General features: G+C 41.5%; 3 protein-coding genes across 7 annotated transcripts in view; all 3 read left to right on the plus strand.

The window, feature by feature from the left end:
• The first annotated feature begins 22,799 nt into the window (after positions 1 to 22,799).
• On the plus strand, positions 22,800 to 91,837 carry LOC137881197 (rho family-interacting cell polarization regulator 1-like). Of its 4 annotated transcripts, none has more exons than XM_068723002.1 (24): positions 22,800 to 22,967; positions 56,417 to 56,540; positions 58,129 to 58,281; positions 59,640 to 59,718; positions 59,976 to 59,999; positions 61,571 to 61,624; positions 62,693 to 62,842; positions 63,101 to 63,164; positions 63,737 to 63,780; positions 64,510 to 64,635; positions 65,034 to 65,182; positions 65,862 to 65,994; positions 69,755 to 69,880; positions 71,264 to 71,436; positions 71,636 to 72,338; positions 75,014 to 75,150; positions 79,987 to 80,098; positions 81,185 to 81,320; positions 82,785 to 82,946; positions 83,124 to 83,282; positions 83,944 to 84,140; positions 86,133 to 86,216; positions 86,308 to 86,398; positions 86,744 to 91,837. In XM_068723002.1, exons 2-24 carry the CDS (start codon positions 56,443 to 56,445, stop codon positions 86,839 to 86,841), a joined length of 3,252 nt encoding a protein of 1,083 aa, XP_068579103.1. In that variant the 5' UTR covers positions 22,800 to 22,967; positions 56,417 to 56,442; the 3' UTR covers positions 86,842 to 91,837. The 4 variants fall into 4 exon arrangements, with proteins under 4 accessions (XP_068579103.1, XP_068579104.1, XP_068579102.1 ...); XM_068723003.1 differs by lacking the exon at positions 22,800 to 22,967 and adding an exon at positions 39,089 to 39,136; XM_068723001.1 differs by lacking the exon at positions 22,800 to 22,967 and adding an exon at positions 42,798 to 43,107.
• A 638-nt stretch (positions 91,838 to 92,475) lies between these two features.
• LOC137881198 (transcriptional repressor CTCF-like) lies at positions 92,476 to 107,695 on the plus strand. Of its 2 annotated transcripts, XM_068723005.1 has the most exons (17): positions 92,476 to 92,784; positions 94,943 to 95,093; positions 96,669 to 96,846; positions 96,990 to 97,129; positions 97,296 to 97,412; positions 97,515 to 97,694; positions 98,211 to 98,423; positions 98,576 to 98,738; positions 99,467 to 99,637; positions 99,760 to 99,893; positions 100,175 to 100,295; positions 100,707 to 100,856; positions 100,984 to 101,144; positions 103,383 to 103,565; positions 103,661 to 103,793; positions 103,896 to 104,147; positions 104,893 to 107,695. In XM_068723005.1, the coding sequence occupies exons 2-17, from the start codon at positions 95,061 to 95,063 to the stop codon at positions 105,141 to 105,143; spliced, it is 2,580 nt and encodes an 859-aa protein (XP_068579106.1). In that variant the 5' UTR covers positions 92,476 to 92,784; positions 94,943 to 95,060; the 3' UTR covers positions 105,144 to 107,695. The 2 variants fall into 2 exon arrangements, with proteins under 2 accessions (XP_068579106.1, XP_068579107.1); XM_068723006.1 differs by lacking the exon at positions 94,943 to 95,093.
• A 1,974-nt stretch (positions 107,696 to 109,669) lies between these two features.
• Positions 109,670 to 144,179, plus strand: part of LOC137881125 (capping protein, Arp2/3 and myosin-I linker protein 3-like) — a 54,713-nt gene continuing 20,203 nt past the window's right edge. Inside the window, exons 1-31 of the mRNA XM_068722896.1 lie at positions 109,670 to 109,747; positions 112,978 to 113,081; positions 113,550 to 113,600; positions 116,011 to 116,070; positions 116,786 to 116,907; positions 117,730 to 117,827; positions 119,394 to 119,464; positions 119,622 to 119,695; positions 120,623 to 120,698; positions 121,357 to 121,445; positions 121,754 to 121,848; positions 122,295 to 122,381; positions 122,635 to 122,744; positions 123,330 to 123,407; positions 124,699 to 124,775; positions 126,313 to 126,417; positions 127,664 to 127,733; positions 127,889 to 127,970; positions 129,213 to 129,309; positions 130,743 to 130,797; positions 130,939 to 131,111; positions 132,114 to 132,182; positions 132,524 to 132,614; positions 132,853 to 132,933; positions 133,713 to 133,838; positions 133,996 to 134,112; positions 135,254 to 135,429; positions 136,988 to 137,075; positions 137,653 to 137,742; positions 137,842 to 137,908; positions 140,286 to 140,797. Of these exons, the coding sequence (XP_068578997.1) occupies positions 109,720 to 109,747; positions 112,978 to 113,081; positions 113,550 to 113,600; positions 116,011 to 116,070; positions 116,786 to 116,907; positions 117,730 to 117,827; positions 119,394 to 119,464; positions 119,622 to 119,695; positions 120,623 to 120,698; positions 121,357 to 121,445; positions 121,754 to 121,848; positions 122,295 to 122,381; positions 122,635 to 122,744; positions 123,330 to 123,407; positions 124,699 to 124,775; positions 126,313 to 126,417; positions 127,664 to 127,733; positions 127,889 to 127,970; positions 129,213 to 129,309; positions 130,743 to 130,797; positions 130,939 to 131,111; positions 132,114 to 132,182; positions 132,524 to 132,614; positions 132,853 to 132,933; positions 133,713 to 133,838; positions 133,996 to 134,112; positions 135,254 to 135,429; positions 136,988 to 137,075; positions 137,653 to 137,742; positions 137,842 to 137,908; positions 140,286 to 140,797 (3,219 nt within the window). The 5' untranslated portion in view covers positions 109,670 to 109,719. The remainder of the gene's footprint in view (positions 109,748 to 112,977; positions 113,082 to 113,549; positions 113,601 to 116,010; positions 116,071 to 116,785; positions 116,908 to 117,729; positions 117,828 to 119,393; positions 119,465 to 119,621; positions 119,696 to 120,622; positions 120,699 to 121,356; positions 121,446 to 121,753; positions 121,849 to 122,294; positions 122,382 to 122,634; positions 122,745 to 123,329; positions 123,408 to 124,698; positions 124,776 to 126,312; positions 126,418 to 127,663; positions 127,734 to 127,888; positions 127,971 to 129,212; positions 129,310 to 130,742; positions 130,798 to 130,938; positions 131,112 to 132,113; positions 132,183 to 132,523; positions 132,615 to 132,852; positions 132,934 to 133,712; positions 133,839 to 133,995; positions 134,113 to 135,253; positions 135,430 to 136,987; positions 137,076 to 137,652; positions 137,743 to 137,841; positions 137,909 to 140,285; positions 140,798 to 144,179) is intronic.

The raw sequence follows: 144,179 nt of genomic DNA on the forward strand, positions 1-144,179 counted from the left end.
TGTCTGGCCAATAGGGTAATCTGGTATTTATCCCGGGGTTTTTTAAACAAAATGAGATAGTTTATGTTCAAACTAATAGTACGACTAGCCTTACCTTGAATAAATACATTTTGTACTAGATATATGGGCCGCTCACCACCAAACTAAAAGGATGTTGTAACCTTACATCACATCCAGGATCAGTATCCATAAGGGAGTGTGGTATAATCAGACAGCACCCTGTGCTTATTGTACACCACCTGGACTTTCTTAAAAACTGTCTCATTTTTAAGATGGAACTTCTTTTTATCCTGTTTGATGGTGTCAGACACAGTTACCATGTGTGCATTGGTGTTCTGATTGGCCACAAAGGAATGGACAACTGATGCATTTTTTGCGTTTAATGTCGCCCCCTTGCATTTGACTTGTGTTATGCCGTGTCTTGTGTTATAGGCATAACACTTTGGGCCCCCCGATACAAATTCTGTGATGTAATCTTCCTCAGGGAGGCCACACACGTCACCATTGTTTAGCTCATCTCTCAAGTCCCCTAGATACGAGCCGAGAGCAGGTACCTTATCTACCAGCCCTCGATGTGAAGACAATGCTGTCTGTGCCACAATACTAGACCCTCTCCTGCAGCGTATCTAACAGGTCATATAGCATCAAACAAGCATGGGCAGTGGTCATGGCCCCTATAAAGACATTTGCATCTTTTAAGCGGGAACCACGGGCATCGCCGTGACGCCACTGCACCATAGCCACATCATCAGAAATAAAGCAGAACTGCCACACATCGAAATGATTGCTAAACATTAGCTGCATAAATCTTTCTGGGTCAGTGAGCAGTTCACAGGAAGGCATATTGTTCTGCATGCTAAATCAGCCCCACAAAGAGTTTAGGAGAAGTTTATTTCAACTTCTCATCGCTTTGTTGACCTTTATTTTGCTGGGATCAAGTTTAATGCCCTCCTTTTCGAAATAGTCATTGACATATTTCTCCTGATCTGCAGGTGTTTTGACATGGGTAGCCCGATGCCTCCTGTTTACATTTCAGAAATGTCTTGACATAACCCCTAAACAAGGTATCTGTTGTGTTGGTGAAATGCCACACTTCATCAATTGACACAATCTGATAACCCTTTTCAACCGCTTTCTGAAGCTTGAAAGAGAGCCACACACCCGACAGCTGTCTGTCTCTGTCACGGTGTGCACATGCACTCGTCTGGTTCAAATCTTCAGCACACTTGCGGCACAGGGGGAACATGAGTTTATTGTGACATCTGTCGGGAAGGACAGGGTGGTACAAGCCTTTTGGGGGGGAGCACAGTGCACTTTACAAACCCAAAATAATTATCGATAGAATCAAAATCCTTAAAGATAATCTACGGATGTCCAACGGGGTACTGTTTTGTGGCCTGAACAGTCGGATACAGACTTGTAAAGTCATAGTATCTGACTTTTTCATCATCATCATCATCAACCTTTTGATGTAACTTCATGGCATTTGTACGACCGCCAAAGAGAGCCTTTCTACGGTCAAGGCCTTTTAATGATTCCCACATCACAACCACAGACCACGTTGTTTTTGCAAGGCGTATAATTTGTCCATGAACACTCTGTACTGCCTGCCATAGGTGACTTTGGTGACAGGATTTAAATCAGACTGCACGTGACATTTGACACACCCATGGAAAAAACACCCTGCAAATTCATAGCAGGTGTTTGCAGCTGTATTAATACTGTCCACATAGAACGGTGGAAACTGCTGTTCACCGTGATTGAGCGCACGTTTGATCTCGATTTTCTCTGTGTGCAACATATTCAAGCCACTGTATTGAGACATCCGAGTATGCCTTGTTCTGCGCTGTGTATGCCCCTTTATACGTACGTGCCACCGTGTCTACAGGGAGAAACAGTGTTTTGAGCACACCCATACAGCTAGAGGCCAGTGTGGTGAATGCAAATGGTTCAAGTTGTGTGCACTCCAGAAAAGACTTGCGATAAACAATGTACGCTCTGCGTAACACTTCTACATCATTGATGCAGTAGCACCTAATGATTAGGTCCTAATCTCTGCCTGAAAATCAAAGCTGTCACCACAAACTGTGCCATACCAGCTCATGAAGGCTGTTTTGTCACTGTCACTTATTGTAAGTCGCTTTGGATAAAAGCATCTGCTAAATGATTGTAATGTAATATGACTTATATCTGAAGCACATGTTTCTGAAGATGTGTTGTAAATTCACTCTTCAATATAGCATAAATGCGAACTCTCTATCAAGATTGGAGCTGAAGAAAAAAACAGTGTGCTTTTATCAATTCATAAAATGTACATCAACAACGGCACTGTGTGTCAAATTGTTTTAATCAGTAATAAAAATGAACAAATTAAAATAAATTGTGAACACAGATTTTGTACAACATTTAACACATTAAGGTGGGTAGGTAGGTGCCACTTTGTCATCTTCGGACAAGCATTTTCCTGTAAGAAAGCAGGAAGCACAAATTTTTGTGTGTCATTTACCCTTCCTCATCCACTGACATGCATGCAAACAAACTCAGCTTCACACACACACAAACACACATTACTCTGCTGACTGACCCCTGACCTCCTAATTGTCTCTAAAATGACTCTTACTGCTTAATATTCAACATATTATATTTATCTAATTTATAGTAATTTACCTCAGTTGCTGAACTCCAGCGATTGAAGGCAGGACAGGGGCTCCCATGTATTCTTCCATTTAGTTCCACTGGTTTAAAAGAGATGGGGATAAGACACAAATGATAAAAACAGTAATGTCATGTTCTTACTTTAAATTCAATGGCTCGGTTACATAATGCCCTGCCACAATAAATGGGCTGTGAAAATCTGTCTTTATATAAAGAACAGAGAATCATACAGTATATATTTATCAGAAGGAATAACTATATATTAATCTATTTGAATTGCTGTCAAATACCACATTTTACTAGTGAAAATAAAGACTCAACACTAGTAAGAGTTTTAACAAATACACTTCAACAATTGTAAAGTATTATGGTCCTGCAGTCAGAAGTCCCAAACACATAGTTACATGATCCCACCTGAAGCAGGGTGGAAATACAGAGTACTCCTGCCAAGCTGCAATCAGTTTGTCATCAAGCATTTATGTCTTCCTATTTTAAGTTTGTCTCTGATCTTGTCTATTACTTTTTGTTTTTTTACAGAGCCCACACACTACAAAAGAAAGCTACAAAATAACCTGTGAAAGTAAAGTGCTTTGCCTTGTGAAATTGGCCTTGTGCTTCATGTATAAATTGTTGAGGTGACAAGCCTATACAAGAAAGCCAAATCGTTAATGGTAGCCTGTCCAACCCCATTCATTATGGGTTACCAATGTGGATTATTTACCAAATCCTCTCCCCTCACCACAAATGTAGGTAGAACATTATTGGATATTTACCATGTTCTGCAGGGACGCCACTGAAGAAGTACCTGTAATACAAGACACTGTGCAGGTGATTGTTGGCCTTTTGCATGAGATTTAGTCTCAACACTGCCACAGGTTGCCCTATATTTACATACAATGTATGCATGATAATGATGCATGAAACTTACTTTGTCTTCTGACTTCCGAATAATCTTCGAAAAAGGAAAGGACGCTGTAGTGGATCTGTCGGTGCATTCTTCACATTTTCCACCTGTTTAGATTCAAAATTGGGACATTTTGTTATTATTGTAAGTGAAATGGCTAATCCCATTACTTGTTCAAGATAACCTTTGTTTTTGTTTTGATGTCATTGTATACAGGGAATTGCAGTATCACTGTTACACATCTTAGATATGAATGAATGAATTGTTATATTTTTGGGTCTGGCCATTTACATGCCCCATCCCTTGTGGAATTATTCGGAAACAGTAACAACTAGAAAGATGCACTCAGTAGGGTGAAGTTCAAATATCAATAGATTTTCAAAACATACCTGTATTTTGAAGTTTCCTTTTACCCTTTTTGCTTTCAGTGACAAACACACCTGAAGGAAAAAAAGTTGTGTAGAGTCAGAGCCAGTGCAAAGACCTCAGAACTGGAGTGATGTGATCCACTTTCTTGGTCTTAGTGAGGACTCGAGCTGCGTTCTGAATCAGCTGCAGCTTTCTGATTGACTTTTTACAGAGACCTGTAAACACCCCGTTACAGTAGTCTACTGGTTGGTTTGCTGCTTTGAGTTACATTTTGTAGGTGAAGAAAGAGGGGGCCCCTGACACCTTGGGCCCCTCGCCTGTGCCCGGAAGGCCCGTTCAGTAATCGATCGATGCCTGTGCCAGAGGGGCAAAGTTTTTGCCATAACTCTATACAAATTGACAGTTTGCTATGTGGTAAAGATTTATAATATAATTTGGGTTCAAGTTGTAGTTTCTAACACTGGAATGCTGACTTGCAAACTTTGCAGTAACATTACAGCAGTGAGTAGAGTTTTTGATGACATTGGCTCTTTACCCGTTTGGACCCTGTGTTTCAGTGTTAGGGATACAGGTACAAGGCCTAAGTGATCTTTTTACTGGCCTTCTTTAAAAAAAATTGCACAGATTTGAGTGTGTGGATGCTTTTTTTCCATTCTAAAAGTGATTTTTTTTGTCCTTTTAAATTGAACCATAAGTCAAACTTGGGCAAAGGGCCAGTTAATGGGGTGGAGTTCATAATTATTGTATTTAGGAGGGATTTTCAATGTTATGCATTGTACGTTGTATAACTGCATATCGCAATAGGCTTCCTGAAAACATGTTTTTCGAAAACATATTCAGGTAAACAATAGCAGCAGATACAGAACACACACCCACACCCGCACACACATACATAAATCAGAAGTTATCAGGGTTGTCAGAAGTGTATGTATGACAGAATGCGTCACTACGTGTCACGTCACGAATTTCGTCATTGTCGTCGTTCCCGCTGGCACCGGATCGACCTCTTGGTTTGCTGCAAAGGGAATCCACCGGTTATTTGTTCAAAATATTCTGAACTAATTCCATCCGAAGTGAGTATGTTACTTCACCTTAAATACAAATATAGCCTTACATTTGTTGTCAAAGCCCTTTTACATTTAAGCTAACCTACACGTTAGCTGTTATAATGTCCAAGGTACTGGGAGGAGATAAGAAAAATAATGTTGTTAGCTAGATTTTTTTTTTTTAATTGCTATTTACAATCTGTATAAGATCGTGTCTTCAGCCAGTCTAATAGTACAACTTTTTCAAATAGGCTACAGTTTCTGTTTGTGGTACCAACAGATACCAGAGAACCATGGCTGGGAGACAGTCCCCTCGAAGGATGTGTCAACTTAAATGATGATGACTCGGATGAAGACAAGTTGGAAATCTCTGAAGTTAAAGCTAAACTCAGTGCCAAAGTAAAAATGAAAGAGGTAATTACTAGTTACCAAAAGCTATATTTACATTTAAGTTAGCAGTCATACTGTGATTTAACTGGTGTTAACAATTGTAATTGGGTGGTGAAATGACGTGACAACGTTTTCATCAACATGCTGAATAGGGCCGTCAGCCTGCCGTAAAATGGAGGAAACGAGACCAATAATTTGGGCGGCTGATTGTACGGAGTCACTGTTCCTCAAAAAGTATGTAATGCCAAATCATACTGTATCACTGTTATTCCCTTGCTTTTTTATAAATACAGACAGACAAATGCAGACAGTACAGAAGGTAAGCATTTCTATCAGTGTCAACTTCTTGCAACAGTTCGTTCTATATATAGTTGGTGTGTATGTGGCCATATGTACCTGACACATGTGTCTCACTTTCAAAGTAATTATAAGTTAAATTAAGTACAACTTGTATTACAAATAAAAAAAAGATGTAATGGTAATGTGCTAAATGAACCTTTTAAACATGGATGCAATATTGAGTCAAAGGTCACAGTTTGGGTCAAATGTAGTATTGACATGAATTCCCTGTATGTGTTGCTCTGCAGGCACATTCACCTCTGATGTACAAGAGACTCACAATATGATTGGTAAGATTCCATCAAAATACTATTGCTGCTGTTTTTATTTTGATTATTGTATCCATTCAAGTCATACTCATTTAGGTGTTTTGCTTCTACTCAAAGTTCATAAGTATTCATAACTGATCTACAACTGAACATCACAATATGTTTAGCTTAATCATAATTTTATATATTGAATACTATAATATTTTTGTTGGACCTTTTGCAAAGATTTGTATTTTTAATAAAAAAATGTTTTTTGATTTAATTTCATTTTGAAGAATAATTTAGTTTCCTTAAAACAATATAGTTGAACATGACACTGAATGTTATTAGCCACCTCAAAATTCTTTTATGAATCTGTCTGATTTATTTTCTATCTATTTGATCTTACTTACATCTGTTAATTTCATTTCCCAAGAACTTCATATAGAAGAACTGCAAAAACTGCTAGGAGCAGTTGAAGAGGATGATGGTAGAAGTTCAAATTCCACTGAAGCCTCATATGGTCGAACATAGACAGTACGTCAGGCTTTATGCCTTGAAAGATGGCAGAAAGCAAGACCTCAGCTTCTTGAGGCCATGCTGGAGGCAGGGAAGATCTCAAACAAATGCTCTGCTCCAAATGTGATATTACTGTACATCGGAAATACAGTTTGCACAACAGGCGCTTAGTTGTAGGGGGCAGTTACAAAGCTCATCGTCCAACCAGTATAATTGCTGAAGAAGCTAGTGGTGAACCATCACTGTATAAATAAGCTATATATACATTTTGTATGGAATATTTTGACTAAATAGCTTTTCAATCCTGTCCTACTGTATGATGTACCTGTACTTGCCCGGTAGAACTAACTATTATCCCTTTATCTTTTACATAGTTCGTCTCCTGCCATTTGCTCAGCCCAAAAAGATTTGCAGCTGTGATGCAGAAAATGTGTCGGTCAGTGGTGGGCAAAAAGTAATCTTCATCAACATAAATGGTAACATATCTTTCAACATTTATAATAGTGCACAAACATTTTCTTGCCTTAAATGTAAATTTCATTTACTTGTCCCAACAGGTCGTTATGACCTCTGTCTTCCTCTTCTGACCTGTGAAAACTGCCACTGCCAGTGGACACCACAGTTAAAAGACTTGGTATCAAATGGATACTGGCCCGGGACAATTGATTTTCACACAGTGTTTGCTAACAATGTATTTATCACCTATGAAGATCTGAAAATCAGTGCACCTGGTCTGAGTAGACACGCTTTCATTCGAATGCTGGAAAGTCGCTCAGTTCGTGCTGGCAGGGTAATGCACGTTCTAGATAAATTATAACAAATGTGTATTGTATTATACTGTATATTTGGCAGATGGAGTGCATTTGTGCCATAACTTGCAAAAGGACTTTTAATATTTCAGCTCTTTATTGAAATATTTATTTTTATTTTACTATATTTATCCCATTGAGGGGGAAATTTTTCTCTGCATTTGACCCATCCCTGTACCAGGAGCCACTAGGAGGACAGTGTCTTGCTCAAGGACACTTTGACTCAGAACACGTCGCAGCCAAGGATCGAACTGCCAACCCTCCGGTTTCCAGACAACCCTCTTAGCCTAGTGAGCTAGTCACCCCAAAATATCTTTCTATCTGTGATCCCAAAGGATGAAGCGTAATAACCTTCATCTCCTGACTTCTCATTTTGAGCAACCATCAAGTCAAAATGTCATTTTGTCCAATACTTTGGTTTATGACCAAATATGTGGAAAAGTAATGACATCACAGCCTCTGTTTGATCCTCCTCGGGAAAGATGTCCATGAGAGAGAGGCTGAGGCTCTGACTCGACGGGAAGAGGTTTCATCATCCCTCCTATCAGGGATTCCAGTTCTTTGGCCAAATCCAAGTCGGCCGACTCTGCTGGTGCAGCGGGGGACTCCATCGCTGTGGACGCTGTCGTTGCGGAGTCCAAGCAGGAGGACTCAGTCATTGAGCAGGTGAGTGAAGCTGCTGACGTCCACGGTGGGGAAAGTTTCCTTATAAGGACGCTGCAACTGGATCGTCTCCATCTCACTTGCCTTTTGGTTGGATGGCTCTGTCACGCCAGTGTACACGGAGGTCACACACCGCTTCTTTGTCTGCTGGGTGACCTCTCCAGATGTAGATGCTGCAGTACAAACAAACAAAACACTGATCAATCCTCTAAGACTTGATAAAGGATGGTAAAAGCTTCTTCTTCTATGTATTTTGACTCTCGATGATCTATCATAGTCCAACATGAGCCTGGCATGAAGTTTTCATCCCATTTGACATGAAAACCAGCTGTGATCCTCAGAAATATTGTCTTACCTTCAGCCATCTTGGCAGCCTTGCTCCTGTTCCTCTTGCTCTTTACTCCCTACACAAAAACAAACACGTTAGACTTTCCATCTGACATGAGCTGATAAAAACAAGACTCTTTCACTGACTTTGTTTCATAAGCTTTAGTATTCTGGCGTTAACATGAGTTGTACATACGTAATTGTTACTGTTTGACCAGTTAGGGTGGCGCTCAGCATGTAGACGTTTCTCTACATCTGCCTGCTGGTAGTATTTGGCCTGTCCTGCATTGGAAAGAGACTTCCACTGTGGAAAGAGGACAACATTAATGAGAGCGGGCTTCCACAAACTCCCACAATGCATTTGTGTTCAGAACAGCAGAACAATTTGCATTAAGACGTGAAAATCATCAAAGGTTCCTGTCCAGATGTGAAGATTTAGATTTAGAGGAAAGAGTTTTCTTGGACACTGATCAATAAAGAATAAGCACATCAGCAGAATCTTTTACCAAACTGTCATGAAGGTTGTGTAACATCGAGTGTCTCTCAGAGCAAACACACTTACCTTCTGTCCCAGGATAGTGTTGATAACCGCCATCCCGCCGGTGTTCATGTCGGCCTCGTAGTTTGGCCTCTGCTCCTTCATGAATGACATGAAGGCGTTTGGCGGCTTCTTGACATACGGCCCATCGAGGTGCTTGCCTTCACGCTTTCTCTTTCTGTGGGAATACAGAACAAAACAGAAGCATTTTAGGAAGAAACTCTGAAGTGAGCAGAATAATACATGACATGGGCGAAATGCATCATCGTCTGTGCTGTGTTGTTCATTAAAAAAGACAGATTATTATAATATTCATGCAGGAATCTTGGTCGTCAAATAACAGACACTTCAATCAAACAACAGCTGAAAAAATAAAATGGGTGAATGTAGTTTGTTTAAGAGTTGGTGACCACGGCCAAAGATCATGAGCCAGTCATAAAAAAGTGCACGTTGACCAAAACTGCAGAGCTTACTTTGTGTTAACGGTGTTCGGTGGAGGAGCAGCCGAGTTCAACAAAGAGAAGCTCTCTGGAAGCTGGTACAGGACTTGTCCATTCCTACACAGATAAAGAGAGACAGAGATACTTTAGTCCATAGAAAGATTGTGTTTGAAAATAAACAGAAGCTCAATATCTGTGTACACTTGTGTGTGTGTGTGTGTGTGTGTGTGTGTGTGTGTGTGTGTGTGTGTGTGTGTGTGTGTGTGTGTGTTACTTACAGGACTCCAACAATAGGCAGGTTCTGGAACAGGTCTTGCACCACAGCAACATTGTTATACTGGAGACACAAACACACACAGAGCGCGTTAGAGAAGCTGCAATGGTGTCACCTGTCTATCAGGCTACATCACTGCAAGAACATCTGGACAATGTTACTGGTTTACTGATGGAACTAAGCTGCAATTCAGTTGAATTATTAAAATAAAATGAATAATTAAACAACCTTTCCATTCTGTCATGTTGTAAGTTAAGGTAGGGTTTGTAAGTTGTTGAAAATATTAAAATATCATCTAATGCTCATTACATTCAACAATGCATTCCGAATGCATCCACCATTGATACCAGGGCTGCTACTAATGATCACTTCCATTATTGATTGATTGATTAACCGTTTGGGCTTTAAATTGCAATAAATAGTCCAAAAAATGTCCATCACAATGTCTTCAAATTCCCTTTTTGGTCAAAATATTCACACTTCAAAAGCTGCAACCTGTGAATTATGGTCATTGTTGTTAAAAAATTTAATTAATTGATTATTTAAAATATTTACAGATCTACTTTGAATTAATGGACTGATCCTTTCAGCTCTGACTGATGCTGATCTTTTCTGATGCAGGTATTGATAAAACTCTTATGATATCTCTCCCTGACCTCTTCTTATCTTACCTGTCCCTGGCAATGAGAACCTGCCTGATTGTACAGGGGACCTAGCTGCATGAGGTTTAGTGGTTCTTGGTAGACCATGGGAGCAGCCGGTCCAACATCCAGTCTCTGAGGAGCCATTGATGTATTTGGCTGCACAAATCTGTGTGGGGCTGCTCCCAGGGGGGGTGCACCCATCCATCCCAGCAGGGACGATAGGATGAGGTGGAGCTGGAGGTGAGGTTGGATCACAAATACCATCCCAGAGGGTGGATAGCAGATCGTTCAACTCCTGATCTGATAGCAGGTTGTCGACGTCCTGATCTGATAGCAGGTTGTCGACGTCCTGATCTGATAGCAGGTTGTCGACGTCCTGATCTGATAGCAGGTTGTCGACGTCCTGATCTGATAGCAGGTTGTCGACGTCCTGATCTGACAGCAGGTTGTCAACGTCCTGATCTGGTAGCAGATTGTTCAACTCGTGATCTGATAGCAGGTTGTTGACGTCCTGATCTGACAGCAGGTTGTTGACGTCCTGATCTGATAGCAGGTTGTTGACATCCTGATCTGACAGCAGGTTGTTGAACTCCAGATCCAGATCAAAAAAAGATTCTGCACTCTGATCCATGTTGTAAGACATGTTTGCTGTCTTCCTAGTTAATCAGATAATCATAATGATAATAAAATAATAATAATAATAGCTGAATTAGAAATATCATCTAAAGTAAACACACAGCACAATAACAATCTATTACTAACAGAATAATAAAATCACGATGTGTCTTAGGGGTGTAACAGTTCACAAAATTCTCGGTTCGGTTCAATATGATACAGTGGTGCCACGGTTCGGTACGTTTTCAGTACAGCAAAAAAGCAGAAATGCCAAATCCTCGCTGGTGAGACTCTCAAGTAGTCTTTAATAATGAAAGGTCGTGTTTGATACTTAAGATCTTCTCTAAAATCTTCCTCTATAAACTCAAACAGACACGTTTCCTGGAAAGTGAACATCCGGTCACGTGATAGGAGCGTGGCGAATCAGGGAAGGACATCGCGTTACGTCGGGTGGGTTGCCATGTTTGGGCGCAGCAAATGTATTGTTCGGTTTGTAATGCTTACCGAACCGTGAGCCCCGTGTTCAATACGAATATGTGTATCGTTACACCCCTAGTCTGGAGGGAAAGTTATCACTGAAAAATATAATGATGTTTTCTTTCTGCTACTTTATACTTCTAATGTACTACAGTTCAAAGGAAAACACTTTACATTTTACTCCACTACACTTATTTGACAGCTACAGTTCCTACTTATGATGTAAAAAAATTAGACCAAAATAAATCCTGTCAGAACTTTTTCCACCTTTTAATGTGACCTATAACGTGAACAATTCAATTGAAAAACAAACTGAAATCTTTTAGGGGGAAAAATAAAAAACGTACATAACCTGGTTGCATAAATATGCACACCCTCTTATAACTGGGGATGTGGCTGTGTTCAGAATGAACCAATCAAATTCAAACTCATGTTAAATAGTAGTCAGTACACACCTGCCATCATTTAAAGTGACTCTAATTAATCCCAAATAAAGTTTAGCTGTTCGAGAAGGATTTTCCTGACATTTTCTTAGTTGCATCTTACAGCAAAAGCCATGGTCCACAGAGAGCTTCCAAAGCATCAGAGGGTTCTCATTGTTGAAAGGTATCAGTCAGGAGAAGGGTACAAAAGAATTTCCAAGGCATTAGATGTGCCATGGAACACAGTGAAGACAGTCATCATCAAGTGGAGAAAATATGGCACAACTTTGACATTACCAAGAACTGGACGTCCCTCCAAAATTGATGAAAAGACGAGAAGAAAACTGGTCAGGGAGGCTTCCAAGAGGCCTACAGCAACATTAAAGGAGCTGCAGGAATTTCTGGCAAGTACTGGCTGTGTACTACATGTGACAACAATCTCCCGTATTCTTCATACGTTTGGGCTATGGGGTAGGGTGGCAAGACGGAAGCCTTTTCTTACAAAGAAAAACATCCAAGCCCAGAACATTTTTGCAGAAACATACATGAAGTCTCCAAAAGCATGTGGGGAAATGTGTTATGGTCTGATGAAACCAAGGTTGAAGTTTTTGGCCATAATTCCAAAAGGTATGTTTGGCGCAAAAACAACACTGCACATCACTCAAAGAACACCATACCCACAGAGAAGCATGGTGGTGGCAGCATCATGCTTTGGGGCTGTTTTTCTTCAGCTGGAACCGGGGCCTTAGTCAAGGTGGAGGGAATTATGAACAGCTCCAAATACCAGTCAATTTTGGCACCAAACCTTCAGGCTTCCGCTAGAAAGCTGAAGATGAAGAGGAATTTCACCTTTCAGCACGACAACGAGCCAAAGCTTACCACTCGATCAACAAAAGCATGGCTTCACCAGAAGAAGATTAAAGTTTTGGAATGACCCAGCCAGAGCCCAGACCTGAATCCAATACAACATCTGTGGGGTGATCTGAAGAGGGCTGTGCACAGGAGATGCCCTCGCAATCTGACAGATTTGGAGCTCTTTTGCAAAGAAGAGTGGGCAAATATTGCCAAGTCAAGATGTGCCATGCTAATCGACTCCTACCCAAAAAGACTGAGTGCTGTAATAAAATCAAAAGGTGCTTCAACAAAGTATTAGTTTCAGGGTGTGCATATTTATGCAACCAGGTTATTGTAAGTTTTTTATTTTTCCCCCTAAAAGATTTCAGTTTGTTTTTCAATTGAATTGTTCACGTTATAGGTCATATTAAAGGTGGAAAAAGTTATGACAGGATTTATCTTGGTCTCATTTTTTTACATCACAAAAACCTGGCCTTTTAACAGGGGTGTGTAGACTTTTTATATCCACTGTATAATAGAACGTGATCGAAAAAAATAATGCTATATTATTAACAAAGTAAAACATTTTGTTCAGTGGAATAATTCTGCCAACTAAGAACAGACTAACCGTCAACAGACTAAGAAGAGGACTGTTGAGGCAGAAAAGGACCTGCCTCAACAAAAACCTATCAACAACACTGCAAACAGAAAGGGAAATGAAGCAGTGGGTGAAGGAGGTTGAAGAGTGGGCTGCTTCAAGTAATATTTATCCTGTAGCTATCTAAATATTAACTTTCAACTGATAATCATTTTATATTTATGGAAATTGTGTTAATTGACAATTGAGTTTTTACAGGTCCAAAGTCCATCAACTGCCAGGACCAACAGGGACTGCAGCGTGTCATGGAAGGCCTCGTCCTTAAAGTCAAACAGCATAAAATAGAGCCGTACAGAGACATTGGTGGGTAATTATTATTCGTATTATTGTATTGTTTAGAAATACAGCTTTTACATGCAGCAGTAATTTGTGGCATGTTCACAGGAAGAGAAAAATTGTGATTTTGTATATTTGTAACAAATTTATAGATAATAACAAAGACCGCAAGCCCAAAGGCGACATTCTTGCAAAGGATAAGCGGAAACTGGAGGAAGCAATTGCAGCCTACAACGTCCTTGTACCAGACACAGAATCTGTTGATACAGCAGATGCCGTTCTTTCTCAAGACTTCCCCATTTGGCCATGGGATTCTGGTAAATTCATGTTTATGCACTTTTATATTGCATTTTATATCTATTGTGTGTATTTTTATATCTTTGCTGTTCCAATACTGTTCTTGGTCTGACACTATCAGTCATATACTGTGAATTTAAGTCCCTTTTGCACCCTTTGTAATTTTGTCTATTGTTCTTCAGGAGTAATAGTAGTGTTCAGTTATTAACATTTATTGAAGTTTGTTTTCATTACTGTTTGAGAAATTCAAGATTATCACTTCATTACAGCTTCCAAAGTACCCCTCGAGACGAAGAAACTTGTCTTTGACAAACAAATGCTGCTGTCTCGACTTCGAGAAGAAGATGGGATCCTCATCAAAGAGATGAGGAACCATTGCCGTTACCTGACAGGATCTTTGAAAAATATCAAAAGAGAGATCCAGCAGATAGAGGAGGACTTGGATACACAGAGTATGTATTTAACTGAAATATAAAGACCCCAGTGATCATTATTTGACACGAGTTTATGCATTTGATTGTGATTCATTTTAATGTTATTTAAAGTTATTTAATGATCACAAATGTATAGAACAATGTGTCACCGTTCTTGTCAATGTAATATTGCCCATTTCCCCATTTTAGGCTGTCCTTTTAACGTGTCCTTGGAGGCATATGAGGGGCTGAAGGATTTATGGGAAAATAAACTCCAGGAGATGGAGACACAGATGAAGGAGGCGTTCAGCATATACAGGTTAGTATACTACAGACAGACTTTTGTATGTTTACCCCAGCATTCCTTATTATTACCTTGCAGGTAGTATACAATTACAATGCTGTCAGCCCATAAAGACTAAGAGCCTGAATGCAAACGATGACAATAAGTAATGCTTTTATGTGCAGGAACGTTTTGATGGACCCCACTGCCCTACAGGGGGAGGAGGAGGAGGATGAGGGAGAGGACGAGGTGTGGGATGGGGACCCTCTGACCCTTGATGCTGACTCCTCCTCTGATGAGCTAGATTAACCTCTTCCAGACATGCCCCTTTCTTTTTTTTCACAATTTATTTTTTGCCGTTTCACCACAGACATATACGTACAAGAAGAAAGCAAAAAGAACTAAATAAAAAAAAATAAAAAGGGATCTGGATTGCTCTGTCTTCTCAAAGACATGATAAATCCTGAGAAATATTCAGGTGTTCTTATGTAAACATCGTCCATTTGTCCCACTTCTCACGACATTGTTCCTCTTGAGCTCTTATTCTGTGAGTTAGCAGTTCCATATCATACATTTCAATCACAATTTTCAACCATCCATCTTGTGATGGTGGTTCTATTTTGTGCCATCTCTTCGTAATAACTTTTTTACTAGCTGCCAGCAGAATTTTCACTAGATACCCGCCTTCTCTTAACACAATATCTTCTGTCATATTACCAAAGTAAAGAAACATACATGACTTAAGTATATCATAGCCCAGAATTTTGGTGATAATCATATGAACATTTCCCCAAAACTGTACTATTTCTGGACATAGCCAAAATACATGGGAGTGGTTTACATTTACTGCCCCACATTTCCTCCAGCAAGGTTGAACAATAGACAGACATTTGTTTGTAAATCGAGGAGTAATAAAGAATCTGATTATATTCTTCCAACAATGTTCTCTCCAAGTACGCGAGGATATTGAAGACTGTTGTGTCCTCCAGATATTTAACCATTCATCCTCTGTAATATTCACACCAAGTTCTTGTTCCCATTTCAGTTTTACATACAATGTTGTATTTCCTAATTTTTCCATCAGATGTTGATATAAAGTTGATCCAACATTCAGACGAAACATCTTATTTTTAAAACCGGACATTCATCTGAAGAAAACCGGATATTGTCTCACATTAATCTTTCCGCTAACTTTACAAAGTCCTTCATTCGCTCCCGATCTGTGCCGTTTGAATGAATTGAATTTACCGTAAATTTCAGCATATAGGCGCACTAAAAGTTAAGTGTCTGCTGAGTTGACCACGGATATCGGAGTGTCTGCTGACTTGACCGCAGTTCTGCTCCTTCGGGAACATTATATATATATATATCCTTAAATTCTCCCGATGTGATCTCCATTCTTGGTCGAGTAATTTCTTTCCCTGTTGATCCATCACTTTTATCATCTTGCTGAGCACCTACTCCAAGTTTTGAACTCGATCTTCCACACTTTCGATTTGTGTCTCCGTCTCTGATATTTTTTGGTTAACGTTGGCCAGCTCGGAGGAAATATCGTTTAGCTGATGTTTTGTGTCTTTGCGAAAGTCCCTCATCTGGTTGAGAGTTAGCATTAGCTCCGCCATCTTGTGCATGTGTCGGACAGCTGTTCTTTGTGTTTTCTCCATTTACGAGTTCTCCAATCATGCTTTTTTTGTTTGTGTCCTTTTTTCCCCATTGTTGCCCCACTTACCAGCCAGAATATTCTCGAAAAATTTAATATTTGATTGTTTATCAGGGCGAAGTAGTTATTGCTTTAGGCTGCCATTAAGGGCGATGACGTCACCGGAACCCTCTCTTAGCACTCTTTACTGCTCTGTTACGTACTCGCAAGTTCTCAACAAGATCCTTCATACTAACTCTCAAAGGCACTCCGGATATCACCCCCCTGCCACCATTGTGCCTCTGTTTTCCCACTTTTACAACTTTAAACGCCTTGTCCTTTCCAACAATGGCAAGCGTCTTTAGTTTATCTATTTGTACATCACTGTTACATCCGATTAACAGATTTCCATCTCCCAAGATCCTTGCATATTCCGACTTGTGCTCTAATTATTTTTTGTTAGTTTTAATGGGTCCATTTTATTTATTTCGCCCTCTCCTTCAAATTGTATCACTACATTTAGTATTTTCGCCTTCGGCTCTCCAACTTTCTCTTCTTCACTCTCAGTTTCAACCAAACTTGTTTCATTATTGTTCTTTCTCTTACGATACGCCGACCTCTTCCCTTCTTCTTTCCACTCACTCACCACTTCTTGTTTCTTCCTCACTTAACTCCATGCTATCACTATATCCTTCTCTCCCTGTCATCCTGACCGGCAAGGTCAGGATCTGGGCTGTGTGAGTACTCACACAAAGTACTCACACAGCCCAGTCCAGATGTCTGCAAATCCAAAGTCAAATTCCTTTAACCTAAATATTTGTCCAAAGCAATTACGGATGTCACATACAACCAAGTGCCACCCAGAAACAACCTCTCCGCTCAGTAACCAAACTCGAGCCACGTCTACCGTCCCCCAGGGCAGAGCAACACTGGAGCAGGGCTTTTATGGAGCTCCAGGACCAGGTGCTCTGTATCAAGTAATCTGCCATGACTGCTTTCCTGTGACTCCTTCAGGGACAAAGGGACAAAAGCATACTTTTACAGTGGTTAAAGTCAGGGGCCGTCACAGTATCAAAAGCTCAAAAGGTTTATGTTTGTCTCATATGTTCAGATACCGTGGCCATTATTAAAAGCGCCAATGTGAAACGCCACAGAGTCCGTCCATTCTTTGTTCAAAGCTCTGTTTTCCCAGTCCACTTTCCTCTTTTTAGAGCACGCCATGTGAAATTGCTTCTCCGACTCACTTACTTCTCTCACTTCTCTCTCTCTCTCGGCATCTTTCCCGTCTGTGGGTACATCCCAAGTCTCTAAATTGCATCCCTGTTTCCCTCACTTTTCCAAACCATGCGAGGAGAGAGGAAACAAGGAAATATGTCACGTGAAGCAACGTCCGTTTCTGATGACGGAGGATCAGCTGATCACAGCTGGATCAGCTGTCAGTCGGCCTTATCAGCTGGAGAGACTTTTGAGAAGTTTGTGTCTGCACACATGATCACTGTACTTAATAATAGTAACTAATAATACTAATAACTAGAGATGGGTATCGTTTGGGTTTTTTCCGATACCGGTGCTAAAACGATACTTTTAAAACGATACCGGTGCCTAAACGGTGCCTGAACCGATACTTAAAAAAAAAAAGTATCCTTATACTTAAATAACTATAAATAATCTTCAGCAATTCTTTTGCAGAAATATGAGCATATTTGCCTTCTTTGGCAAAATATGACACCTCTCCTGACTAATTGCATGTCCTGCACAGGAGAACACCCTCTCAGATGGTGTCGATGAGGCCTGTACACACAGGGATGAACTAGTGTGTTGGACAGACCATCCCTGGATGGGGGTCGGTAGCGAGGCTTGAGGGCAATGGTCATCTCTCTGTATAAAATAAATTTGAGGATATTTATTAGTCTTTTTGACGAATTGTCTTAATGGTACAGATTTTATACAAATATTGTTTTCACATCATTTTTTTTACCTGAACCGTGGAGGTTCCACAGTGGAAAAAGAATGCAGTCCCTTGACGACACATCTGGTTACAGACCTGTGGAGTTCCTCCACCTTCTCTTTTGTTAAATGAGCCTTCTTTGCCAAGGTGAGCTAGCTGTTGAAGCTGGAGAGCCAAAAATATAAACATAAATAATGTTAAATATTTTACAGGCAACAGAAGCATCACTGCACATGCCATCGCTAGTTTCATTAACATTACACTGACTTGCTATGATGGCGGCAGGTAGCCTACCGTTTGCTAGTAGCTAGCTAGCTAACTTAAACATGGTTATAACGCCTAATTTATCATTTGTTAATAACCTACTTTTATAAATACAAGATTTGCAATCAACGTTACATTACTAATCTGAGTAAAGCTGCTGCTGTTGTCATCATTGGTCTCCACTTTTTCAGGGTTGGGACCAGTCTCCCCATCGCCGGGGCCAGGGAGGCCCACATTGCCGCTGATGTGCTTAGCATGGGCTCACGCTCACGCAGGCAGTCGAACACGGTGCATGCCTTTTAGAGCAAAAAAACAGCCACACTTTTGACCGTTTACCTTTCGGCATTTTATCTGTTAAAAGGTTGATGGCTAGCTAGCTACTGTAGCTATACAACGGTAGGCTATCGTTACCTGCTGCCAGGACAGGAGTCATCAGAATAGTGTAACGTTAACTAGCGCAAGTGAGGTGATGCTTATGTTGGCTGTAACGTCCGTTTTAGGCCACCGGTGGCAGTATTTCAATCGGCTCAGGCACTGAAATGAAGCACCGAAAGCATTTCAATCGGCTCAGGCATCGAAGGGAAGCACCAAAATCTGCGTTGCGTTTCGGTCCGGTAGGCACCGGTCGTATTGGCACTGGTTTTCGGTACCCAACCCTACTAATAACTAATAAAGACAGTAATCATCACTGTCTTTTGAGAGGTGTTTTCTCTCTGTAGCCTGTTACCAGAGATGGGCAGTATTTCTATAACTTGACAGGTGACAGACGTCAACTAGTTTGATGTATAATTTATGTCTGGGTCTGGCTACATAGCCCATTGTATATACATGGTGATGGTCAGAGATAGGCAGTATTTCTATTATTTGTATTTGAAATACGTATTTCAATTACTTTTGAGTATTTTGTAATTTGTATTTGATAGGGCCAATAAAATAATTCTAACGTAATTTGTAACAAAATACTTTAGAGTGGAGTCATTTTGTAATTGAAATACTCAAAATACTTTCTCCACGAATCAAAAAACAGTTCACGAGTTCAGTCTTCAGATCTTCAAGTTCAACGGATTGTCTGTCAAGGTAAATATTTTATCTGAGTGTGACAGATGTCAACTAGCTTGATGTATAATGTATGTCTGGGTCTGGCTACATAGCCTAATGTATATACATGGTGATGGTTATAATATCAAGCTAGCGATCGAGTCTAACATGCTAATGACGCTAGCATGCTGTCTAGGCTAGTGCATAGCCAGTGTTTAGCAAGTTAGCTTATCAGTCGAGTAGCTAGCTATAGGAAGAGGGAGATTGGGAGCTTGTATGTTCATGATAACCTTATCAAGAGACGTACAACTGGTTTTAATTCTATATTTTGCTTTTATAGTATACATAGGCCTAATGTGTGATGCTATTCATATGTGATGAATATTTTCTTGTTGATACAAAGCCAAAGTTTATGGGCTGTTAAGTCCCATTAACAAATATAAATATATATATATATATATATATATATATATATATATATATATATATATATATATATATATATGTATATAAAATCAATCAAGTTGTTGTATTTTAATAGCTTTGCTTAGTTACACTGACATTCTGTGACTGTTCTTCTATGAAGGTAGATTTGTGTCTTTATTACGCAAACAAAAAAATATGTTTTGAAAGCAAATTTCTTGCACTGCAATCAAAAATCAAGTTTGTAAGTGAAAATATATAAACTGAGAATAAATTATTTGTTAGTTTTTCTTATGAAACTATAATTTTTGGTTGCAAAACAAAAACCTTTGCTTTCAAAACGAAAAGCTACGGTTTCAAAACCAAAACCAAAACGTAAAGCTACGAGTTGAGTTTGGACGTAGTGGGCGGGGCATACGCTGCTGAATGAGCCAGGAGTTTCTATTGGTGGGTTCGACTTACGTTACATGCACGCAGAAAGTGAAGCTTCATGTCAACAACACCTCATGTCGTTCTTTAAAAAAAGAGACTCTACCACACTAACAACATGAAAACAAAGTGAAGTGCTAACAGAGCAATATAATGTCAAGTGCGAGAAATTTGCTTTCAAAACATATTTTTTTGTTTGCGTAATAAAGACACAAATCTACCTTCATATTCTTCCTTTTTGTGGGGTTCACCAGAGCTTTGTGTACATTATATAGCCCAAACCTGAATGCTCTGCTATACCAAATTGTGAGAAAACAGAAAATCCAGAAAAAAGTATTTCCTATATTTTAAATACAAAATACATGTATTTTGTTACATTTTCTGGCACCAGTATTTTGTATTCTATTTTAATACATTTATTTGAGGCGTATTTTGTATCAAAACACATTTTGATGTATTTTTGCCCAGCTCTGCCTGTTACCTCTTTAAAAAACTGCATTGAGTATTTATACACAGTCTGAGGTATTTATACTGTGTTCTGTGTCCTGTTTATAAGCGCAGGACCAATTTCTACCAATAGGATGCGTTTGTCATGTTTATGTTTTATGCTATACAAATGTGAAAAATGAATATCATACGGAAAATTAAAACTGGTATGAACCGGTATACCACCCAGCACTAAGACACAGCAATAAACAATGTCGTCAATGGACTTGTTACAAAGTACTGTACATTAATAAACATTAAAATGTCCTTAAATCTGCGTACAACTAAATTATAGTGTTATTTCATGGCTGCAGCTCTACCTCATTTCAAATGTCCAGCAGATGGCAGTCTAGTACAACCTGAAGTTTTCTTCTTTTTTCATATTCCTGTAATGGGATGGTCAAGTAAAGGAAACACCAAAAAATCAAGTTTACAAATAAATACAGATTTTAATTCACACAAAATAGGATGTTTTCATATGGTTGCTGAATATAGGAAATGGGAGATTTACATTTTTCTTAAATTTTTGTATTTCACTATTTATTAAGGGATGCACAGAAAGCACTTTGTGTCCTGATTGCTCTGAGGCCCCGGGGTGAAATGAAATGCTGGGCTCCTGTTCAGGCCCCTATTAAACCCCCAGTGGCTCCCTGTTGCCTTATAGTACATATCCCCACAGCGTAGACTGCAGACAACACACATGATAGGCTTCAGTCTCAGAAACTAACCGGTACATCCATTCTGGAATACTACAGTCACTTTGTATAACTTTCTTTAAACACGAGTGTAGGCTTTAGTGGGATCTATTAGCATACTGTGATACAATATTCATAACTACGTTTTCATGAGTGTATAATGACCTCTAACTAATAATAGTTTTTGTTAGCTCAGAATGAGCCCTTCATATCTATATAGGGAGCTGGTCCTCTTCAGAGTCTGCCGTGTTGCACCACCATATTTCTACAGTAGCCCAGAACGGACAAACCAAACACTGTCTCTAATGAGAGCCTTTAACATTGTCATGTTACCTGAAGGCCACCTACACGCTTGCTAAACTGTGGTAACGTGAGTCACTGAGTGCATAACCACAGTGACTATTACCAGTGTCTGAGTTTTGTTTATCCTAAAGTAGGCGAAGCGATGGGCTCTGAAAGAAACCACTGCATTACTGCGGTTTTGCACTCTGCAGGTCACATTACCAGAGTCTTGGAAAGGGAGGAGTGAGCGGAGGGGTATTCAGTTGGTTGCAATCTGCAACCTCACCGCTAGAGGGCACTAAATGACTTTGGACCTTTTTCATTTTGGGTGATGTTATGCTTACATGGTTGATGCTGCAAAATTAAAAAGTCATTGAAACTAGTTTTGACAAAGGGTACCACAGAGCCTCAAGAATAAGGTAAATATGCAGGAAATGCATCAACACCGCTAACCATGGTCGAGGAAGTGGGCGTAGTTGTTCTTGACGTCCCATTGGTTTGTGGACTGCCGTTTTAAAGCCTTGAGTTCGGGGATTTCGTTGTCACCAAGTTGTTGTTTTTTTGCCGCCAATGAATGGCAGTTGCCATATTTGGAATGCTGAGGAGTGACATAGAGACACCGTATACATCTCTGGTAGCGTCAGTAACCTGTCAATCACAGTATCCCCGCCCTAAAGCATACCGTGCTTTATGGTCTATTATTTGACTCTAAATGGACCATAATTTACTAAATGAACATCATGCTGTATTTAAGAAGACTTGAAACCAGATATTGAGACCATAAACTCATGTTTACAATGTTTATACAATCAGACTTTTTTTTGCAACCAGAGGAGTCGCCCCCTGCTGGTCAGTGGAGAGAATGCAAGTTCTGCAGGGCTTCACTCAGGAGAACCGAGAAAATCACATTTTAAATTAAAAATGTGATTTTGGTGCATATTTCCAAACCAATAATTATTATTGTTATTATTCCATCAATCAATCTATCAAATCTGACCTTAAACTAATTGCCGCCCAATTACCAGTAATCCATATGAGCAGCCAGCTTTGACCGGATGTAAGGCGACTATATTTTAATTTGAAAGGGCCGACCGGAAGCTTTTGACATGAGTTGCGTTGTGCTTGACGCCGCTTAAGTGAACGCTGATGGAAGAAAGCCGCCGCTGAAGGAACGGAGTGGATCTTTTCTAGCAGACAGGACCCTGCTAACTACCACACCGGTGCACTGAGAGGAGCTTTAGTCCACTCTGCTGTTCTTACCGGATAAAGAACACATTTGTGTCCACTGGCTGAGGAGAAGAGCCACAGCACCGCGGCAAACATGTACGTTGGTTCAAATGTTTCTTTTTTCCCTTTCATATCTAACTAGCTGTTACGACACATTGTTTCTCCCGCTAACTTCTCGGGGTTAGAAAGAGTCACCCTCCTCCTTCTGGCTGGGGGCTTCGCATGAACGTTAGTCCGGGACATCTTCTCTAACTGCCTCCGTCTTGCTGCAGTCCCGACCCGGTCCCTGCCGACCGGATGAACCGGCGAGCCAAACCGTGTTTATAAATCTTTGAATTCTGCTGTAACGGTACCAGCTCGAGCTTCAGTCTGTCGGTGTGAATGAAATGTCCGCTAAAGAATCAGTGAGCGGTATCAGCATGGAGCGTCTATTAACACAGTCATGTCAGCCGAAGACACCGCAGTGAGTTGTGAACTCCTTTAATATTTGTCAAAAACAAAAATGTGTCTGTGCACTTTCTGTTCATGTGCGCGTGCATGAGACAGTACCTGCGGTAAAGGACAGTGTCCGTGTTCTCACGACTAAAGCTTATGACCGACTGTGTGCCTGCGTGTGTGTGTGTGTGTGTGTGTGTGTGTGGAGCTGGGGTGTTAAAAAAAGAATTGTTGCATCTTTGAATATTGTAATGAGAGAGAGAGACATGATGAAATAAAAGGTGTGTGTGTGTGTGTGTGTGTGTGTGTGGACCATTTGAGTAGAGTTGGGGTAAACTATAGTATTACTGAATAAAGTCATTGGTAGTTGTTATGTAAAATATGTTAGTTAACATGTGACATTTTATTCCGTTGAAATGTTCGATTGTAACTTTTCAAACTAATTAGGGCAAAACATTTTTTATTTTAGAACAAATACTTCGATATCTATATTGAGACGCTATTTTTGGACTATTCATGGACTATTAGTGCTCTCACTAAATATTTATATTTAGTGTGGTAAGAAAATGACATCACTTTAACTTAAATAACGAACAACAGTTATGCCATGTTACTGCATCCAAAATCTAAGACAATATCTAGTCTCATGTCAATATATCCATCTGATATTGATATATTGACAAGCCCTTGGAACAATACAAAATCGAATAAATTAAAAATAAATTCTATTGGGTCAAATTTATGTAAAAAGAACCATATTTAAAATATTTAACACGTGTCCCTGTCTGTAAAAAACTACTCATTCATTAATATGAATTGATAGCCTATATGTACTCCTCCATCAAAGGAATGGAATACAAAAACATGTGACTCAAACTTTGAAATGAAATAATAAAAAAAAAAAAACTACAGGAAATATAATAACCTTCTGAATAAACATCAAAGAACAAAGCTTGGCTTTTCATTTTCAATCTCCTGTGTCTTTAATCAAATCTGGAATGTGACTTGAAGTCTGACCTCATAAGACCAGTGAGAGCTGGTTTACATACATCAGATGATGTTCTGTGTTTGTAGGGTTATGAAAAACAGGAATCACCATAAAACATCCCCAGTTGATTACTGACATTAAGACAATTGTTTTTGAAAATGTTTTGTTTAAATATGCATGTGAAGCATTATCTTATTACACACAGAATATAGAGAGGAGTGAAAGTGTAAAGTTTGGTGTATGTAAGAGCTACTGAAGTGGAGATTTATCATCAGTCTGAGAACAAACTCACTGAGAGAAAACAGCCCAACATCATTTCATTAAAAGGACTGTCTCAACAAAGTCACCACCTTTTTTAAACCATGGCTTTTTAAAATAAATCTGTTTCCAGCTTCTCAAACATGAGAATTTGATGCTTTTTATGTTTCAAATCATTGTAAATGGCATATTTTTGATTGTTGGTTCGTTAGAATAAACAATTAAACAATTCATCACTTTATACATACATAAACCATCATTTTTTTAAAATTAATCATTAGTGATTAAATGATAATGAAAATAACTCAGCAGCTCCCCCATCTTGTTATGACATCTGACAGGCTGTCTGTCTCCAGATGTGAGTGACAGCATTCTTGGCATATCTTTGAAATGCATCACATACTGTAGTAGTTCTCTGACACACACTCACACACACACACACACACACACACACACACACAGTCCTGTTTGATTGTGTTTGTGATAGGTGAGAAAAACAAAGTGTGGGAACGCTGCCTCTGCGTGGTTCTCCAGAGCCCGGTGAACAGTAGGACCTTTGTGCCGGAGCAGGGCTCTCGCTGTCAGAGGACCTAATTCAGCTAATGATCAGGACAGAGCTAACAAGCTGCATGAAACCGATACAGAGCAGAGGGCAGACACTGTACGCACTCATCGGATCCCCAATCATTCAACGTCCATGATGCCAGATGGATTGTCGTCTTCTACCTTATCTGTGTACTTGTGCTTTAACGTTTTCGTGGCTTTTTTGGCTGTAATGCAGTGAAATGGATGGATGGACAAATCTGGAAAATGTTCGGCAAGATGATAATAATTCAAGGTTCAAGGATTCAAGGATCTTTTATTGTCATTATGCAACAAGGGGGTGCACAACCATATGCAGTTGTAGCCCATTTTCAACAAACAAAATCAAACCAGCTTTACATTCCTGTAGAGCATCTTTTTAATTTTCATCAAAAGGAATGTAAACAGCAGCAACAGAATCAATGGTGGCAGCAGGCTGACCCAGACTTCCCTCTCCCCCGCAACATTTTCCAGCTCATACTGGGGGATCTCGAGGCGTTCCTAGGCCAGCTGGGAGATATAATCACTCCAGCGTGTTCTGGGTCTTGCCCGGGGTCTCCTCCCAGTTGGGCATGCCCTGAAAACCTCCAGTTGGAGGTACCTGGGAGGCATCCTGATTAGATGCCCGAACCACCTCAGCTGACTCCTTTAGACGCGAAGGAGTAGCGGCTCAACTCCAAGTTCCCTCCTGATGTCCAAGCTCCTTACCCTATCTCTAAGGCTGAGCCCGGCCACCCTACGGAGGAAACCCATTTTGGCCGCTTGTAGCTGTGATCTTGTCCTTTCGGTCTTGACCCAGAGTTCGTGACCATAGGTGAGGGTAGGAACGTAGACTGACCAGTAAATTGAGAGCTTCGCCTTCCGGCTCAGCTCCCTCTTCACCAAGACGGTCCGGTGCAGCGCCTGCTTTACTGCTGCAGCTGCACCGATCCTCCTGTCGATCTCCCGCTCCATCTTACCCTCACTCGTGAACAAGACCCTGAGATACTTGAACTCCTTCGCTTGAGGTAGGCACTCGGTCCCCACATGGAGGGAGCAATCCACCGGTTTCCGGCAGAGAACCATGCCCTCAGATTTGGAGGTGCTAACTCTCATCACATCTCTTACTTCACACTCGGCTGCAAACCTCCCCAGTGAATGCTGGCGTTCACGATCTGAGGAGGCCAACAGGACCACATCATCTGCAGCCTAGATACCCACCGGGAACGTGCCCGACTTATTGCCGAGAATGCGGACATAGTTCCTACTGCAGTCGTACAGAGACTGGATGGCCCGTTGTAACGGGTCCGGCACCCCATACTCCCGCAGCACCCCCCACAAGAACCCCTGAGGGACCCGGTCGAAAGCCTTCTCCAAGTCCACAAAGCACATATAAACTGGTGTGGTAAACTCCCAGAATCCCTCCAGTAGTCTTGCGAAAGGAAAGAGCTGGTCCACTGTTCCACGGCCGGGACGGAATCCGCACTGTTCCTCTTGAATCCGCGGTTAGACAAACGATCAGAGCCTCCTTTCCAGCACCCTGGCATAGGCCTTCCCCGGGAGGCTGAGTAGTGTGATACCCCGGTAATTTGAGCACACTCTCCGGTCGTCGAGGCGTGTCAACCTAGCCAGCGCCTTCAGCATCTCAGGGCGGATCTCATCCACCCCCGGCGCCTTGCCACCAAGGAGCTTTTTGACTACCTTAGCGGCCGATTTAGGAGTTCCTCAAAGTGCTCTTTCCACCGCCTGACGATATCCCTCGTCCGGGTCAGCAGTCCCCCCCGCCCCCTTCCCGCTGAGAACAGCTTGGGGTAGGCCCTGCTTTCCCTTCCTGAGCCGTCGGATGGTTTGCCAGAACCTCCTTGAGGACAACCGAAAGTCCTTCTTTATGGTCTCCCCGAACTCCTCCCATGCCCGAGTTTTAGCATCCGCGACCACCGCAGCTGCAGCCCTTCTGGCTTGGCGGTACCTCTCAGCTGCTTCAGGAGACCCCTGAGCCAACAAGGCCCTAAAGGCCTCCATCTTCAGCTAAATGTTAATGTGGGGAGTGTAAACACTGTTAACATACAGAGTGTAGACAATGTTAATGTACAGTGTAGACATTAGGGCTGTGAAGGAGGGTCCCCTGCAGTGATGATGGTTGGCTCAATACGGTTACAATGCCATGAATCATCAAAAATAAATTGCAAGAGATTATAAACAGACGAACAAGCAGACATTTTAAACTATTTACATTTGTACACCCTCTACATACACCCTTTCCTCTTTTCTCTGTGTTCAGAAGCCTGCTGTTCAGTCCAAGTTCCACTAAGTTTTTGTCACATGACCGTGAAACACAGAATCTGAATAGTGGAAAATGTGTGTTTTTTTTAGGGGTGTAATGGTTCACAAAATTCTCACAAAGTTCGGTTCAATACGATATAGTGGTGCCACGGTTCGCTACGTTTTCAATACAGCAAAAAAACAGAAATGCCAAACCCTCGCTGGTGAGACTGAAGAAAGTGGCTCTTCATCTCCATTCAGTAGTGAAGTAATGTGTTGTTACAGTGAGGTAGCTTTGTGTCTGAAGAACGTGGCTCATCATCTCCATTCAGTAGTGAGGTAACGTGTCCTTACAGTCAGGTAGCTTTGTGTCTGAAGAGCATGGCTCTTCATCTCCATTCAGTAGTGAGGTAATGTGTCCTTACAGTCAGGTAGCTTTGTGTCTGAAGAACGTGGCTCATCATCTCCATTCAGTAGTGAGGTAACGTGTCCTTACAGTCAGGTAGCTTTGTGTCTGAAGAACGTGGCTCATCATCTCCATTCAGTAGTGAGGTAATGTGTCCTTACAGTCAGGTAGCTTTGTGTAGTCCGTGACGTCCGGCCGTCTGTTGTCAGAGGAACAGTGGGAGCTTCGGACATTGGATTCTCTGTTTGGGCTTTTGTTTTCTTTTACAAAGCAGGAATTATGGTCTGGAGAAATGGGCTCATGAAGGAGTAGTGTCACGGGGCTCAATAGCATTAATTAAGCATGTTAGTACAGCCTGGTTTATCATTCCAGAGTAGGTCTCATATCCACGGCTATAAATATACCTTTAGCCCTGTTTGAATCAGCAGGGAACAGCTACCTAAACGCTGCGGGGAGAGTTTGTAGCATGTGTGCTGCTGTTGGTTTTCCTGTTAAGCTAGTTTAGTCTAGCGTTTATGAAGGAAAATCACTGTCAAAATCCGCGCAAATGAGATCCACTCGTGCGTGGGTAGAGGTCCAATCAAACAGCCGCACATGTATTTTACTTTGGCGAGCGCTTTCAGATCCCTCCGCGCAGAAAATCTCTGCAGCCTGCGAGGAGAAAACCATGCTTTGAGCGCGAGCACGTCCCCTAGCACGTGACTACTATCACTGCTCTTCTGCTCGCAAAACTTTCCCCTGCTCGCTCGCAAGTAGATTTTGTTTTTGACACTAAGTTGGCGGACCCAGTCACCATTGTATCTCTAGATTTAATTGGTTATCCTCGTCTTTAGATTGGCTGGATATCACTCTGACACAGATGGTACAAAGGTGTCTTTTAATCCACCACTAACACAACTCCACTACATCTCAGCGGTAAATGTTCTACATTTGTCTGACAGGTTTTGTAAACTTTTCAGACTGTGGAGGCTGATGAAATACAAAGTATGTTAATGGCGTTTTGAAATACAATAATTCAAAATTATTTTATCGCGCATTAACGCAGTTTTTTTATTATTATTAAGCAGACATTTTTAACACAAGAACCGGGCAGCAAGTGTGTGTGTGTGGCGTCCTAAGTCCCTCCTGTACAGCTTCTCATCACCCTCTATGTACCAACGTACATTTATAACAAATACCACACATATTACACTGTAATCAACGTTGCATATGTGTCTGACCAAAATACCAAAAAAGCAAAAAAGAAATGATTCATTTAAATATTTTTTTTAGAGTTTTTAAATTTGTTTTGTTTGGAATATGTATAATAAGCATATCATTTAGTTATCGCTACTGAGAATTTAACAAACATAAAAACATGACGTAGATAGGTTTGCAGTTTTCAAGGTGTATATTTCAAATTGCATCTATTACACACATGAAAATAAAGTTGTGAACACCAGCTGAATATCTATTATCAGAATCATAACTGTATTTTAACTGCTACTGTGTAAAGGAATACTGCTGTTAAAAAGCACCTTATTTGTTTAAAGTGTTTGCAAACCAAATGTTATTGCACTTTACTTCATATAGCAGTACTTTTAAAATAAAAGTGCGCAATACACTACTTTTGAATTAATTATTGAATTTTGCACATAACAATGCGATTAATTGCGATTCAAAATTGTAACTAGCATTATTCAAATGTATTGTTCGGTTCGTAATGTGTCCCGAAACGTGAGCCTCTTACTGAACGGTTGAATACGAATACGTGTATTGTTACACCCCTAGTGGTTTTGGTTACATTTTAAATGACACATGTAGAATAAATTGATTTTGTTGAAATATCACAACTTTATGCTTTGATTTGGTTGCCTTTCCTGACGGGAGCGTTCAAGGACATGTGTTCAAGGACCAACAATATTGTCTGTTTTTTTAGAATCTGGCTATGATAAACGGTGTAATTATGGTATTTAAAAAACAAAGAGAACCAAGAGGATGTGATACATTGAGATGCATCGAGAATTGTCGTTTCTTCCGATGTGTTGGAATGTGAATCGTACGGAATCATGAGACCAGTGAAGATTCACACCTGGTATCCAAGTTGGAGTGTTGCAACACTCTGACACATTGGCACTGTGCTGGTACTCTGATGTGTCTCGTTTGGTAAATTGGTGACGTCACCGTCATTAACATTGCATTGGTGCATCTCAAACGTAGCAGGCTAGCAGCAGCTTCTATAGCTGCTCCTTCATTTATGAAATTGGTGGTTGATGTTGGGAACTGTCAAGAAAGACGATGCAATATTTGGGATTATATTACAGTATATAATGATGCAAGAGCATTTGGTAACCATGGTAACGCATACTTGTATCAGCACCAGAGTGCAGAGAGTTTTCTTCCATTATAAATAGTCATTCTTCGTTGTATGTTTTTCTTTCACTATTTGTGGTCCTCTTCCATCTAAAATATGGAAGAAAAGCGTATTGTTGCCGTTCGTCAGTTCCAGGGTGCTGTTCAACGACACAACTACACCAACGAGCGATGGAGCTACACGATGTATTTGGACACGCTGGACCGCTTTGTAGCTTTGTCGACCGCAGTGTGAACACAGAATACCTTGCTGCGTTTAAAGCGCCGTTACCACGTGTGTGTGTGTGTGTGTGTGTGTGTGTGTGTGTGTGTGTGTGTGTGTGTGTGTGTGTGTGAGTTCATGTTCATGATGGTTAAGAAAAGAGTGAAGCACCACAGACAGAGCAGCAGACTGAAGCCTGTGTTCATGTACATGTGTTGGCCCACGATAAACCAGCTCTGAGGCCCCAAAAGTAACCTGACAAGGTTTACCCAGCGTGCATTCTGTTTTCTGGACAGCCTTAGAATTCTGTCCCTCTCGCTGTCTTCTCTCTCTCTCTCTCTCTCTCTCTCTCACACACATACACACACACACACACACACACACACACACACACACACATGCTCCTTTGAAGTTAATGGCTTCCTCTGGTGGAGTAGACTTCCTTGAAGAACTGGACAAACAGCCAATTAACACACACAAACATGGACATAGAAACACTTATATAGACACACACACACACACACACACACACACACACACATGCACACACACACGTGCCAGTCTGGACTATTAAAGTTATAATGACTTTGACTCTTCAGACAGACCATGCTGTGAAGCTGAACATTCTCTACACTTATGTTACGATTGACCAAGCAGCCATCAGGTCTAAAGCTGCTCCATAACTCTGTAGAGTATGACAAGAATGTCCTGGAAGATCTACATTTTGAAATATGCAGTGAAATATAGTATTTCTAATGTTTAGCACATCAGGGAATATTAAAATAATCTCCTCATTAACCTGAGCGTGCAGCAGCCTCTATGGGATGCAGGAGGGTAAAAAGTGTGACCTGTGTGTTTGAAGGATGTCGTCGGCTGTAAATCATCCAAACTGTGCTGCTCTCCGAGCCACAGAACTCTTCTCCTCATTCAGACTGTTGGCTTTCCAGATGATATGCAGATTTTTGTAAATGAAAGCGATCATGCTTTGGATTTTGTTTTGGGAGGTGTTGTTGTTGAAGCCTCTAGGCATTATTATTACTGTTTAAACTGGAGATAGTTCATAATCATACAGTAATAAAGAGGGCCCAAATCTTTGCTCATGGGGGAATGTTGGGTCCCTGTAAATTAAAGCGTATTGTCTAGAGCTGATCTATATGAAATCACTTCTGTTGTGATTTCACGACTTATGAAAATGGACTTGACCTGTCGGGTAACATAAAGAAAGAATGTTTCAACTGCACTGGTCAATTTACAGATTTTGTTCTATTTTTGCTTCCATAACGCGTCTTCTTTCAGACTAGTGGAAAGAAAACATTTATTTTACTACTTGGTCTATTTACAGAAAACTTGTAATACAAAAACTAATGTAAGTAAAAGTCTTAATGTAAGTAAATAACTGGTGATATCTATTAGTTTTTGACTCTATTCTCCTGTAGCGTCTTCAAAATGTCTGTAATTAACTAAACATGTCTTTAGAGGACGTTTTCTCTCAATGAGTTTGTTCTCAGACTGATGATAAATCTCCACTTCAGTAGCTCTTACATACACCAAACTCTCACTCCTCTCTATATTCTACAGAGGTTTGTTCATATAGAAGTCATAGTCTGATTTATACACATTTTATTACTAAAATCGTGGGAAAAAAATTGTTTTTTTTTTAATGCCTGTTGGCAATATTTTCAGATTTATGGAGTGATACAAAGATATCTCTGGAAACACTTTTGACTCTAATATGTCGACAAAAGGAAAGAACCTGACTTTATCTAATGCTCACATTTCAGTTCTGCTAGATAATACCTCATTTATATATTTAAACATAATTATTCAGAAAACTTTGAACAGAAACAATAACTAGTGTAATAATGGACTGGGGACATTTCATGGTTATATCTATTAGTCACATGTTTCAACGTTCAGAAGGCTGACTAATATTACGTTGGAACTTTAAGATATTCTCTACAGCATTCAGACTTCTGATCACATTGATCGTGTAATTAGCAGCAGCTTTGATAGCAGTGGGGTGAAATATGAACTATTGTTGTGTGTGGTCAACAAAACCATTAGAGTAGTCATCAGCCGTTAAGCACACATGGGTGGGACCTTAAGAACACACTGTTGTTATCCAACCTCAGCCTAACACAGGTTGTGCTGCTAATCACAGAGCCGTCGCAGTAATCATATACTGCAGGGACTGAAAGAGCTGCCACTCTGCTGACCTCCACAACTAAGTGTTATGTTCAGCACTGCTCACTCCTTGTGCTGCTGGTTATCAGTGTCGCCCAGAGCAGACTGCCTGAAGTGTAGAGCAGGAAAAGCCCGCTCATCTTCTTCCTCACTCCCTTTGCCCTGCACTGATCCAGGAACGTTTCTTGAACCTGATGAGTTTGTCACAGTGGTTGTCTCTCCTCTCTGCCTCTGGTGGTGTCTGCACATGCAGATGGTTCAGGTGAAAGAGATTATTTAAGGATTACTGGCCTTCTGCCTGTTGGACCAGAGTCATGGCAACAGACAGGTTGGGAAAGACACTCGCCGTTGACATGAATCCTTATGCAACGAAGACGCAACCCTGTCCAACCCTTGTGGTGCGTGTGTCCTATGGTTTGTAAAGTGATGGATTGTCAGGATGTATCCCAAGAAATCAAATGTTTGTTTGAACTCCACAGCACACTACAGTGTATTCTACCTGCTCTGTGCTCTTACATGTGAGGGATTGGTCGGATGACGTCATGCTGAAGCGGAGCTGCCACCAACTGTGGTCTGTTTGCTTCAGCGTCTTTCAGGGTTGTAAATACTATAAGCAGTGGAGGTGAGCTGGTCCTGGACGGGTGAGTCTGTTGCTCCCTCTGGAAGAAGGTGGTGGTGACAAAGAGCGTACATTGCAAAGCAAACAGGGCAGCACTGAGTCACAGAGCTGCAGAGGTGGACTGAAGAGGTATCACTCTGACTCAAGTTCTAAAGATCTTAAAGACACTTATTTCTGTGCCCACAGAGGCCTTTTCCTGGTCCTACTTTTAAAAACTTAACTAGAGACAACAGAGATGTTCCCTAACCTGAAACCATTCAGATACCTGAACTTGTGTATCAACCGATGCCGTTCCAAAACCAGAGTGGGTGTATATATTTATATGTGTATATATATATATATATATATATGTATGCATGTATGTATATATGTATATATGTGTGTGTGTGTGTGTGTGTGTGTGTGTGTGTGTGTGTGTGTGTGTGTGTGCGTGTGTATATATATATATACACATGTACAGTATACATATATGTGTATACAGTATATACACATGAACACATTGTGATGGCATTGTAATTTACCTTTACCTATGAATCATATTTACTAAAACCTGCATACCAGAACTCATCCACAGTCCTGTTGGGGCATTGACATGCAGAAGTTGTGTGTTTGTCGTAGCAGAAACACACAACTGTTGTTGCTCCAGCTGCTGTGTTAACAGTGTGTTTACTCACTGCTGCTGCTGCTCACAGTTTAAATCATGAATATATTTTAACTTCAGTCTAATCAACGGCTAGAATCACACTCACACTAACGGTACGTCCCCAAGCATGTAGATGAACCGCTGTGATACTACATGGTGGTCCAAACTGTGTTGATAATAATAACATTCAGGCTTCTAGCATGTTAGACTGTGGTCTTACATTTTGGAACCCAGTGTCAACGGTTATCTCAGTCCTGGTCTGAGACCATCAATGCAGCCTCTGGTCTGGGTGTCTGTGTACCTGCCCGTGCAGCAGCTTAACCTCTCCTGAAGGGTTAACCCAATGACACAGTTTCCCTGCGTGCACATCCTGCTCAGCGGCCCAAGTCACAGACCCAGGACCAGTCAGCAGCTCTCTCCAATGCACAAACAACCTCGTGACCTCAGAGACATCCATGTTCAGATTGTTGAGATTCTGATTCAGGTGATAAAATTAAATTGTAAATTTAGGGACATAAAACAACGTTCAACACAATCTAGAAACATGTCGGTCTTTTTTTTTAACATTATTCTAACACAAGTATTTCACTGTGGCTGTGTGAGAACCATATTAGACTGGCTACAAACTAGTAATTAGCCCGCTGCACTCAAGTGACAGTTAAGCTGCTTATTGGCCAGCTGGAGATTAACCAGAAAGTCCCCACTTCACAGGGGTCCACACACACACACACACACACACACACACACACACACACACACACACACACAGAACCAGTCATGGGATGCTTAGTGAAGAACAGTCTGTCAGCTCAGTACCAGGCTCATTGTACTTCAGCAGAACGTAACACGTTTCATCATCCAGAGCAGCACATTACGGGACAGGGTTTGCGTCTTTAAATCTAAGGGGGGCCAATGTGACGGTGTTACCGATCAACACTTCCTGCTGCTGCTTCACAATAAAGGCCTTCCAGCAAAGAAATTGTCATTCAGTTACTTGGAGTAACTTAGCCAAATAATCAGATATTGGTTCACGCACAGAGGCCATGGGACATTTGGCACCGCGGCTGGTGTGATCATCGCGAGATGGTCTCTAGTTACTACTGATCTGAAAAGGGTCGCAGATTAACTTTTCTTAGTAAACGAGACAGAGGTATGCAGAAGAAGAGTTCTTGTTGGGATTCTTTGTCTCCAGCTGACGTGTTCAAAAAGCAGAACCCTGTCAAAGTGTTGCACGATATGCACTCGATGGTTACATACGAGATATTGTGCTAAATCGATGTTTCCCCACAGGCTTTTGTGAGACTACGGTGGGTGGCAACATATTGTATTTGGTTTTAAAGTTTAAATGCATCAACCTGGTGCACTTTGAGATCATAGATCTATGAAGAACGTTGTGCTCTTGTAATCAACATTGTGCTCTAGCTAGTGGTGTATCGGATCCCCTCACGGTTCAGCACACAGTTTAACGTTAACCATCACAGTGTGAAATACATCGTTATCCATTTACCTTCACATATTTAAAGTACTGCAGCTATGAATCTTATCAGTTACCTGTAATGACTACACAGGATATGAATAGGGTCTGTTATTGTTATTATTTTATTTTACCTCACTTGTATAAATTGTGATGGGGGGAGATTGTGCGCGCCGGCAGGGGAAGCAGTCAGTGTTTAGTGGACTCAGAGATCGCGTCTCGCCACGCTTCACCAGTTGACTCTGTTTTGTGGATTTGTTTGGTTGTCATCGGTCTGTTTTGCTTTACTTTAAGGAACTTTGGAACTGATGGGACTCGGGGTTTGAGTGATAGTTTGTAAATGTTTAGTTTATTGTGCCGGAGTACAGCGGGAGCCTCGCGGTTTTTGTTTTGTGTATGCTGAATGAATTTGCTTTATATTAATGTTATATTTAACTCACTGTGTGCTTTCTTTTGTGTCTGATGTATCATTATAGTGCAAAATAGAGAGAGCCTTTCAGCGTGTTCTCTACCTTCAACTGTGATATGCTGTCAGATGTAGTGTCTGTATACCAATTCAGTGCCTTTTAAGTTTAGCGTATGTACTTTTGCCTTTTTAGGTTTATATAATAAGGTCAATTGTTACAAGGCTCTGTTCAGTGAAATGAGGATTGGCTGAAGGTAAATTATAACGTTATCGTGACGTGTTCACATGTAATCTTGTTGTTTGTTTCCACAGCAACATTAATAGATATTAGAGATGAATTATGAGCTGTTTACACTAGCTCTAAGCAGATTATAATACATCATCAAAACTACTAATGACAAGATTTGTTTTTATTTCCTAATCATTTCAATTGTGTGTTTTTATAAAAAAGGATAACATGTAGAATATTTGATGGTTTACTGGCTTCAGAGCGGTTTAAATTATTTTTGGGATGGAGACAATAGTGTGGATCCTTGTAGAGCAGCTGCTATAATCAAACAACAATATGGATCATCAATGATCAGCAGCAAAACCCACAGGATCAGGATCTCTAAAAGTTCTATTTGCTCCCTTTTTTCTTTTGTGCTGATCTGATCCGTGTTACGATCCGAACCGTGAGTTTTAGACAGATAGATAGATAGATAGATAGATAGTAACTTTATTGATCCCGCGAGGGGAAATTATTTTGTTCCAAGCAGCAATAGGTTACAGGTAAGAACAGGTAAAAATAACAGGGTAAAAATCTTAATATAATATAAAAAATGCACATGTCAATACACAATATAATAACAATTATATTATATAATATAATAACAATTATAATAACAGAGTAAGGATATTCGATAAAGAATGCACACTATATACAATTATATATATATATATATATATATATATATATATATATATATATATATATATATATATGTACAATAATAGAATAATATTAAATCAACTAAGTAAACAGTAGCGCAAGGATTTAACCGACAGTGAATGATTTGGCCCAAGGTGATTTATTATGAAGTCTTATAGCAGTAGGCAGGAATGATCTCCTGTACCTGTCCTTGTGACAGCGGAGCTGGATGAGTCTGTTGGAGAAAGTGCTCCACTGTCCCTGCAGTAGGTGGTGGAGAGGGTGATCCGGGTTATCCAATATGGATAATAATTTCTTCAGTGTCCTCCTCTCCACCACCTGTTCCAGATAGTCTTGTTTACAGCCAATGATGGAGCCGGCCTTTTTAACCAGTTTATTAAGTCTGTTGGTGTCTCCGGCTCCGATGCTGCTCCCCCAGCAGACTACGGCGAGGTACAGTGCACTGGCCACAACAGACTGGTAGAACATCTCCAACATCTTGCTGCACACGTTGAAGGATCAAAGTTTCCTCAAGAAAAAGAGTCGACTCATCCCCTTCTTGTATACACAGCGTTGATGTTGGCCTTCCAGTTCAGTCTGTTGTCGATGGAGACACCCAGGAACTTGTAGTACCATTGGTTTTTTTTGGCAACCAATGGATGGAAGATACTTTATTTGGAATGCGGAGAACGCCGTAAATGTCTCTTGGAAGTACTCCTCTTATAGAACTCCATGCATTGCAACAGTATGTGGAGAAATCCATAGACAAACCTGTAGCTGTGATACGTTGCGGTTGCTAAGCTGTGATTGGACAACTGCTGTTCAGAGGAGGGGTTTAGCAAATGATCAGTGGGCAGTGAATGAATATGCATCGGGTGTATATGATGACAAGGTGTGATGTTAATGTGCAGGTTTAACATGACCTCTGGTCTAATCTGGGTAGCAGGTCTTCTGCAGCTAAGTGTGAAATTCTAAAAATAACCTCACCCAAGGAATAGGAAACGGGTCACCCACCGACTGGTCCATGTCAACAAATAGTTTCTCACAGACGCAGCAGTGAAACTCAGGCGACCTCGTGTCGTCTACTGAAACAACGAGTAGCAAGTTAAAGCTGCCTTTAAAACACTTGTATTGTGTTCTGGACCAATCAGTCAAATTCACTGAATAGCCAAGCTGTCCATGTCATTACTTTTATATTCATGAAATAAGTATGCAAATGTCACATGTCTATTGTACTGTTTCTAAATCAGGAGGACTACAGTGTGTGTGTGTGTGTGTGTGTGTGTGTGTGTGTGTGTGTGTGTGTGTGTGTGTGTGTGTGTGTGTGTGTGTGTGTGTGTTTACTTCAGTCTCATGCCGTGCCAGCCTCCATGAATCTTCGCTGTGAAGTCTTCTGGAATCTTCTGTTTATGAAATCCTCCCCATAACGCCGCCCTGTGGTCTCTCTGTCTTCTTCACTGACTGTTCCTAGCATGAACTGTAGTGTGTGTGTGTGTGTGTGTGTGTGTGTGTGTGTGTGTGTGTGTGTGTGTGTGTGTGTGTGTGTGTGTGTGTGTGTGTGTGTGTGTGTGTGTGTGTGCGCCATGAACATGTAATAACTGTCAAAGCCGAGGTAAACACAAGGTTTAAAGCCCATTCTGTGAACTTGTGGTGTTTGTAGAGAAGCAGGCAGGATGTGCAGCATCATGATATCGATCACTAACCCACAGAGATCTCTGGCACTTCTTCTACACAATTGATCCAAGCCATCCTGAGAAATTAAAACCAGGGTGGAGCTGAAGGTTTTTCTGTTTCATGAAGTCTGTTGTTGAGCATGTTTTTTCATTTTGAAAGACAGAGATGATGAGAGAAATAGACTTCAACAACCTCACAAAGGACTCACCAGTAGTATTACAGCCGGTCCATTATACTAAAATTGTCTATACTTGACATTCAACTTTTTTTAAACTGGTAATCCAATTTTGTGTCAGTCACTACACTATGCAACTTCAAAAATAATCCATCATTGAATATTTATTTATCTTTGATTAGGAAACTTCCCCGGCGGTATCACGATTTTAAAAGCGGCAGAAAAGCATCAAACAGCTGCTCTACAGTAACGTCAATGAGAGAAACACTGCTGGTGTTTTAGATGTTGGAGCGACCAGCAGAGGGAGGCCTCTCAACAGTCCGTGCTCCCCACATGATGACACGAAGAACCTACTGTTACTGCAAAGGAAATTTTGCTGTGATAGACGTTCTGAGTTCATTCTTCTGTTCGGGAATGAAGTGAAACTAGTGGCTGCCTGGTGGGTCGGACGCTTTGAAAGGAATGTTATGCTTCGGAAAATGGCCAGCTGTCAAGGAAAGTGTACAAACGTTGTAGTTAAATGGGTAAAACTGCTGTAGACCTTTAAACCTGCTAGTTAAATAAGCTATATGCGCTGGCTGAGTGCAAGTTGCTACAGCTAACGGCTAACAGAAATTGAAATTGTATAAACCCAGTCGTAGAGCAGAAATGACCACTATTAGATTTTGAATATGTTAACAGTTCCTGCACCTTTAACGGAAGAGGAGGAATATTGGGTGAGTAATAGCAAACCTCCTCCACAGTCCTGCCCGTACTATTCCACTCATCAACAGATTACCGAAATGCACCAAGAAACAAGCAATGCACCAAGAAACGCAGTGAAGAAGAAGAAGCTGGTGAACATAGATATAAACAATGCTGGATTTTAAATGCTGTAAAAAAATGGTTCACGAGGAAGGACAATGCCTTTAACACAACTGTTTTAGTGAGTAACACTGAATGTAAAAACTAAGGAAACATTTCTAGGGCCCCTTTTAAATTCTGCTACAGCAGAGCTCCAAGATCCACAAAGAACAACAACCATTGGTGGAGGAGGTTATCGACAAAGCTGAGGGGAAACAAACATACCTGATCTCGAAATAAGAATGTAAAGAATGTGGCTTCATTTCAGCAAGGTGTGTGTGTGTGTGTGTGTGTGTGTGTGTGTGTGTGTGTGTGTGTGTGTGTGTGTGTGTGTGTGTGGGGGGGGGGGGGGGGGGGGGGGGATGACGAAGCAGAAGAATGGTTCAAACTGATTGAGTGAGTAGAGACAAGTGTAGTTTAAAGCAGCAGGTGTGTGTGTGTGTGTGTGTGTGTGTGTGTGTGTGTGTATTACGTGTTGGGCCAGAATTGCTCTGAACCCAAAGAACAACATTTTAGCTCACTGTTGCAACTAAAACCAGTCCTTACAGCCATGCTCACCTCCCACTAACATTCTTGAGTAATTAAAGGTCCCATGTGATATTTTTGCTGCAGGAGTTGCAGTTTGCAAACCCAACATTCAAAATTGGCTTCTCCTCCCCCGGCTCCTTGAGGGTGAGGGTGCTCCCCAACCCCCAGATTCACTCTGGTTTTGGAATGAGTTTCGTCCTTTTTGGTTTCTCGTTGTTTTTTCGAAGCGCTTTCTTCAACCATTTTCTTAGCCTCGTCTTGGATTTGTGCTCACGATCCAGTACCTACGTTTGTATAGAGGTTGATGCCCAGAAAAGTCCGAAAGACAGCAAAATAAGAAGAAAAGAGAAAATACAGGCAGAGGGCAGGCGCTCCCCACACAGATTATATATGTTATACTATATGTATTATATTCTATTGTATAAGTGGGTGTAGTTTCTTGGACCACCAGTTAGTTTGTGGACTACGGTTTTGAAGCCTCGAGTCGACTTCGGCCGTCGCCATCTTGGTTGTTTGGAACCAAAGGTGACACAATGTGGCCGACTGTGGTAGAGCGGGGTCGTCCTTCAACCAGAGGATCGGCGGTTCGATCCCCGGCTCCGCTAGTCCGTGTCCTTGGGCAAGACACTTCACCCCAAGTTGCTACGATGTTCCTGCAGTGTATGAATGTGTCTGAATGTTAGTTAGTCCTGATGGGCAGGTGGCACCTTGCATGGTAGCCCCTGCCATCAGTGAATGAATGGGTGTGAATCGGACAATTCTGTGGTAGCAACCTGTCAATCACTGTGTAGCCCCACCCAAAAGCATACCCTGCTTTATGGTCTGTTTGACTCTAAATGGACCATAATGTACTAAATGAACGTCATGCTGTATTGAAGAAGACTTGAAACTAGAGATTGAGACCATAAACTCATGTTTACAATGTTTACTGAGGAAATAAATCAAGAGAGAAGTAGAGTCATTTTAGACTAGACTTCTATACAACTGGAGGAGTCATCACCATGACGCTGCCACTAGTGGGAAATGTGTGTCATCCAAAATGTTGTCTTCATGCCCGAAAAGCTTGATTTTGTTCTCAACACTATCCCACATATTACTGAAGGTTTTTTTTTACATCAGCCTTAAAGCTGTGAAATATAAATCATCCAGGCAGCAGCTGCTTTACACACTCTGGTCTCAATGTGGAAATCTGTTAAACTGTGTATTCTGTTGATCGCTGTCAAAAGAAAAAAACTAGTGACACCCTTGTTGTGTGTCTCAGTGTGAGATCCAGAAATCACCCTTGTTATTTGTGTGAGTGTAGGTGAAAAAGCAGCTGCTCTTCACAGATAAACACTGGGCTGTCACTCCCGTCTCACACACCATGAATGTCTTTTTGTCCATAGAAAGCGGGTAATGATTCAAGCACTCCACTTGAAGCTGTTAGCAGGTGTCAAGACTGAACGCAGCACTGTGGAGAAACATGGGACTGTGTGGGAGTATCGTCCTGCTGTTTATGTTTGAGTGAAAGCTCCATGAGGCCATCAGATGCTAAATCAATGATTTATAATACTGTGAGACGGGATTTGTCAACTCAGAAGACGAGTCACAAACAGACCTGTATCCTCAGGCTTCCACCGACGGTGAGTTCTGAAAAGTGAAGTCAAAGCTTCATGTGTTAAAGCTGCATTCTCTCTACTGTCCATCAGAGGGTGACTCCTCTGATTGTATAGAAGTCTATGAGAAAATGGCTCTACTTCTCTCTTGATTTATTACCTCAGTAAACATTGTAAACATGAGTTTATGGTCTCAATCTCTAGTTTCAAGTCTTCTTCAATACAGCATGATGTTCATTTAGTAAATTATGGTCCATTTAGAGTCAAATAGACCATATAATGTGATTGACAGGTCGTTACCGCGGCGTTGTCCATTCTGGGAGTTGTCTGTGTTTTCAACTTTAACCATTTCACAGTGTGTTGTCACTCCATCAAAGTTAATTTATTTTATTAATTTATTATTAATTTATTTAAGTATCATTTTGGTCGCCTAAAAACATCTTATTCAGCGTTCGGTAGTACTAAGCTCCACCCTCTCGTGTCCCAATAAAACAAGAGGGCGACGGCCAAAAACCAAGATGGCGACGGCCAAAATGCCAAACTGGAAGGCTTCAAAACATCAGTCTACAAACCAATGTGTGACGTTGCTGTGACCACGTCCACTTCTTATATACAGTCAATGGGTTCAATGGAAAGAAATGATATATTGTTGTACTTCAGTTCTGGATCCGGATCACTCTGACTTTTTACAAATGAATGAAGAGGAGTAAACATGATGTTAAACAGACTGACAGGTTTGATTGGACAGTTTTGGCGATTGTCATCCTGCAGCAACACGTGGGGAAATTAAATTGTGGTGACTGACAGAAGGTTCTGCAGTACTTTAATACTTATGATGTGTACATTTAAGTTATTTAGTGTCAAAGAAATAACTGACAATGAGCATTTCTAGTTTTATTGTAAGAAGATTACTATTGAACCTGCTTGTTCTGATGTGATATGACATCATTGTTGGGTGAGCGAACTGAACTGAATCCTGAAACCATCCTTATTTCTCCGTTGAGTTGAGCTCGCTCTCTCTCTTTGGGGCAAAACCATGTTCATATAATATGACAGTTTTGATAAAAATGTAAATAATTCAGTTTTTCCTGTGTAAGAGAGATTTCATCCCAAGGCCTTGGGCTACAAATGTTAACATAATATTCAAACATACTGTCAGGATATGGCAATAGTTTGAGAAAATGTGATAAAAAGTTATTGAATAAAATGACCAACTGAACCTTTAAATCCTCAAAGCAAAATGATGCTAAAAAATTTCAGTAAATGAATTGTGTTTGTAGAAATAGATATTGATACTGTGGTGGGTAAAGAATGACGTGTGTGGTCTGAAACAATACGCTCAACGGGGAGGAGGAGGGGCAGGAAGACCGGGTGATGTCAGTGGGGAAGAAGAAGAGGGAGGACCGCCTTGCTTTTCCTTTTTCCTCCCTCCCCCTCCTCTTCTTATCAGTGTGTGTGAAACAGAGAGAGGATCAGTAGGTGAGTGGACCAAGGATTAACAGCCGTGACAGTTGCTATGGGGGAAGAGAAAAAGGGAACCAGACCGGGATAGACAGAAACACTGTGAGTGGGTAAAACAGAAAGTGAGAGATCGGAGAGTACACCAACTAGGACTCCACTTGGAAAAAGGACTGAGCACTTGTTTTCTGGAATTGGGAGGACCCCTCGCTAGGAAGACTTGACATCAACCAGCACAGCTACCATGTACAGTGGATATGGAGGTATGACCCACCGTGGTGCAGCTCATCTCTAATCATTAACTCTCTGTTAGTCAGGATGAACTTACAGTTGCTGGTTAACAGGTAACTTATCAGAGTGGATGGCTGGAGAGAACCAAAAAAACATGACCTGTAACTTGTTTAGAGCAGTGCTGTTTGTTATAGTCATGTGATTTAATGGAAAGCCCTCTCTGAACACAGCAATATGCTATCAGTCTCACCTTTCATCATGTTTCTCCTACTGATGAACAGATACCGTGGGTCACTCCGTCTAAAAATGACACTACATTCTGTATCAAATATATGTGTGTGTGTGTGTGTGTGTGTGTGTGTGTGTGTGTGTGTGTGGTCAGGGCTGGGTTTACATACCTAGTTCCATTTTGGATAGGATTTGTAGAATATCCAGATTTTTTAAATTCACCTTTAAGGATGTCCATATGTATCGTACATTCATACAGTTTTTGGCTGTAACCCATTTTCACTCCTAACTAGTACAGCCAGTCTGATGCCAACACACTGTGGCAGCCTTTAGGGCCTTCAACTAACTCCAATGAAAACCCATCAACATCAGTATTAGATGGTCAGAGCAACTGTGAGAAAGGCCAAGTGGAGCAGGAGTGAGGTGAGGTCGGCTGGGTCAAACCAACAGACTTTCACACACTGAGAGCACTGATTGTGTTCCATGACATTGATTTACTTTAACGTAGTTTTGTCTTGTAACTTATGTACTTAACTAGCAGCAGTTACGTAAAAAACATACAAACAAACGTACTTATTTTACGCAACGTGCTGATTTTACGTGATGTACTTATATTATGTAACAAACTTACTTATTTTACGTAACGTGCTGATTTTACGTGACGTACTTATTTTATGTAACAAACGTACATATTTTACGTAATGTGCTGAGTTTACGTGACGTACTTATTTTATGTAACAAACGTACATATTTTACGTAATGTGCTGATTTTACGTGACGTACTTATTTTATGTAACAAACGTACTTATTTTACGTAACGTGCTGATTTTACGTGACATACTTATTTTATGTAACAAACTTACTTATTTTACGTAACGTGCTGATTTTACATGACGTACTTATTTTATGTAACAAACGTACTTATCTTACGTAATGTGCTGATTTTACGTGACGTACTTATTTTATGTAACAAACGTACTTATCTTACGTAACGTGCTGATTTTACGTGATGTACTTATTTTATGTAACAAACGTACTTAATTTACGTAACGTGCTGATTTTACGTGACGTACTTATTTTATGGAACAAACTTACTTAATTTACGTAACGTGCTGATTTTACGTGACGTACTTATTTTATGGAACAAACGTACTTATGTTACCCAAAGCACGATGTTTTCCTAAACCTAACTACATAGTTTTGTTTTGCGTAAGTAAACCTTCTGAAAAGAGACTGTGTGAAAGTAACGAGCAGAAACTATATGTTTCATGTACGTTTATTTTGAAAAGACACGATGCATGTCACGAACACAAACGGACACTCAAGGGTTTCACAGTTTGAAGCGTAGAAACACTGACCAAGTGTTTGACGAGTTGTTCATACAGACTGGGAAGAGGTCCCGTCCCAAAGTGATTTCAATGTTTATGATTGGGACAACATCTACAGTGTAGTTAAGCTGAAGCTACTATTTGGGGCTGATCACACCAAGATGCGTAGCTACATAAGGTTAGCTTCAAAAACACCGTGGCTTCTACCTGGCTTGTTGGCTCACCGTAGCCTACAGCCTACCCGTCCTTACAGACTCTGTAGCTCTCCGACAGTCCAGCAGCTAACTAGCTAGCTAGCCCTACCACTTCTACCGGCATCAAAACAAGAAGGAAGTGATAAAGTAGTAAAGCCCGCCTCTTGTTTGATTCCATTGGCTGCCTGGGTCAACTTTGACATTGACGAGCGAGTTTTTGTTCAAATATTCTCACTATTCTGAACCCAAACCCCACATACTGTAAGATTTGCATCACTGCCAGTGGTGAAGACAGACAAAGAATGGCACTAGTGAAAGATCTGTGTGTGGCATGAATGTTATCTTGATGGACTTAATGCTGCACAATTGTAAATGTTCCCAAAGGTTTCTTATTAAAGTATGATCAAATGTACTTGAAAAAGAGTAAATGAGTAGTAAAGGCCCATTCCTGCCTATAGCATGGCTCTAAAAATCTGGATTTGTAAATGCATCACGTGTGAACTCCTTCCTCTCCTTCTGCTTACCAGCAGATATTTGAAAGCAGTTATTTACTAAATCAGGTTGCAGCATTAATATTTCAAGAAGACCTTAGTAATGTGTAAAGGCTTTTAGGGGAAACATCTGTCTGTCAATGTAAACAGGAAGTCACTGCTACACCTCACTCCCTTTTAAGGGGGCGAGAGATGTATTAAACTTAACTGGCAAACTTTAGCTTGATGTATATGTGCATCCATGCAGACATGTTTAAGTGTCAGAGTTTATGTGTTATTGAGTGTGGTTCTATCTGATTATGCAGCTTAATGAAGTCTAATGCTATTAAACTAAGCATTTGTAATTTTAAGAATTAATTGTATTCAATACAGTCTCTGCATACAGATTCTGGATAAAATGAAGGTTATAGTTGACATGTATCACCGTAGAAGTGGACTAGTGACGCTTGCATTCTCTAACTTATTATATAAAAGCCATCACATCATAATTAAAAAGTATTTCAACCATATTATCTCTTAGGCACTCTGTAAATATTCAATATCAACTCATGTGAGGAACAACTAGTTTTCATTTTTTGCTTTCATACTGGGAATTGTTATTTCCTATTAATTTCACTATGGCATGAAAATGAAATGACAAAGACTTTCTTGAGTTATGTAATCAATCATAATTACTTATTTTTGTTGATTTTTATTTTGTACTGTACTAAAATCAATAGAAACAGTATTGGTTTCCTGACAGGTGGGGAATATATTTATAAATCTATCATATTATCATTTTATCAGTGGCATAAAATGGTCTTTAAATGACATTAATACTGCGTATCACAATTATTTCTGAGACAATATACCGTCCAACAAAATCAGTTATCATGACAGGCCTAGCCTAGCACCTGTTAACCCCAGTGTAACTAGATCGCCAACATCTGGGTCAGAGATTCCATCAGCGGGCCACAGAGGTCTGGAAAGCTCTCTTCTTTTTAGCTCCACACCACATTTTACTCTTCATTTTTAAACTTGTAGTCCAACCGCAGGTCCCTTGAAGCAGTTGATCAGAGTTTGTGCTGCTCCCTGGAGCCACCAAAGGCTTTATGTGACTTTTTGTCACATATGCAGTCGAACTTCCCGACATCTGTAATCACACTTTGATGTGTAAACTCGGCATACTTATTGGTGCATGTGAAGGCACCATGCTCATTGCTATGGCCCTTTCAGCTTTATTCATATATTGATTAACAAGTTTTCAAACACTAGTCTCCTTTTCCTGGAAGTGAGCGAGCGTACAGTAAAGCTGTTGGGGTTATTTCTGTGACTCACTACAGCCATGAAGTGACCCTGCCCTCCTCGCAGGATGTTACTCCCTCCTGGATTTCCTTTTCCTAAAGACAGTGATGTGAGGGAAGGAGGGGCCTGGAGTTAACAAACTAAACTGTACTCAATGTGGGGGGGGATGGGGATGGGGATGTTGTGAGGGGAGGAATATGTAGGACTGACCCTTTGTTCAGCTTGCTTAATTATGCAGTGTAGTCAGAGGCCACACTTCACCAGGACAACCTTTAGGCTACATCCACATTACTCCGTTTTCGTTTGGAAACGGAGTTTTCAAACAAAAACGATCTCCATCCACTCGGCGTTTCAGCCATTGTTTCCGAAGTGATCTCCGTCCATATTACACGCCTGGAAACGAATATCACGTGACTCTTCACGTTCACTGGGCATGCGCTGATGTAAACAGGAAGTAGATTGTCGTATTTTGTAACTAAGCAACCAGAGTAATAAAGTAGTCTTTAATGATCGTAAGTATGTGTTTGATACTTAAGATCTTCTCTCAAATCTTCCTCTATAAACTCAAACAGATACAGTTCGTGGAAAGTTTAATACGTTTTATTTTTCAGACTTAACGTTAGTTACAGCGCTGCGGGTCTCTCTCTCTCTCTCTCTCTCTCTCTCTCTCTCTCTCTCTCTCTCTCTCTCTCTCTCTCTCTCTCCACTCACTGATCTCTCTCTCTCTCTCTCTCTCGCCGCTCACCGATCGCTACAATAACAGTTGTTTCCTCCGCAGACATGCAGACTTTAACTGGACAACAGCTGCTAGTAAAGACAACAAGGTCAGCAATGCCTGTAATCAGTTGTCAGTTAACCTGGTAGTCGATCGCGGGTGTTACGTCATCGTTTCCAAACGTATGCGTTTCCGTCCGTCCACACGAATACGCTACCCGGAGTTTCCAAAGTTATCCGGCTTCGGGATCGTTTCTAAACTTCTCCGTTTACGGTGCTCCAAAACGCCGGCGTAGTGCGGACGCTCAGTGTAACCGTTGCAAAACATATGCGTTTCCAAACGAAAACGGAGTAATGTGGATGTACTCTTAGTCTGCTCACATCCCTTTGTAGTTACAGGTAGAGATGAATGTCCCTCTCCGTACCTGGACTCATTTTATACCGTGACCATCTCTAGACTTAAGGCATTTCCACACAAAGAATATCTGCACAGAACCAAGCACATAGTATCACACACCAAACACGCAGTTTCATGCAGTGGAAAACCATTTGGAGTGGATGGGCTGCCCCCTATTGATCTGTATCATCAGTTGAGAATCCCTCGAGTGGACTCTGTTAATAGAAACACTGCCTTTAAAAAGGAAACGTGTGATTCAACAAGCCAATCAGATGTGTTCTCCCCTTCCATGTAGTCTCATTAGAATATACCGTATGTCTGTGTTTTATTGGTCAACGTTTGTAGTTTTTAAATGTGCTCTGTAAGTAAAGGGTACTTCTCATAGACCAGGGTTAGAACAATCATTATAGCCTGTCACACTATGCTACCAACATTAAACAATTCCTGTGTGTGTTAGCCTAGCTGGACAGGCCTTCATTCACCATGGAGTTTAAAAAATGTCAACGCTGACCAATGACAACCAGCCAGTGTCATGGGCTAAGCTATGACTCAAGATGGCAGATGTGAAAAGAAATTACAGTACATACATATTTTACAGGCTGCAGTTGTTTGAAATGAATTGGGTTGATGAGACTTGGTATTAGCTCTGTAAAAGCCAGGCGACAACTTCTGGTTCTCAAAAGTGTAAAAGAGCTGTATTTAACATTCAGAACATCAGTATAGCAGCTAAAAGTGTTCATAATGTAAAGATCGAGTGGAGTAATGTCTAGCTGAGCAGAGAAGGAAGTCTCTCTGCCTCTCTGTGTTGTTATCAGAGCTTCTCTGTGCTTCGTTGACATGCTTTTAATTTGTGTTGGTTAGCTCCGCTCTGCTCTCATACGGCGGTTACAGCTGATAACGCCGTCCTGACCGACAGCTTCGTGGCAGAAGTGTAGCACCCTCAACACTGCTAGCTCTATCAGCACTTTCACCCTAGTTTGCATTGATAGTGCTGTTTGCACCGTTAGTTATGAGCTGCCGGCTTGTCATTGACATTTTGAGAGTCGTTGGAAATTGAAATATCCCCAATCTTAGATCTTGCACCTTTAAACATGCATTCTCTCTAATGTCCATCAGGGGGCGACTCCTCTGGTTGTATAGAAGTCTAGTCTAAAATGACTCTACTTCTCTCTTGATTTATTCCCTCAGTAAACATTGTAAACATGAGTTTATGGTCTCAATCTCTAGTTTACAGTCTTCTTCAATACAGCATGATGTTCATTTAGTAAATTATGGTCCATTTAGAGTCAAATAGACCATAAAGCAGGGTATGCTTTAGGGCGGGGCTACATTGTGATTGACAGGTCTCTACCTTGTGCGTTGTCCTGGACCCGGAGGAGACGCTGCTGCCTGCCGTGGAGCTCTCCTCCCACCAGAGCTCCGACTGCAGGTCGAAGGCTGCAGGGAAGCCAGATCTGGGTCTGGGTCTGTGGTTCTTATAATTCTCACTGCTCGTCTTGTTTACTTATGTAGGTCATATAGAGGCTTCAGTATTACACTGAGACTGTTTAGTCACCAGATAAAAGTTCCTCACAGTAACTTTAAGGAGACAACATATTGCCTTCAGACAACCAAAACACGTCAGGGTCTAGATGAGGTTTTCTGTAGCAATCCTCTCTGATTTGAACATCTGAGCTTTGGCTAATTCCTAATCCCACTTTCCATTGTTCTTTATGGCTATTTAGTCATTTTGGTTTGACTATATTTATATTACACTTCCAATTATTCCATCAGAAGGAGAAATGATTGAAGAAACCTCTCTTGACCAAGGCTTACTGTGTGTGCTCTAGTCCCAGTTAAACATCTTCACTCCACAGCTGAGGTGATGTCATGTCACCTTCAACTGCCCACTCAGCAGTATATTTATGCTCCCGAAGAAACCCCTTCATGGCCCTACTCTGGATAGCATTCTTAAGATGAAAATGAGCCAATCATTGAATCATAAAGTTTTGACACTAAAACCAAAGTCAGGACACAGTTTCATTTTATTCATCACAGACCCCAACGCTCTTCCTGTTGACTTTGAAAATACTCTCAAAAGCTTGTGTTGTCATTAAAGACAAAACCGAGATATATATATATATATATATATATATATATATATATATATATATATATATATATATATATATATATATATATATATACATACATACATACATTTATAAGAACTGGTGTGCTTTAAAGGCATTCATCCAAACTGAAATACACGGTTTCTTTCTAATCTGTGTTTTTTCACTGTCTTCGTTCATGCACCATAAACTCTATATATTCAGCATTATTTGTAAACTAACCTCTTTCTCTGCAACCAATACAGTGTCATCAGCATATAACAGAATACTAAGGTTCATATTATCAATTAATATGTCTAGATTGGCCTGCATGATTTCTCGTCAAGTAATTTACATAAAGAGCAAATATAGTCTCCCTACCACAGACCTCTATTGATCCAGTCAAAACATGTTTTACCCTCTTTTGATCTGGCTCTCACCACAGAGGATACACACAGCTTTATTTAATGTCAAAGAACAAGCGGCTTCACGTCGCCTGTTCCACATGGCCACGTCGTTGTGAGAATACTTGTGTATTGGAATGTTCAGATGAGATGAAGATAAAGTCCTCTAGACTTTACTCGTTTGCTGACTTTCCTCACTTCCCTGTCTCTTATCTTGCACTGATTTGCTCAAGCTTAACTGCCAATCAGATCCCTTTTCCTCACTGATGGGCTCCACCGCAGATGTAAGCCGCTCAATCGGCCAAACAGCCGCCGACAAGTGCCGACAAGTCCCAACGGTGGGGTACACACCACTGAAACTAGGGCGAAAGACGCACACCAACGTCAGGGCCTTTAGCTTTATGGACTCCCCTCTTCACCCCCTCTAGTGAGATCTTGCTATTCAACATATAATGTGGGCCAGTGGCTAAAGGTAGGGCATGCTGTTATGTATGACCGGGACCTGGTGCATGCTGGTTACTAGAAGAAACAAGAAACGGAGATGGGTTCGCCTTTTCCAGGGCACATGGCGCCATCAATGTGATGATGTTTGTATTTGTATTATTGATGGAACAGTCTCCCTATGGGCCAGTGATTTAACTGTAGAGTGTGCTCTCTCTAAAAACCTCAGCCTTTCTTCCAAATGAAATTGAAAGTATTTTTAATTTATTTAATCTGTTAGTCCTACGTGTTCTTTTTGTTCTTTACAACATCCTTTTTTACAACATGGAATTTATTAATTTCCATATACAGAAGCTCACAAAGAAGATCATGTATCTAACCCTAACCCATCATATCTATGATCCACATTATCCTGTGTTTTCTCGTCATTTTCCAGTTGATCTATGACCTCAACAAGAGCTTTACGGCTCATCTCAGAAGATAGAAAATTAAAAGAAAAGTTTCTATTTCCTCTTTTAACTTGCTGCCGAGAGTCTAGACTGTTATGGTTGTTAAATAAGTCTCCAGTTTGGAATCATAGACACCATGAGTGGTCAGTAAGGTATTAATACCTTCATATCCAACCCTGACAGCCAGATCAACTGTGTTTTTCCTGTTTCCTACTGTATGCGTGTGTGTGTGTGTGTGTGTGTGTGTGTGTGTGTGTGTGTGTGTGTGTGTGTGTGTGTGTGTGTGTGTGTGTGTGTGTGTGTGTGTGTTCTGCTAGCCTCTCTGGATTTGACATTCCTAGATGTACACGCCCAATTTTCCCAGGGGTGCATACACACCCATGAGAAGAGACCACTTGTAGTGGGCATAACAAACAGCATAGTGACTAGTTAGCTATTCTGAGAGCCTGAGGCTGCCAGCAGGTACTGGTGCTAGAACAATGGTCACAACATGGATTGCGCATTACTCACACTGAGTTGTTAATGCGTTTGTTTTAGTCCGGGCAAGGTATAATGTCTCAGGGGTATGTAGCTACATACACATACACCATTCATTCAACATTCATTCATTTAAGTTTCAGTTTCATTTTTCGTCATATAAGATAGATAATAACGCTGATTACATGGCAATCTGCCATTTCGATGATTAGATCTTTTTTTGCCCAGAGGACGCTATCAGAAGAAAGCTGTTTTGAGTTTTGAGTACAATAGAATTTTATAATGTGATACCATCAGCTGCTAGAGCTGCCAACAGAAAATCTATTTAAAAATGTGTTTCTGCATTGTGTTTCTGCATTGATAAATGGTTATAGCACTTTTTTCTCGTAGGTTACAGTGCTAAAAAAAAAAAGCAGATGGTGATGTTGCGGTTTGTGCCTCAGATGTCACCGACTGGTCTCTTGGCTTATAGTGAGGTGATGTTTGATACCGTGCAATATTTTTTGGATGTAGCTCTGACATATGATTGGTTAGCTATACCTTCCTTCCCCTGATGTGTTTGACTATTAGTTAATTAACAAGCAATATAGTCTGTCAACAGTATATCAAATGATCTGATTCTTAAATGGAGGAAATGTTTCTATCTCGATTAGTGTTTTTATCGATTCTATCATCCAGCCAAAAGTTTGAAAGTGTCAAAGTTTAGCTTTCAAAGATTATGATTCATCCTCTGGGGACAGTGAGCATGCACAGCAATTTCCATTACAACATGGGTAGTAATTGTTAAGATCTCTAACACCCTGATCCTAAAAACAGTGGAATGAGGACTAAGTGATGTGCTGTTGTTTCCAGAATGGTCTGGGAGAGAGAGGCCAGAGAGCATCAAACAATAGGCGTGGTGTCACACACTGAGTGTGGCTCAGAGCCACGGTCCCAGTGTTCATATGAGAGCATCAATAACACAGGAGATGGTGTGACCGGAATCTGTTGTTATCATTGGGCAGGACTGGACTGCTGTTTGGATCAGGTAGGGAACGCAAAATGCAGCTCGGTTTGATGGACGTTTTTAGTCTGATGGCTTTAGCTGTGCGACTTCTGGTATCTGAAGTTTGAACGGAGCCGATGGATCATTAAACTAAATGGGACGCTGACTGATTAGCTCATGAAAGTCTGATAACAAGGCTAGAGAGTTCATAGAAGACAGGACAGTGGGGTGTGACGCAGGGAGAAATGTGCTGTCTACCACTGCTCTGTCTGAACAGGGTCTCTGACACGGAGCTCCGTCAAGGTTGGTGTTTCATATCAGTGTTCAGGGGCGTAACGCTACTAACAAATACATTGCTCAATTTTGGGGTTATGGTGAAGCAGGGACAAGTAGAAATTCAGAAGATGACACTTGTTTTGAAAAATGCACACGTTTGTCCAGAGTGAGAACCATGCAACACGCCTTCTATCCCTATTAAAGCGAGATAGTTACACTGGTACAAAACCACATTTATTTTATTGCTGATTTTATGGAGGTTTATCCACTAAGGGTATGGGATGACTGGAAAGAGTACCTTTCTCTGAATCCAGCAGTGATGTCTAGGGCTGGGTATCAGTACTTGATACCTTTAAGGTATCAACCGCAGTAAACCAGTACCAAGAAAGTTCTCCACTCAAAGGATCAAATCAATTATTTTTCGTGCACAGATCTATACAAACTATATGTATGGTTTTGCTTACAGTCAATCACTGCAAGCGTTCTTTGATTTATTGTGATGTGTGATGGACCCACTACTGCAGCAGCTACAACTCATACAGCTTGAGGTGCCTGCTGGCACACAACTCTCAACACGGAGATGTCTGAGCCGGCGGCTAGCAGCTAACGGTGCTAGCAGCTAACGGTGCTAGCAGCGCGAACAACGCTAACAAAAGCAACAGTGCTGACAGAACTAACAGTGTAACCTGAGGGCTACCTGTAGATTTAATACATCAGTTCATCCATCTCTCTGACCGTCTAAATTCATAGCAGTTTGCCATGTTGTTGTATAGAATTCCATCATACTGTAACAGGCACCTTGTACTTTGACCACCCCAGCTTCCAGTACAGTACAGTGCCTCAAATCCACGAAACTAAACTAAACACGCCATGAGCCAGATTAGCAAGTAGATCAGCCTCACAGACCTGCTGTGGTTTGAGAATTGAATTCCTTTTTTTTTTCACTCAGATGCCTCGGAGAAGCTGACACCATCATTATCAAAGTGTCGTAGGACGTCGCTCCTTTGTTGTCCACCATGTGCTGGCATCAATAACAGACCGACAACTGTAAAACTCATTGATATAAGACCCACATGTTTCAGAGAGACTCCTTACTGTAAGCAAACTGTGTTGTCACTTATTCTGTAGACTCTCAGAGAGAGAACTGCTGTGACAACAGAACATGATGATTTAGCAGGAACTCAAAGAGGGAAGTGTCCTGAATGTGACGGTCCCGGGCTGACCCGACTTTTCCACTTGCTCTGTTTGTCCACTCTGCTTCTCTCTCTCTGAACTGTGTCTGTCTCTATCTCTCCCTACTCCCCTCCAGCTCCTCTGTGTGAGGACTTTAACTAGGTTAAGTCAACAAATGGTTGAGTCCCACAGCACACACACACACACACATTCTTTACGATTTTAAGGGTGGAAGTAAGTAATTACTTTGACTCCTGTTTAACTTATTTTGAGTATTTTAATAATTTTACTGCCAGTTTGAATTGTTCTTTGTTATTCAGAGTAAAAAACAATCTTTTTTTCATCACTTAACACTTAAAGTTGGACAACAATCAATATGGAAGTACTCTTCACATCCCTTGTGATTCCGTTAAACTCTAGCAGAGCTGACCTTTTCTCCTCATCCAGATGACTGCAGCCCTCAGGACTATCTCCCTTTGTTAAATTTCCTGTCAGGAGAGTCCATTGCGTCTGACTTCCTGTAGGATTGTGACATTTCCTGTACTGTAGGACGGGGGGGGGGGGGGCAGTCGTCTTGCAAAGGCTTTTCAGCAGTTTGGAGCAACAGGATGCAGGACGCTGGATCGGCCACAGTAGGAAAACACTGCTTCAGCTGACACAAGCTAACCGCTGACTCAAGCCACAATAACAAATCACTGCTGCTGGCAACAGACGGTTGTCACAATGTATCCAGATGTTAGCCACTGTGGTTTTGAATAGTAGCCATTATAACAAACATGATATTGATGCAAAATGCTTCTGGATGATGGATTGTGACATCAGAGGCTCTTCCAGCTCGTCATACCAACAACACTTGCTGTATCAGCTATTCATTCATGGGATTACACAACTAGCATCACACTAGTCCCAGCACAGATTTCCAGGCTGGACTTAAGCGCCTATGTTCTGTACTAACTTGTAGACCCAGTTAGAGTTAACAGATACTTACTTTGTACCGCTTGTGTTTCACATCTGCATGCTCCAAATGCTGGAGTTCCTGACTGAGAATGATACATTTCTTGATTTTAGATTCATAATATGATGATGAAAGTTTAACATGGACATTGTGACCCCTGAAACTCGTCAGACCTAATCAGCCGAGAGAAGACTCACTGCACTGTTGGTCTTGTTGTACTGTGTTGCAGATATTACACAGTGGTCCCTCTTTGTGGAACAGCTCAAGGGGTAAATGCATAGACTGTATATAAGAAGTGGACGTTGTCATTGTGGTAGACAGGCAGGTAGTCCATCCAATCATTACATTCGGGCCAGAAGAAATGATTAGACCGGCTTATTTCAGTCCTGCGACAGCCACAGATACCAGATTTTCTTCTTTTTTTTGTCAGAGCATTTGATTGCTGTCAGTATGTTATGAGAATTTCAACAAATATAGTAAAAAAGTGTTTTTGAAGAAGATTACCAACCCTGCCTTTAAGTAGACGGTGATTACAAGAACATACTGCTGTTTGTTGGATCTACTCTGACACTTCTAATCAGAGCATTGGACATACTGGTCCCACAGTGACTCACTGATAATACACTTTAGTACAAGTTAAGGACCGACTATAAACAGTACTGTACAGCACTGAATAGGTGGCAGTGTACTGAAATGGCTGTGGTGTTTAATGCGTCATCATAGCAGATTATTCACATGACACGTGTGATACGCGTCAGTGCTTCCAGAGAGCTACACGGTTTGTGTTTTCAACGGTCCTTTCTGGTTTGATATACAATGATGCAGCTTTTTCGTTTTGAGAAGTCAAAGTCACATCATTATATTTGCTAGATACGGAGACACTAAAAGGTAACAATGGAGTTTTGGGCTATAAATTCAAATTTGGACTTAAGTGAAAGGTAAAAGTAAAAAGCCTTCACTTTTACTTCCCACAAACCTAAGAGTAAAAGCTATTTATCACATTTCCTATGACTTAAAAATGCTCTTAACTTTAAGAGAGCTGTATTAACTCCAAATCAGGCAGGGGAAAAAAACGCAGCGACAAAAGTTGAAACAGAATCAACTATTGGAGAAACGAGACCTGACGTCACACCAATCACAGAACCACCGATCAGATCAGAAGATGCACACTAGTGACGTCATGTCTGACCAAAACACGCGTAAGTTGTGTTTCATTTGAATTCACACACAGTTTAAATCCCCCAGTCTGAGAGGCCTCGCATCCTGGTTAGTTAGTGAAAGTTAACAGGTTTTTAATCTGTCGATGCTGACAGATGCTGACAGGACCCGGCATACTAGCAGCATGGCATCACACAAACCACCACACAACTATCATTGTGCGCTGTGGTTGAGAGAAAAACATGGCCGATCAGTTGGTCACGGTATATGATGGTTCTTCTCCTCCTCTCTGTACAGGGAGTCCATCCCGAACCCTGTCCACCATGTCGCTGTCTGTTCGCCCAGCCAGGCGCCTCACCTCCAGATCCATCACTAGGAGCCAGAGCTACACTGGAGTCAACACCTACGACAAGGCCTACAGGTAACACACACACACACACACACACACACACACACACACACACACACATGCTCTGGGGAACTACACACTCGACAGGACATCCTGTCTGGTGGAGCTCAAAAGACAGACAGTCTGACTGTGTGTGTGTGTGTGTGTGTGTGTGTGTGTGTGTGTGTTCATAACTACTTCTAAGGACATGCTTCAGGCTAAAAACCAGTTAAATGGGAGTGGCTTGTCCAATTGAGAATAATGTTCATGTCTCCATTTGAGAAAAAGTGATTTTTGGGTTATCGTTGGGTTAAGTCTCTAGAATATGTATGTAAGTCAATGTGATGTCCCCAAAAGTGACCTAAGTAAACGTGTGTGTTCATACATGCGTGAAATAGTCCAATATGGATTATTATAACTTAACTTTGAAAGAATTAAGTTGTTTCTCAAAGTGTTTCTGGCCATAAACTACAGCAGTGCATTGCTGCCACCAGTTAACAAAAATCACTTAAACACAATATTTTTCATCTTACTGTATATGTTTGTCCTCGTTGCAAATCAGATTATTCAGCAATAAAAATAAATGTTTCTCTTTATCTTGTTATAGTATTCAACTTTCTCTATATTACAATTTACCAACATATCTTATGAAAACAAGGAACGAACAACACCCAACTTATCTTGTTACAAGATTAACTGAAGATTACCTGAACCAGTCTCAGTTTAGTCCTGATCCTCTATAGGACCTCCATCAGTAAACGAGACTATCAGAGAGAAGATGGTCTATTTCTATAGTTATTCTTAATGCTCGTCATCGGTGCCACCGGGTCGGATTCTGGTGAAGTCAGATGAAATCATGCAGGTTCACCAGAAACTCCTTCAGCTGGGCCTTCAGCGGGGCCTCCAGCAGAGAACCAGCTCGGAGGTCCAGTCTGGGCCCGTTTGAGGGAAGGGAGGCACAGGAGAACCAGAACCTGGACTGAGCGGCGCAGACTGTGAGACCCCTGCTGCAGTAAAATTAGAGGTTTTCCAAAGGGACTCTGGTGCTCAGAAACACTACCTCTTTTGTCCACAGGGACGGCGAAAAGTTCCTCATAGTAGCTTTAAATAAGTGAATGGACTCAATCAACTGGGACAACTGGTACTTGCCCCATCAGTATAACCATGGCCCAAAATACTGTTCTTACATTTCATTATGGATTACTTCGATAATACAAAATGCGTAGCGATAAAATACTTATTTTTTCACTGTTGACATAAATCTGTTTACTGAATAACTAATTTAAACAGAAGCTTCTTGTTCTACCAGCATACCAATTTATTATGTTATAATGACATTTTTTAGATTTGATTGGTTGATTGTGTGTGATAACAGGAACATTTGTTGATGTAACAAGATAAAATGACATGTTTTTATAACAAAAATAGGTGCTGTTTAAAATAGAATAATTATAACGAGACAAATATCATTATAACATTTACAATCTGCATTGGAGACAGATGGACAGACAGATATGTGATGTGAGCTGTGACTCATGTGATACGACAATACTGTCAGATAAAGCAGAGTATGATCCTGCTGATCCAGGATATTTAAAAGATGATGCTGCTGTTGTTGCAGGAACCTCTCGGTGTTCGGCGCTCCGGGTCTCAGCCGGAAGCCCAGCAGAGCCAGCAGGATGTTCACCATGTCCGCCAAGTCCAACCCACCACCTAAGGTTCCTCAACCGGAGCGACTGGACCAGGTCTATGAGGCCCTGAAGAAAGGCCTTCAGTGAGTACACTCAAACACACATTCATATGGGATCATATCCCAGTCACTAGGAGCACTAGTGACTCCTACTCACTGACGGATATTTCTGCAATATAATATAATATTATTATTATTATTATTATATATAATGTAATATAAGTCTTTCTACATTATATTACTGTTTAGGTTCAGGACAAAGGAACTTTCATGGGTTGACAATAAATCTGCCGGACTTGATTTAGTGAAAATAATAGAATGATAGCCGTAATGTCCATTTCTATGTATTAAAAAAGTTTTCACAGATGAACTTTAAATAATTGGCTCCAATAGAAAAATAAATTAAATAAGTACGCCCACACTGAAAAAGCTAATACAAAAAGTATTTTGTTAATGCTAACATGAGGCTTAAAGATACCATCAAATGTGCAATTGAAATTCTGGAATAGTTCAACCAGTGAAGTCACAACATGTTCAACCTCTCAAACCAAACTGTCCTTCTCTCCTTAACACCATTGGTTTACACTTAAAGGACAGTTTTGGGAGATTTGGTGAGAAGATTGATAGCACTCACATGTCTGTCCGTTAAGTATGAAGCTACAGCCAGCAGACCGTTAGCTTAGCTTAACATAAAGACTGGAAACAGATAGTTTGGCTTCGTCCTAAGGTAAGAACTTCCACTGACCAACACCTCTAAAGCTCACCGATTAACACACTGTGTCTTGTTTGTTTAATTTATTTTCCAAAATGTTCCAACTGTTGTTTGAAACACAGACCACTCAGCCCCAATTCATTTTCTTTAAAGGAGACATATCATGCTCATTTTCAGGTTCATACCTGTATTTGGGGTTTCTACTAGAACATGTTTACCAGCTTTATTGTTCAAAAAGCACATCATTTTTCTCATACTGTCTGTCTGACTCTCTGTCAGAAATGCTCCGTTTTAGCACCTGTCTCTTTAAAACCCCCTCCAAAAAAAGCCCAGTCTGCTCTGATTGGTCGCCGTCTTCACAGTGTCACTGCAGCCGGGGACTCACTGTGTGAGTCAACTATACAAAGTTGAGCTGCACTTCTACCGGTGACCGTATAGTTGTGACATCACAACGTTACCTTGACCTGTTTTATTATAATAAAAAGAGACATCTTACTTTCTACAATATGGGACCTTTAAGAAGTGATGAATGCTGGAGAACAGCCCAATGGGATCGCTGGCAGGGAGAGATGGTCAGTTAGTGCAGAGGTATCTGCTTGGTTAGATACATTCATCCACTTAATACTTCTGTCAACTGTGTGTGTGTGTGTGTGTGTGTGTGTGTGTGTGTGTGTGTGTGTGTGTGTGTGTGTGTGTGTGTGTGTGTGTGTGTGTGTGTGTTCTCTCTCAGATCCTACCTGCAGGTTCATCAGATGGACTTGGACAGCCTCAGCAGACAGATGAAAGAATCAAAGAGGAACTCCAGACTGGTATGTTCTGGCTGTACTGTACCTGTTCAGGCCCAACCATATGAGAATATTCTTATGTCTAATGTGGACACAGGCACTATTATTTCTTAACCAGCTGTTTTATCACACTGTTTCAACCTGTGGCATTGAGCATACTGCACATCTTGAAGTCAATGTTGAAAAATGAAAATGTTCTGACAAAGAAAAATATCACTGAACATAAAGAGTGATAAAACATCTGAGATATACTGATGACCTGATGTTCTCTGCCTCTACAGGGTTTCCTGTATGAACTGGACAAGGTGAGCTACTGTGAATTCTTACGTACCTCAACTGTAGAGAGAATGTTGACAGATTTATCAGAGACAGGCCTTTATTTCTAATTCCACCTGTTTTATAAAAAAAAAAAGTGCTCTATACGAAATTCAGAGCATATCTATTCAACGGCTCTCAACAATGCGACGGTCGGCTGAGCCGGCGGCTAGTAGCTAACGGTGCTAACAGCGCTTACAGTGCAAACAACGTCAACAGTGATGACAGAGCTAACAGTGTTTCAATGAGGGGGAACCGGAGGGTGGGCGTTACGCTTCCATGACGACACCATTGTAACCGCCGTATGAGAGCAGTGCAGAGTGAGCTAACCAGTAGTATTTAAACAAAACAATGCATACAGAGGGATAAATACTTCATTCTCTCATCAGGTATTATGTCTTTACAGAGACAGTAGTTGTCCAATGGATCATAAAACTCACGGTTCAGATTGGATCACACATCAGCACAAAAGAAAAAAGGGATCAAATATAACTTTTAGAGATCCCTGATCATGTGTTTTTGCTGCTGATACTAAGTGATGATCATTGATGATCCATAATGGATACAGATCCCCTTGTTGTTTGAGCAGCTGGTCTTTCTTCATAAAACGACACAATTCAAATGATTAGGAAATAAAAAAAGTGATTTTCATTGATAAAAACAAATCTTGTCATTAGTAGTTTAATGATGTATTATAATCTGTTTAGAGCTAGTGTAAACGGCTGATAATTCATCTTTAATATCTATTTATGTTGCTGTGAAAACATCTTCAAACAACAAGATTACATGTGAACACATCATGATAACATCATTTACCTTTGCCCAATCCTCATTTTCACTGAACAGAGCCTGAAGGCATCATAGTGTAACTGAAGTGAACCTCCGTTGGTTAGCCGTTAGCGGTGCTGCTAACGTTACTAGCTCTCCTCCTGTCAGTTTAAACACGGATTGGTTGTTTACAATACAACATTATCAGTGATCGGTGAACAGAAAACATAAATGATGTCCGGATCACATATTTTACTGAATATTGGTGGATAACGATGTCAGTTTTCACACTGTGATGGTTAACGTTAAACTGTGTAATTAATCCACGGTTAATGTGTGCTGAACCGTGAGGGGATCCGTACGGATCACGGATCAAAAAGGATCCGTTACACCACTAATAGACCTTTAAGTATATGGCCATATTTTAGTAATACTAAATGTCACAGTTACTGCTCTGCTGCTGATTTAAAGTCACTTTTACTTCTCTGGGATTTTTTACGGCTGTTAAGATAACCTCAATGAATCTTAACACGTCCTGCACATGTGCTGCACATTAAAAGCCTTCCAACTGTTTAAAGAGCATCATTTCCTGCTAGGCTTTTCATTTGAAACATATGTAGGAAGTGCTCCTGCTCTATAAAAAACAAATAAGAAACTCACTACATTGCAAGTGACTGGAGCCACCACAGTGTTTAGTGTAGAAGGCATGAGCCTTATTTACAACGCTGACCTCAGCTGGACTCTGTTTATGTTGACCAACGGGAATACATGTGACTCCTCTTCCCTCTGACAGCAAGTGAAGGTGACTGAGAGGTACATCAGACGACTGGAGTTTCACCTCAGCAAGGTAAGACCACTGTGATCCCCCTCAAACAACAATGCCTTTCAGCATCAGAAAAGTTCTAGAGAATCAAATCTGTCCTAATCGTTTTGGTAAATGTCACTTAAATACACAGAAAATACACACAGAACCTCCACCAAATATGCATTCATTTCATTAAAGTTGCATTTCTTCCATATCTATGTGTAGGAATGTATATGATGTAAATAATATGTATGACAACCATGGAACAACAAGGCCTCATGTTATTGCTTGATATTAACTATTATCTAAATATTCAACTATTGTATTTCATGCTGGTCTCGAGCAAGCAAGATAACTTTAAAGGGATAGTTTATATGTTTTGAGGTGGGGTTGCATGAGGTATTTATCCGTAGTCAGTGTATTACCTGCAGTAGTAGGCAAACCCCCAGTATAAAGAAGCAGGCAGGAGTAGCGCTACGGTAGCTAAGCAGTGTACTGCTGTGGATGGGGGCAGCAGCAGCAAAAGTCTTTTAACCAACCAAAAATATCAACACCAGTTGGAAGTGTATGTTATATTAAGAATATTTTCAGCCCTTTCCGACGGAGAACTGAAGCCCTTATATCCATCTGTGCTCTCCTCAATGACTCTGGCAAACCCTTTAAACACCAAAGTCACACAATAACACACACTAACTAACCGATAGACCAGCAAACCCCGTGTCCTGAGACGTCAATTACTGTTGTTGTCAATGGCTTCGGTTCCTCGTTGGAAAGGACTGTCTGAGGTCAAGATGAAGCGGTGAAAATATTGTAAATGTAGTGTTTTTAGTGGGCCATTCTTTTAGGTGGCTAAAATACATTTTGCTGTTGACCCCATCCGCAGCAGTGCATTGCTGTTTCTCCAAACTTGGGGAGTGCCAACTGCCATCTGTGTGTTGGTGGACAACTTCAAAACACCCAAACCATCCCTTTAAAGTGTCTGAGTGGAATGATTTTAGATAAATATATTGCATAGTGTTGGGTGCAATGATTGAAAATGGTAAGTACATGTTGACCTTTCTTCTTCGGGTAGGAGGATGAAACGTGTCCCCTCTCCCCCTCTTTCCCCAGATCGAGGAGCTCTATGACGCCTACTGCCTGCAGAGGAGACTCCGGGACGGAGCCAACAAGATGGTGAAGGCTTACACTGCCTCTCAAGTCAGCAAGGAGGCCAGGGAGAGTTTAGCAGAAGCCAATAAAGGATACAAAGAGTACACAGAGGTAAGATGGAGAGGACAGAGGAGAGGAGAGATAGAGGGAGGAAGCGGACTAAGATGGAAGGGAGAAAAATTGTAAAAGTACTGTGGGAGAAAAGGGCCATTGTGTGAGCAAGGAGAAGGGCACTAAATAAAGAGTAGGATATAACATAGGATGTAACATATCACAACTAAAGGGCTAGTTTAGCTCTGTAGTTCATATCTGTTTGGTAGAAATGGATTAAAGTCTCCTTCTCTCATGTTCTTTACATGTTCTTTACAGAACATGTGTTTGTTGGAGAGCGAGTTGGAGAACCAGCTGGGGGAGTTCCACATCAGGATGAAAGGTAAGAAGGAAACATCTGGCTTGTTCACTTGTGTGTCTTCACTCTTCCTCCTTCCTCTCATCCTCTATTTTTTCTTTCTCTTCTTGAATTAGTCTGTTCCTCCACATATGAAGCAAACATGTCATTTTAATATATATTGTGGGGGACACATCCTAAAATGTCCCTCTTTATATATTGATACAAAATGTTAATTAAAAAACAGTGCTACTGCACCCGTGTCAGAAATATTCATGATCAAATGTGATCATAATCATAAACTAAGCAACTGTCTTCATTTTTTACTACCAGTTCCAGTATGTTGCACATGCACAAAGGACAGAAGAGTAAATCTTGTCTCAATAACATTAAATGAGGAAAGTTGATCTACAGGAGAATAAATGTTAGAAAGCGATACAGAATGACTGAGACTTCATTATATTTTTTCATATTCCTTTATGTATGTATTCAACTGGTGCCTGAATTTCTAGGTTTTCTTTCACATAAATACATGTATTTCCACCATAAATTGGTGCATAAGAAATCCCTAAAATACACAAAATATAGTGTTTGATCTGTTTCTATTTGTCTTTCAGGTCTGGCTGGATTTGCTCGATTGTGTGCTGGTGACCAGTATGAGGTTGGTTACTCTCTCTCTCTCGAATTAAAATATAATTTATTGGAATGGCCATAATCACGTTGAGTATTGCCACACCAATCTGAATACTAAGAATATTATACAATACACAGAAAAGGACCAAGATGTTAAATGAACACAAATGATAATACAAATAATACGAATACAACATAATTTTGAAAAAAGACATAAGGCATCTGTCTATGTTTATTTTTGTTATTATAGTTATAATTGTTGTTAAAGTTACTACAAGAAACTTTTAACTGGTTATGAATCAGTATCAATTTAATAGTGATACCTCTATATGACCAATAAAAGCAGATGCGACTGCATGGGGCCGAACAATCTGAGGTTTTCCAAAGGGAATCTGGTGCTTGGAAACACTTCCACCTTTGTCCACAGGGACCGCCAAATTGACACACAATTGAATGTCCTCATAGTAGCTTTAATATGTTGTTTAACATTTATTTTGGGCTGTACAAATTTAATTTAATTAGAAACTGTGGTGAGGTAGGTTGCTATAGTACACCATCATATCAGGGCCACATAGCATTATATTTTACTTTGTGTTATTTCTGTCAGTTTGTGAGTGTATGAAAGACTTAAAAACAACGAAGCTGACTGTTGGACACAAAATATCAATAGCACAACTGAGACTGATGTGCTGTGTGTGTGTGTGTGTGTGTGTGTGTGTGTGTGTGTGTGTGTGTGTGTGTGTGTGTGTGTGTTCAGATCTTTATGAAGTACGGCAGGCAGCGGTGGAAGCTCCGAGGCAGAATAGAGATCAATGGCAAACAGGTGTGGGACAGTGAAGAGATGGTGTTCGTGCCGCTTGTCAGTGAGTTCCTCTGTGTCAAGGTCAGTCCCTCCATATGTCTTTTTTTAATGACTTTGGATTTATTTTTATGTATACTTAGTATACGGTAGCCTATGCATACTTCATGTTGTCCCTTGGTGTTTAGCATTATTGAATATGCCCATGATCCAGGATTCTGTACTAACAAGTTGGTCCTATATATATATATATATATATATATATATATATATATATATATATATATATATATATATATATATATATATATTGAGCACCGTTTGTTACGTCTCTGATGCAGATAAGGACAATCATGTTGTTACTGCTACTGTTGGAGCTTGACAGTGTAACGGTCTCAACCTGAATGATTGACACAAAAGGACCTGTTGAAGGCAGCCAGACTTTGGTAGCGTGATCAAACTATGTTTCTGTGATCTCCTAGGTGACGGAGCTGAAGAGCTTAGCCAATCACGTGGTTGTAGGGAGTGTTTCCTGCGAGACCAAGGACCTGTTTGCTGCACTCCCCCAGACGGTTGCCGTGGATATTAATGACCTTGGGACTATTAAACTAAGTCTCGAAGTCACCTGGAAGTAAGTTTGATCCTGAGCTTCATGAGTCCTGTACTGTTGGTTAATATTAAGGGTTGTTCATTAACAGAGCTTAAAGTTACTGAGAGGAACTTTCATCTGGTCCTGAATCAGTCTCAGTTTAGTCCTGATCCTCTATCAGACCTCCATCAGTAAAGAGACCATCAGAGAGAAGATGGTCTATTTCTATAGAGTTATTCTTAATGCTCGTCATCGGTGCCACCGGGTCGGATTCTGGTGAAGTCAGATGAAATCATGCAGGTTCACCAGAAACTCCTTCAGCTCAGACTCCAGCGGGGCCTCCAGCAGAGACCGGTACACCGTGGACAGACCCAGATCCGGCTTCGCTGCAGCCTTCCATCTGCAGTCGGAGCTCCGGCGGGAGGTGGAAAGCTCCGCACCCGGCAGCAGGGTCTCCTCTTCCAGCCAGGGGCAGAGCTTCAAGAACCAGATCAAGGACTGCATTAGGCAGACTTTGAGACCCTGCTACAATAAAATGAGAGGTTGTCTAAAGGGACTCTGGTGCTCGCAAATACTACCTTTTCTGTCCACAGGGACGGTCAAAATCAACACAAAAGTAAAGTTCCTCATTGTTGCTTTAAATATTATATTGAATATTTATTTATTTAGTCTTTTATCTCTGTCTTCCCCTGCCTCCATTCCTGTTTCCCCTCTCTGTCAGTCCATTTGATAAAGATGACCAGGGGTCAGTGGCAAGCACTGTCAACAAAGCTCCAACCGTCAGTAAGAGACTCTCAACCATCTTCAACCAGAGTCCTCCTGACACGCCATCTTTACGTGAACAGGCCTTCTATGTGAGTTCTTCTGTAATCTATTTGCTTCTCTTTTACACGTCACGTTCCACTGATGCTTTTCGAGTCTGGAATATTTTGGTATTTTGTGCGATATTCACTACCCTTATGGTGCAGACTGAGGAGCTGAGGAAAAAACACATCTCTTCTTTACATAGACTGTAATACAATGTAGTTTGTTTGAGTTTTGGTAGATTATTCATAAAAGGTAATTGATGTGAAAACAAGAAGCAAAAACTTTTTCCATCATAGAATTGATCAGCTTCTTCACATGTCTGAAATTGGCCGTGTACTTGCGAGAGAACAGGAGTTCAGATCTCGTGGTTTAGATCCGCTGCTGTGGAGGGAGAATTTGACTTTTAGCCAGCAAGCCAGCGGCCCCTAACTTTCCCTTTTGTTCCACCTGCTGCTACTTTGACGTGCAGTCTCTGCCTCGGAGTCTGACCAGGCGGCAGCACTGGCCGCTGCTGGACATCTTCAGAGACACGCTTAGCCAGAGCTGTTCTTGTAGCGACAGCTCACCAACAAGACCGCCCACTGCAGTAAGTCAATACGCAGTAGAACCCCCGACAGAATGTAGGAACACACAGCCCACTGGAATATTGACTAGTGACAGTAATAGTGGTGTAGAACCTAGAACAGTAGTCTCCGTTTGTTTGTGTATGGCTTAATGGAAATATCTATGCAAGGTTTCCAAACATCTCTTCAGTTGATTTCACTGGTTGAGAGCAGGAAGGGGAAATCTGCTGCTTTCGTGTTTGGTCAAACTGAAGATCTGCATACATATGACTCCCCACTGGCCTATAGGGCAACTACAACCTCCCGATAGAACCTTGACAGTACTTTCTGAGGACGAACCTTGGAGAATCGTGGACCTATAACTCTGTATGATGTAAGTTCTGACAGTGTAAAGCCTGTGAGACAGCCAGACAAACACACCTCCAGGTGAACTTGTTTGGAAGAGAGATGAATGATGAAGTATCTTAACCCTACATTCTCTCTACTGACCATCAGGGGGCGACTCCTCTGGTTGTATAGAAGTCTAGTCTAAAATGACTCCACTTCTCTCTTGATTTATTACCTCAGTAAACATTGTAAACATGAGTTTATGGTCTCAATCTCTAGTTTCAAGTCTTCTTCAATACAGCTGATGTTCATTTAGTAAATTATGGTTCATTTAGAGTGAAATAGACCATAAAGCAGGGTATGCTTTAGGGCGGAGCTACCTTGTGATCGACAGGTCTATAAGTCTCTACGTCACTCCTCCTCAGTCCAAATATGCTAACTTCTGTTCATTGGTTTCCAAAAACCCAAATAACTATGTACCAACTATGGTTGTGCGAGCACAGTTTTGTCTGCAAAGGATTATTACTGACCTTTCAGCTGCGCTCACTTTCAGCTTGACCTCCAAACAAAGTGCTTTAGATAATCCGGATAAACTCTTGGTGTGTTTACAACCCGTCTGATTGTCTGACTTCATCGAACTTCAGTGTAGTGGTATCGCTCTGTTCTCAGATTCCAACCATTACTTATCATAAGTGATACAAATTATGGTCAAAACTTTGATTGCAACACCCTAAATTGATAAAACAGGAATTATCCTTTATTCCTTGAACATCTCGCAAAAGTGCTGCTGAGTGTGAAGGCCTTAGAAACTGATGGAAAATGTCTTTAAAAACTAGGAATTTGAACCTTACATGATCTCAAGTAACATTTCGTCATCCGACCACAACGAAAAGTGTCTCTACCTGTTCTGAATGGTTGGGTTGATGTAATCATTTTCACACCAAAAAGTCCACCAATTTGACTTACTATGTGTAACACTAGACTAGAGAGAGAGAGAGACCATGAATGAGAGCGTAGCACAGCCAGTCCACCTTGTGGCAGTAAAGCAAATCTATAGTCTTTTGGTTCACCTCTTTCGCCGGCCTCAAATCCAAAACGTTGCCATGTTTGGGCAGTTTTTTTGAGACAGGAAATACAACAGTGGCACGGATGGCACCTCCACGAGCCCCTTCCTTGTGGAGGTTGTAGATTATTTAAATGAATAGGGGGGGGCTGTTTTTGATTCAGGGTGTTTGGCGGCGGTGTACTTTGGCCTTCCTCTACCGTATCTTGTCTCATCAGCCCAAAACACACATTAACTTTTTAGTTAATGAACGCAACATGCGCAGCTTTTCATTCTCCCCTTAAGGTCATTCATGGTGTTGCTCTTCCTAAGTATGAACTGTGATGGAAGCAGTTGTTTGGAAAATGACAAAAGTAAGCTTGAGAGAGCAGTTCAAGCCCCCACCTCCTTTCACACCTATGCACACCCGGCCAAGCAGTGCACTGCACAAAGAGTGGACGTGATCGTCACGTTGTCTATTTTTAAAGGTCACAAGGAAATAGAAGGCGTTGTAAAATGTGTTTCAAATGCTGTTAGACGATCCGAAAAGCACCTAGTTTGAAGCACACTGAGGCCTTGTGCAACAATGCTATGATAAGTATGATGACTGATGACTTGTAATGTTGTCATGTTTCTGGTCGATACGTTGAAGTTAGGTGCTGCGTTAGAAAGCGCATTCTTTTCACTTTTAATACAAACCATATCTGCCCTCACGAGCTACGAACTGTTCAGTATGCATTCAGCTGGGACTCACTACTTCCTCTTAACATTGCATCTTCAACTTTGACCCTCTTTCTCATACATCCGCCGTGTAGAGGATTGTGGGTCAGAATAAGTAATAATGCTGGCGTGCATACTGCACAATGCGATTGGATACAGTAGGAAATCCTGGTACTGTTGGCATACTGCATTTGACATGTTTTGTATTGGGACATACTTCATCTTTTTTCTGGTAGTGTGGGTGTTGGAACACAGTGTCAGTTTGTAGCAGCTTCAATAATTTAGTTAGCATTCTGACGCTCCTGTCATCTATTCAAACAATGTAGTCTCACAGTTAGTTTGTACTAAATATTTATATCAATAGAGCAGCTTTTATAACAATTCTATTCATTTTGGCACATTGATCAAACTTTGTTTGGTCACCAGGTCAGTACAATTTAGTATGTTGCAACATCCCATGGCAGTTTAATAGGGAGATGTTCTCTGAAGTTTCCCGTTGATATACATGTGGGAGTGTGTCCACTTAGCTCTGTTTGCCTCAAGGTTCTCTGTTGACATATCCATTTCCATTCAGCTGTTCTTGTGCAGTACGCTCACTTTTCTACAAATGTGGTTACTGAAGCAGAATGGAAGAGAACAAAGCAGAGTTGAACGCTGCTCGTTATATGAACTGAAGATAATTAATGACTGTCTATTCGAGTTTGCCAGATTGTTTAATCGGATGCACCCTGAATCGTCAAAAGCTGTCGGTCCAATTGAACCCAACCAACAGATTTCCTTCAATGTTTGCTGTTGACGTGTGATGTGTGACATATCAGCAAAGTGAAAGAATCCAGAGTCTTACACAGCGAAAATAATCACTAAGTGTGTGAACCAGAATGGAAGTGAGGCCCTCAGTTCTTTTTGTCTTTGTCAATTAGCCTCCAGGATTTTAAATAATGGAATCACAGGTTAACGGGACAGTTCACCCCAACATCAAACACACACGTGTTTCTTTCCTCTAGTGCTATTTATCAATCCAGATTGTCTGCCTCCTCTTGAATATAATGGGACTAGATGACGCTCTGCTTGTGGCGGTCAAAGCGCCAAGAACATACATTTAAGCCACCACTTTCTCCTCAGTCCAGCCTTTAACACAGCGCTGCTCTCTTATAGAACATGCTCCGCCGTCATGAAGAGTTAGAGAACGGAACAGCGTGGTCTAATTCATCAGAATCCTCTGATGACTCCTCCAGTCCTCGGCTCTCTGTGGGAGGGCTACGCAACTCTACACATCACAAGGTAACGCGCAGATGAACCTTCTTTATGATTCTATCCAGCTCTTCTCTCTGTCTATCACGGTGTCATTGTCCTTGTTCAGGATTGGTTTGTAAGTTAGATCAACATGTCTGCATGTTGCTCCATCATGGTGATCCATGCAGTCGACCCTGATGGCTTGTCAAACATTGTCATTGATTTGTCTTTCACTTTTAACAGGTTGAAGAACCATTATTTGTTTGCATCTTTACAAATAAATTAAAGGTTTTAAAGGATCATGCTGGTGATACTCTGTATATTCAGATCACACCAGACCAAAACCAACCATGTCAGCCCATTGGTTCCTACATATACAGTCTATGGTTACATCTTTAAAAGCTGCTCACAAATATCTAGTTTCATTTTTAAAGAACTCTTTAGTATTTCCTAACACTGCTGGCCACTGTATTTTTTATCAAACATTAACTTTTGTTTAATTATTATATCACTTTGTTTCACTGTTTAATACTGTGACGGTATATTATGTGAGAAACAATGCTGCAACACTAGCATTGTCACCTCGGCTCCACCTGGAGGTTTTTCCTCTCTCTGAGGAGAAAACTATCTCGGAATGAGAATTTGCCTTTTTCTGTCAAAACTCAGCTTCATGTCGATTATAAAAAGCATCAAAGAGGATGTGCAGGATTGGTTTCCTGGTCAGGAAGAATAAGCGTACAAAAGATAACGATACTTGTCCAGATGTTGTAAACACATGGATTGACATGGAATATAGAAACTGTGTTCAGTTTATTTTGGGAGATGTAATAGAAGAATAGATATTCATTACAACAATCTCAGCTTTTCCATCACATACAAATATATTTTTTCTAAACCATATTGCCCCTAACTAACCCTAACTCTCACATTAAAAGTGCTGAATTTGAAATTCAGAACGTATCTAACACGGTTTTCAACACGACGACAGCTAAGCCGGCGGCTCACAGATAGGGTGCTAACAGCGCTAATAAAGCTAACATTGCAAACAACGATGCGGTCGGTTAGAACAGTCTCTCCGTAGATTTGAGGCTGTGTACCTAAACTCCTAAAAAAAACTCACCTGCAGAGCCACGGCCCCTCACTAAACTTAAACTAGAAGAGCTGCATTTAAAGTCTCACAATGTAGTTCCTGTACTGGTGTCTAACATCTTTGGTGAAGGGAAAACATGCAATAACAAATCAAAAGAAATTCAGTGGACAGCAGTAGAGCACCAGTTCAATGAGGGTTTGATCTGGTTCAGCCAACCGGTCTATCATTCTGCATCAGAACAAAGAGAAACGAGGGGGAAAAAACGGGACACACCTTTTGTTATTGCGTTGGGTTGGACTGTCTGTGTGACTCAGCGTGTCTACGTCTCTCTCGCTCTCCAGTCAGTGGTGGTGACACCAGACATCCAGCCAGCTGTGAGCGGGAGTTCCTCCCCGCAGCCTGACATCTCGTTCTGCCCCAGAGACTCCTCCTCCTCAACTCCAAACTCCACCCACAAAGTCCGCACCATCAGGGAGATTCCCGACACACCCGGACACCAAGCACAGAATGACAGGTAGAGTCCGATTATGGTTTCTGTGCTTCTTTTTTGGGTGGAATTTATTTAAATTCTACATTACAGTCTCATAATGTGACGTTTTTCAAATAATATTCATTGTTACATTTGACCATGGACACAGAGATGTGTTTGTGTGTTTAGTATATAGCGTGCACTATCAATACTAACATGAACTAACACTCAAACTGATTTGCAGGGAAGAGGAAAAGGGGACGGTCACTGTGATGACAAGACCTGACAGTGAGGTAGAGGACACAGGGAAACAGTCTTCCACCACAGCTGATGGGGCGGCGACCAACAGCCATGCCTCCCGTAGCTACTCGCGCTCTCTGAGCCACATCAGTGAAAACAGCGCCGATGGCATCGTGTTGACGGACAGGTCAGCCGAATCCGGAGAGGTGATGTCTTTGGCTTCAGAGCTCTCCGTCAATGACATCGAAATGGAGCTGCCCAGCAGAACTCCTGAGCCGCCCAGCTGTGCTGCCTCAGACGCTGACATGTCTCCAACCAGGCTCGCTGTCTTCAAAGAAAAGACAACGCCTGAAGACGTCACAGATATACACAGGGAGGAACAGGACCCGTCCGGCTCTGTCCTATCATCCTCCCCTCCCAGGACTGAAGTAGTGGACTCTAACACTTCGTCACAAATGAACACAAACCCACCGCCAGAGTGCCCAGAGAGTGTGGACGTGACGTATGTAGCCCGGCGGGTGTCGGTGGAGGAGGAGACGCCAGGTGAAGGAGCAGATTGTCTCTCCAGGGAGGGTGATGGTCCTGTGGACAGTGGGCTTGAAGATGCCCTGGCAGCTGTGGTTTCCTCTCTAGATGATTATAGAGGACAGTTCCCTGAGTTACAAATACTGGAGCAAGAGCTGAAGCTGCTGCAGGTCACACTAAAGGTGAGAACGGAGCATGTGTGGGAAACGAGAAAAGTTGCTTTTAGAGGTGTGTAGTAATTGTAATTTTAATTGTAATTTGTAAAAACAAGTAGAAGTAACCGTTACTTTGTAAAAACAAGTTGTTGAGTAGAAGTAACCGTTACTTTGTAAAAACAAGTTGTTAAGTAGAAGTAACCGTTACTTTGTAAAAACAAGTTAAGTAGAAGTAACCGTTACTTTGTAAAAACAAGTTGTCAAGTAGAAGTAACCGTTACTTTGTAAAAAACAAGTTGTTAAGTAGAAGTAACCGTTACTTTGTAAAAACAAGTTGTTAAGTAGAAGTAACCGTTACTTTGTAAAAAACAAGTTGTTAAGTAGAAGTAATCGTTACTTTGTAAAAACAAGTTGTTAAGTAGAAGTAACCGTTACTTTGTAAAAACAAGTTGTTAAGTAGAAGTAACAGTTACTTTGTAAAAAACAAGTTGTTAAGTAGAAGTAACCGTTACTTTGTAAAAACAAGTTGTTAAGTAGAAGTAACCGTTACTTTGTAAAAAAACAAGTTGTTAAGTAGAAGTAACCGTTACTTTGTAAAAACAAGTTGTTAAGTAGAAGTAACCGTTACTTTGTAAAAACAAGTTGTCAAGTAGAAGTAACTGATAATTTGTAAAAACAAGTTGTCAAGTAGAAGTAACCGTTACTTTGTAAAAACACTTTGTCAAGTAGAAGTAACGCCACTATCTTTTTCCCACTTTGTTTATTTAATGTGGATATGAATTACATAAATTCAACCCCAGATGGTGCTCCTCAGGTAATGGTGAAGAAGTGATTTATGCTCAGTATGTGTTGAATTGTCCCGCCATCATCTCCTGATTACATAATCTGTGTGATCACAAAGATCCCATGTGAATATTTTGGACAATAAGTAACAATATTTTTTTTTATTGCATTATTTGCTTGTTGTCTCACATATTGTAATATGATTTGGCAAATCGGATATGCATAGACCATGTTGTCTATTATGTCTGAAAGTAAATATAAAGAGTATCAACATACAGTATGATGTAAATCACATCAGGCTCAATTAATCTCAATCAAAGAAAATGTCCACTATCAGATAACTAATTCAAGTTAATTAGGGGATAATGATGTGAGGTTTCATCATGACCATCTGTGGTTGAAACATTGTATCAGTCATATCCATATATAAATAACAGTAGTCTTTTTTTTACATGCATAATTTGCTGGCTACTTTTCTGTGCCTCTTAATCAGGCTTCATACATACAGTCGCAAAGATGCATGCTGTTAGCGCAAATATTTATGTCAGAGAGGGTTATTAGTGCAGAGAAGCCATTATCCTTTCAATTAGCCTGTGAGTCACTTACGTTAATTGCTAGCAACCACATAGCTAGCGCTAATGCTGATCACTGGGATACACATATCCAAGCCTGGCATGTAAACTCAAATTCACAAATGTTTACAAGAGTTTGTACTGTACTTTGTCCCCATAAGAATCCCTTTGCAGCATTCTCACCTCACTGGTGCAGGAATGATGCTGCTCAGTCAGAGAGCAGGAGTAGTACTCATTTTGAGGAATGAGTCTGGCATGCAACGTATCCTGACTGTTTTCCTACGAAAGTCCTGCAACACGTGTCGATGCATGCAGTCTTTTCAAAATAAACTTCTGTTTTCACAGGAAATAACTCGGTTAGGTTTAGGCAAAGTCCTTATGTAAGAAGTGGACGTAGTCATCATGATGTCACCCATTGGTTTGTGGAGTTCCCTTTTTAAAGCCTTGAGTTCGGTGATTTTGCCGTCGCCATCTTGGATTACGGCCGTCGCTGTGTTTTTTTGCCAGCCAATGAACAGAAGTTACCATATTTGCAATGCGTAGGAGTGACCTAGAGACGACGTAACGTCTCTGATAGAGACCTGTCAATCACAGTAGCCCCGCCCTAAAGCATACCCTGCTTTATGGTTTATTTGACTCTAAATGGACCATAATGTACTAAATGAACATCATGCTGTATTGAAGAAGACTTGAAACTAGAGGTTGAGACCATAAACTCATGTTTACAATGTTTACTGAGGTAATAAATCAAGAGAGAAGTAGAGTCATTTTCTCATAGACTTCTATACAATCCGACTTTTTTTTGCAACCAGAGGAGTCGCCTCCTACTGGTCAGGAGAGAGAATGCAAGTTTTAAGACCGCATGGCTTCATTCGCCAGAATCGGAAGTTGCCGCCTGGCAACAAACAGCAAAACAACAAATAGATTGTGATATGGGTTACAATAAGTACGGAAGTGTGAAGGTTACGTGAGAAATAATTATTTGGATGTAAATAACTTTTTGTGTGTAAAGCTACAAACGTTGTCTGAGATACTGTTTAGTATGAAACATATTAGCATTGATACAACAAACACAATGTTCAGGTCAGTACAGTGACAGCTTGGTGCTCTGCTAAGCTAATGGTGCTAATATTAGCGACTAGAGCTATCTGAAAGAATGCTCATGTGTATCTGCTGCTGTAGCTTCAGCAGTTCAGCGGTTACTCTGCTCTGAGAGTCATGAGGAGTGTTCATCTGTACTGCTGTGGGCATCAAAGACATACCTGACTATTGATGTATGGTCTGACTATGGATCTGTGTGTGTGTGTGTGTGTGTGTGTGTGTGTGTGTGTGTGTGTGTGTGTGTAGGGCGGTAGGCACAGCCGGTCGCCCAGCGTGGTCAGCCTCACTGTAGAAACGGCTCTGGGCAGCTTCGATTTCCTCAACACATCTGACTGGGAGGAGGAAGAGGAGGAGAAGGGCGACAAGAGGATTAGAAGTGGAAGGTCAGTGCTGACAAATGAACTGCAACTGTAAAATACTGAAACCCAACCAAATGTATGATCTATCCAAAACCACCACACACTCTTCATCAGTGAGTAAATGAAATGACATGTCCTTAGAGGGTAACTTAGCTATTTTTCAACCAGGACACAATGTTCACATGTTTTCATGTTTATTAATGGGGACAACATTTTTTTAAATTGGTCCAGAAACAGGTTTCAATGTCATCACTCGGGGCAACTCCTCACCGTCAATGTAGATCCACTTCCAGTGTTGTTGTAGCCACAGATTATGATTAGAAGTGTCTGACTACATTATGGAAAGAACCCTACAGAGATATTAAACATTTTTATTTACCTTTTGCTTGATCAGGTCTCTTTGTTATCGCCAATTTTACCAATTTCAAAAACATGTCCCTATTTGTCACTTTGAAATAAAATATGTGAAAATAGTTTCCAGGTTGAAAAATACTGCAGTTCTAAACGTAATTTTCTGAATATTTTCTATACATGTGAATGATTTAAGATTTGTTCCTATATCAAGTAAAAAAAAAATCTGTGTTTTTTCACATTTTCATTTGTTCCCAGTAAGCAGACGTTCAGTCTCATCTAGCTCCTAGTATTGAAGAGTCTTGCTGCCATCTAGTGGAGCCGTGTTGTAACATCACTGCTCTGTTGATTAAACTGCTGTTTGCCGCTGAGAGAGTAGGCTGGAAAAAAACATGTTTTCAGAACTTCCTCGAAATAACACAACACCATTGAAATTCGACCTCACAAGGATACATTTTTCTTGGCTTGATGGCTACATTGTTTCCATGTCTTGTTATATAGTGTTGTATCCCTGTGTAGATTATGGTATCTTAAGATAAAAATTTCATCTAATTTCTTGCTAAAAATTATTTTAGAAAGTTGTTTAGTTCCATAGTTTTATAATGACACCTACTAAGAAACAGTATTCATTATTTTTCACTTCACTCAATCTTTTTAATGAGTATAAATTCTAACCCAGTTTACTGGATCATTTCATCACCATTAGTAATGCCTTAAAGTCTTTTTAAACATGAATATGGTCAAATATTCAATATTGGCAATGTAAATTCAACAAGACTAAGATTCAGCAACACATCTTTAGCATGCTAACACTTGCTAACTGGCACTAAACACGGACTACAGCTGAGGCTGATGGGAATTTCATTTATGTATTCATAAACCAAAGGATTGATCATTTTAAAACCTGACCTGATGACGGCGCTAGAGGAAAAGTTACGGGGAACATGTTGGGATATTTCACTCAAAATCACAATTGCGACCCTCATGGTGGCCCTTTAAAAAAAGTCTTCAGGGGACCATGAAAGTCTTCATCTTAATCCATCCAATGATATTTCAGCCCAAACCAAAGACCTCGAGCCATGCCGCTGGCATCACTAACACATTTAAATAAGGTTTTGGTAGTATGGGTTAGGAGTAGACTAACTGCACAGCTGGCCAATCAAGAAAAGTTGTGAGTAAAAGCATATTTACTGGAGCTGCTGCCCTAAGGACAGAGCTACAGGATGCTCAGGGCCATCTGTAATGAATACAAACATTCAGTTTTAAAGTGACAATCTTTGAAGATCTTCATTTAAATAAATGTCTGTTAAGTCACTATCTTTCACTGAAGGCAGTAACATAAATGTGAGCCTATATGGCCCACTGATGAAAGTATTGCAATATTTATATATTTGCAGTATTATGAACTGGGTGTCTGTGGTGACATTTCCAGAAAAAGTGCTGTATAAACCACAGTCTGTATACAAGAAGTGGACGTAGACGTCGGGACGTCACCCATTGGTTTGTGGACTGATGTTTTGACGCCTTGTGTCAGCGTTTTGGCCGTCGCTATCATGTTTTTTTTGCAACCAGTGAACGTAAGTGACCATATTTGGACTGAGGAGGAGTAACGTAGAGATGCTGTATGACCTGTCAATCACAAGGTAGCCCCGCCCTAAAGCATACCCTGCTTTATGGTCTATTTGACTCTAAATGGACCATAATTTACTAAATGAACATCACGCTGTATTGAAGAAGACTTGAAACTAGAGATCGAGACCATAAACTCATGTTTATAATGTTTACTGAGGTAATAAATCAAGAGAGAAGTGGAGTAATTTTCTCATAGACTTCTATACAACCAGAGGAGTCACCCCCTGATGGTCATTAGAGAGAATGCAGCTTTAACACACGAAGCACTGACTTCGCTTTTCAGAACCGGAGTTTGCCTCCAGGCTACATACAGACAAAAAAATGGAACTACACACACAATTCTTAAAATAGCATGTTAGTATGCAATCCAGACAGCTAAACGCTGAGCTCAACATCTTTGTTTTCACTCTAACAGAAATTCTACTGGACTGAAATCTTAAGGATTGTCGCTTTAAGCCAAAGTCATACTTTAAGCATTTGCAAGTATGCAAGGGTCCACTAGAGTAAGCGTGACGTACATATGGTCAAAGGTTGTGCACGTCAGCTCTATGCGGACGTCTGTGAACCACCAATTTGTTGTGACTCTACAAATGGGAGCCAAGCAATCTACTGCTCATGTCCGGACGGCAGTGGTGGGCCGTCAGGGCCAGCAAGGCCTTCTCTGCTGGCCTAAACAGAATCACAAAGTTATAGCTATTTTATAATTTAATAATTTTTCATAAATACACTACATGTATTGTAATTATTTTTCCCATTAGCTTATTTTCTCATTGCACAGCTACTGTCTTCCTCTGTTCATATTCAGATTCAACTTTATTGTCATTGCACAGAGTACAAGTACTAGTACAACGAAATGCAGTTTTAGCGTCTGACCAGAAGTACAAAAAGAAGCAGTAAGGTGCAGTGCAATGTGCTAGATAAATAACAGTATAGATAACAGATAAATAATGAAAAGAAAAATAGCAGTATGAGTAGTATAAGAATATAGACAATATAAACAGTATGAACAGTGGATATGAAATGCAAGATATATACAGTTGCTCTACTTCCAGCCTGCAGCGCTGCCTCCAGCGCAGCTTGTTTTAAGTAGAGCTTTTATCCAATCAGATTTCACCCCTATGTCTCTAGGTAAGAAGAGAGGCCCGAGGCCTGCAAGAATGCCTTCGCCGTTTAAGTAAATGAAGACGATGTTGTTGATTGTCATTGTCTTCAACCAATCAGATCTTTAGTTTGACATGTTGGGCGTATTCTTTGACATGTCAGAGCTGTCTAGGTAGCCTACAAGTACGTCAGTGTTAACGTGCAGCTCAGCATTAACGTGCGGTGTGATCGGTCAGTGGGCTAGCTTGACTGTTGTGAAGCTGAAGCTAGCTAGCAGAAGTTAGTAGTAGTAGTAGTTCAAGTTCAAGTTGAAAGATATGTAAGAAGTTATGCCATTTTTAGCGCTTTGCTTGGTGTAGCTTTGTTTTTTTTTAACACTCAATTGCTGAAGAAGGAGAAACGGATTTGGGAGTTACTGGCAACGCCTTTCTGGAGAAGGACGTTTCCAGAAAAGCTGGACATTGAAGGAAAGGGTCGGCCAACCCCACAGCTAGCAGCCCTGACCCAGCCAGGAAGAGGATTTGTACGAACGGTATTCCTGGCTGACAGCGTCGGAGAAGCGTTGCACATTTTATGGCTAAGAATGCGTTTTATTTGCGACTGAGCGTCTTGGTGTTTGGAGCTACGCTGGATTTGCTAACCAAGGCAGCAACACGACACCATAGCACTTACAAGCTACGGTGCTTTTGAAAACTTTTGCTGAGACCCGGGTGGATCTACAACTCAACGAACACGTTCGCAGGAGGACCTCTTACTGGAACTGAACCGCACCGATGTTCTGTACAACCGCGTCATTAAACTCTTTGTTAACAAAGAAAGGAGGATGGACTTTGTCTTTGTTGTCATATAAATATATGTGACTGGTTCTTGTGAGTTTGTTCTTGTCATTGTGTTAATTACACTGATTTTGACTATATGCATTGTCCGTTAATGACGAAGCATCACGTCATGTTTTCTTTTACAAAGCAAGAATTATGGTCTGGAGAAATGTGGATTGTGTGGCGATTTCTTTAGCCCTGTTTGAATCAGTATGGAACAGCTAAATGCTGCGGGGAGAGCATGTATCATGTAGCTGCTGTGGTTTTCCTGCTAAGCTAATTTAGCATTGTATGCATCCCAGAGCACAAGCGCCTCACCAGAGTGGGCGTGTCAGACAGCATGTTGGGTAGGTTGCCAGGTTGAGCGCAGTGGCTCCACCGAAAGAACATTATATTTCCCACAATTCAAGCTTCTGTATTTTCCAAATGCACTAGTATTATTCAAACGTATTGTTCGGTTCGTAAGCCTCGTACCGAACGGTTTAATACAAATACGTGTATTGTTACACCCCTAGAAACAAATAATAACCGTAGCTGTGGCGTCACAGTGAGGTTACTAGGATGTGGTTGAACTGTAGTAGGACAGCACAGAAGGCCCAGGTATAAAACACACGGCCACTGGTGGACGGTGTCCTCCAAGTGGACAGTACAAACGGAACTACTACGCGTCTGTTTGGGAATATAACCAAGGCTGAAGTGTGTGTGTGTGTGTGTGTGATAATGTTTACTTTTTTTGTACTTAATCAAATAATTTGTGCATAATCATGTTAATTGATTATGTGTTGCCTGTTTTATATTGTTGTTATCCTATGCGTCTGTAATTGCTATGCTGAGTGACTAATTCCCCACTGAGGGACACAAAAGCATTAATCAACTGAACTGAAATCCTGACACTAACGGCGTTAACGTAATCATGACACTGATTATGTCATTGAAAGTGCCTCTTGTGTGTCTGCAGGTCTCTGCAGGACAGAGGCTGGGACAGCCCCACCTCCCCCCTCACCACGGGCTGCACCACTTTAGACCGCTCCCTGGTGGTCCACCTGGAGAACTGCAGCACTCAGCTGTTGGTAGGAAACTGTTCTTATGTCATTTCAGGTCTCTAGCTGCTCAGTGCACATGCTCATGGGACAAAAGGCCTCATGCAGGAAGCGATAACAACAAATTCCCTCTTACTTTGTTAGTAACCAATGATTTCTGGGATTCACCAACATTTTGTTATCATTGCTCTTCGCTTAGGTAACAAGGTCCGTGCACAAAGTATGATTCATGTTCCATTGTTCACGTTGTATAATGAACAATGTCAGTTTAGGGGTAGTACCTCATCTCATTGGTCTACTTGTGTTCATGTAAATGTTTTCTGCTACGTGTGAGTTCATTGTTCATAGCTGATGCTGCTTAAACGCGGTTAATGCTTTGTCTGTGTTATTGTTGCATTGAATGAACACGTGCAATGTAATTCAGCGCAACAAAATGTCAGCTTGTTCCATTATCCAACTTTATTAATGAAAGTTGAGTAAAGGAAGTCGAGAGTCTGAAACAGAGACAGCTCGCCTTCAAAGTAAAAGTCGCTTGATTTCAGAATGTCAAGCCTCCAGCTTAGCAGAGATACTTGATCTGTCAATCCCTCTTAACACATAAGCAGCACTTTATAGACAAAAAGAGGAGAAGAGTAATCTTATTCATCATTACACTATTCAAGGAGTTGAATTTGAAGTTCTGTTGTGAAGATAAAGGAGCTGTAGTAATTGAATAGGTACTTGTTAGGCTGTGTTTACAATAGTTCAAGTATTTTTTTTAATTTTACCAGTACATATTATCTCTGATTATCTGTCATAATTTGAAGTATGAAGTGGTTGGCATTCATTTTTAAAAGAAGGTTAAATGCTTTTGTAACCTGTGGAAATCCACAGTAAGTCAAAGTAATACATGTATAGCTGTAAGTAGCTTTAGCAGTTCTAGTTGTAGTGTTTGTTGTAGTTTTACTACTGCGGAGCAGAAAGGTGGTAGCAGTTTTAGTCATTATCAAGGTGTTAGTTGTAACACTAAGATTTCTGTGTGAAAACCACATCAGACTGGTGTGTTCTCTGATAAACGAACCGTGACATCACTAAAACGGTGGACCACATGAGTGATATCTGACATCTTGTCTGCAGTGTCTGGGTATGTTTGGCCCGCTGCGCTGTGGGGAGATGTACGCCTTGGACAGACTGCTGAGAGAGACTCGAGTCCTGGAAATGATCCGACGCATCGCCAAGGACAACCCGAGACGCCTCAGACCGCCTGCTGAAGGTAGAGCTGGTGTCTGCACGTGTGTCTGGACCTCTCTGATCAGCATCTATCACCATAGTCTCACAAAAGAAAAACCCTGACCTTAATGTCTCTTCTCCACTGAACCCTCCATGCGTCGTCTCATGGTGTTGGACCAGAAATTGATAAAATGATAAATTGTTGCCCGCTGTTCAGTGACCCATAGATGACCAATACACATGAACATATGATCAAATACACATCGGTGCATGTAACGGGTGTGTTTATGACAAAGGCACAGTGAATGACTACCTAAAGTACACATTGCATGTTGCTTCCTGTCTGATAAGATGAGCCTGGTAGCAAGTCAGCTAACTTGCGTTAAGTGATACATCATTTTTTATTAATTTGACAACAGGATTATCCATAGTATGGTTCTGTTGGTCACTGCTGAACATAGGCTGTAAGATCAAATATGTAGCTGATCAAAACACATTAAACTACAAGAAAACACAGAAACCTAGAGAGCACACGTCCACTAAATGTGATACTTAATAACGGAAACGTTTCACCGTTCTTTTTACTTTACATTTTCATCTGGATTTTAATCAAAATACACAAAGTAACACATTTGAAGTTTTGCATTATAAAGAACTGTATGAAGTGCGCAAAAAAAGTTGATGTGCTTAACGTTATGGAAACGCCTTTACCAAATAACTTCTGACTTTTCTCTGAGTGCTGACCTAAGTCACATGACTGATCAGCTGTTTCTGCTGTTGGCAGCGCTTGAATCAGTTCATAAGTTTGTCTTTGTCTCAGGACAGCGTGAAACAATACTAGCTGACATGAATGGACAATTACAACTTGACCAATTGAAACAAATTCCACAAAACATTAAAAGTTTGCTTAAAATTCAATTTGACAACTGGATGGAAACACGACTAGTGATGGACAGTTGTGCTGAATCCTGAGAATAGTCAGCTCTGTAAGTAACAGCTGTTTCAATGTATCGTGGTGCTGTAGCACCACTTCTATCAACATGCTACAGGATTTTACAGGATCACTCAGAGTTGGTGTTTGCACACGTCATCTAAGTCAATCTAAACTTCCGACCCCCATACTTCTGTCGCCCTCTCTCGGACCACGCCCATCTTTGAACTCATCTCAAATACACACCTGTAAAGCTTCGTGAGCGCGTCTTGTGTGCTTTCGACTCTATCATGTTGGAACATCTGTCCACAGTAGGTCAGCAGGACCACATTGGAATGAGAGCAACCTATGTGGATTGATAGAGCACATGTTAGAAAAGTGAGAAAAACGAATGGTTTCTGTTTGCTTCAACCAAATCCCTTGTCAGCTTCTGAAACTTCTCCGCCGATGTCCGTGTTAGTGTTTCTGTGAAGTCTCCGCCTGCAAAGGTGAAACTTCAGTAAGTTGATCCACAAATAAAAGACTCCCGCTTACCTTTCCTCTCTTGTTTCTCCGTCCTATCGTCCTCCGTCACAGTGATACCACAGCTGGGCCTGTGCCTGGGTGCTGTGTCACTATGGCAACAGTGTGTGGGGCAGGGCAGCGTGTACAGCGTGTCTGCTGAGAGCTTCCTGGTTACACTGTCTACACTCTACTCTGGGATTCTGCCTGAGAGGGCTGGCAACATGGCCGACACAGGTACAACCACATCTGGACGTGTGTGTGTGTGTGTGTGTGTGTGTGTGTGTGTGTGTGTGTGTGTGTGTGTGTGTGTGTGTGTGTGTGTGTGTGTGTGTGTGTGTGTGTGTGTGTGTGTGTGTGTGTGTGTGTGTGTGTGTGTACGATGTTAACAGCTGTATGAGTGTGTTTGTCCAGTGTTCCTGAGACTGGTCGAGCGAGTGCTGGATCAGAGGTTACCGCAGCGGGCTGACAGCAGAGACGGAGTGATGGTGACGCTGTTCCAGCTGTGGAGTTACTTGGAGGCCAACAGCGTTATAGACATGGAAACACTCATCACCGAGCTGGCAGAAGAAGGTATCACACCCACACGAAGCTTAAAGCTAGGTTCGGTAGTGTCGAGAAACTAGCAAGAGTACGATAGATTTGAAAACCATCCCACTGAAAAACCCAGCTCAGTGCTGCAAATTCTATTCCAATGAAAGCAGCTAGAGGCACTAGCTCAAAAATGTGCTAAATCTAGAGAGAAAGTCGCCAAGTCAGCTGCTTGTCCCTTCAGGCCTCCCTCCAAAGCCACTCCCCCAAAACGTAAACAACCAACATGAGCCAGGCTGGTCTTATCCAACATTCGTAGATATACCTTTGAAAAATAATGCGCCATAATTTGTAGATATCCCACGACATTTTTTTCATATGTTATGCACGTAATCACAAATCGAGGAAGAATAAATACCGCTAAATCACACACCGGGCCATCAGGAGGGAAGGTGGATGGCTCCAACAAGCGATCTGTCAGCCAGTAGACCGCGGTTTATTCCCCATGTGACACGAAAAGTCATTGTTGATGTTTTTGTCACGTAATTTGCGTACTTTTCTTCTCTTTTTTTTTTAATCAGAGCATTTGATTAATTGATAACTGTCAGGATGTAATGAGAATTTCAACAAAAAGATTACCAACCCTGCCTTTAATGAATGCAGAAAAGGCTTCTGATTGGTGACAATAACCTCCCTCCAACAGTGTGGTTGGTGCAGAGCCTGGCGTCATGTGACCAGGAGGCGATCGTGCACGCTCTGCGGCGTCCTGCAGAGTGCAGCCTGAGGAGAGAGGGGCTTCACGCTGTGGCCAAACTTCTGAAAGACCCACGAGGCAAAGTGTCGGCGTCTGCCAGCTCTGTGCTGAGGAGCTTGGCTGCCCAGCCCCGACAGAGAGAGCAGGTGAGAGGACACAGGACGTTTCAAACACTAAAGATAAGAATATTTCAAATGTATTTTTCTTTTACTAAATTGTGTTCTTTTTGACTTTTCTCTTTGACCTCATGTCATGCCTGAGACACTACCTCTCCGATTGTACTGTTTAAAGGAGACATATGCTCATTTTCAGGTCTGTACTTCAAAAAACAAAAAAGATTAGCTTTTGTCAGTGTGAACAGACTCCTAAAAAAATGGGAAATCCATAATGATAACGCAATACTAGAAAATGCTCTCACCTCCACCAAGGAAGCAGTTCTGTTCAAATCTGTAAATAAGGAAACATCATTTCAGAATGCATTCCTTTAATTGGGAACTGCAGCTGGTGCTGTTTAGAGCGGGCAGGCACAACAGACATGTGAAGGCACATTGCAGTGATACACACTCTTCTAGCATTAGTTATTGCTGATTCAGCATGAACGCTGTGGGGAGAAGTCTGTTTTTGTTTTCTTCTGCTGAACAACACATTCGGGTGATGCCGTCGTAAATGAAAATGTTTTAACCACAGATATACCGGGCTTTAGTTGAACAATGTCGGAATACAGTTTGACACAAATTGTGGTCAGTTGAGCTTAATTAACCCGGCTAACCGGGCAAAGCCGACTAGAATGCTACAGCTGATAGACAAAAACAACTGGTGCACTCCCAAACCTTTGTGGGTAACACTGGTCCTCTAGAATTTCTGTTCCACACATGTGAGCAGTAGAGTTAAATGGACTCTCCTGAGAGCTCCACAGGCTGCACCTGCAGCGGTCGCTGTGAATTCATTGATATTCTGCGGGCTGGAAGAGAAGCACCAGTTGATGATCACTGTAATGTACATGTTTCAAAAAAACATAATTTTTCTGGTGAATATACCTGTATTCTATAACACCGGTCTCTTTAAGACCCCCTCCTTATCAGGCCCTGATTGGCTTATGAGAAAAACATGGTGCACCTTTTATAACGGTATAAAGGGAGGTGTTCCAGGCACGGCCAGCTGGGAGGAGACCCCGAGGGAGGCCCAGGACCAGGTGGAGGGACTATATCTCCAAACTGGTCCTGGGAGCTCCTCGGGATCCCCCAGTCAGAGCTGGCTGATGTGGCACCGGGAAAGGGAAGTTTGGGGTCCCCCTGCTGGAGGTGTTGCCCCCGCGACCCGATTCCGGATAAGAGGTTGAAGATGAGATGAGACTTTTATAACGGTAGTTCTCAAGCTGTGGCTGGAGATACTCAGGTGGAGGGCGGTATATTCTAATGGTGGCTTGTTGAATCACATGTTTTCTGGTCAGGGCATGAACACCACCTGGGTTGTCTTATTTCACAGTTTGTGGGTTGGTAGGATACACACAAGAGTTTTTCATTATATGTCCCCTTTAATGGTCAACTTCTGTGTTAATATCATTCTGATAACTTTGATTTTAATGTTAGTCCTTTTTATAACCATGAGTCAGTGGCATATTGATGTGACTGAATATTTATATACATTTTATGACTTGTAAGCAGGACATCTAACGAGTGGAACATTTTACAGAGTAAATGTGACACTATCTAAATTTCAGCACGCATGTTATTTTTGCCTTGTCTTTACTGACATCACTTATTATCAGTCTGCATATAAAGCAATACTGTTAAAAATAGATAGATTGAAGAAAATATTGATTGGGCTCCAATCGTAAAAGCTTCAACAAGGCAAAAACATTCCACGAACAGCTGTGCCTCACTACAGAAACTTCCCATGTCTGAAACCGGACTACTGGCTCTGCCAGTGGTCACACAGATCACTGATGCACTACAGTGTGGTGTTCATTCTACACATAGATACAGGCATGGATCAAGTTTACCGTTACACTTAGGAGTTCTGAAGTTCTGATAGGAGGTCTGAGATAGGATAGGAATCCATCTCTCCTATCTTTGAAGTGTTTTTTCATCAGGAGATCCAGAAGTACATAATGACCTGTAGTCCATCCTCCTCCTCAGGCTTTGGTCAGCTGTTTGGAGCTGCTGGAAGACCCGGACGCGGACACCAGAGTGTGCGGATGCAAGGCCTTAGCTTGTCTCAAGGTACGAACACATACAGCTGTTATCTACATCTGTTCACGTGTAATATGTCCTCATCACGCTGACCACTGTATTCCACCTGTTGTGGTTCCAGGCCAAAGAGAGTATTGACCAGTTGGTGTATCTTTGTCGGACGGACAAGGACGAAGTCCGAGATGCTGCCAAACAAGCGCTGCTAGTGCTCGGTAATAATAATCCTCCCGTTCCTTAGAATGACAGCTAAACATCACTGGTGTTGATTCAGACATAGATATGTATTATCTAGATAGAATAATGCACTTTACATTTACTCAAACTATAATTGCTTTTCTGTATTTTTTTTTCATCCTTTTTCCATTTTTTTCATAAGACCATAATTAAGGTAGAAATAAGAAACATACATCTTACATGTTTTCCACCATTTAACTTTGTCCAACACAAATGTCTGTGGAGCGGATCAACGCATTCACTCATTCATGTGTCCATTCTTTCATCCCACTTTCCTTCTTTTTTTTTTTTTTTTTGTTCTTCATTAAATTTGCGTGGAGCAGGTGAGGAAGGGAAGATGGCCTACAGACACGTGGAGACGTCTCAGGACAGCATACCGAGGCTCTTCGCTCCAGGAAGCATGGCCAGCACCGCTTTCTAACACCACACACACACACACACACACACACACACACACACACACACACACACACACACACACACACACACACACACACACACACACACCACTACTACCACTGAAACACATATACAGTATATACACTGTTGGAGAGGTTGCAATAATACTCACATGGAGAACAGCAACTCTACTTTACACTGGGCAGACATTTAAAGTCAGTGAGCTACAAACACACCGGTGTGTGTGTGTGTGTGTGTGTGTGTGTTCATCAACGTGTGCTAACTACTCAGTTGGACTGTAACTGTCGGGAAGAATGTACAATGTGAGCAGGCTTGAACAGAAGGATGGAGGGAGGAGTAGAAGGATGGAGGGGATGCTGAGAAACTCATTCATCACTGTCTCAGACACAAATCCAAATATGTTGGCAAAAGTCTAGAGAGCTATTCCAAGTCACTTTGTCTGATGATTCACACTTTCACGGCCTACGAAGTTGCCAGAATGTTGAGCTTCTTGTATGCGTTTTATTACTCTCTCCTTGGTGAACCAGTGGGCATACGTAGAGTAAATACTCCACTGTACCCCGACCCTTACATTAAACCACTTCTCTTAAGACCTGAGATTCTGATGTCTCCAGGTTAGGCTAAAAAAACGTTTTTGAACAATCCAGCTCCAGACGGACATGCCTGCAAACTGAACATCTCTTCTCATACAGCTCTGCCTTTACTAAAAAAACACTGGCTCTCTGCTTATGCTTGCTGGTTTCATCTTTTGCCAGACGGCGGTGGTGACCTGCACCGTGCTGTAGTCTGTAGTGCTAGAGTCAAGGCCGAGTCCAAATGAAACCAAGTCGAGACCTTGACCAGAAAGGAAAACGGTGCCCTTTTTTTTTTCTTTTCTTTTCTTTTTTAAATCTGCCGAACTGTTGCATTGTTTGCCAACCGTGATTTGTGATTACTGCTCCTAGAAATCGCATAGTATTAGAAACATTGTATTCTTGCACAGTATTTATGCAATAGTATAAGCTAGGACTGTAGAATTAGGACTGAGACCAGACTCCGAGTACTACAGCACTGACCTGCAACACTGCAATGAAAACTTCACCACAGGAACCACTTCACTGGTGCATAAAACGCTGTGATGGACTCACTTAAATAAGAGAGAGTATTGCTTTGTTCTCAAAATATAGATATTCTGAACTACATACATATCAATTTCTGACTTTGTGAACTCATTAGGATCCATACTGAAGCATCACTCTGAAGTATTCATAAAAAGATAGGTTCTGATTCATTTTTACTAGAATTATCGCCTCACGGTTGTATACGTCCGCCAACCACTCAAGTTGTAGTGGTTCCATGTCTGTGTAAAATTTCATCATTTCATCCTGTTAGATATTTGTGGAAAATTGTCCTAATTTGCATATGATGTGTTTTGTGAGGTCACAGCGACCTTTGACCACCAAATTCTAATCAGTTCATCCTCGAGGTGTTCCTGAGCTAATGCGTCCACAAGACTGAGACTGAGACAGACAGACAGACAGACAGACAGGCAGAACTGGAAAAAGCGTTGGAGGCGGGGCTCCGTTCATTCCTATGAAAGTGGAAGCCAAAAAAAATTAGACTTCCAAGTAGAAGAATCAAATAACGTTGTGTGGATCTTCCACATCAGTGAACCCGGAGAGCAGGTGCACTAGCGTTCCCTTTAACCTTTAACCCCGCCTCCTAGCGGTCTCAGGCCTCCACATGAATGAACAATAACTCTGGATTCAGCTATTAGTGCATTTTACAACTTTTAGAACCTAATGACTTAACTAAGCACTAAGTGTTTGCACTGGGAACTTGATTTACCTTAAAGAAAAAAACTATGCGCTGATTTGCAGACGTCTCTTTTTCAATGCAAGTCTATGAGAAAGAGATTTTTGGGCCTCATGGCATCACATAACCCAGACGTTGCAATTCCAAAGTTTAGCCACTTTGTAAAATTAGCTTCAAAGCACGGCACTCTTCCTGGGGGCTTGGTATGGACGGTCAACCTTAAAACATAATTCCTAAAAAAGTTTTTAGACTGAGGAGTTATTGGTGGCTGTAATCATTGTTCATCATGGCTCGACTGCACTCGCACCTCAATCAAACTAGTTTATGCAAGGTGTCGTCTGACTACATCTAAAGGTAAAAGTATTACTTCTCACCAGAAGGTGGAGTGAAAAGCCTGCCGTCACAGCCTCCTACTGGTTTAATCGTCCCTCTCTGTTTAGACACAATGAATGAGGAGGTGTCGCACCTGTTTGTGAGAGCTTGACAGAAACGTTCAAACGTCGCCTACTGCCACACCCCCAAACCGCCTGGCCAATCACTGAGTGAGGAGGGTGGGGCTCTCAGCACTAAAAGGATCTGACGTGTTGGGGGTTTCAGATGCTGTAAAAGCGTCAACATGAGGCTTCAGGAAATGCAAGTATGGAATGCATCTTGAAAAACCAAAGCAGTACTCGTTCCTACTGAGCGCGTCGCATCACAGCGGGCATCGAACTCTTGACTTGGAGGTTGACTTTGGAGAGTCCTGCAGGTCATAGGACTGTGTTGTTGATATGATGGGAACATATACGTGAAGCCTGCTGTGATGGGGCTTCACTGCTCCGCTCTGGGTGACATGTTAATGCGGGTTCAACAGCTCCAAACACTTCTACTGCTGTAAAACGAATGAAGTCTTTGGACTGACTCACAGGCCTTCATGTGGAACGCTGACAATATTATTGGCAACGGATGAAAAAGCACAGCTCACATTGTAGTTCTGCTTGAGACTGTAGGAAAGGTGTGAAGCTGCTTCTGCACAGAGAATGGTTTCAGCGATTCAGTGCCATTACTGTTTATAATAATGACATATCTTATTCTTTATGGAAATACATATATGACTCTATGCCACTTGAATTCAGTTTTCTGTGATTGTAAATTGTTTTGTTTTTAAATCTTAACAGAGTCTTCATTTGTAAATGTATACTTTGTTTTATAAGCTGTGTTTTTACTCTTCTATTCATTGACTGACTGAACCTCTGAACATATCTGCTGTTAAAGGGGCGACGCTCTGTTTGGAGGCACTGAATACTTGTATTCCTGTCACAGACTGCTGTGGGTGGGGGGGGGGGGGCAGATTACTGGGTAGAGATAGAACGGTCCATCCAGGTCTGGGATCAGTTCTCTTTAAATACACATCAATAACAGTTGAACCTCAGACTCAAACTAAAGATTTCAAAAACAAGAATTTACATTAGCCTCTGTTGCGTTCACGTTGACATCCTAAAACGTTAATTATGATTAATAGGAATAATCATAATTATTAAAGGGCCATGCCAGTGTTTTTGCATGTTTATGCCACCTACTACAAATGATGTACTAAAGTCTTTACACCGCTGCTGACCATTTCCCAAAGTAAGCCCATTGCACTCACCAAGGAACACATTAAAGGCCTTATTGTGTGATTATGGACCACATAATTACAAGATGAGTATTTTATCATTTTGACTCAGTATTTCATAATAACAGCATGTACTTCTTGTAATTATGACCCCATAACTCATAATTACAAGAGCTGTAATTATGAGATGACAACCTCATAACAACATGAGGATTTCTTCATAATTCAGATGTAGGACCTCATTTTTTGAGATTTTTTCTTAAGAGCTTGTAATTATGAGATATTAAGTAATCGTTTAGGACTCATTCCTGCATCACATAACTGATACAGTATACAAAAATGCACAACACAAGCTGGGGAAAACTGCCGGCGTGAGGTCAACAACGTGGTTCTTAGTAAACGGGTAAAAAAAAAAAGATGCAAAAACTCTGGTGTCATTTTTTAGAGTTGGCTGTCTGGCCCCGGTGACTCCATTCATCTGGTTTATTGTAACCGTTTCATTTGTTCCACACTGCTGACTTTGATGTTGCCTTTTTTATTTTCTGTGTCCAGTCTCATACTGTATGCTAATGTTATCATGTAAACATGTTGCATTGATGACTGATATAGCTCTACATATAACTGATGGATCCATGCTATTTGGTTCATGTTCCACTGGAGGAGTTATGACAGCTGTGGTGGTCCTCTGTTATTTCCATTTCAGTTTGTTCTGCAGAATGATGTGCATATTCCACATACTCAATACAGTAGCTAGAATTGGTGTAGATTATGCAAATGGAACAAGCAGGAGGGCTCAGGTTCCTAATAAACAATGTGCCAACCCTGTTACTGAGCAACACATTGTGTTTGCTCATTAGTTCCTTTGAAGTCATTCAGCATACAAAAAAACATTGAGAATCAACTGAAGAGATATTAGTCGACTAATTAACTAAGAGGGGGCCGCCCTACTCCTATTAATGAGACATAAGATACAAAATATCAGGATTTTGGCAGAAAAATGTAAAATCAGAAATGAAAGAATTCTCCATAAACTCTGAATTAGTATTCAGGTATTCATTTCGGAACAGATTTTCCTCACTAGCCCTAATCCAATTTCATGCATCATAGATGCATTATGACTTACTGGTGTACTGTCTTGTTGCTAAAAAAAGAACTGACATTCAGATGTTAGAAGTGAGGGGTGATCAGACAACTAGCTAGCTGTATATTGTGTTCAATACTACAGCATATGATAAGCATCAGGCTGCAGTGTCACTGGAATCACGACATAGGACTGTGTATGTATATATGATGGCTTCCACTGTGTTAAATGTATTTACACTCGGAGTTTCTTAAGGACAGCAGCAATCTGCATCTCAGTGCTTTAAGTGCCTTGAGGTTTGATAGTAACAGAGATGCAATAAGAGATAGATATACTTTATTTAAGAATGAAGAAGTGAAAAAAAACACTGCAGCACACTTTATATTTCCCCCCACAATCTGGATACATTGTGCAGCATTGGAAATGGAATGTTATATTTTTTTTCTTTTTCTTTTTCTTTTCTAAAATATATTTCCAGGCATTCTGGTGTCAAACATATACAAAATATTAAAATGTGTTTAAAGATTGTCCCATGTGCCATTGGATTTGTTAATTATACAGTGAGCTGCTCACTCTCTCTCTCTCTCTCTCTCTCTCACACACGCACACGCGCGCGCGCGCGCGCAAATAACATCAATACTCAGTCGTAGAAGTGCCCTGTGCGTCCTCCAGGTTAGGGGGATTCAGATCAGTCAGACACTTGTTTTAGGTGAGGGCATCAGCAGACTTGACCTCTTCTGAAACTGTGATGAGACAGCAGCTGTAACAGCGTACGGTTCTCATGAAACAGAGCACAGAATACCTCAGCTCAGACGTGCAGGTACATTTAGGAGGACCATGAGCCGTCATTGGTGCGTTGATTAATAATTGATGGACATAACTGATTGTACACTCAACCCTTTTAAAGGCAGTCTATTCATATTTCTGTGCACTTTTTGGTTTCCTGGTCATGCTTTCACTTTAATTTTGGGCAAACATGCACTGTGACTGATAGATGTTACTTTATGGTACACAGTAAGTCAACTGCTACAGTATTAACCACAACTTGATACTGTGCATTAAACAGATGCACTCAGGTCACTTTAAATACATTGTTTTATTTGAAATGAACTCATATCTTACAACGTTTGTACTTGTTATGCCTAATTCCAATGTAGCCTTTGACATATCTCCGAGAGTCCTGAGAGAAGCATCGATCCTAACATTGTGATGAATGAGCTTCAATGTATCCAACGGGGCGCCCCTCCTGGCCAATCAGGGGCTCTACAGCAGCTTCGACACCACCCCCCAGCGGCCGCACAGGCGCACTGAGCTCACAACTGCCATTTTGTGGCAGAGGCTACTCTGCTAAAGCGAGAGAGGGATTAAAACAAACTGCGAAGAAGCCTGCATTTCTCACCAGCGTGTTAAACTTTGTAGCACAGGCTCTCTGTTTTCGGTCGAGTTAAACGGGGAGGGAAACACAGAAAAAAGAGGTAAAGTATCACTACTTTTCTGATAAGGGGGGAGTTTGCAGGATCTTTAATCGGCCTCTAGGTGTCACGATGGGGCTCTGGGTCCGGCAGCTCGTCGGAGAGTGTTTGTCTCCCTCTATCGTTATCGAAAACCCCGTCAAAATACGTTTAAATAACCCAAGTAGTCATAAATGTACACACAACCCGCTGTATTTTACACGCATCTGTCAGAATATCGTCGATGATAACTTACGAATACTTCGACGATTTGGTTGGAGAGTTTAGGCCGAGGCGTCCATTTTCTCGCTTCTTTGTTTCCCGTCTTTACAGCCTTGACGACATGGAAACTGGCGGGTTTAAGTTATCGCCCTTAGCAAACGTTAGCTTGTTAGCATTAGCTAATATACGCCAGGTGTGACACACACATTCACATCCCTAAATGTACGATGACATTACTACGGGCGTGCACGCAAACAGCCGCGTAGTATGTTATGATACTCGAGTGACTCCACGTTGTAGCATGTTTTATACTAACTTAAACCAATGTTGCGACTCACGTTAGCCCACAGCTAGCGTTAGCTAGGTTTGCACAGAAGCTAGGCCCTTCTCCCGTCGTAGCGTTACGTTTGACTGTTGAAAGTGCTGCAATCCCAACAAGAAACCACATTAAAACATCGATTTAGTATATCGTTTAACCGAGCTGGTGGTCGCATCTGTCCTTACTTTTACTGAAATTTAAGTCGGTTCAAAACGCCTTTCTGGTTGCGCAGTAAATACGCGGAGAGTTCTGCTCGGGCCAGCGAAGAGAATGACGAGGCATTCGAGTAAAACTGAGATCACAGCGGCCACCGGTTCTCTTAAGACCAAGCACACGACGCGTGTTTCCACCGAAACCAGCCCTCTTCCACGGTCAAATATCGCATTTCTGTTCCCTTTTCCGTGACGGTGCTGTGGTCGGATTTGGCAGTTGTTGTTGCACCCGCTGCCCGCTTGTCTCTCTATTCTAAGCCCACCTTGAGCATTACAGATGTATGTTATAGCAGAGAGCTCCCTCTACGATTCGGCTTGGAGAGCTACAAAAATACCGCTATAGAAAAGCCGGGCAAGGGGGCGACGGCTCAGTGCCGTCGCCTTGTTGTGGTAAATGTGTTGCAAAGCATCTATGAAGGCCTTTACAAGAGCCTTCTCGGCTTCCACCATTAAGTACCATTAAGACAAGTGAACACGGTAACGTGCAAACAAGCAGATGTTCTCACAAACACGGCCATACAGCTGCTCCACTTCAGTACTGCTGTACAGTTTACATTCACAGTCGTTTGTGTACAGTCGGTTAAGACCAGAATGCAGCTGTGGTATTTAAAACAAATGAGTTGACTACTTTCCGAGTTTATGTCATTAGTTACTGTGGTTGTTAAAGAAAATAGTCACATTATCCAAAATATAAGTCATGTTGCTGTTTTTGGCATATAGTGGTAAATGAGGCAGTCATGGTCAAAGAGTTCAATCGTTGTTTTGTTAAATTGTACACAGTTGAGACACAGAGCAATTATTGGACCACTGTGAATGTGTGGCAATTCAGCACAGACCAAAATCATATATATGATTTAGAGCTTGTGAAATGTTCAGACATGATTTCAAGGCCTGTGGTTAATCAATATTTATAAACCCTAGGGCAAAAAAAAAAAGCTCAGCTTTAAAGATTCTTATCTTGTACGAAACCTTCGAAAAACAGCTTTTGTGAGTCTTTGTGACCAAGATACATACAAAGAGGAACGTTTAACAGTCGAACACTGCTCTCTCTATTGCAATGTCTTGTTACTTATCAGACAAGTGTAGAGCCTTCCACAGTGTTTATGTCATGTCCCACACTGTTTATGAAACTACTTTCAGCAGTTGAAGAAAAAGCATCGGTGCTGAGTGTCGCACCGTTTTCTGCTTTGAACTGACAAAAACAGTTTGTTTGGGCATAACCTGTTCTACGTGTTTGCATGAATTCCTCATGCCGTTTTCCCCTCCCGGGTTTACAAATGGTGTTATTCAACCACAGGCTTTCAAATTATTTTGAACAGTTAACATTGTCAGAGGTGTGTAGGCTGTTAAAGTCATTGTGTCTGTGCGTTCAGGAAACATCTGGGTGTATCAGTGCAGCTGTGTAACATTTCCCTCTTCCCTCCTTCAGGTTGACAGGGACAGTCAGGTAGCAGACAGGCATTTGGTTCAGCAAAGCTCAGCAGCAAAGCAAAGGGGAGAGCAGCTGTATCACAACCCTGCATGCTGCAGCCCGGCCTACAGAAAGCATGAAAACAGTTAATTTATCGTTGCTATTCCAGGTAACACTAGTAGTGTTCAGTGGCAACGTATTTACAACAATGGGCTGTTTGAAACATGTCACACTCAAACACCTTTTTTTCAGCAGTAGATTCAAGGCAGTTGCACATAGAGCAGAACTAAGCTCTGTCGGTTTTGCATTTAACTCCTGACAATAAACCACACTCAGCAGCATTACTTGCTGGTAATGTATCACTCTTTCCCCGGAATTCAGGATTTGATTCATGAACAGAATGATTCTAGTCACATAATGGTGTGTGTACAAATCATATTGCAATTCTTTCATATCTATTAGATGAAAATACACTAGCCAATGATTGAGATTGTTTTGATGCGCTCTTTTTCATAACATACTATTAGCAGTTCTGTCCTTACATAAGAGTATTAGAGCTGAAACAATTAGTTTATTAACATTTTGATAATTAATCATTTAAGCAGAAAGCATTTCCAGTTCCAGCTTCTCAATTGTGACTATATGCTGTTTTTTTTAACCCTCTGAACCCCAAAACCTGCAGGCGGGATGGAGAAGAATGTTTTCTTTAAACAATCTCCTAAGCTAAATGGACTCTACTTGTGTTTCTCTTTTCTAGTCTTAGGACCACTCAAAGCACTATATGTCATCATTCAACCATTCATTCACTGATGACAGGGGCTACCATGCAAAGTGCCGCTTGTTCATCAGGACTATGTAATCATTAACACCCATTCACATACTGCGGGAGCAATTTGGGTTTAAGTGTCTTGCCCAAGGACACATCAATGTGGACTAGCGGAGCCGAGGATCGATCCTCTGATTGAAGGACGACCCTGCTCTACCACTGAGCTACAGTCGCCCAGCTACACCGTTTATCACAGCCAGAAGCTGTGAAAGTAGTCATACTCGTCAGATTTTCATCCGATTTTTGTCATGTGTGACTAACGCTTCCGTCAGAGAAAGCAGCCGAAACGAAGCTCAAATTGTGATATTTCATCAACAACATCTCTGATGTCTCATTTAGAATCTCGCCACAAATAAACCCGTTTGCTTTAACTAGACGCTCCACAAGCGCCTCGGGGAAGCCATGATTATCTCGGCTGAGACCAACACCGGTGTGACAGGAGCAAAAAAACGGTTCAGTGGGTTAATACTTTGTCATAGTAAATTGAATATCATGGTCGTTTGGTCAGACCACACTAGAAGTAGGGCTACGACCATCGTCAGAAACAATCTCAGGTTCCTGAGGGTTTTTGAATTTGAGTTAAATTGCAAATGTTTAACCCTTCTCAGCACCGACATGAACCAGACAGATAAAGTCAACGGTCAGCTCCATGTTGGGAGTTTGTCACGTTGGTTTACAGTCTTGTGTGATGAAAGGGTCTGAAGGTTTTTATTGTGATAAGATGAGGTAGTTTTCTCTCCAGTGCTGTGTTTTTGTTTTTTTACCCTAATCAGGTATCTGTTTCATGGTGAGTTGCAGGTAAATGGTGTAAGACTGAACCCCACTGTAATAGAGCAAACATGTTTCCAGTTGATGGCTTCAAAAGCCAGAAAATGGTGGAATACACTGCTAGATCATTTTTGTTTCCACATATTTCAGTTCCTACCCAGCATGGACGGAGGGCCAACAGAGGGTGTAGGGGTGGTGGAGGACTCGCACAAAGACTTCCCCTCCATCCAGGCCGTTCACAGCCAGGATGCCATGGTGGCTGACCTCCTCCAGCAAGCTGCAGAAGCCGGGGGCGTGGTGGAGGGACAAGCAGGAGGCCTGGAACAAGGTTCTTACTAATTGCACATGAAATGGTCCCGCATGTAAAAAGAGCACAGAGGGGTAGATTTCCAGTGAAAGTAGAAATGATTATTGCAAGTTTCTGTGGAAAATGTGGTTAAATGTTGTATTCCCCGCAATGTTGTGTTTCAGGTCACGGGGACGCAATGGTAGCAGCCGCTCGGCAGCAGCTGATGGATGCTGGGGTGGGGGTTGGTGTGGACGGTGGAGCCGGGGTTGAAATGATGGTTATGGACTCACTGGATCCCACCCTGTTGCAGATGAAGACTGAGGTAAGCTCACTGTCAAGAGCTTTGCGTTTTATGTCCAGACCTGGCAGCCAAAGCAGGAAGCAGGCCTGGTCTCTAAAGAAAGATTGTTTGGATGTCACTCTCAGCTTGAACTGTCCCTGCTGGAGTATGTAGCTCTGCCCAACATTAAAATGGAGTTGATTTGCAGGTGATAGATGCTACAGTGGGCGGATCAACGACCATGGGTGTCGTCGGAGGGGTGGCGGGTGCCGCTCACCAAGCAACTGTAACAACCGTGGACCAGACTCAAATCATCACTCTACAGGTAGGCGCTCCTCTGGAGCCATTGCACGTGATAGAACCCTCCAGTTCTTTCCTCTTGTATCGCTGTCTGGTGGGTGCTGACCTCGGGTCCCCTCGTTCTTAGGTGGTGAACATGGAGGAGCAGGCGGCTCTGGGTCTCGGGGAGCTCCAGCTGGTCCAGGTGCCGGTCTCTGCCACTACTGTGGAGGCCCTGCAGCAAGGCACCTTTGTAGACACCACTGCTATGCCAAAGGACGGAGACCCGGTCATCTGCCACACCCTGCCGCTGCCGGAGGGCTTTCAGGTAAACAGACAGACGATCAATTAATCAATTGATACAAATAGGGATGCATCGATACCACTTTTTTCACTGCAAGTACTTAGTACTTAATGATGCTATTACAATTCTAACAATTAGAATCTAACAAGTCGAGATGTTAATTAACCGTTTGAATATTAGAAGATCAAAAAGCAGGCTCCTACTGTCCGCATGTCAAGTGTCCTTGAGTGAGACGCTTCACAGCAGCTTCTACAGCTGAGGAGGAGTTAAACATAGAGGTGACATGCATGTACCTGTGTGTTTATGATGACTATACGTTTTTTTTTACCTCAGTCCCCAGCAGGAGGATTGTGACACTTGAACTACTGGTGTATTAGTAAAGATTGTCGGTGTGCAGTCACACATGTTCAAATTAAAATTACAGGAATTAATGTTTTTATTTAACTGACTTATTCTGGTTGCCTTTAAAATACCAACACATTTTTTGCAACTGTGACTTGTGTTAGGGGTGAATTGACAATGAATGCATTTGATGTGTAGGTGGTTAAGGTTGGAGCTAACGGGGAGGTGGAGACAGTGGAGCAGGAGGAGGGAGGAGAAACCCACCCTATAGAGGAGGAAGATGAGGAGGTGGGGAACCAGCTGCTGGACGAAGTGGAGGAGGAGCCCATTCAGCCTCTGAATGACGACCCGACCTGGGCTAAAGACCCAGACTATCAGCCCCCATGTGGAGCATTTAAGAAGACCAAGAAGGCAAGATAGCTGTGTGGTATCAGTCTCTTTGTTGTCGGGGATGTGACACTCTTCTCTGTATATGAACTGGATTTTTTTACCACATGCTAAAAGCTGTTACTTTTAACTGTCATCAGCTTAACATGAAGTGTGATGGCTCGCTGTTTGTCCAGGGTAAGAAGAGTCGTCTGCGTTACGCTGAAGGAGATAAGGACATGGATGTCAGTGTCTATGACTTTGAAGAGGAACAGCAGGAGGGCCTTCTGTCTGAGGTCAATGCTGAGAAAGTGGTGGGAAATATGAAACCACCCAAACCCACCAAGATCAAGAAGAAAGGTGAGACACTGCTGTTTGCTGGACTGAGGGCGTAATGGACACAACACTATTTTGATTTTGATTGGCTCCTCTGAGTTGGTTTGGCTTACAGCCACGGTTGTCTTGTTCCACTCATAAAGATTTGAAATGTTTTTTAAACTGCCATATGAACCACATTTGCTACTTACCACTGGATTCTACCCACCACTCTTAACCATAGTAATCATAGGTAGCTCTTCTATACTCTGTCACAGTAAGAGAACATGTTCACAGTGCTCACTGCACACCCACAATGCATTGCAATTCATGTGTTAGTTCAGATCTCATTTAGCTGCTCTATCACAACCGATATTCCTCCTGGGGTCCACTTGAAAATGTCATACTCAGTGACAATACGAGTGAATACCACTTAAAACAAAGATTAACACTGTTACCTATGTTAGCACTGTTGCCGTCATTATCGCTGTTTGCACCCTTAGCTGCTAGCCGCCAGTTTAGACATCTCCGTATTCAGTTTGAGTTGTAGCTGTAGTGGTTTTGGGCCAATCACACGTCACATTATCTGAAGAACTCTTGCTGTGATTGCCATAAAACCGTTACAAGAAGTTTTCATACTACTTAGTGCTGGGTTACTTCGGTCGATACCATAAAAGAATCCAGTACAGATACCCAACCCTAGGTAACGCTGGGTGATGGTTCAAACGCTGTCATGTAATGAGAGGTCCGTGTCTGTCATTGCTGTGTGTCAGGAGTGAAGAAGACGTTTCAGTGTGAGCTGTGTAGCTACACGTGCCCTCGCCGCTCCAACCTGGACAGACACATGAAGAGCCACACAGATGAGAGACCTCACAAATGTCACCTGTGTGGAAGAGCCTTCAGGACGGTCACCCTGCTCAGAAACCATCTCAACACACACACTGGTATGCGCTACCACACGTCTTCATAAAAACAGTCGGAGTAGTTTTAAGAGAACAGTGGTTGAGTTTTTCAATACCATGCAGCAAGGAAAGCTGACACGTGTCTTTGTTTTCAATGTACGCAGGAACTCGTCCGCACAAGTGCACAGACTGCGATATGGCTTTTGTGACTAGTGGAGAGTTGGTCCGTCATCGTCGCTACAAACACACACATGAGAAACCCTTCAAATGCTCCATGTGTGACTACGCCAGTGTGGAGGTAAACCCAGCTTCTGTCTGCTTGTGTTTTTGTGTGACGTTTTCAACGTGCAGTGTATTACATTTTAGTGCCTGCCCAGTATATACACTTTGATACTGCTAACTAGAGAGAACTTAAGTTATTCAGAGCAACTCAACAGAATAGCTTACACTTGTTTGTAACACTCTGCTATTAGCTGAGCCAATTTGCTGGATGACTCCAGGCAGAGCGGATTCAAATATCACTTTGTCATATAATGGCAGGTTGATTTTGAAATGTGTTTGTGTGTGGATGTTGTGTAGGTGAGCAAACTAAAGCGTCACATTCGTTCCCACACCGGTGAGCGTCCATTCCAGTGCAGTCTTTGCAGCTACGCCAGCAGAGACACATACAAGCTGAAGAGACACATGAGGACACATTCAGGTAAAATTGACACCTTTACTTCTGTTCTCCACTTTTAAAGCTGTCGAGGAGGAACAGGTGGCCGTTTTTAGAGATAGAGGACCAGTATTGTTTTTAAAATATTTCATATGAAAGAGGTTATGTTTAGCTCCCCTACAAAAGAATGTGTCCCAATCAAATCATTTGACAACATTTTGAAAAACTCCATTAGTTATCAACTACAGAACTATACTTTACTTTAAGCAATACTGATGGATACAGGATTGTTAAAATCTATACTTTTGGGGTAATTCATAAATTGTGTGTCATACCTCCTGCATATTGTTCCCTCTTCGGGTTCTTTTGTATTCTTTTAATGTTCTGTTAGATGATAAACTTGACTTATAGCATTGAACAATGATACACCTGTCTACATCTCAATTCTCTTCTCAGGAGAGAAACCGTACGAGTGCTACATCTGCCACGCCCGATTCACCCAGAGTGGAACCATGAAGATGCACATTCTGCAGAAACACACAGAGAACGTGGCCAAATTCCACTGTCCACACTGTGACACTGTCATCGCACGCAAGAGCGACTTGGGTAATACCCCCACTCACTCACACTCACACACACAGTGTAAATTTAGCAGACAGACGAGATGGTTTACTTTGCCATGTTGTTTTATTCCCTCACTGTGTTTTCTTTTGTCGTCTGTGTGCTCCTCCAGGTGTCCACCTTCGTAAGCAGCACTCATTCATTGAGACTGGAAAGAAGTGTCGTTACTGCGACGCCGTTTTCCACGAGCGCTACGCCCTGATCCAGCACCAGAAGTCCCATAAGAACGAGAAGAGGTTCAAATGCGACATGTGTGACTACTGTTGCCGCCAGGTGTGTACATACAAATATCTTTGTGGAGTCATGTGTTGGCTTACCATTTCATTTGACTGTCAGGTATCACTCACACAATCCAGTACCAGAGATATTAAATTCTGGACCAAAACGATGGACAGACATTGCCGTCCACAGGACATTACCGCTACCATGGCTTTAAAAGAAATAGATTTTGAATGGATGTACAGTCCCCTCCAAAACTAGACAACTAAAGATGAATATGAGACAAGAGATTAGCATTCAAGCTTTTATTTCTAGATCTGTTCAGCAACCTAATACATAGCACCTTTTGTAAAGGGACACCCAATATTCAGGTGAGCAAAAGTGTATGAACAGATGGACTCAAAATAGATGAAAGTGCTTCATTCTTAATATTTAGCTGCAAATTCTTTGCTTTCAAAAACTGCATCAAGTCTGCACGCCAAAAATCACCAAACTTCTGTGATGCTTTTCCAGTCTTTAACCACAGCCCTTCAGTTGTTTGTTTTGAGCATCCTCTTCAGTAAGTAAAGTGCACGCTCAATCAGGGTTACGTCTGGAGATTGACTCGGCTGGTCTAAAACCTTCCAGCTCCCCCCCCCCCCCCCCCCCCCCCCCCGATGAACTCCCATGGTTGTTTAGGCAGTGTGTTTTGGGTCTTTGTAGTGCTGCATGATGAAGAATCTCCCAATCAGTTACGATGCATTTGTCTTTAAATGGCAGCCAGGGTATTTCTGTAGACTTCTGAGTTCATTCTGCTGCTACCATCGTGTGTTACCTCATAGAAGTAGATCAGTGAGTCCGTCCCAGAAGCAGCCGTGACGTTACCTCCTCAGCGTTTCACAGGTGACCATGGCTAAGTGGAGAGCAGGGCCGCCTTTCAATCAGAGGGTCGGTGGTTCGATCCCCGGCTCCTGCTCCTTGAGCTGTGCCTACGGTAGACAGATATTGAATTGTAAGTCGCTTTGGATAACAGCGTCTGCTAAATGACTGTAATGTAATGAGCTTGTGTGTTTGGATCATGATCCTTTCCATCACTTTGGTCTCATCTCTGTCTCATTAGTCCATAAAACTTTGTCCCAGAACCTTTTTTTTCTTTTCTTTGTCAGAACCTGTTTTTAGTCTTATTGCTGACGAATGGTTTGCATCTTCTGCTGTAGTCTCCGCAGGGCTCCAGGCTGTGGTTGTATATGTGACCATTTTTCCGAGCACGCGAGTTACAAATTCACATGATCACATTTCTGCGAGTGTACGATGATCATTATGCAGCGGAGACATCGGACACCGTCTATTACATCTCCGCCTCGATCTCAAAAGTCAACTTGAGTGTTGAGCTGTTGCGATCACGGAGGGAGGGTCGAGCGTCGTTACAGGCTTGTGCTCGCGGTACCTAATTAGTGCACTGATATGACATGCATGCACCTTGTTTTTACATGCGCGGCTTGAGACTAATTTAAATGCTATACGGTGTACAGCTGGTGTACGTAGCAGTGGAAAACCTAACAAAACTATCCATTTACCTGTTACCATGTTGGTAAATGTACGGCTGATGTTTTCCTTGGTCTACTGGTTCGACATCTGTTGTATATACAAGTGTATAAAAGTGGTTTCTTTCTTCTTCAGGACATTCCAAATGGTTGTACTGGCTATGGCCAATGTTTGTTCTGATTGATAACAATAATAATAATAATAATAATAATAATGCATTTTATGTGTAACGCACTTTTCATTCAGAGAATCTCAGAGTGCCACAGAGCCAATATATAGTAAAAACATAGTTAAAACAAACTATGATAAAAAAACTAGTAAACATAAGCATAATAGAAAACAGTAAATGAACAGAAACACAAAATAAATAGCTGACAGTGATTTAGCACGAGGTCAGAAACGCCTTCCTGAATAAAAAGCTTAAAAGAGTGTGAGGAGTAGGACTTAGTAGTCACTCCGGAATGAGACAAGTGTAGTGAGTGTAGAATGGGTGTTATGTGTTCATATTTCTGGACTCATGTTACTCCTTCTCTCAGCTCACATAGCCCACTCACTTTAAAAATAAATGGGTTCAGAAATATGGTTTCATCTTCTAAGTTGCTTAACAGATCTAGACGCAAATACCTGGAAATAGAAGCTGCTGATGTCTTGTCTCATATTCATCTTTTGACATTTGGCCTCACCGTTCCAATGGTTCCGGAAGGAACTGTGTGGCACTGTCTGTGTACCTGTGTTTTCTAACTGTGTCTCGCATGCTGCTGGGTCCAGGAGCGCCACATGGTCATGCACCGTCGAACTCACACTGGAGAGAAACCATACGCCTGCAGCCAGTGCGAGAAGACCTTCAGACAGAAGCAGCTGCTGGACATGCACTTCAAACGCTACCACGACCCCAACTTTGTCCCCACCGCCTTCGTCTGCCCCAAGTGTAGCAAGACCTTCACTCGCAGGGTAACGCCACTCTTTCTCCCTGTCACGCACCTGAGGTGCTAATGAGTAACCCGTTATAAAAGTCAAACAGACTCTTTAACAGTGTGTTCTTGTAGAACACCATGGCTCGCCACTCGGAGAACTGCACTGGTGAGGTGGAGGATACTGAGAATGGAGCCCCACCCCCGAAGAAAGGGAGGAGAGGAAGAAAAAGGAAGATGAGGAGCAGGAGAGATGAGGATGACAGCGGTGAGAATTTGATATTGTATGCAAGCGTGGGAGAGGTGCTATGTTTGCTCTGGTCTGATCAGTTGACCTGATGTCCGTCTCTGTTGTTTCTCTGTGACGCAGAGGAGGAGGATCATGCTGAATTGGATGATGAGGAGGAGGAAGGTGAAGGTGACGGTGAGGAAGAGGCATCACTGCTACAGGAAGAGGAGGAGCCAGAAAGCATGGAACTGGACCAGGCCCCTGCCGCCATCCCAGTACCGGCTCCCGACGAGCCACCGGTCAAGAGGAAACGAGGCCGACCCCCAAAGAACGCACCCAAGCCTCCAACACCCTGCAAGTCAGCCAGGGTGGCCGCCAAGGCAGCTGCTTCTGGTGAGAACACGGACGGGATTTATTAGACCAGTTGATGTGGAGCACAGGTTGTTTTTAGTTAATGTAATATTTAAGTACTGTAAATGCACATGCACCACAGCTAATATACATTCCTAAGTCAGTCATGGTCAACCTGCTGACTGGAAGTATCAAGTTAAGCCCTATCTGTTGGATAAAAAGCCGAAATGAAGAAACCCATCATGAATCATGGGGTGACCGTGGCTAAGTGGAGAGCAGGGTCGCCTTTCAATCAGAGGGTAGGTGGTTCGATTCCCGGCTCCTGTTCTTCTAGTCTCATGTCAATGTGTCCTTGAGCAAGACACTTAACCTCAAACATTGCTCCTGTAGCTGCGTCTACGGTGTGTAGATAGATACTGAATTGTAAATCGCTTTGGATAAAAGCGTCTGCTAAATGACCGTAATGTACTGTAATCAGGAATAGCACCTGTCACACCAAACGAGGTGAGAATTTTTCGTGTGAGTAGATTACATACAAAGTCAATGCAAAGACGCAAGTAAACGCAAAGTTATAATCTTTCAACTCAGGCGAGAAATCTGCGTGTCGCCGTCTTTGATAAAGCCTCTCAGCGTTGAGATGCTCCTCCTGTCATCGTATCTACGATACCTCGTATTAGTAGAGACCGGACCAAACTGTGTGTAAACCATATGGTACAAACAATGAAAAAGACGGGTTGCATGTGCCACCTGCCACTTTGTCATTGACATTATCTGTTGTGTTGTGCAGCTGCTGCCATCATTCAGGTGGAGGATGAGAGCACCGGAGCAGTGGAGAACATCATCGTGAAGAAGGAGGACGGCGACACCTCTGCAGCGACACCTCTGGAGCAGGGAGTGGCCCTGACCGTGGAGGGGGTGGAGCTAGACGGGGAGGGGGTGGAGACTGTGGAGCTGCCCGTGAACGAGGAAACGGCAACCGCCGCCGCCGCCAACGGAGATCTGACGCCAGAGATGATCCTCAGCATGATGGACCGGTGAACTCGCCACACAGCCACACGTGTAGCCGGACTATGAGTACAAACTGGCGAACACGCATCAACATTTCCACATCCTTGGCCTTCTCCTCATGTACCATCTCATCTGTGTGAGCTTTTAACGGCAGCCATTTTGCCCCCATTGAAGTGGCTGCAAAAAAAAGATGGCGGCAGCAAAAACGACCATGCACAAAGAAGGGAAGCCACATGTAAATATTTACACACACTAAGTTCAGATCCATGTCCATCAACTGCATACCGATGATTGTGGGTCTCACACACACACACACACACACACACACACACATACACACACACACACGCACACCATAGCAGATCCCACGTTATATACAGATATCGTCCAAGCTCATAACAGACTTTCTCTCTGCTCTTAATGCTGTTTTCAGTTTGAATGTCTTCTGAATGAATCATTGTGTATTTTGCTACTTGTTTCTACCCAAAGCCACATCCTGTGTCAGTCTCTACCCACACACAGCTCCTCTACATGTCGCTCTGCCAAAAGGAGACATTATCTGATCTACCTTCACTTTTTACTTGCTTGCTCTTCTTGCGACTAACCCGATTTTGCAAATTCCAAGCCTTTATATGTGTATATATAGATATAAATGTAGTTTTTCCTAATGAAAGCTAGTATATGGTACATGACTTTGAGATACCACCACTCTCAGCCGTCTGTATATCTTTTCTGTGATCTTCCTCCTCGGCCTGTTGAAACACATGGTCCGCATGGTGGCGTTTGTACACTGATGTAAGTGATCAGAGTTTATTCACGAGCAGATACATTTTAATGAACAGAAGCCAGTGAGAAGTGACATCCAGCAGCCGACCTGGTTCTAATGGAAACTTCCCTCCGTCAGCTCCTCCTCCCTCACCGATGGAACATATTAGTCATCCATCGTTAACATGTTGAAGGAGGTAGTTTGTCACATAAACTGAACCATCGTTGCTGGTTAGAGGAAATGCAGATGATCCTGATTCAGTTGGTGAAATGTTGTTCTATAGTTGTGATTTTGAACATTCCAAATACTCCAATTAACATGGAATTATGTCAATGCATCTGAGTTCTGGGCCGACTCCAACAAGGTTCTACAAGGTTCTACCAGCCGCTCTCTGATTTCTCCTTTTAAATCTATTCACGTCACAGTTCATAGTGGTTTTGGAACTAGGAATGCACGATATTGATTGATGATACCGATAACCGATAATGTCGCTTTTTTGTTGTTGAAAATAAGGTCATAAAGCACTTAAGTCAATAAAAGCAATTTAGCTTTTTACTGTCCGCTGATCATTTATTGGCTATATTGTTATTATTGGAGTAATGCATAATACTATTCATTTGCCCTTGCTGGATGATAATTTATCGCCATTTTATATATATATATATATATATATATATATATATATATATATATATATATATATATATATATATATATATATACTTACTACTCAAATGGTCCACACACACACACACACACACACACACACAATCAGTGATCATCAACTGTGGCAGGTGGTTTGCATGTAAACGCATTATAAAGCCTTTTCTTTTTTTGATTGATGGTGCTCCTTTTTTAATATTTTGAAAAGGCTGATTTGAAAGGGACATTATTGAGCTTTTCATTTCCACGGTAAACATGCTGGTGCTCCATGTCCTTCTGCAGATGAGCCCCTCTCAACTGTCCACTAATCTGAACCGCTCGTAGCCGTTGAACTGCTTTCATTTCTGGCCCATCTACAGTTTCCTCTGCGGTTGGTTCAGTACAGTGGTGACACACAAGCCTGGTCTCTTTGTTCTCCTGAACGCTTTCAGTGAGGTTAGCGTCACCTCTAGAGAACAACAGGGGTGTTGAGTATCTGCTGAGAGACTCTTCTAAAAGCTTCTGTAACATGTGTGTAATAACAAAAGGTTTTACTAAATATGTGACTTAAAGTAATCGAGAAGGATTTCCCCCGTCTCAGGCCTGGACTCAGGCTTTCCCTTGTTTTCCATTTGTAGCTGATACGGAGGAATGTTCTCTCCAAATCATCTGATCCCTGATGTACAAAAGCTCAGGCTTCAGGTCTCCTGGAGGAATCAAGATTAGAACAAAAAACATCATTCTGAAGAGGTTATGCTGTTTTTTTTTTTTGTGGCATTTTTGTCATTGTTGTTTAGATTGAACCACTTCCATCAGTTCGATGGCCACTGTCTGTACAGAAGCGTGGACACAGAGGGACACGAGGAAATCACTGATATCAAATGGACACTTCAGTAAGATGTGCTGCTGTGGTCTGAGATCTCATTCTGTAAAACAAGGAAGACCAAAGGCTCTGTCGTCAACCGATCATGTTGTTGTTCTGCAGGCGGACGGATGGATGTTTGACTGTTCTCATAGCGACAGCATTGCTTTTTGTTTGCACATTGCTCGTTTTGTTTTTGGCAGAAGAATTCAGAGAGAATGGTTTTGAAGATCAGGAACACAGAAGAAACCTTTGTCATGTTGGAAGATGACACACTGTACAGCTGATGACAAATAAAATCCTCCTAATGGACCTGTGACTGCTGCTCTTCTTTTCCAGGTCAACACACACACTCACACACACACCTACTTATAATTTGTGTTTGATAAAGGTGATCCATCACCTGCTGTCTGCAGGACACCAGATGTTGCTGCGTCAGTGTTTATGCACTGCAGGCTTCAGGTTTACACGTCACATCTGTGTGAGCTGCATACTGGACCATGATTGGCTTCCAAGATAGTCATGTCACACAGGACACATGTGAACAAGGGAAATGGTAAATGGAGTTCTGACCACTCAAAGCGCTTTAACACTACATGTCATTCACCCAGGGTTAGGGTTACCCAGCATTCAGCAGCAGTTTTGGGGTTAAGTGTCTGACACATGGACATGGACTGGAGGAGCTGGGATCGAACCACCGATCCTCTGATTGAAGGACCACCCGCTCCTTTTAGGTAATAGGCCTATGTTATTGATTTAGGCCTTTTATAGTACATCAGTAATATAGGCCTATTATAGTATATATATATATATATTACTCATGTACTATAATAAGCCTATATTACTGATGTAGTGAGGAAAGTTTCAGCAGGAGGGGCAATGTTTTTCAAAAAATAAAATGTATTGATTTAACAACGCAAGTAAAAACAACAACTCCAGCTTCAATACATTCATAAATGAGAGCGCACATGAGAACGTGGCACCAGCAGAGCGGCGTTTCTTCATGTGAACAGTCGGTACAGTCTATCCTCACTCTTAAAGCTACACAGGCAGCACACCACATGTAGGTAAGTGCATACAAATGTACCTCTTTCAGTCCTTCTATGCACAGTGTATGTATGTATTTATTTGTCAGATATATGTCTTATATTACCACCCAGCCTAATTCAACGCCTGTCATACACACATTCTCTCTACCACATGCGCACACACACACACACACACACACACACACACACACACACCTTCGGTTAACTTTTGTCCCTTTGGTTGTTTTTCCGTTTGGTTTTATTTCCTGTCTTTGTATTTGCTGCTCTGGCTGTTTTTGGGTCACTTCCTATAATGCAAAAATAAAAAGCTGCCTTCTAGTGTCAAACTCTACTCATACATCATTCTGCACAGTGGAGCTCTAACATACACATTCTATACACAAGTATATGTTTAATACAACACGGTGAAAGGCCATTCTGCAATCTCTGTTCATACTGCCATACACTTCAAAGCTAAGACTTTTGTACTATCATTTTGAAAGACTGTAGCACTTTTACTAGTTATGTTGATACTTGATCAAAACACTTCACTTGCATGATGAGCAAAAGCTAAATGTTTTTTAAAGCATGTTTGGTGCCCCCTGCTGGTTAGAGGTCTATCAAACAGCCTCGTGGACGCGCACGGACCGAACACACCGTGTCGACGTCTCTGAAAATCAAACACCACCTGTTGGTCTTTTTGAGTTGTCTGATATGATTTGAAGTCCTTCATCTATGTCTTTAAACGTCTCATACAGTCTGACTGGTGTCAGTGTCTGTGTGTGTGTGTGTGTGTGTGTGTGTGTGTGTGTGTGTGTGTGTGTCGTTCTTCTCTACGTTCACTACAACAGTGACTCTCGACTTGGAACAGGATGTGTGTGTCAAATTTCATTAAGTGTGCACAATAAGCAAGAAAAGGAGACAAGTGTGCAAGCATGCACGGATGGAAAAGAGAAAGTGGGTTACATGAAGCCACGCACCTACTGTGTGTGTGTGTGTGTGTGTGTGTGTGTGTGTGTGTGTGTGTGTGTGTGTGTGTGTGTGTGTGTCTCTAGCCTCCACATCTTCACCCTACACTTTCTGATTTCTGCTCCACGAACCAACACCTTCCTCTTCTGCTCTCTTGCGCTACCACAGAGTTACACGGATTGTCTTTTTCAGAATATACTTTACTCTGAACATATGGATTGTTGACTGCATGTGTTTCCCTCCATTATTTCTTCTTTATGTGTTGATAATGTGGTGTAAGAGACCGGAGGAGCAGTAGATGATCACAGCTACACTTTTAGTTTCACTGAACTGTAAAGGATGGACTCCGTCTCCCAGAACCTGAGAGGTAAGCCAACTTCATCAATGCTCTTTTTCACAGTCTGAAGATATGGAAATAGAGCAGTAAAGTAATAACCAATGGATTTTAAATGTTTTACCTCATGGACAGCACATCACATACATCACATATATATATATATATATACGTATATATGTATATACGTATATATATATATATATATATATATATATATATATATATATACGTATATACGTATATATATATATATATATATATATATATATATATATATATATATATATATATATGTATATATATGTATATATATATATGTATATATATGTATATATATATATATATATATGTATATATATATATATATATGTATATATATGTATATATATATATGTATATATATGTATATATATATATATATATATATATGTATATATATATATATATATATATATATATATATATGTATATATATATATATATATATGTATATATATGTATATATATATATATATATATATATATATATATATATATATATATATATATATATATATATGTATATATATATAGTTCCCAGTGAATTTAGTTCAAAGTGATGCAGTCTGAGCCACCAGCCCTGTGATAAATCCAGCATCAATTAGGCTTGAAGTTAGGCTGGGTCATGTGTTTAGAAACAGGTTTAGTCCGTTCCATCCTCCATCCTCTATCTATGGTTCAATCACACTATTTTATTGGAGCTGCATGCCTGCACCATTCACTGCACCCGCTCTTCCACAAGCTGCTAGCTGGACAGCTGTGATAAACCCAGAGATGAGTCAGCATAGTTTACATTTCCGGTTCCCTCGTCGCAAAGTCAATGTGTTTTTGGTTAGATGTCTGAAACAATATGAGGAACAAAATCAGTAAAAATACCCCACTTGTGAATTTAGAAGCTTTTACATGTCGTAACAAAGTCTGTTGCTAACAAGAGTTTAAATGAGTAGAACTAGAACACTAGTCCTGAAGTCATGTGACCGCGGTGGAGTTCCTCTACAGCCTAACGTTAGCTTGTTACTTCTGGGGATTGCATTCACGCTGCAGGAATCATAAAAGTGGTGCTCATTAGTGACGATGATCTTGCTGAACAAAACGTGTCAGTATCAGAAACGTTTGTTTAACACAGAGATTATTTTCTGCAATAATCCAATGGAACAAAAATCCATTTGGCTTTTTGTCGAAGGAACCAGTGATGCTAACTTCCTGTCGGCCTACGAGAAGACTGTCATCCTGTAGGACTCTGTAGCCATGTTGGTTGTTCACGTTCATTGTGGTTATTCTGGGGGACTGGCTTTGGAGGGCTGTCAGTGTTGATGACCTGGAGACTGAAACACTAGATTTATAACTCTTGGAGCTAATGCTGCTCGCTACTTTCACTAGAAAACTGTTTTTAGGTTGGATCATTTAGCGTACTCTTGCTGGTCTCTAATGTTGCCGACCACAGCTTTAATATTAGAAGCATTTTTGTTTTGTAGTTTATGGTCTAAAACATGCAAAAATTTGAACATTTGAAAATTTGAAAATTTTAACCTAAATGAGAAGTGGAATACCAAAAACACAAACGGAGCATTTTATTATTATCATATAATTATGGAAAAGCGTACTGCGAGTGGATGAATCTCAAGCAGCTGTAGAATAAATGAGTCAGTAATTCATGCTGCATCAGAAGACCTCATCTTAGGCTTGATGTTTTAAAGGTCAAAGGTGATGAGTCAGGCTGTGTTTCCATGGTGACAGTATACCTGAGAAGAGAAGGAAGCATGACTCACACTGAGGTTTGGTAATAATCATATGAACATGTCTGTGACGCTTTATACCACAGTCTAGACGTCTTCATTTCCTGAGGACTATTCCACCGTTCCAAACATTTAACTTTCTTAAATTTAGTGAATCTACCAGGGTTGCACCAAAGTCTTTCATTCATCTCAATTTGTTCATGATATTCATGTTTGTTGTCTGTGGTCAAACTAGCTCCATGGTTCCTACCATGTCAAGTCTACAGTCTAACCCACTTCTAAATAAATGAATAAAGGGTGACCTCTTGTCTTGTCTTGGTGTGTTGTAATGGAGTGAGACCTCTGCTCGCAGGAGGCCGCGGACCTCTCGCTCTTTCTTTGTTGTTTGAGCAACGAAGTCACGCTAAGAAAAATCAGCTGGATCCGGCTTACAATGAAAAAGTATTTATAATTCACAAATGCTAAAAAGGCAATTACAAACTGAATTACACTGTCGACAGTAAGGAATCGCGAAACCGAGTTCAAAGACTCTCCCCCCCTACCGGCCTACAAACGCCAGTTTACAGTAAAGAGGATCGCCAAGAACTGAACAACATCTCTCCGAACAATGTTTTTATACCCAAAAGTCAGTAGTTTACTTTCAAAAGTCCATTATCAGCTTTGTGATTGGCTGGAATCTGATTGTCTCCTCCTGTCCTCGGACAATGCTCTCCATTGGTCTAAGTGATCCGCATAATGTCTGAATAGTGTCCTCTGGTCCGACCTGTCCTCCTCCTCATAAAACTGCGTTTACCCGACCCCCATGTTTTCTTAGGGCTGTCTTCATCTACATCTCTCTTTGATCAATACGTCTCCTTCCCCCACTGTTAACACCCCACATTCCTGAAGTCAGCTCACCAAACTCATCACATTATCGTACAGTTGTTTTCGGATCTGAAAAGCCTGTCTCAAAGGTCTCTCTCTTTCCCTCAAAACATTCAGTAACTGTATTTTATAGTTTGATACATAGAATGATTATACTTTTATGATTTAACACTTTTCCAAACAAACATGTTATAACATTATATCCACCACTAGGAGTGATTATTAAACACATTAACATTGCTTTTTAACTTTAAATTCTTCACAGTGTTTGCCAGATTTTCCCTTTAAATCATATATATGTTATATTATATATATGTTGTTATGACTGAGTCTTTAAACAGAGGACACGCCTGGCTATATTTACCAAACCACCTGTGCCTGCTGTGCCCAATCAGCAATCAGCATACGTTTTGTTCCATTAATAGCACCAACATGAATTATCTTAAAAGGTTCTCTATACAATATTCAGAGCATTAATATAGCAGCAAAAAGCTGTTGTCTGTGTAAAGATATAGAGGAGTAATGTGTTGCTTTAGAAACACACTCATGGCCGATGCTCTCACACAGCAGCTACAGCTCATAATGTGTGACTGATACTTTGTGTCTGTAACCTGTGATCAGATCAGATCTCAGAGCTGCTGAAGCCTCACAGAGTCTGTCTGGTGACGCCTGTCCTTCTGAACCACTCCGGTCAGCCATGTGGGAGATCGGCCAACAGGTTTGTGGTGAGTGACGGACAATAAAGGCTTTCAACCTAATATTAAGTTTGTTATGTTGCTTAGTGTGTAGAAACCAGTGCAAAATAGAGACGATATACAGTGTTTGGATGAAATGAGCAGAAATCAGATCATTCTAGATGTATGTGAAGGACTGGTGTGCACACTTTTGTCTGATGGTCCTGTCTGATCAGTGTTGTCCAGTCTCCTTGGGGCCCAGACTCTTGGTCCCTGTGTGTCACTTGGTTTGTGGCATTCTGTTTGATTTTGTCCAGGAATATGCAGAACTAAAGTGCAATAGCGACTGAAATGATACTTGGTCTGATGATCTTTGTGTCAAATCTAATTGTAAAACTAACTAACCTAAACACAACATCCCTGTTTAATGCTGTACAACTAATGCAACAAGCATCAAGCAGCTGTGGGTCTGTCAGTCCCACATCTAACGTCATGTCTCTCTTCTCCTTCTCATCTTAGGTACTGAGTCTATGGAGAGGTTTCCTGGTTATAAGCAAGCAGCCTGTCAGGGTAAATCACACCTGTTAAAGGGACAGTGTGCAGCTTTTGGTGGGATCCAGCTGTGTGGTTGTAGAATCACTCCTCGTTTTCCAAGACTGTAGTAACGTGAGTTGCCGAGTGCAAATAAGTGGTAACGATATTCGCCTCGTTCAGAGGCCATCCATACCATAATAACACCACGGTTACAGAAGTCAAACAGCGGCTGGAGGTACCACAACTTTGCCCTCAGTGACTCACGTTACCACAGTTTAACAAGCGTGTAGGAGAACTACGGTTGCCTTCAGGTAACATAACAATGTGAAAGGCTCTCATTAGAGACAGTGTTTGGTTTGTCCGTTCTGGGCTACTGTAGAAATATGGTGGTGCAACACGGCAGACTCTGAAGAGGACCAGCTCCCTATATAGATATGAACAAAAATGTGACTATACACTAAAGAAAACATAGATGTGAATATTATATTCCATTTCTGCTGATGTATCCCCCAATGCTACACACTGGACCTTTTAAAACGTCTATTTTTAGCACATTTTATGGTATGGTTTGATATATGTGGGTTTTGTTTTTCTCACTGGGTTTCATCTGGGACACTTCTCATCCTGAGCTCTCTCCTTTGTGTCACAAGATAACAGATTGTAAGATTGGGGTTGCAGAGGTTTTGCAAAAGAGCGACAGTTATGCCACATATGTTTCTCTTCATTTTCAGGACTTCATATACACACAAATCCCAAACAAAAAATAATATACACACTAATGTTCGTACCTCAGCTTTATATTTGGGTCGCGGGGGCAGCAGGCTTAGCAAGTTATTCCAGACGTCCATCTCCCCAGCAACGCTTTCCAGCTTCACTTGGAGAACCTCGAGGCGTTCCCAGGTCTACCTGCCTCTTACCAGTTGGATGTGACAGGAAAACCTCTAAAGGGAGGTATCCAAGAAGATCTTGATCAGATGTCCGAAGTACCTCAGCTGGCCCCTTACGTCAAGATGAGCAGCGGCTCTACTCCGAGTTCCCTCAAGATGTCCAAGCTCCTCATCCTATCTCTAAAGCTGAGCCCAACCACCTTTTAAAGGAAGCTCATTTCAGCCACTTGTATACGTGATCTCATTCTTCCAGTCACTTCTCCGAGCTCATGACCAAAGGTGAGGGTTAGAGTTAGGTTGACTGGTAAATCGAGAGCTTTGCCTTCTGGCTCAGCTCCCTCTTCAACCATGACGGTCCGTTACAACACCAGCAGTAACAAGACCCTGAGATACTTGAACTCCCTCGGTTGGTGCAGTGACTCACTCCCAACCCGGACGGCAGAGAACCACGGCCTCAGACTTGGAGGTACTGACCCTATTTCCAACTGTCTCCCAATGGGCTACAAACCAGCCCAGTGTGTGCTGAAGGTCACGTTCTGAAGGAGCCAACAGAACCACACCATCTGCAAAGAGGTCTTCAAACACTCTCCTCCCCCTGGCTGTGCCTTGAGATCCTTTACAGGAAAATCACAACCAGGATTGGTGACAGGACCACCCTGAGGCCCACACTGAAAACGTGTGTTGACTTTATGCCGAGTATCTGGACACAGCTGTCTCGTAGCAATGACCCGATACCCTGTATTCCCTCAATACCCCCCACAGGACTCCCGAGGGACTCGGCCATAAGCCTTCTCAAAGTCCACAAAACACTGGGCAAACTCCCATGACCCCTCCAACAGACCTACAAGGGTTAAAAGCTGGTCCACTGGTCCAAGATCTGCTCCTACTGGATCTTTGGCCCTGAGAAAAGGACGTGGGGGTGGAGTGTTGTGAAAGCTACGACCACATTTTGGCTTTATTATTTAGTTATTATTATTACATTATTTGATAAGAGGGCACAGGATTCACCTGTACAAACAGCTCACTATGAGCTTTAATACTAATACTCCATTAATTAATAATCCAGAAGGTAGAGAGTTTAGGACATAGCCACAACATGTGTGTTATGTCTGCTGACATATCGGATGTTAGAATAAATTTGTACTCATCTAGCATTAGTGTAATGAGCCCTATGCACCACCTTTAGCTTTAGGCCCATTGGTCATTTGTTATAACCACTCCAAGATCTGACTCTCAGGCCATTGTTAAGTTCTCAAAGGAGCGTGGGTTGATGTTGCTAATGAACTTATACGTCTGGGAAATCAATCCTCTCATTTCATAAGTTTTTTCAGAAATTAGTCAAATGTCTTTTATACGAAGCTCCTGACCTGCAAGTAACAGAAGAAATGGTTCCTTGGAAGGTCACAAGTTTGGGATAATTGTGAAAGTGTATGGGGGTGGAGGCAAACATTTTAAAACCTGGACAAATGAAACCAAAATGTAGAGTCTTTTTAGTCACCATGGTCACTTGGAGGGCTTCAGTAACATGTTCTCATGTCCTGTGTGTGTCTATGTGCCAGGTGGAGAGCACTTTCAGCTACTTGGAGATTTGCGCCATAAACATTCACAGTCTCACACAGGTACAATATTGTTTTTATTGAAACCATACTTGTTTTTGATATTCATTCAAGTGTTTTCTTTTTCCATTCCTTTTATTCATCCTGTATGGAAGGCCGTTTTGTAACTAGTGACACTTGAAGTGTTTACTAGTTGAGCTAGTGAAAGCCAAATTGCTCACTAGTTATAATAGTTGCACAAAATGCTAATGAGGAGGTGGGGGAAGGTGTGCATTGAGGCTTCCTATTGGTTTTCCAGTTCAAAATAAAAAATACCAACCAATCAGGACTCAGGATTGTGTCATCATCTTGCCTGCTCCATTGGTATATTGCTCACTAGTTAACATGTTGGTCTGAGGAACCGCAACTAGCTAACTAGTGGCTGCATGTTGCATCTGATTAACTAGTTGGGGTCTATTTTGACCTTTTTGGCTCCAGATGTTTATTATCATTAGCATTGTGGGAAACTTGTTTAACTAGTGAGCATTTTGGGCTTTTAGCTCAACTAGTGGAGGTAACTGACATCTTACATCAAGGATATGGAATAAATGCTCAATGATACTTCATGATCAAAATAAATAGGTGAGCAATATACAGTCGGCTAATCATTGTAAAATACTGTGAGATTATACGTATATATATGTATATTTATATAGATGAAAAGCAAAATAATGATGGTTATTGCTTCTATGTTTTTACTGTTTTCAATGTTTAATGTTAACATACATATATGTTGCAGATTGTGTTGGAGACAGACAGGTACACTCTGTCTTTCAGTGTGTCGCACGTTGAGGATCTTGAGGCCATGGTCAGTCATATGACCGCCTCACTGAAGAGGGTCTTCCCTGATTCCTCTCCAGGGTGAGTCTCACTCATAATATAAAATGATTTGAACTACATATTATAAACATATTTCAAAATCCAGCATTCAAAAATGTGTGCATTCATCTAAATATGCCATATCTCAAACAGTCACACACCCTCTCCCTTTTTTATTGGTATTTTTCAAAAGTTGCGTGAGGAAATCGGCTAGCAAGAGCAGATACAGCACTCTGGTGGAGGAGATGAAGCTGACAGTTAACAGTGTGAAATGAAATGCAATTGGCTGTACACATAAACTGCATTTGAGGAATACAGTTTGCTAGTACCAGCTAAAGTTAGCAGCCATCCCTCCATTCGGTTGTTAGCTAGTTGTGACTTGTGATAGCATAGCATCCTATTTAGTATGTGTGAATGAGCCCTAGACCGAGGCTGGACCAAGGGGTTAAGGGAAACGCTCTTTGGGCTCACAGATGCAGAAGATCCCTTTAATTGAATCACTTGCCAGTCGAGCCATTTTGGCTTCATGCGCCACTGAGTAATAGGAATTATAGGGAGCTGTATCCAGTTCTGTTTATACACCTATGCTTGTGGTCCTCTGGCTTTTTTCATAGTTTTAAATAAAATATCTCAACTACTGAATGGATTGTCATGACTTTTGTTTCTCACGGCTATGGCCTCTCAGAAAGAACTAGAATGACTTCTTGAATCATCAGGTCAAAGTTTCAGTTTGTCCAATATTTCGTTTTTGACCTGCAAAGCTAATGACATTGTGTTTAGTGTTTAGTGCTAATTAGCAAACGTTTGCATGCTAATATGCTATATCTGTCTTTAGCAGTATATTTCTTGTCCTTCAATCGTCAGAAAGCTGTTGAACACGAGTCTTCCAGATCTCCAGCAGAGACTCCTCACATTGACGGCTGTGATAGAAGAGCGGCTGGACAGTCGGCCGACTTCCTGTGGTATGTGTCCTTTATTTTACAGTAAATCATCACCTGTTGCTAACACCTGGTGATTTGAAGATTAGCACTGTATCCAGTAGAAATATTAGTTTTGTAAAAAGCAGATTAGTGCATGTGGCCAGATGATCATTGATACATTAGCTCCTTGGGATTGATGAGATTCGTCCAGAAATGCTGAAGGCACTGGGTGTGGAGGGGCTGTCTTGGATGACACGTCTCTTCAACATTGTGTGGAGGTCTGGGACGGTGCCTAGGGAGTGGCAGACCGGGGTGGTGGTTCTCCTGTTCAAAAAGGGGGACCAGAGGGTGTGTGCCAATTACCGCGGTATCACACTACTCAGCCACTACTCAGCCTCCCTGGTAAAGTCTACTCCAAGGTGCTGGAAAGGAGGGTTCGGCCGATAGTCGAACCTTGGATTGAAAAGGAACAATGCGGATTCCGTCCTGGCCGTGGAACAACGGACCAGCTCTTCACTCTCGCAAGGATCCTGGAGGGGGCTTGGGAATACGCCCATCCTGTCTACATGTGTTTTGTGGACCTGGAGAAGGCGTTTCCGGTGAGGGTTGGCCTTTGCCAGGGCTGCGCTTTGTCACCAATCCTGTTTGTGGTATTCATGAACAGGATATCGAGGCGTAGTCGTGGGGAGGAGTGTTTACAGTTCGGTGGGCTGAGGATTGCATCGCTGCTGTTTGCAGATGATGTGGTCCTGATGTCTTCATCGGGCTGTGACCTCCAGCACTCACTGGATCGGTTCGCAGCCGAGTGTGAAGCGGTTGGGATGAGGATCAGCACCTCTAAATCTGAGGCCATGGTTCTCAGCAGGAAACCGGTGGATTGCCCACTCCGGGTAGGGAATGAGTCCTTACCCCAAGTGAAGGAGTTCAAGTACCTCGGGGTCTTGTTCGCGAGTGAGGGAACAATGGAACATGAGATTGGCCGGAGAATCGGAGCAGCTGGGGCGGTATTGCAGTCGCTTTACCGCACTGTTGTGACGAAAAGAGAGCTGAGCCGCAAGGCAAAGCTCTCTATCTACCGGGCAATCTTCGTTCCTACCCTCACCTATGGTCATGTGGACTGGGTTATGACCGAAAGAATTAGATTGCGGGTACAAGCGGCCGAAATGGGTTTCCTCAGGAGGGTGGCTGGCATTTCCCTTAGAGATAGGGTGAGAAGTTCGGTCATCCGTGAGGGACTCGGAGTAGAGCCGCTGCTCCTTTGCGTGGAACGGAGCCAGTTGAGGTGGTTCGGGCATCTGGTGAGGATGCCACCTGGGCGCCTCCCTAGGGAGGTGTTCCAGGCACGACCAGCTGGGAGGAGACCCCGAGGGAGGCCCAGGACCAGGTGGAGGCACTATATCTCCAAACTGGCCTGGGAGCGCCTCGGGATCCCCCAGTCAGAGCTGGCTGATGTGGCCCGGGAAAGGGAAGTTTGGGGTCCCCTGCTGGAACTGTTGCCCCCGCGACCCGATCCCGGATAAGTGGTCGAAGATGAGATGAGATGAGACATTAGCTCCTGAAGGAAGCTTGTGTGTTTGCAGATGGATAGTGTCTGAATGTGTTCCTCAGGAGGATTCTCTGATACCTATGCTGCTCTGTGTGACTTCAACCAGATACCATTCAGAGAGGAGATTCAATGGGTGAGTCACGACTGTACTTCAACATGAAATACTTGAATAGGCCATGTGTACCAACCTTTACAAGGACCTCTTTTGCCATAAACTACTCAAGTGACACTTAATAGCAGCTTGACAATAAGAGAATGTTATCAGTAGTGTTTCCAAACTGTTCTGGCAGGATGTGGACAACATCTACTGCACCAACAAGTGGAGGGAGTTTAACCTGCAGGACTTCAGCCACTTAGACAGCAGGTGAGATACAGTACAGTGTTGTTACATCCAGTCTTAAGGAGCGGGTACATTCATTTTCTGGTTTGTTTTAGTTGTTTATATTCTTATGTATTCAAATCCAAACATACACATTTTGGTCAAACTGCACGTTTCAGCGTCACAATGCTATTTTCCCAAATGTTCTCTAAAAACATGTTCCCACCTGACCTGATGTATGACAATAATGAATTTACTTGCAGTATTCTCATAGACCTTTCCAAAGCCTTCGATACAGTAAACCATAATATTTTATTGGAGAAGCTGCATAAATATGGATTACATGACATTGCATACAAATGGCTAAAACATTATGTCTCCAACAGAAGACAGTTTGTTTGTGTTAAAGGTTGTTATTCAAACAAAGCCAGACTAATATGTGGGGTTCCACAGGGGTCTATTCTTGGACCATTATTATTCCTTATTTATATTAATGATTTGTCTAATGTGTCAAAAAGCCCTTTTCCGATAATGTTTGCAGATGACACAACCCTAGTTCTCTCTCATTCAAATTTCAGTTCACTGATTATGGAAACTAATGCTGGTTTAACTGCCTATGATACATGGTTCAAATTAAATAAACTATCTTTGAATATCAAAAAATGTAATTTTATTATTTTCAGTGGCAAAAAATCGTACTCTAAGGATTTATCTAAAATTAAAATTGAATCTGTTGAGATGCCTCAAGTGTCATCTACAAAATTCCAAGGAATTATTATTGATGAGCGTTTAAGTTGGAGTAAACATATTGACTGTGTTAGTAGAAAAATAAACAAATCTATTGGAATAATAAGGAGGGTTAAACTGTCTCCTTATTCTTTATTACAGTATAATTTATCCCTATCTTTCATATTGTAATATAGTTTGGGCAAAGCTAACCTAACTCTTTGAATTCCTGTCCTTTGCTCTCAGGGACTTGGCGTTGGCAGTAGCAGCTCTGTCTTTCAACCAGTGGTTTACCAAGATCTACTGCAAAGACCTCAAACTGGTAAACTCTGTTATTGTTCTTCTGTTGTTACAGAGTGGTGAAAGGATTGAATAAAGGTTTTGCAAAAGATGGTGTCACTTGCATGTCAGCCCATAATCCCATTTCATGGAATAAATGTAGAAGAGGTGCTTGATATGCAAAGAGAATGAATTTAAACCTTGAGCTAAAGGTGACATGACCTGAAAACCCTCCTGACAGGAGAGTAGGTGGTGGCACACACACCATTAAGTCTTGATGGATCTGTAGTTATACAGCCGCCTACCATCCATCTTGCAAAAGTTTAGTAGAGGCAATTTCCTCCTCTCCATTCTCCATTAAGTGATACCTTCCTAGACCAGAATACACCGTAAGAGATGGGGGACAAAATCCACGGTCCTTGTTCTGCGTAGAATAAATGTTCTTAAGTTCATTAACACGGATCGTTTAAGACAGAGAGTGAATACAAGTTCATTATGAGAAAAATACTGTTTTTTAAACATTAAAGCATTTCAACATGTTCTAGCAGAAACCCAAAATACAAATATGAATATGAGCATGATAAGACCCTGCCATTCACCGGGAGATGAGGAGTTCATCCCACCAGAAGTCTCCACTAGGTCCTGGAACCAGACTGAGAAGTTGTTTTAGACCGCCTGTCTCTGTGTCTTTGTCCCTTCAGTCAGTAGACATCCAGCAGCAGCTGACTTTCCTGCTGTCCAGATCTCCCAGTCTGGAGGAGCTCTCACTGGAGGCCAGTGGACTCAAACTGTGAGTTTATGTGTGAGTGTGTGCAGCAATGTGCTGTAGATATATAGCAAGGCAGGTAGGCAAAGTTCCCTAAAAAAAGGGTGTCTGGTTTTGCCATTTCAGACATGAATATTAACATACTTCTGAGGATTTGTGTTGTTTCTGGGTGTTTTACTGTCGGCTGGTGATTTGAATGTACACACTGTCAGACAAAGAAAATACACCTTGAGAAAGATTGAAACTACACATGAATCCAAGCAGGCTGTTTTTGATTCTTAATTAAAATGTACAGGGATTGATTGAGAAGTAACCTTGTTATTCTGCTGCAGGGACTTTGCAATCAAGATGGCTGCTGCCCTGCGGGAGCACACCTCCTCTACCCTGAAATCCATCAACCTCTCCGGGAATCCAATCGAAGACAAAGGTGGTCTTTTAATACAGCACATCTGAGTGCTATCAGAACAGTTTTAGAAAAGAGGATGTGTTGATGTTCCATCTGAAGCCAGGAGGCCAGTTTTACTGTTAGCCTTCCTCTGTGAAGATTTGTGAGTGAAATGTGGGTTTAGCTGGAGGGACATTTGCCATCTTCTTCTGGTAGTATCTAGCAGATAGTTTGGAGTGAGAAGTTTAAGCCAGCTTTGATGTTTTTAATTCCACCTGTCTCTTTTCTGCTTTGACAAGTCAAAATATCTGCTGTGAATATGGTCTATATGTACAACAAGAAAGGGCCACTGTATTCATATCAGTTAGTCATTTTAAATGAACATTAGCAATGCATTATTTCTGTGCGTGGGTACTTCAGAACGGCCAACAGGTTTGTGTTGCGTATGCACACTGAACTTTTTGTGTGTGTTGTGTTTTCATTCCTAGGTGTCATAGCGCTCACTCAGGAGTTGGAGAATCTAGCTGAAGGACTCAAGCACCTTTCTCTGTCCAGGGTATCAATGACTTCTAAAGGTACACACACACACACACACACACACACACACACACACACACACACATATACATATTCACACACAGACTCCTGAAGACTTACTCTAACGCTAATCGCTATTTAAGTAATCCTAACCCTAATCTTAACATGAACCCATGAATTTAAACAGGCCTTTGAAGCCAAAATGTCCTCACATTCCAAAAATGTCCTCACTCTGTGGTAAAAAACTCTTCCAACACCAATTTTGCATGAGTGTGATCTGTTCGTTTCCAGGTCTTGGCTGTCTGAGTCAGGTGTTATCCTCCACTCAGCTGTTCTCAGCATCTCTGACCCACCTCGACCTCTCTGGGAACCCTGGCAGCCTGGTTACTGAAGACGCAACGGTACGCTCTGCTCTGTGTGTGTGTGTGTGTGTGTGTGTGTGTGTGTGTGTGCGTGCGTGTTTCATGTCAAATTATGTGGATTGAAGATAGATATTGTTGCATACAAAGAATGTACACATGGATACATATACACATACTGTACATACAATGAGCAGATGCCACTATATACAATCAAACTCAACACATCTCTCCATTGAGCGGTGCAAAGTAAACCAGATATAAGTACAGTTTAACTGGAGATGACAGGACGGCAGCCGGCATCAGCGGCATCATCTTGAAAAGCAAAATAAATGATAAATATGAATTCAAAAAATAATACATACAGTATGTAAAATATGAAAAAGGGACACTGCATTGTAATGCTCAACTCATAATACTGAAAGTCCTGGTTTATCCATATCCTAGTTAACATATGCTTGAGAGACAAACATTTAATTTAGTTTTCAGCAACATTTTTAACTGTGAAACACACCATGTCTGAACATCTTAAACATATACTGTATAACACATACAGTATGTATAAGCATTGTGTGTGTGCGTGTGTGTGTGTGTGTGTGTGTGTGTGTGTGTGTGTGTGTCTTGCAGTTCCTCTTCAAGTTCCTGTCCAGAACTAACTCTCTGTCTCATCTGGACCTCAGTGATACTAACTGCCCTCTGGACACGGTCAGTGAGAGACGGTTCATACTATGCAGCACAGGGTTGCACCACAAAATGTAGTTCAAGCTCATTTGCAACACAAGAAAAACAACAAAACAAAAACAGTAGTACATTTCTGTATTGCATTATTTAAATTTGCATCAGGAGGAATGCAGACAGAAGCAACAAAGCAATTCTCTGGGGAGATAACATGGCCGACATCTTAACATTAAAAATCAGGGAAACACTGTCCATCAACTTTGACTGTGTTTGAGCACCAAGCATCATGATGTACAGTTGTTTCTGTGAAGATGAGGGAACAGTTGCTGGGTTCAGTTTTCCTGTGACTGGACGTTAGCCAGGAGCAGGCTGGTGGTGGAATAGCCTTCGGTTTCTTCCCTCTCGACTCAGCGGCGTTGGGTCAGGCTAGTCTGGCTGGGTAGTCGGCCGTGGGCAATGATCATCTCAAGGTCCACTCCTGACAAATTAATCAGATCCCCACAATTCCTTCTATGATTTAAATGAGTGTGTTCTGTCATATGGCATAAGTGCTCCAGTAATAAAGGATAAAGGATAACAAATTCATGGGCGCTACCAGCCACAGCGTGTACATGTGATGCAGTGCTAAATGCTATTTGGTAGAATTCCCCTAAAGGAATAATAGTCAAACAATTTGGAAAGTAAGCTTGCTGTTAGAGGAGAAGGTTGATAGGATTCTAGTCTTTGTCATTCAGCACAGAGATATATCCAGGCAGTGTTTAGCCTAGCTTAGCAAGAAGACTGGAAGAAGGGGGAAAGTGTCAGCCTAGCTCCATCAAAAGTTAAAAAAACCCATCAATGAATCAATACATGTTACCATTGATTTCTTGATTTCTTGGTTTGCGGGAGACGGAGTCAGTGTTTGTCACTCAATTCTTTCTCCCGATGGGGTTCCAGTGAGATCTGCCTGTGTAGTGGTGCAATGGAGATAACTGGAGTGACATCACTTTGATTTGTTTGGTGAGTATCTGGATGGCATCAGTTGGAAGGAACACCAGGCTGCAGCGCACCAAATATGAACTCACTTGACATTATTATGTATGAAACTGTCATTTACTTATTAATCGATTTGTCTCATACTCAGTGTGTAATGAAGAGCTAAACAGCTCCTAGTGAAAGCCTGGATGTATTGAAAGGGGGCCCACTGAGGCTGCATATCTATGGGGTCCAGATCTTTGTTCTACGCCACTGTTGTTAATTGAACTATTGTGAATTATTATGTATTGAAGTACTTGTCATTCTGTACATACCACTCACATATTGTACTTTTCTCTTGCAGTTATTTGTGTCCCTGTCTGCCGGATGTTGTTACAAATTGATCCGCCTGAGCCTGGCCAGGAACCCCTTTAGTCACAGGTCAGCTCCACTGTTCACTTCATAATGTCAGTGGTCCTCACTTTGATTTGGAGATGTAGGACCTGTGAACTTGTCATCCTCTCTGCATTAGAGAAGTCAGTATTATTGTAGTAATAGAGTCGTTACCACTGCACATCTACTATCATGGATCATAACAATACTGAGGTTGTATATGTTTTTACTGTAATTTCCTTATTTCTGATTTTGTTTTACAGGGCAGTAACCCCCAAATCAGTAGATTGGATCTGTTACTTACGTTCTGAAGTAATGCGACTTAGTGGCTTAGTTATTCTCACCCAAAAGTTGATTTATTTGTTACTAACTTCTGTACTGAAAGCGTAACTTCACCCCCAGGTCTTAGGGTCTAAGTCCAACCAATGCAGTATTTTGAAAAATGCAAAAAAGTGGGCAAGGGGCTGAGAGATGAAAGTAAGCCCACTTCCTGGTGACTAAAGCCTCAACGCAGCGTCAACAAATATGACAGCTACAGTAGCTTGGAAAATAGCAATATGGCATTGGGCGCTGAAATTGATGGATTTACTATTCATAGTGCCACGGATCAGACACGATCGGCTCAATCTCAGAATTGTTTTTGCGAGATTTGGGCTGATTTAAAACAGTAGATGGTGTTTTGAGCCATTTTCAACCATAAAATGCAGATTTTTATAAATTTTAGTAACACCAGCATTGCATTGATGTGTTCCATCAGAGTACAGTCATATATTTTAGTTTATAGCTTAAAAAAACATGTTCAAGTGTTCAGTTACTCTGTAAGTAATGACACTTCCGTAGTTATTTTCCCCCAAACATTAACTTATTTCGTACATAGGTAACAGCGCTTATATAGTTTTTTTTGTCACGTAACTGCTGTTAACTTGTCTACATTACATTTCAGTCATTTCATCCAAAGCGACTTACAATTCAGATTCTATCATACCAATTTTGGGGTTAAGTGTCTTGCTCAAGGACACATCAACATGCGGCTAGTGGAGCCAGGGATCGAACCGCCAATCCTCTGCTTGAAAGACGGCCCTGCTCTCTACTTAGCCACAGTCGCCCACACTGTCTACAGTAGTTATTTTAACCTAAGACGCTAAAAGCTCTGATCGCTATAAGATCTCAAACGGACCGTTATATAAGGACATGAGGACTGTAGTGAGTCAGTAGTTCTGTAGTTCTGACTCTACTCTACTCTATTTCTGCACAATGACCATCTCCACTAGTTTTAACAATGCACTGGTTGGTAATTCACCATATAGGGCATAATAATTCTGACTAGACACTCAGACAACACGACAAAAAGGCGAAACATGATTTAGAACATTTTTCTCAGCAGACATTTTGACTTGTTACAGCAGGAATTATGGATGTCTCTGTTTACTATTTGAAGTTACCTGAAATGTAAATGAATCAGGTGGTGGAAACAGCAGCTATAATCTCCTCCAACTAAATTTTATAGTGTGGTTGATAGAATTGAAAAGAAACGTTTTTAAAGCTACAGGTTACTATGAAAGTGTTTGTGTGTGTCTGTGTGTAGAAAAGTGCAGAAGATGACCAGGAGCATTGGAGAGTTCTTCAGTCAGAGCTGTGAGCTCAAACATGTGGGCCTGTCTGCAACCAAACTTCCTCCACAAGCCCTCAGGTGTGTTTACTCCCAACACATGCAGTAATGTAATATTCACTTTTTAATGAGGGGAACATGAAAGTTCTACCTGTCTTGCTGTATGATGAGGTTTCATGTTGGTTGCACACACATCACATCTGGCTTTACTTTATTGCTAGATCACCATCGCTACTATATATAAAAAATATATCAACCACAAGGTTCCTGACTGGATTTTGTCTGAGGATTGTTTCTAACCTCTTCCCACGTCATTTCTACCAGACAGATCCGGCTGTATTGTTGATTACTTCCACAACAAAGGTTATTAGAGTTTGCCCTTTGCGCTCTTTCACCAATAACTTAACTTACAATAGCTTGCAAGTCCTGCACCTGACTAGAAATGGCAGAAACATGACTAGAAGTGGGGGAACTCAAACATGTCTTTTGTGCAGTATAACAGTTGTAATTCCATAAATCATTCAAAAGCTTTTCAAACCCACTGGCAGCTTTTGGGGCTCAGTGGGTTGTTTCGCTGCCTCAGCATTAGCCAGTTTTCTCTCCACTCTCATCTTCTGTATTTCCACTCGCTGTTTGCAAGTTGTAACACCTCGGTTGTGCTCCGGCTTCACATTTCCTGTATTGATGATTACCCCCGCTACTCAAAAAGTATTAACTCCTCTCTGGAAATATTTTGGTCAATACACGTATAGCCTACCTTTCATTTTTTGCAACTTAGCTACCTAGGCAGTTAGCGCCTAGCTAGCTGTTTTTGGTCGCCTGTGCTTAATGACATCAGACTGCAGAAAACTAGCATAGCATCTAGTGGTTGTAGCTAACGTTAGCTGGCATTGTGTTTTATATCAAAACGAGACCTTCAATTTCTTACAATTACGGAAACGTCTAAAGAACACTGGCATCGTGGCTAGGTGTCAATGCTAATGTATGTGAAGGTACCAACACATGCAGTAATGCTATTCTATTATTTTAATAGCAACCATAGACGTGGACTTGTTGAGCATATGTGATATCACTCATGGGCTTCTTATGGGATGTTACTAGTTACTAGAGCAGAGGAGGGAAAATACTATGACACACACGCCAGTGAATGACTATTGTAATCATTTCATTCAGAGAACTGTTGTCTCTTCACACACACAACACACACTGTACACATTCCAACTGTGTTTCAGTGGTTCATGAGTCTGTTTAAGTGTCAAAGCAGCTCTGCTATACCGTGTATACACTTATGTATATCTCATGGGTATATGTTTTATTTTACAACTAGGTTATTACTACAGGGTCTGGCAACCAACACTCGTCTGTTTGGGCTAGAGTTGGACCTCAGTAGCTGTGAGGTACAGTACACACTCACACACATTTATGATGATATAAAAGCTACAGTAAACAAACTATTGTATGCCTGTGTGTGTGTGTGTGTGTGTGTGTGTGTGTGTGTGTGTGTGTGTGTGTGTGTGTGTGTGTGTGTGTGCATATATCTGTGTATGTGTAGCTGCGTTCTGCAGGGGCCCAGGTGATACAGGAGCACATCTCTGAAGCCACAGCTATCAGAAGTCTGGATCTCTCTGACAATGGTATGCAAAAGTACACACACTCAAAGAGGAGGAGAGGGGCATTCACACAATCACTCTCCAATTCTAGCACTCATTTCAGGACATCATCCCGCAGTCTAGAAATGCTTACATTGAACAAGACAAGGACACAAGTTTCACAGTGTAAGATGGGTGCAATTGGTATGCTACAGCAGTATTTTTCAACCTTTTCTGAGACGTTTTTTGAGCTGACATTTATTACATTAAAAAGTTCCCGCGGCACACCGAAAAGCTCATCTCATACTGGGCTTTTCATCTAGGTTAGAATGTTGTCCAGGGCCCAGTTCAGAGTCTGCATTTTTCCTTTTCAAATATTTCTCCATTGCTGTTCGTCTTGTCACCGCAACCTCTCCCACGCATCATTTGTTATTACTGCGCTACCTACTGCTACCCACTGGCATGGAAGAGTATTTATTACTTAGCCAGTCACTATATTACAATGGCAAATTATTTGCAGCAACTAAATAAAAAAATGTTTTACTCCTCTGGTTGTATAGAAGTCTAGTCTAAAATGACTCTACTTCTCTCTTGATTTATTACCTCAGTAAACATTGTAAACATGAGTTTATGTCTCAATCTCTAGTTTCAAGTCTTCTTCAATACAGCATGATGTTCATTTAGTAAATTATGGTCCATTTAGAGTCAAATAGACTATAAATCAGGGTATGCTGTAGGGCGGGGATACTGTGATTGACAGGTCTCTACCACAGCATTGTCTGGTCTGGGAGTTGTCTGTGTTTTCGTTTTAGAACTTTAACTCTTAAAGGTTTTTCATTTCATGAAAGTTGATTGTAGCATTTTAGCCGCCTGTCATCATTCAGTTGTACTTAGCTCCACCCTCTTGTTTTGGTTCCAAACAACCAAGATGGCGACGGCCAAAATGCTGAACTCGAGGCTTCCAATACGGCAGTTTACAAAACTGTGTGTGACATCACATCACGTTGACCGTGTCCACTTGTTATATACAGTCTATGTTTCTGACATACATGTTTTTACCTTCAAGATGTTTGAACACAGTATGCAGAGCCACTTATGCAGCGTCTTCCACAGATCTAGTTCACCCATAAGCAAAGTGTAGCCAATCAAAGTTGGCTGAAATGTTACTGTTACATGTCATTACTATTGCTGCTAAGCAGCTGACCTCCACTCACTTCCTGTCTCCATTTTCCCCCTAAATGTTTCAGCCCTCTATGTTGCTCCCTCTCTCCCTCTGTCTGCCCATAGGTTTTGAGAATGACATGGTAACTCTGGTCCTGTCTGTTGGTCGATGTCACTCTCTTCAACACCTCGCACTGGGAAGAAACTTTGCCATGAAGTCCAGGTCTGTGGAACATAGTACAAACCTTTTACTCTGCTATGTCTTCTCTTGACATCAGCTCATCACATGGATATACTGTACATAAACCTTTCTACTGAGTCATAGTGGCCATAAGTTTAAAACTTTAAGAGTTACATGAAATGAGTCATTCTGTAATTTAGCTAGTGTAAATAGTACATCTAATGAAGTAATAACTCTTTATGTCTGCAGAATGAGCTCTCTATTCTTTTGTTCCACTTTTTTTTATAGTTTCCGTTTGATCGATCAAAATATTACCTCACTGAAATCTCTGAACAGTCTCCTTTTAATATCTAGCTGCCAAAGTCCAGATATGAGAAGCTCATAAAAAAGACAAGCATAAAATGCATAAAAGCATATAAAAACAAAGTGCTTGTTAGACTGTCAGTAAGTATGCACCATTATCATCATTTGTATGATTCAATGATGACAAAGACACCCAAAATGACACAGAGTTCTTGGAGAGAGATCCAATAGCCGGTGGTACAGCAGGACTTTTGGAACATAGGTTTAAATGTTTGTTGTAGATGTGGACGGAGTCCAGTGTTTGCTGGGATTTTTTACCCTGGGTTGTGTCTCTCAAGGTACAAACGGGTTACCCAAACATTTGTTTTTGGAGGTTGTTGGGCCAAAAGCTACCTAAGTGGTAGCAGTACGCATTGTATGTGTTGAGTGGCGACGTTTTTGCATTTGACCAGAGCAATTATGGAGCGACCGTATGAGTGAAACTGATCTGCTATAATGTATAACAACAGGAAAGTCCGCTAAGAGAGCGTGGGAGGTGTGGTGGATGGGTCAAACAAACACAGGACTTTTACCCAGGAGACCACTGTTTGTGCCCCGTGGGAAGCCAAAAGTAAACGTTTATAAGCTATAAGCTAGTAAACGTTAGCTGTCCAAATCAAATTTGGCTATATAGCGGCGCTAACGGCTAACGTTAACGAAGGTTGCAAGAGTTATATTATGATGCATTGAAGCTTTAATCAGTAAAAATTTGTATTGGGAAAGGTAAACGATATCTATAGATTAAATTATATTATAACTCTATGATGAGAACTTGTGTGTATATGCATGTGTTTTTAACGTACCGCTGTGAGCTTCTCTGCATATCTTTTGGGAAAAAAGAATTTCATTATATTTTCATTAACTGGTGACAATGTCTGATTTTATTATTGTAATGAGATGTTATATTATATAATTTTTATTTTTATTTTTGGAAGGACCGATTAGATTATAATGTCTTCTTTGCAAGTTTAATATAAATCAAGCATGTGTACACATCCTTTACACATCTGGCCCAGAGACTTCACTGTGTCGCGTCCACTTCTTAAACCGAACATTTACTAGATACTGCAGACATCTACTCCAGTCCTCCTTAAAACTAATGCTTGTACCCTTCTGTTCTTTCTGTCTACCAGAGCTCTCAGTGATGTTCTTCATCGTATAGCTCAGCTCATTCAGGATGAAGAGTGTGTGAGTGACACGTCCTTTCATTTTTCTATTTGATGATCAGCAAAACAGCAATCACTTATTTCCGTTAATTTTCTCAATGGTGTTTCTTCTTAGAATGCCACCGTTTCTTATATATTAGTGTGTGTGGGTTTGTGTGCGCAGCCCTTGCAGTCTTTATCGGTGTGTGACTCCAAGCTGAAGACAGGGATTCACATCCTGCTGAGCGCTCTGGGTGGCCGCGCTGCTCTGACTCAAGTGGACATCAGTGGAAACAACATCGGAGACACTGGAGCCAAAATGCTGGCCAAAGCCCTGATGACTAACACCAGACTGAGGTCCACACACACACACACACACACACACACACACACACACACACACACACACACACACACACACACACACTAGCCAAGGTGTTAAACACGACAAGTAGAGGCACTGTAACCAACTAACCATCTCATTTTATAATATTTTGTGATTTACATATTACAGTGGAACCTGCTTGTAGCAGTGGTGGCTAAAGGTGATTGTGGGCACAGGCCAAACTACAGTAAATATGTCATTTTTTAACCAGTGACACTGCAATCAGTGTTTGTGGACCAGAAAACCACATATGGCATAACAACTATTTCTGTACCTACTGCTCTTAAATTTACTTTAGATTAATTCAAAATGTTTTAACCTTAATATAGTGCAGGTGTCCACTTAAAATAGTATGATGTTATATGTAAATCAGTAAATAAGTAAAGTTAAAACTTAAAATATTACGATACAAAGCTTATAGTAATCAAGTGATCATCTCGGTTCTTGCATGAAAACACATGGAAACATTTCAACTACGTAATTCTATGTGTTTTTTTTACTTCACTCCCATGACAGCAGTGAAAGCTAGTGCTCTGCAAGTGTCGTCGACCCAAACAAGCAGAAACAGTCTTGAGTTTGAAACAGCAGTAAACAACCAAATCCAGTTAGAAGCAAAGCTGTCCGTTTCACTTCTTTATATTCATGTAATAAATATACAAATGTGTAGTAGATCAGTTTGACGTTTCCACTGTAACTACCTTTAATAGGCACAGGAAGCATTGTTCATTACACTGGAACATTTTGGTGCCACAACCCAACCAATATTCATCTCCCCTAACAGTTAACTTTAGGCTGTGAGTCTAATGTTGGCCACTAGATGTCACCATTTCATCGTTTGAAACTAACATTCAGTACTTGATTGGCTCCAGCGGTGTTCAGTGTTTGGTGTTACCGCTGCTCCATCAGACTCTGGTGATCAGCCTCGGCCTTCTTTAACCACACTTCCTTGAACTGAGCCCTCTCTCTCTTTCAAGGACTCTAACATGGGACAGGAACAATGTAACTGCCAGGGGTTTCCAGGATGTGGCTGATGCCTTGGAGAGGTCATACCCACACACACACACACACACACACACACACACACACACACACACACACACACACACACACACAGACATTATCCAAAGGTATATGATAAGTATAAGTCATAAGTATTATTATAATAATCATTTATCATTCAGCACAAGCTGCAGTTGTTGACTACCATGCTGTTCAGATTAATAGCATGTAGATGGGTTTGCTGGTTTCCGTTTATTGCATTTGCTAAAACACAAACTCTTAAACAAGGGCCCTCTTTGTTCAATCTCGACACACAACAAAAAAAAAGAATACATACAATACTAAATATCTTACATCACTTTACATCAAACTCTATGTCTTGCAGGAACTTCACTCTGCAGCAGGTGTCTGGCCTGGGTGATATCACACAGAGTTACCGCAGCAACCCTGACAGAACGAAGGAAACCCTGCACAAGGTCAGTATGTGTGTGTGTGTGTGTGTGTGTGTGTGTGTGTGTGTGTGTGTGTGTGTGTGTGCGTGTGTGTGTGTGTGTGGGGGGGGGGGGGGGGGGGGTGATCTCATCTGGATTATAAAAAAGTGGATGATGTACTGTAAATCCCAAACGTATAATTTTGTTTGCTTACATTTAACAATTTTTTGCTGTATTCCTTCTGTGTGTGTGTGTGTGTGTGTGTGTGTGTGTGTGTGTGCAGATTCAGCAGTGTTTAGACAGAAACAACCAGAGACAGTCTGAAAGAGTGGAGCAAGTGTTTAGAGCTGGCCAATCTGAGAAGGTAAGAAGTATAACAATACATTATTAAGTTAACAACAGCAGTGAAACATACTGCTGATTAACTGTATTATAGTCCAATGAAAGTGTGGAAATAAGGCTCTACCTTGGCACGGTGTAGTGTTGATTAATTTCACAATCAATTGAATTGAATTGAATCCCATCATATCAAAGGTGGAGCTCTTTGACTGAAGCACATCTGATTCATATACTATACTCGTCCCAAATACCAGTTTCTGCATAGGTCTGTATATCAGAAGAGGACGTAGTCACCCATTGGTTTGTGCACTACTGTTTTGTAGTGACGTGAGAAGCGACACATGAGGGAAAAAATAACTTTTTGGAACTGAAAACACACTGTAATAGGGTTCAAGTTCTCAGACGAAAACACAGACAACTCCTAGACCAGAAAACGCAGTGTAGCGACCTGTCAATCACTGTGTAGCCCCACCCTAAAGCATACCCTGCTTTATGGTCTATTTGACTCTAAATGGACCATAATTTACTAAATGAGCATCATGCTGTATTGAAGAAGACTTGAAACTAGAGATTGAGACCATAAACTCATGTTTACAATGTTTACTGAGGAAATAAATCAAGAGAGAAGTAGAGTCATTTTAGACTAGACTTCTATACAACCAGAGGAGTCGCCCTCTGATGGACACTAGAGAGAATGTACGGTTAAGACACTTAGGAACATTGGTCTCACTTTTCAGACTTGGAGGTTGCCACCTGGTCTGTATCTTCAGCTGTGTCTGTCTCGGTTGTCTTCAATTTGAGCAGGTCCATGGTCTGTGTCAGCAGTTGGAGGACAGCCTCCAACGTCTAAAGCACTGCAACATTCAGGAGGACCAGGCTGACATCCTGACAGCACACGAGGTGCTGCACAACGCCAGGGAGTCCTTCAAGGTACAGGCTACTGAATGAATTGTGAATGATGTCATTTTGGGCCAAAATAATCACAATCAGGCTCTGGAAGATTCTGTTCAATTAAAGTACATTTGTAAATGAGGTATATATGTAAATGATGTTTTATACTAATGTTTTGTTGGCTCCGCCTGTGCAGCTGCTTCCCTCTCTGTATGAGGCAGGCAGGAAGTGTGCCTCTGATGGAGACTTGGTGAACTGCATCCTCACTGACACTGCTACTGCACTGACTAATGAGTTCAACAGAAGCATACAGGTACATGTTTAATACACCTTGTCACACAGGCCAGATGACAGGGCAGCATGCTGTTCACTGATGAAACAAAGGTTTTAATCATGAGCAGTTTGACTATTCTAGAAATGTAGTGTGTTGGATTACAGAACAACGTTAATTAAGGCCATGGCCTTGTTCACTTAATTTAATTAAATTTAAAGGTGGGCTTCTGAAATGTAACAGTTCATCATGAATGTATTACAATTGAACATCATTAAGATTTCCCTGAAGAAAGTTGGTAGTTTGAAATAAAGGGTTATGCATGTCTTCAGTTATCTATCAATTTATGTGATATGGTTAAAAATATCTGATTTAGTCTTTCCTCTATTTCACAACAGCAATGGTTATTTCATTTTCCAGTTACACCTTAAAGGTGCTTAGTTCGAAATTCACCTCCACATGGCCCTCGACATGGCGACGGCTGATCCGACGGCTAGAAGCTAACCATGCTAGTAGCGCTAACAGTGCAAACAAATGGCAAAGACATGCCAAAGGCCCCACTACCTCAGCAAGACACAGACTTTGTAGTTGTTTAGTCTCTTTTTGTATTTGTTTTGTGTCTCTTTGTAGTTGTTTTGCGTCTCTTTGTAGTTGTTTTGTCTCTTTGTAGTTGTTTTGTGTCTCTTTGTATTTGTTTTGCGTCTCTTTGTAGTTGTTTTGTGTCACTTTGTATTTGTTTTGTGTCTCTTTGTATTTGTTTTGTCTCTTGGTATTTGTTTTGCGTCTCTTTGCATTTGTTTTGTGTCTCTTTGTAGTTGTTTTGTGTCTCTTTATATTTGTTTTGTGTCTCTTTGTAGTTGTTTTGCGTCTCTTTGTAGTTGTTTTGTGTCTCTTTGAAGTCATTTTGTGTTTCTTTCTGGTCTCTTTAAGTGTCTTGCCTGTGCCCAGTAGGCCGGTTGAGTGATCCATCCATGACTATATTAATGCTCTGAATTTCGAATTCAGCACTTTCAATATCCAACGTATAGTCCTGAGCTAATCTCTAAAATAACAGAATGACACATTTCTCAATGGTTGCCAGTTCCAGCTTGGTCTGAGGATTCTTTCTTGGCGGTCTCCGCCTTGTCTTGACAATGCTCGGTCTCGGCCGTGCTCACGTCTCCAGTCTGTGTGTTTCTTCCAGGAGTTGGCTCAAGACCTGATGAGGGGTGTGGAGGCAATGTGTCCACGGGTGGTCCAGCAGTCAAGTGTGGTCGAGCATCTGTCAGAGTGTGTGTCCAAGAGAAGCAGACAGACACACACATTCCTGAGAAGCACGATGGTGGAGAACACAGGGCTGATCATCAGCAGCAGACTGCGGTAATGACTTTTACGTAAGACAGTGTCATTTTAGTTTGTTTACTGAACCCCATTTACCCTGTATAATTAGTGATTATACTCTCTATATTTATAGCACCTCATTTAAATAGAAAGAACAAAAATATCACTACCACTGGATAATATAATGCCATCCAATACAACACCTTCAGACATTTGACATTCTTGTATTACATTTTATGTCATTACAGTATACAAGGATCTGTGTTTATTTTGTTTGTTCAAAACCAGCTATAAACATGATTAAAATATAAAAACGATGGTCTAGCAGCAGTTAGCCTTGGTGCTATTTCTTGACCAGCAACCTTTGGCACAGTCACTGCATCTCTATGTGTGTCTGACATATTGGACTGCTCTAAATTATGTTTGGACTGCGGTAAATGTTTTCAAGTCCAGAGAACAAGTACATGCCATGAAACACATTCATATGTATATTAATGATCTAACTGTCACAGGATTGGTTGGAGGACAGGGAAAAAAGGGGTAGCACAGCAATCAGAGACAGATTCAGCCTAACTGCCAACAGGGTTTTTATTAACACCTACCCAAAGTCTTACAAACACATCCTACCCTACCATAGGGCTGCTAGCAGTTCAAAATACAACATAAATTGGCCCTGGAGATCTTGAATGAACTCCTAAACCCTGAGCCCTGTACTGTCAGGGACTTTATTGACATCAACAGCAAAGGGGTATGCAGTTCGGATTCGATCTTGGGCCGCTGCGGTAAGGTCTCAGGTGTAGTCCATGTGGCCCCCGCTCCACCATGCGAACTACCCCAGAGGGAATTGTCAAATTATCAATTAACTTGTTTCTGTCAAAACAGCATCAATAAGTAGTTGCTGGTGCTTCGTTGATTTCACCATCTTGGAATACAGCCGTCACCATTTTCGGTTTTTTTGCAACCGATAAATGGAAGTTACCATATTTGGAATGTGGAGGAGTGACATCACTAAGTCAAGTGAGAAGTAGAGTAATTTTCTCATAAATTTCCATACAATTGGACTTATTTTTTTCGCCCCCTGCTGGTCAGTAGTCAGAATGCACATTTTAAGACGCTTCTGCATCGGTTTCACTCGGCAGAACCAGAGGTTGCCGCCTGAATCTAACGTCACAACGCTATTAATGGTGGGTAAAGTCTGTCGAAATGCAAACTTATGGCAAGTGTGCATAAAGGGCTCCAAATGTTTGTGAGACAGCCCTCATGCACTTGACGATTTGACAGTGGGACTGCCCTAAACCCTAACCTCTCACAGAGTTATTGGCAATGCGCCATAAAAGTTTGTGAGTTTTCATGGCTGGAATTTGGGATAAGGTCATCGAAAGTTACTCACACTCATTCCTCCATGATGAGATCAGCTCCATGTGTGTGTGTGTCTTCCTTCCTGGCAGGAATGTAGATGCGTCCAATTACCCTTCTGCCATTAGAACCAATATTACATTTTTATTACTTTAAATAACTGGTTGATTCATTTCAACTATAGTCTTCACTCTGCTGCAATCACACGTGTGCATTTGTTCTCTCTTGTTGTCCCGTCCAGTGAACTGAGACAAACATTGAGTGTCTCTCTGGCTGAAAGCATTATTGACCAGGTTCTACAGGATCTGACAGTGGCACAGGACAAAATGGTAAATGTGTGTGTATTGTGTATATTTATTTGCATTAGTGTGCGTGAGAAGGGTGAATATTATGGTGATTGCTGTACTCCATCCATTTTATATTTATTATGGAAAAAATGTACACTATATTTTGATAGTTTATGACCAGTATTTTCTTTTAATGACACATGAATGTACCTATAACTTCTTCTGACCTCAGTTGGTCAACAGTGTGAATGGTAAGGAACACTTTTTGAGAAAAATGCTTGTTTGCTGTATTACAGACAATTAAAGGAAAGCTTTATTAATATCAGTTTCAGGATGTAGTATTTAGCCTATAGCTTAGCACAAAGACAGGAGCCAGTGGGAGAGTGAAACAGCACAAGCTTACAATAAATCCAACGATTCTTATTTGAGAGTATCTCCTAAACTGTCTTGCTGTTAAACGTCCCTTGAAAACACCTATAGGCATTATTATAACTCTATTTTGTTACCTTGCACGTTATTAGAAAACCTTTTCACAAATAATTTTTGTTCATACAGTGTGTGAATATATTTGATATGTAGCACTCATTACTGTTGATGCTTTTCTATATTTGCTGTGTAGGATTGCCTTATAATAGAAAATTCATGCACTGCTCTGAACATCAACATCCCAGAGCTTCGACTGGTCGACAGCAGCTTCCCGATTGATGATGTAAGAGACACACACCCATCTATCCGTCCATTCATTCTGTTATTCACTCATTCATTTACCTCTTCTCTTGTTCTTCCTCTTTTACTCTCTCATCATCAGTACATTCCGGCATTTTGGAGAAATAGTTTTCACTCCAAGAGCCTGAGGCCTGCCGCTTCAATTAAGAGTAAGAACACTATTACTATGTGATTCATTAATGTCTCTCTATATCTCCTCCTCTTGTTGAATCCATTTGCATGTGTGTTTCTTCCAAAAGCCATGAAATAGCAAACTGTAATAATAACAATATAATGAAGTGTGAGGAGGAAAAGGAAACAAATGTGTACAAAGGACCTTGTGCTCTGGAATTACAATATTCTTCTTCTTAAATTAATATTTTTTGTGCACAAATGATCACAACACAGAATTAAACAATAACATTTCAAAGGGAGCCAGAAATAACATAAATGTCTGTTGATTTGGTGAACGTGTCAGCAAACAGTTGCCTACACAACCAACAGACACAGAGCTGATTGATTATTCATTTGTTGTGTTCGCATCCACTTGATTAGTCCAATAATCATTCTCCTTTTTGCTCCGTTTTTGGTCTCCACCACCAAACTGAGAGAAATCTCTGTCTTTTTAGCTGCTAAATGCTCCACTATGTTCCCCAGCTGGAAGTAGGATGCCCAAGGGAGGCAAAATAATGAAAATGTTGCATCCCACAAGGAGCAAAAAATGCTAAAGGTTTCCAAAGTGTGGCGCTAAAGAAAAGTCATGGTGTCATAAAATCAAAACCACGTAGGACCATGAGCGTATATAAATTGAAACCTAAAAATCTTTTCCATCAGATTTTATATCAAGTTACTACAATAAACTTTTGACTGGTTATAAAACGGTCTTGATTCAATACTGATGATTAGATGATTTCTATACATAGTAGTTATTATAAATACCTGTCATCGGATCCGATTCCCTGCAAAATCAGAAGTAGCGATTTACGGTGTCCAGGTTCACCAGAAACTCCTAGTCCTCCAGACTCCAGCGGGGGCCTCCAGCAGCAGACGGGCCGCAGTCGACAGACTCAGATCCAACTTCACTGCAGCCTTTGACCTGTCCCTGACCTGCTCTGTGGCCAGCAGCAGAGGCTCCTTCTCTCTGCTCCGCTGGAAGCTAACACTGACACCACGCTGCTGGAGACCCAGGTTTTATTGCTGGACCCACTGGAGGGAAGGAACCAGAACCAAGAACACATTTAATGAAGCCTCAGAGCCCCATCTAGTAGACGTCGGAGGTACTGCCAGATAGATTCAATTTAAGAAGTATATTGTTGGTAATATACAATCTAAGTTTGCTCAAGAATTCACATATATATAAAAAGATATATATAATTTCAATGACCAGGCGTGTTTGAATATCACAACGAGACAAACTGTTTGCTATCAAACAGCGTAGTGACACAAAATTAAACGGTTACATTACATTATTTATATTGGATAAACAGACCAGTTTATTTTTCCCTTTTTTTGTCATGTTTTTTTCTCATTTATTTGGGAATTACTCACAAATCTTTTAGAATCAGAAGTGGGCCTTATGTTACAAAAGGTTGGGAACCCCTTTGTTATGCCATTAATGTGATGGTACAACAGCAACATATTTAAATCTGTTCCGCTACTACAGCCATCAGGAACGCCGTCTGAGCTCAGGTATAAATGTTAACCTCCTATTGGGCGTCTCATTCTTCCCCTTGTGCTCCTCATGTGAACCGCTCTGTGGCAGACACACAGCACGGTTTGGCTAACTGGAGCATGGCCTGTTTACTTTCACACCAGTGACTTTCACCCTGGGAGAGATGAGATGGGGAGAAGATGGAGGAGGGGATGATGAGGGAAGAGGAGGAAACATGGGGGTGGGTGGGATTCGGGGCACTCCGGCTCACAACCCCCACACCCTGCTCCTTTTGTTTGATCGGAGGATAGCTTTAATAAAACAAAATAATACATAAAATAATCAAATGCTCACCATCATTTTGTGTTTTCTGTCATAAAACGAATAAGGGCAATATTTAAAAAAAAAAAAAAGAAATCTTTTATTTCTAAAAAGGTAGTCATCAATTTGCATTTCAAAGGCCTGTTAGATATTCAGACCTTGTAACTGAAAGATGCATAACAATGTAGGTTTATTAACTATCATATTCTACCATATCTTGTGTGACTGCAGCAGCATCTGCTGCTCAGCTTCCTCTCTGCATGTCTATGCTTGACTCTCTCTTCACTCTGCACTGCCCCCTTGTGTACCCCCCTCTTTCCTTGCTTAGTCTCTCCTCCCCCTCCATCCTAGTCTATTGACACCCCCTCCTCCTTTTTCCCATTTTCGTGTCCCTCCTTTCCCCCAATGTCTTACCCATACAGCTCTGCCTGCCCTAGATACACATACATATAGTGCATTTCAAAAAGCATGCTGACCGCATGGGCTGGATTCCCCATCTTTCCCTCCCTCCCTTCCTCCGTCCATCCTTCCTCCTAGTGTCTCTCCTCTCATCAGTCACACTGCTTCACTCTCAGGCCTCCTGGATGCAGACTGGGAGCAGCAGACCAGAGGAGCAGAGAGAGAGAGTGGAGGAGGCGCTGGAGAGGAAGGAGGAGGAAGGTGTTGCCTCTCACGGTTGCCGACAGCAACCCCGCTGTCAGTCAAGTTTTTGAGCCCCTCCCCTTCCCCCTCCCCCCCGGGTCTGAGGGGGAGGAGGCGGAGGGAGGGGGAGGTGGCGGCAGCGGATGCTGCAGCAGCAATATCAGGAGCGAGAGGAGCATCGTTCATTCCTCCTCCCGGTCTCCCCCTCCTGTACTCCGTCTCCGCTCGAGCTGCAGAGGAGGAGGCTGCCGGCCGCGGCGGCTCACCCAGACGACAGACTCCCTTCCCCGGCTGCGACCCCAGCCCGGTCCCCCTCCCCGGTTCTGGATCCCCCGCTTCCCCCATGGAGCCTCTACCCACCCAGGGACAGATTCTAAGGCATTACACTGCCTCCCGTCCACGGCCACGACGCACACACACACAGCCCCCCTCCTCCAGGCCTCAGGTAAGACACACACACACACGCATACCCATAAACACTCACCAATGGGCATACACACACACACACACACACACACACACACACACACTCATACAATTTGAGTAAACAAGCAGGAATTACACAACATTTGTATTTGTACATACGAACAAAAATAGATGCACATAAATATGCTTTACACGGTCAACCAAAATACAGCAGGATGATAGGAGAGATGGATGAAGGATAGAGGGAAGGGAAGGTGAAGTAGGAAGCTAACTGCACGACTACAGATGGATCCCAGAGGAGAAAAAGACACGGTAGAAAAAAGAGAAGTAAAGAGAAGAGGAGAGGGGAGGAATGGAGGGATTAAGGGTACACTGCTCATATGAATGGGTTCCTTAGGTTGATGCAGCAAAATATATTTATATCCACCCATCTATCTATCTATCTATCTATCTATCTATCTATCTATCTATCTATCTATCTATCTATCTATCTATCTATCTATCTATCTATTCGTCCATCTATCCATCTATCCATCTATCCATCCATCCATCTATCCATATATCTATCTATCCATCTATCTATCCATCTATCTATCATCTATCTATCCATCTATCTATCTATCTATCCATCTATCTATCCATATATCTATCTATCTATCATCTATCTATCCATCTATCCATCTATCTATCTATCTGTCCATCTATCTATCTATCTATCCATCTATCTATCTATCTATCCATCTATCTGTCCGTCCGTCCTTCCGTCCATCTATCTATCTATCTATCTATCTATCTATCTATCTATCTATCTGTCTGTCTGTCTGTCTGTCTGTCTGTCTGTCTGTCTGTCTGTCTGTCTGTCTGTCTGTCTGTCTGTCTGTCCGTCCGTCCGTCCGTCCGTCCATCTATCTATCTATCTATCCATCTATCATCTCTCTATCAATCCATCCATCTATCTATCCATCCATCTATCCATCTCTCTATCAATCCATCCATCTATCTATCTATCTATCTATCTATCTATCTATCTATCTATCTATCTATCTATCTATCTCTCTATCTATCCATCTTTCTATCCATCTCTCTCTCTCTTTATCTATCTATCCATCTCTCTATCCATCTATCCATCCATCCATCCATCTCTCTATCCATCTATCTATCATCCATCTATCAATCCATCCATCTATCTCTCTCTCTATCTATCCATCCGTCTGTCCGTCCGTCCGTCCGTCCGTCCATCTATCTATCTATCTATCTATCTATCTATCTATCTATCTATCTATCTATCTATCTATCTATCTATCTATCTATCTATCCATCCATCCATCCATCCATCCATCCATCCATCCATCCATCCATCCATCTATCTATCTATCTATCCATCTATCATCTATCCATCTATCTATCTATCTATCTATCTATCTATCTATCTATCTATCTATCTATCTATCTATCTATCTATCTATCTATCTATCTAGCCTCTCTCTCTCTCTCTCTCTCTCTCTCTCTCTCTCTATCCATCTCTCTCCATTGCTGTGTTGCTTTCATTCCTCAGATGCTGTAGTAATAATGGTAGCCATCTTTATCTTTGCATTCTCTTGCTCCATGTAGTCGAGCTCAGTGAAGTGTGTGTGTGTGTGTGTGTGTGTGTGTGTGTGTGTGTGTGTGTGTGTGTGTGTGTGAGAGAGAGTGTGTGTGAGAGAATAGGCACATTCATTTTGGGAGTGGTGTTCCCTGGGTTGTTCCCAGTGCTGATCGCTCTCTCTCTCGCTCTCTCTCTCTCTCTCTCTCTCTCTCTCTCTCTCTCTCTCCCTCTATCTCTCTCTCTCTCTCTCTCTCCCTCTCTCTCTCTCTCTCTCTCTCTCTCTCTCTCTCTCTCTCTCTCTCTCTCTCTCTCCTGGGAATGCTTTCACTAACTCAATTATTCATGTTTTCACATTATTGGGGGTCTCTTTCTCTGCACTTCAACAGTGAAAATGGAAAAGGAAGCGTTCTCTTCATGTGTGGTGACCTTGTGTGTGCAGATTGTATCTTGTGTGTGAGATTTCTCTTTTTGAAAGAGACACATTCGCTGTGTTGTAGGTGTCAGCTGTGTTGGTGTTTTTTATTCCATACGAGTCATTAGGCTACTCCAGTAGATGATGGACGGCCTGGCTTAGATCATTCATCCCCGTCTGTACTGACATTGGCTACCATCATGCTACATATGGTTATCTTAAAAACGACTGTAATTGGCTGGACATGATGGAAGTTTTTTTTGAAGGTACATTAAATTACAAGAGAAGAGTAAATCATTTACTCAGTCAGCATGTCTGGCTATGGAAAGTGTCGGCTAATGTTGGCTAATAACTTGCTAGCTTGAGTTCTAATAGGAGGAAGTAAGAGTAGCGGCTCAACATTCATGTCGTCATTACATAAGGAAAACTGTTTTTAAGCTCTGAAAAATACATTCTGGTGCTAAATATGAGATGACTATTCGCAAGTTATAAGCATGTTATAAGCATGGGAATATCTCCTGTCTTCTGTCCTCACACATGACGTGAATTTAGCATTTGCTTTTTAGCTGGTTAGCTAAAATATGTATGGGAGTAAGTATATATATGTATGCTAAAGCATGAGTTGCATATGGCTGAAAATATTACCACCATATAAATATTCATAAGTGACAGCAAGATTAATCAGGGCGTTGTGACAACGGGATTCTATTTCAGCAAAGTAAGAAAACACTGCACCTGCATTATATCGTCAATTTCATTGTTTTAAATTCACTGTACAGTTAAAATATGTTAACCTCCGGATCTGTCATGAGGAAATGACTCTACTTCTCTCTTGATTTATTACCTCAGATGTGTTTCAACAAGGCAGTAGTGGTTTGCAGACCAGGTACTAACAAGCTGGTAAAAACCTTTCCTCAAAAGCTGAAACAAAATCAGTCTAATTTGACAGTGATAGTTACATATGGGCACTCTTGCAAAAATGCAAAAATTAAAATAGCTTTCATCATATTTCACCCTAAGCTTGAAGGGAACAAAATGTCCTGTTCTCTGATAAAGAGCTTGTTTCATTCACACACCAAAATACAGTCCTACACCCAAAGAGGAGTTATGTTCGAGGTTTTGATGCACACTACTTATTTCGGGAAACAGGCAACTCAGCATAATGAACTGACGCTGTTAGCAAAAAGGGATTTTTGCAACAGACTTTTCTTTCGGCTAGTACCATAGCAGAAGCCTTTGTGCTGCTAAAAGCTACTCTTTATAAAGGTTCTCTATAGCATCATGCTCAAATGGTTCTACATAAAACATTCATGTTGCCATAAAGCACACTGTTGCACAATGACACAATTTCAAGACCTTATTTCTTTAATTTTTACAAAACAGACTTCATTGAGTCATTACTGT

Source organism: Cebidichthys violaceus, unplaced genomic scaffold (assembly GCF_023349555.1).
Source record: "Cebidichthys violaceus isolate CVI_PGR_0920_01 unplaced genomic scaffold, fCebVio1.0.p SCAF_3, whole genome shotgun sequence".
In the NCBI taxonomy this organism is placed as follows: domain Eukaryota; kingdom Metazoa; phylum Chordata; class Actinopteri; order Perciformes; family Stichaeidae; genus Cebidichthys; species Cebidichthys violaceus.

Excerpts from the sequence above, each read along its gene's own strand:
- LOC137881197 (XM_068723001.1), top strand. Across the intron at positions 63,781-64,509 it reads GTGCTGGTGACCAGTATGAG|ATCTTTATGAAGTACGGCAG; the intron begins GTTGGTTACTCT and ends GTGTGTGTTCAG. Across the intron at positions 71,437-71,635 it reads CACCAAGCACAGAATGACAG|GGAAGAGGAAAAGGGGACGG; the intron begins GTAGAGTCCGAT and ends ACTGATTTGCAG.
- LOC137881198 (XM_068723005.1), top strand. The coding sequence starts at position 95,061 with ATGAAAACAGTTAATTTATCGTTGCTATTCCAG. Across the intron at positions 97,695-98,210 it reads CGCTGCCGGAGGGCTTTCAG|GTGGTTAAGGTTGGAGCTAA; the intron begins GTAAACAGACAG and ends TTTGATGTGTAG. Across the intron at positions 104,148-104,892 it reads CGCCAAGGCAGCTGCTTCTG|CTGCTGCCATCATTCAGGTG; the intron begins GTGAGAACACGG and ends TGTGTTGTGCAG.